This window comes from Pagrus pagrus (assembly GCF_965226575.1).
Source record: "Pagrus pagrus genome assembly, chromosome: 3".
NCBI classification, from domain to species: domain Eukaryota; kingdom Metazoa; phylum Chordata; class Actinopteri; order Spariformes; family Sparidae; genus Pagrus; species Pagrus pagrus.
In genome coordinates this window covers 27375881-27495511 of record NC_140187.1, presented here as the reverse complement: position 1 = coordinate 27495511, position 119631 = coordinate 27375881, and the positions used below count along the sequence as shown (strand labels likewise).

Genomic DNA, 119631 nt, shown 5'->3' with positions numbered 1-119631 from the left:
TCATGTTTTCAACAGCTGCCGTCACTGTCTCAGCAGCGACAATGGTCCACATTCTGTAAATGCTGTCTTAAAGGCAGTAGGTGAACATTTGGGGATTGACATGACAAACACATTGTGCCTCTCACTCAAGTAGTGTAGCTGCAGTAAAGCGGGAAAATGGCACACTGCAAAACAGAGTTGTAAAGAAGAAGACCTGAGCTGGACCAAAGCTCTTCAACTGGTTTTCAATGTTTGAGAGCACTCTCAAATCTCTGATACTGTTTAATATCCGTTTGTAAATGCTTGGACATCATAAAGACATTCTCTCCTTTGCGAGTTCTTTCTTATACAAATTGCAACTACACTTTCCCTATTTTTAAAAAGGTGGCCAATTCTTACATATTGCTTCTTTACTCAAATTAGTTTTTGAGTAGTTTCTGTCTCAAATACCTTTGCATTACAATAATAATACAATTGTATTGCAATAATGCAAAAAATTAACAGTTGCTTGTAGCATTGTTTTACCAGTCCAGTCCATTATCTACTGTCATTGAGTGATCACTTTATGAGTTACTGAAATCATTCTTCTTAGCTCTTACGCCTAATTTGACATTTTGCACAAATTTCCTCCAGATTCACCTCAGAGGAGTGGAGCTCTGAACACATCTGGTCAATATATGTTTTGTCAGCCTGAATTACAGTCCAAGGATGCACTTTACTTTCTTGTCATCGGGGGTGGTCCTTGATTTTTCCAGTCAGAGAAGTGTCAGTGCACGGTGAAAATATTTAATCTGTTTTTATATTGTTCCCTTTTCCATCATAGTGAAAGACAGGCAAAGAAGCACACATTAAGTATATATTCTTTTTAGTTGCAATAGTCATACAATGTGTACATGGTGTATGTGTAAAAAACCAAGTAAAATGATGCAATAAATAACAGGTACGTCATTCACACACCTTACTTGGGGCAAATTTCAGGTTTATTCAAGGCAATCATACCAAAAACAGCAGTTTTCAATAAGCAGTAGTTCATCTACCAGTCAGGAAAAATATATAACCATTTACATCTTAAACGTATTAATCATACAAAGATTTTAAAATAATTATCTAGTTAGAAAAACAGTTTCCATCCAAATGGTACTATAATGCTTCTATAAGTTTAAATCCTGAACACTCAAATCTCACATCATGTACTGGGGATGCACAGATGCAGATAGGTCGACTACCTATCCTTGTTGCTACGGAGATCCGTCGTCAAGGGGTCGTGCTGAATAGTTTGGTGCAACATTAGAGCGAGCAGACCAGCTCTGTTGGTCATCGCAGTCCTGACATTACGCTCCTGTTCAAAGAGCTCGTCCAATTTGTACCACTGTGGGTGAAGAGAAGAAAAGAAAAAAACAGGTTAGATCATTATCACTTCCCTGGTTGTGGCACACAATGAACAGATGTAAGTTCAAGAAAGAGATAAAAAGAAACTCTCCCCTACATCTGACTGGACAGATAATACAATTATGTTTCCATTTAAAAATCTGCAGAATTTTCAATAGATATCAGAAACCAAAGAGACATTCATGAAGGTTGACTTACCACTCTGACTCGCTCCAAGTCCACCTCTGCTCTCCTGAGCTTTTCCCAGTTGTAATGTTTGTTGCATTTCCTTTTGGAGACCCTGCAGTAATCTCCTGTCAGCTCAAACACGTTCTTCACCAGGGGACATCCACACACCTCATCCACTGGGATCTGGCCACCACACAAAAGAAAACAGAATAAAACATCTCCACGTATGTGAGGGAATCATGCCGGACGTTTTATGAATGGCTGAGGTGTTTCCACTGACCTTAGGATCTCTGGAATGTTCTGGACACAAAACTTGAAGCCTCTTACAATATGTTTTGCTTTGGGGATTGTACACATCGCAGAAGAGTCTGGTTGCTCTGTGGAACAAAAAAAATTGTTAGTTAAGGCAAGTGAACTTAGCAAAATTGTTATAAACGTTCAGAGTATTTCTGTGTCTTACCCTTCTATTCTCGTAGGGTACATGGATCCAAAGGAGGTCTGACTCTCGTACTGTCAAGATTATTAGGGAAAAAAATGTTACAAATAGTCCAAATGACTTTCTGTGTTTATATTTGAGGCTTAGAAGCAGAAATCTAGAGATTAATCACCTTTGCGTAACATCTCTCCATATGTCTCAGTGCCACTTTTGGATTGACGGGATGACTGCAAGACACACAGAAAATCTGCAGATCTGTGTCCTCGCTGTCACCTTCATTCACCTGCAAACAGAACCAAAGCATTTTAACAATAAGTGTTACCTCTGTTCTTCTTCAGCAGCTTCTAATAAAAAAAACAAAGAATGTCCCTGACTTTGACCGGACCCACAGGGAGCTACCATGATAAAGTAGTTAGAACAGAACGAGCTGTGTAACTGAATGAGGGCTGCTCACCTCCTCGTCCTGCTGAACCGCCTGCTGCTTGGCCTTGGCGATGATGCCTTCCAGCTCGAGGAAGCGTCGCTCCATCTCTGTGAGGCGCATCCGGGCGTTATGCTGTTCCCGTCGGATGCGCTCCAGTTGCTTCTTGCCGTGCTCCTCAGCGATGCAGGGACTCTGCTGCCACTGCTGGATACGCTGAGGGAGGATCTCATAGATCCGGCTGTGGATCAAAATACGCAAATATTAATTAATTTATATGTTAAAAAACCTCAACCAGAAAAGGACTTCCCTATGATCGTTACTTAGTCAGCTAAAGGAAAAGGTTAAGAAACACTATCCACGGAAGCCTACACCAAGGATACTGATGAGAAATACAGAGGTAGAGAATTAAATAGTGATACTACGTGACAAATCAGATTGTGAGTTTAAAAACTGGTTTATAAGTTCCACACAGAGGCTAATGCAACACTAAGAAATTGAACAATACACAAGTAATCAAAATCTGCAGCATTTCACCTGCATTGAATTCTTCTAGCACTAGGTGGAGCAATATCAAACAATACATATACCTTCACTTTCAAATAAATAAAATCTAGAATAAGATAGATTCAAGACCTAAAATGTGCAATTGTGGAATATAATTTAACTTCAGTGTAAAATGTGAGTACAGTTATGTAAAACAGTCACAATTAAAATAATTGAATGAAAACAGTTATTTAAAACAACAACAAGTAGAGGTTGGGAGGTTTCAGATCTAATTTCTAAAATGGGGAAAAGGTAAAACTAATACTACTATCATTTGAATACAAAAAAATCATTACGCCTTCATACTTAACAGAGGTGTTAAACAAGGTTCTTATTATTATTTTAAATAGTAAAAAAATACTGAGCTGCTAATATATAAAACTAATATTCAAATTGCTTTTGTTGTTCTCCACAGACTTAAGTATCTCTCCTAACAGAAGTGCACTAATGCAAGGTGAAAGGTGAAAGTAATATTTCTTACTTGGCAGCTAACTTCATGCCACAGTCCTCAGAACAGTATTTGGAGTTGGCTCTTGCTGCCTCCACACAGCTCGGCCCCAGACACTGACGCTGCCCTGTGTTATCACGCAGTTCACCCTTCTCACTGTATTTGCTTTTGTCTTTGTGCTTTTGCTTCTGTTTGTGCCGTCGTGACTCCTTCTACATTGTTCAAAATAGAGGGGTTAGTTCACCAGGCATTACCATAAGTATTACTAACATTTATCATGCTGAAGCCTGGCAGCAATAATGATCATTTCTATGAAGAAAAAAGTCTCACCTTCTTGTCAAACTTCTTCTCTCGTCTCTTGACGTGCTTCACCTTCACAGCTTTCTTACGCATGACGGGACTGAAAGGTGGCTCATCGTCATCATCGCTACCCCACGCCTGGGAGAGAAGAGAGCAAACAAATGACTTAACGTCATCTAGAATAAGAAGGTTTACATGCAACAATATGGTGTCAAATGTTCCGCTACCATGCTGTTGTCAAGCCCTGCTGCCTTGTACTGCTGGTAGAGATCCGCCTCGCTGTCGTAGTCATCAGAGTACCGTCTTCGTCTGTGGTAGGAATTGTCCCTCCTTTCTTGTAAAGAGAGTTCCTCATCCTTCACTCGCAGCATTTTCTGTACAAAACAAGAAGCTACAGGTTGGACATTTCCATATCGGCCACAAGAGACTGCACAAACACATCAGAGAACAGGAAGTGCGAATCGCTTCAAAGCTTTTAAGTTTCTCTCTCTTTAAGAGGTACCTTGCAAGAAACAATATGCATGATGCATTATTGGAAAAAGACATTCTTGTAGAGGATTACTGTAAAGGCATACGTATATTAAGTAAATCTTCAAACCCTAAATCTACAACTTTCAAGATCATTTAATGAAAAGAAGAAGGGTCAGTCAGATAAAAATAAAAATGCACAGGGCAGAAATGTTACATATTCTTCTACAATTTGGTGCCATGATTTTATAAACAGGACAAGGTGACTTACCCTGGCTCGAACCTCACATTGCCTGAACCTGCACTTCTGTCGGATTTTGTTGGGGCCTCCGAACTTCTTCATGTCCTTGCAGAAGTCACACTGAGCACAGTCCTCAGTCCGTCTGCAGGGCTCACATTCCCCACACATTCGGACTGAACGCTTCACCTGAGGAAAATCAAGCAGTGGGCAATGAGAGACATCTCGTTGAAGAAATGTGCATTGCTTTACATCCTACACATTTACCTATTACCTGAAAATGGGTGTGACACAACATAAAATTTTCCATCATCTTCATTTCAAGTAGTCTGCCATGTAATGTCATTTTTGTGTGACTTCTGGACCCCTAATTCATATCACCTGGCTTACACCGACATTTAAATCAGGTATATTTGTAGAAAACTTGATCACTGTTAGTCTTCATATGCAACAATCATTACATTGTTTTTATGCCCTTCAGATATTGAAGTCAAATCTAAATATTTAAGCCAGAAGTACAACTTACTTTAGATCCACGCCGTCTTTCACTCTTATAGTCTGGAGTACTCGGGGTGCTGTATTGTTTTTCAGTTCTGTCAGACTCAACGTCCTTGTCTTTGTTTTTCTTTGTTCTATACTTTATCTCCAGTAAAGGGTTTTTATCTGGTGACAGCAAGAAAAATGAAACGTCATATTTGTTATGATGATTTGTTTTGTGATATACTTAATGTTAAGCATGGCAGTCTTAAATGTGACAAATGAAGATTTGTTTTCCTCACCTCTGCATCTCATGCAGTACCATTCTCGGATTGCCTTTGCCGACTTCTCTGTGATGTTAATGCAGTGGCCATGGAACCACTCATTACAGTTATCACAGCCACTGTCAGTGGGAGAATGAAGAAAATAATGTATGAGCATCATTGCATCCATTGACAGTAATACAGTTACTGAAACAACAGCCTTGGTGTTGTGCTCTTACATCATGAAGCAGTTGATATCTGGTTTGCGGCAGATACAGTACAGTGGTGTGTTCTCCCCCTCCATGCTGCTGGTCTCAGGCCCTGGTGCAGGGTCGGCGTCAGACATTTCACTGTCCTGGAAAGGACATATGTCATATGGATCACAAACCACATAACAACTGATGGAAATATATTAAACATCAATGGCAACTGACTGCTGAGCTGCAGGGGACCTTACTCAAAGATAGCAGAATGATTTGGGTGTCTCTAAAGTAGACGCAGTGCTCAGCAATTAGCCTCTTGGCATTTTAGTTTGCAGAGTAGCTCTGCAGTCTGGAGATTCGTCCTACCTTGGTCATTGCTTTGAGTTTCCCAATCATACAAGGTAAATAGTGCTTAATCAGCATACTACGCTCAAATACAGTGAAACAAACCATCATTATTAATATCACCCCCTACTCCTACATTATTTAGAAAATGTAAACATGCTAATTACACTATAAGGACCAAGACATGGTGTCTAGCACTTTGAACTAAAACTAACATTGCTAACTTGCACCTCATATTACATGATGCACAGTTTCAGCGCCAGTTTATTTTACCTTGCTATATCATCATTGCGTGTAATGTAAGGAAAAGAAAAGAAAAGAAAAGAAAGGAAAGGAAAAGAGGAAAATAAGGTGCTGGTCAGCTAACCAGCACCAGTGGTCAAAGGAAAACTCCGGGTAACATTAACAGTTGCTTTGTTTACACACAAACCTAGCTTAACGTTACTGTATGCTAAGGTTAGCTCGCACAGTAGTCGGTTAGCATCTGTTAAATTTACAATAAACGATAGTCAGCTAGCTTAACGTTACTTTGCTGTACAACGTAGCTAAGTACACACTTTTCGAAACAAATTTAAATTAGACACTATGACATTCTGTATGAACAGGGCATACATTCAAACGATATAACCATAGCTTACTTGAGTTGGATCACAACATCCTAATGACGGATGTATCGCTAACTGAAAGTGACCACCGTGAAACCTATTATTAGTTGCTAAAACTGAATTTCGCAGGCATAAAAGTCTTTATTTTCAGTACTTACCATTTTGTAAGATTTGTACAGTCTTTGGTAGTTTTACAAATACAGTGGAAAAGAAACGCGAAACACTGAGCCTTGTAAGCTCGACAGCTAACATCAGTTAGCATTCAGGTTTACACCCGCTTCAGACTGACGTCACATCGTTCGTACTCGGCTAAACTCGTTAGTACTCGGAAAAAAATCATCTGTCATTGGTCAGTATTCTTCTTCTCTAGTGAGAAATTAACACCCAAGAGTACAATGTCGCCACCTGTTGGGTGTGTTGCAAACTGCGTTTACTAAAAGAAAAAAAATACCCCATTCATAAACAAAACATTAGTGTGTCTATTACTCAGGCTCAGAATTGTGTCCTGCAGAGCAAAATGTGATATATAAATGAAATATATACAATATAAAATGATATTGTTTTATTTATAATCATGTTAATAGATAGATTTAAGTACAAATACAATCAAAATACAAGGGCAAATATAGAAACAACAAAATACTATATACAATATACAAAAAAACAAAATACTATATACAATAAAATGCTTAAGTAGTTATAAAATAAAATAAAATACTGAGGTATCAAAGAGAAGAGGTAGGTGGAACATAAGGTGCGAGAGGATAAGGGGCAGTATTTACGGTAATGATAATTAGATACTTCAATTACTTACTAGTAACTACCTTCTAGATGGATGACAAATAACTAAATTAACAATATTAACACAACCACTCATATTCTTGTTTTGGTGTTTTTACATAAACACAACACACAGAGAGAGAGACAGAGCAAGAGAGAGAGAGAGACAGAGAGAGAGAGACAGACAGACAGACAGACAGACAGAGAGAGAGAGAGAGAGAGCCTGTATGATGCAGTTACACCTTCATTGCTGACATCTGACGGGTCACATAAGGATGCATCTGTGATTAAGGCTGCATGCCGGAACGTCTACTTTGAAAATATGCCTTGAAAAGTGAGTACAATTAGTTTTTTTACAAAACTCTTTCTGAATTTCTGAACATTAATGTAATGAATAACATAAAGTGTTTTTGAGATTAAATGGCTGTGTGGCTATTGATTATATATATAGATTAACTGAATTTTATTGAATGTAAATAATTTTGATTAGACTCATTCAATTTGACACAATGATATATTATACCCCGCTTACATCCCTTGTATTGTCTATAACTGAAGACTGTACACCTAGAAATAATTTGTCAAACAATAACAATAATTTAAAATTGTTACAAAATATTTCAGATAGCTGAATGAATGTTTCTCCTTTGTTTTATCTGCAAGGAAAAAAACGTAAAGTAAGTATTACCTGAGAACATTAATTATTAATGCATAGTATAATCAAGATATTACATTCTCATATAACTGTCAGGATGTGTGCATGCCACCTTTCATCTACATCATAAATCCTTTCCAAATGGCGATTAATAATAGATTAACTTCTGTGCGATTTCCAAGATGTCCACTCATCACTAACAGCTTCAAAACCTCAGCTACAGTTCTGACTGTCGGTCTGCGGTACAGAGAATGATGACGGCATTTAATATGACATTCCAGTATCAGAAAGAAATTATTTAAGTTTAAGAAGAAAATAGATATAAAATTGATGCATTACATTATCCTGAAGTGAATTTAAGTGTATATTATATTTCATTTTCTTAGATTAACAGGTTCACTATTTTGGTTTGACCTCCCTCAACACTCTGGTTGGTTGTCTTTCAGTTAATTCAAGAGACAGAAGCATGTGACATGTAAACGGGTGTCACAGTGGAGACCAAACTGAATTCTACAGATGTGAATGAAAAGATGGATGCTGCAAATGACAACAAGCCAAAGTTCCACAACTCACTAACCACCGCTTCAAAGTCACCTCTTATACCTGACAAATCCATGGCAGATCAAACAGGTACGTTTACAGAGAATTACGTCATGAATTGCAGTTTTTCAGAAAGATAAACTTTCATCTCTCGTCTTATAGAATCTTTGGCTGAGGCTACGACTTGTTCGGAGCAGATCTCCACTGAGGACACTGAATTATCTTCAGCTGACATCTCTGTGAACGTATTCCAAAATAAAACAATAGGTACCTGATCATATGTATATGCATGAATAGATATTTTGTCTTAAAGAAGTTTTTATCAAGATTTTTTGTTTGTTAATTTCCATGTCCGGTGCAGGAGCCTCTGTTGAAACCAACTTGTATGTTGACACAAAACATGGAGTGACCAGAGCAGTTTCCATCCGTAGTCCCTGCTCTGTGGAGAAAGATCAGCCGAAGCCTCTGTGTGCCCTGCTGCCATCCTCCAAGGAGGCCTGCCCAGTCAATGACATCAGGAAGAGTCAAGGGAGCCTCAAAACCACTACTGTCAACACTGAGCCAGATGATGACGGTGAGGATGCAAAACTATTGTGTGTTCCTTGATCCCCTCTTTCCTAAATGCTTTTTCCTTAGATTGAAGTTTTCTTCTTTCACCTTCCTTTTCCTGAGACTTGTGTGCTGCAATCCTATTGGCCTGTCTCTTCTGTCAACCACTGGACTGTTTACTGGCCACCATGAGAGGGTGTAATGACTGCGTTTGGTCGATGTGCTCGTCGCTGTGCTCGTCCCTGTGCTGCTGCGAGCCCACCACCCTGCAGCCTCCCCTGGACATCACCCACTACTGTGACGTCTGCAGTTGTCTGGACATCCGCTGCTTCCAGTGGGAATGTCCCATCTGCGACATCTGCGACATCTGCCTCCAGGCCACAGAGTGCCTGGACCTCGCTATGGAAATCTCGCAAATGCTTTACCACTAAAAAACAACACCCAGACACGAATCAATGGGAATCATTTATTTGTTAAAATCTTTCGAAAGCCAACTTGTAGGGACAAGACATAAATGCTACCGGTTTCTGGTTAACAGTCGATGTTAGCACTCAAATATATGTCAGGGTAAGACATGGTTAATATTGTGTATGAGCTGAAAAAAGCTGACCAGGAGCACTGAGTAATGGAGTCGAGCTGTTTAGAGCTCAAAAACAAAGTAGGTAAGATCTGAATGAACAGGAGAGAACGCTTTAAAACCATTGTAACCACCAAAAAGCACTGATGTTTTCGTCTGCTGACACTTCTTTTGTTTTTACAACTCGAAGAATAGTTTAAAATGTAAGCATATCACTAACTTGGAGGTTGTGTTGGAGGCAATAAAAAATACAGTGCGTCAGTGTTAAAAAACAAAAAACAACTACACTTATGCAGGTACTTTTTCCAAACACACATTCATTAACTGTACATAAGGTTGCATCTGACAAATTAAATGCCTTTCTAAAGTTTGTGGCTATTTTACAGAATAATAACTTCATTGCAGATTTCACACAACAAACAGTTATATCTTATTGTTAGAGGTGAGGCTAGTGGTTGGTTTAAAAAGGAGGTCGAAGCCCTCTCAATTCATACTACAATTAGCAATAATGCATTATTAGACATATCTCTCTCAATCGTCAAGAAAAAACAAAACAAGAAACATAATCCTGGTAGATCATGCTAACCGGTAAAATCACACAGTGACCACCAAGGTTCATGAACAGACACAATCACTGACAACACAGATATTAGTCAGGAGAAATTACTTTAAAACTATTATTTAGGTATCAAAAAAAATATGTAATGAACTACAGTACTATTGTAAAAGGATAAAATTGTTCTGCATCTCCCATATTCTCTTGCATTCCATTGACTGAGTGAATATATTTAAAAATAAAACGCTGATTTGTATGTAATTCGTAGCTACTCTGGAAGAAGTCCTGCTTTGGCTAACTAGCTGCAGCAGTGCGTGATTCTCCACTGCTTTTAAGGTTTATTACAAAGACATGCAACCTGGGCTTTAGCCGTCCACTGTGTGTAATAATAATAAAAAACAGACAAAAAGCTCTCATAAAATGCATAGACTGCCATAAAATAAGGTGCAATAAAATTGCTCAAAATAAAATATTCTTATATACAATATGCAGTAAATATTTCACAATGTGCCAATTCACTTTACAAAAATCCCTTCTGTAGCTGCTGGTGAAACAACCCAACATGGATGAGCATGCGACTGCTATTAACAAACCCTGATTCCAGTCAGATGAAAAAACAGAAAGAAAAACAAAATATACTGTGTGTTGGCATCTCAGCATCAGTTTGTTATGCCAATGTTGTTGTTGTGAAATACAAACCTCACAGCTTTCGTCCCTATAAATGAGCACATAATAAATTCAAGCAAACTTTATATCCCTCTTAAATCTCTGAAGAAAAATCTTAAAAACTATTTAAGAATGTAATATTTCTTATAATTTCATAAAGTCCATGCCTCTATTATACAATATTCCATTTTAATAAGATTGCATTTATAAACCCAGACATAATCATCTGACCAGCTCCAAACAGGAACAACAATAATTCGGTCTGTATGGCAATTAAATCCAAGATACAATGTTTGTTAGTTTTTGATCTTAATGTTAGCTATTTCTGCTAAATTCAATTCTACAGTCCTATAAATAAGCCTCTTGTTATTTAAGGATAGACTGCACCTCCTGACATTCTTGTCCCTACAGACAGTCTCTGACTGCCACACAGCTCATCACAAGTCCTCGTCCATTTCAAGGCTGCTCCTGCGACTGCTGGTTTTAGAGGCACCTGGTGACAAAGGAGAAAACAGCGGCTCGGCCACCCTCTCTGGAGACAGGGTGCACCCGTCGTCCATAAGAATGTCTCCCAAGCCCACGTCGGGGTAGAGCGCTGAGGCGGAGCTGTCGTCCAGCTCGGCGAAGCTCAGGCTGCCCAGGTCCAGGGGGCTGCTGATAGTGATACCGGCAGGGGAGTCCGAACAGGGCGGGGACAGGAAGGAGGCTGGCAGAGATTCTCCCATGGCTGCCACACCCAGACTGAGGAGGTTTTGGGAGGAGATTCCTCCTGCGCTGTGAGGCATAGACTGGCCGCTCTGTTGGACCTGGTGCTGCTGGAGAAGGGAGGGATCAGAGGTCAGACCAGAGGCGATGCCGCCCTGGGAGGAGAGGCCGTGGAGTCGTGCCTGCATCTCCAGCTCCTGAAAAAAAGAGCAGCACACTTACATTTAGATGCCATATTTGGGAATGATTGATAAAGTCATTATTTTACAACACCCAATGCATTGTGCACGTGACAGGTAATTTCACTACAATAAACATTACCTTAAAAACTGTCTTGGTCTTTGTTATTCTACGTTTTTAAGATGAAGAGACCTTTATCAGCTGGTAATCATCTTTTATTCCTCCTTTATTGGCACACCCTGATTTAAGGTGCATTATGGGACTACATGACTGTCATACGACCTAAAAACATTAAATACTTTAGGATCAAAACATGTAGAGCCTGCAGAGAGGCACCTACATCCTAACTTCAACTTGATTCCCACCACACATTTGCTTTACACTGACCTGAATTCGCAGCATTAGAGTGTGGTTTGCCTGCTCCAGCTTTTTCTGCCGCATCTCGATATCCTTGGCTCTGTGCTGCTCCTTCTGTAACTTCCTGATGTAGTCTACGGAAGCTTTCAGGATGGTGCCTTTATTCCAACGCATCTCACTGTTATCATTGTGATATCAGTAATCATAAATTGTAGAGGTAACAAAGAAAGGAAACGATACACAAAAAACAAAATTAAAATTTTGCAGTTACAGGGACTCCACTCTAAAATTTAAATACTTTAATTTCATTTTTATTGAGTGATTCAGAAAAGGAAAACAAGTATTCTTAAAACTTACGGGTCATTTGATTTGGGTATCAGAGTACCAAGCTCCTTTATGCGGTCATTGATGTTGAATCTCCGCCTCCTCTCAACTGTAGACAAGCAAGAATGATGAGGCAGAAAGCAAAAGAAAAACACCTTCACCAGTTGGCTGTCACTTAGCGAGCATTACATGATATACATGGACAACATGAGTTCAAACCAAAAGCAAAAGAGTATATCTATGGAGCAAGGATGTGGTGTTGAATCTGCACTTCACTGTATGTCACAAGTAGTCAAACTGGTTGAAATAAAGCTCGACTCACTGAGGTTATGGTTGTCTTTCTTCTGCCTTTCTTTCATAAGTGCTTTGGCATCTGTATCTGAAAGAAAAAATCATAGTGTTTCATACAATTAAACCTTATCAATTTTAAATAAAAGCTATCCTGAACACTAAAAAAGTCAAGACACGTGTTTATAAAAGTTACCGTACCAGTAATTTCCCTTTTAATTTTTGGAAGATCAGCAGGGCAGGAGTTGCTAACAGTCAGAGTAGGTGCTGCCATTCCAGGGCTATGGTACACATCCAACAGATTTCCTGGGAGCTACAGAAATAAAACATGTTAAAATGTCATTTCATAAATGCTCAGTGATTGTCAGAAACCCAGAAGCAAATATGTAAAAAGGATGTCTTCCTGATTCCTGTTTAAATGTTAAGAGCAACCAGTTCCACGAGTTCACAATAGAATCAAAGCTGGTTTCTAAGTCATCAAATAAATCCTACTAGATGTTGCAGACTGGAAGCATATTTCTTTAGTCTTAAACAGCATGTGCTGTTTAAGACTAAAGGACAAAATCCATCCATTAACATCACGTTTGCATATTAAAATGGTGAACAAGAATACCTGCTGCTTTTTCAAAAATCACAAAAGTAATTTACCTCAATCTGCTTCTTTTTCTTTTCCTCCAACAGCATCACCATAATCCTCATTTTTTTGTCAAGCACTCTCTATCTGATGAATTTGTTGTCAACCTAGCAGCTACTATGTGCTTTCTATATGAGCACAATCCACGTTGTCTCGCTTCTCCCGGTCTTGTATCCTCTGATAGCTTTGCCCCGCCCAGGCAGCACTTTTGTGACGAATAGTAACTGAGTGCCAAAAGTGTATATTTACTCCTACAACTTCAGAATTCCTCACAGAAAAGAGACCGTCCATTCACAGGAAAAAGACTTTGGGTGTAATAAGTTAGTCAGACTAGTCTGAAATCTACTGTTATCTTGTACAGAAGTAAAGAAGTACCTGTGAACTCTAGAGGAAACTCTAAAGAGGAAGCATTCATGGTTAAATAAATACATTGTTTTTCATACCGTGCTCGGCAACTGAAGACCTGAGTCAATCAACGTGATGATGTCGTCATTAAAACTGGATTCAAGACTAATGATGTCGTCGATCACATCGTCAATCTAGATAAAGCAGATGAGAGAAAACACCAGTAGTCCTATGTCAATTCCCTCAGGGTTAAATGTGTGAAAACAATCAACATGTGTGTCTTAAGTGTGCTTTGTAATCTTGAAGGGTCTCAGGTATACTCTGTGAACACTGAAAGCCAACACAGAAAATGTAAAGCAATGTAACAGTTGGAAAGAGGCCTGATTTCAAAGAGAGAGGGGTGTTCAGAAGAAGTGCTGGCATGGTTAAACTGTAGGTGCAGTATTTAACATCTTATTGTGACAACAGGCCGACAAGGGTACGATAACAAAAGGCATGCACCATCACAGTGGGACCTTCGGCCACATCATTGCAGAGCAAACAAAAAGTTATTAAGCTAGAAGTGAGCGAAGGGTTAGACATTCAACTTCTCCAAAAATGCACCCTATGTTTGCAGAAAGGCAACTACTGACAAGGTTGTGTAATCTGCTGTACCAGCACACCAAACCGACACACAAGAAGTTAAACCAGTGGTATTAAAGAAGGAATTTCCCATACTTCCTCCTTGTTGGATCCGATATTAAGCAAAGCCATGGGACTGTTAGGGGCGCTGCTGGCAGTAGGAGCGGCTTCAGGGGCCGAACTGGACTGTGGCACAGGGGACACACCAAGGGTCTGAGTAACCGCCATGTTGCCCAGAGTGGTGGAGAGGTACTGCTTCACCTGCTGCCTCTGTGCCTGCTGGATGTGGTACTTGGTGGGGTTCTCCAAGTGGGTCTGCACCTAATTATTTAAAGATGTTAAGGGCTAATGTTCTGACAAATTCAGACTTCACTAAATTAAGAACAAAAGTGATGAACATAAGAACACAATGCTCTTACTTTCAGCACCTCCACAGGCACCTGTGCTGGAGGGGGACGGGCAGCATTTGGGGGCAGAGTGACAGAAATGGCTGGTGTGGAGTCAGTGGCCCGGAGCTGAGAGACGGAGGCCTGCTGCTGGGCCTCACGTCTCTCCTGCTCCTGGGCTTGCTCCCGCATCAGCTGCTGTCGCATCAACACACGACCAGACATGGCTGAAGAGTGTTTTCCAGATCTAGGGATGGAGCTGGAAAACAAACACAGGACAAAGAAGCATTACAGAGCAGTATTTCAAAGTATACAATGTTTTGTTGTTATGACACAACTCAATACTTAAAATAAGCCTATCCAGATTTTTATTTCTATCACTAACATTATACGCCAAGACAAGAGGCTTTTCAGGCTCAATACATGGCTAATTCTTTTCTGCATAAACTGAGAAGCTGACCTTCACTTCCAGAATTATTGTCTGCAATGCTTTTTTAAAACTTTTTTTTATTTTCCCTATATGAATTTGAGACTTCTGAGAGCCTGATACACTGTTAAGCTAAATATTCCTGCGTTTTAAAATGGTTTTGAGCGCCACCACATTCACTGACCCAGCAAATCCACCAACCTGTAAAACAAACTACTCAAGACTGTGAGTGAAACGTTTCCTTGTGTGCATTATTCATGTTGAACACATGGCTCATCCTGCAACCCTGAATGCTGCTCTCCCCTTTGAACAGAAGTGACACTATGTCTTATCATTCAGATACAGATGACGGTTGATTTGTTCTTTGGATTTGGAATGTTTATCTACTCCGGACGAGGCCGCCCCTTTCAAAATCCAACTGTAGTCCACAGTTATACTATGCAGTGAGAGACGCTGTCCCTCAGCCAGTATTGTTTAGTTTCCTAGTATTTTACTGTATTTGGGACCTTTCTGGGTATCAACCTTTGGGCAGTGGCAAGTAGCCACTGGGAAATAACAGAACGCAGGGTATGATGCAGGTGACTGTAAAGACGTAGTGTACAGGTTATATCGCTTAATATATGTAAATATACAATCACTCTGAATTTGATGCCTGAAACATATTTCAAAGAAGTTGGAAAAGGCCAACAAAAGACTGGGAAAGCAAACAGTCCAACAGTTTAAGAACGTTTTTCTTGCAGCACATTTTCAAGGAATTTAGGGATTTCACTATCTACAATTGATAATATCATAAAAGATTCAAAGAATCCAGAGAAATCTTTGAATGTATGGAACCAGACTGAAAACACAAACTGAATGCCAGTGACCTTTGATCTCTCAGGTGGTACTGAATTAAAAACCAACAAGACTGTATTAATGGACGTTGCTACAGTACATGCACTCAGGAACACTTAAGAAAAATCACTGCATTTGCATCTACAAATGCAAAAGCGATATATCAACAACACCCAGAACTGCAACTGACTTCTGAGTGCCTGAGCTCATCAAAGATGGACTGACACAAAGTGGAAAAGTGTGCTTTGGTCTGACGAGTCCACATTACAAATTGTTTTTGAATATTACAGCCATTGTGTCCTTCGAGCTAAAGAGGAATAGGACCATCCAGATTTTTACCACTGCAAATTGCAAAAGCCATCATCTATTATGGTATGAGGGTGTGTTAGTGCCCACGGCATAGGTAACTTCACATGGGCAATCCTTTGATGGCACCATTAATGAAGAACATAAAGGCTTTGGAGCAACTTATTGGGGTTGTATCCAAATGGATTAGTGGTGAGTTTTTCTGCCGAGGAGGAACATACAAAAGCACCAAACACAGGTCAATGTCCAGAAATAGCAGGTTCATTAGTATTGTATATAAATGTAAAACATAATCTAAGTGTGTAGGTACACGGCCTAGAGACTTTTGTTTTTTTATTTTCTGCCAGCTGCACTATAACATCATAAATCAGTTGTAAAGCCCTCTCCATCTCCTGCTGATGCTGACTGTGAACAAAATCACACCGTCTTTGTCAATAAAACTAAACATGTCAGGGCCAACATCAGTTCTCACTTTTCCTGCCATGAATTTGTTGAACTATCTTCAGCTAATAATATTCATGATTTAATGGATACTGTGGTCATTTAGGCCTCTTCACATTATCAAATTGTATTAAGTACGTAATGTTTTTTTGTTAAGACACAACTCAATAGAAATTTTGTATCTGGTTAAAATGTATTTAAGAAAATAAATTCTATATCAATAAAATGGTTATGATATCATCGGGACAGATCCAATACATTTTTATTCATTTATTAACATTATACACAAAGACAAGAGGCTTTTCAGGCTCAATACACGACTAATTCTTTTCTGCATAAATTGAGAAGCCATGAGAAAAAGATATGAAGATCTAGTCAGGAAACCACTGGCTCAGAAATAGTCACTTTCACTTCCACAATTATTGTCTGCAATGCCTTTTTTTTAAACTTTCTCTATCCGAATTTGAGACTTCAGAGAGCCTGATCAAGGTTTGTTTTATTTTACAAATCATTTTAAAATACAAAATACAATTTCAATTCATAATATACAGCAGACGTGATCTTGTAAAAAGGGTAACCCCAGAAGCTATCTGTAGCTTATGAACGGGGGCCCAGAGACATCAAAAACAACAATACAATGTATTATGAAATACAATTCCTATTTCTACCTGAAATCTAACCTAACCCCTAACACTGATACAGTGTTAAACTAAATATTCCTCAAAACAACAACATCCTGCGTTTTAAAATGGTTTTGAGCACCACCACATTCACTGGCCTAAATATGCCCACATTTCTTAATAGTTCTCTCGTTTCTGAATGTGTATCAGACAATTTTAATTAAGCAAGTTAAACTGCTGCTGAAACTTACACAGACTTATGAAAACGTACTTCAAAAACATTACTGAAAATGATAGAATTACTTCTAGAGGACCTAAATAATAATCATTATGATCCCCAACACAGTTGCTCTCATTTATCTTTAATTATTTTTAATGCACTGATCATACTTTTATTCAATTCCTATTCAATTTAATCACACTTGTACATCATCTCATCTCCTGTCATCTTGTATAGTTGTGTCTCCTCTGTTACTAAACCTCTCCTGACATGTAGTGTGCACTCATTACAACCTCTACAGCTGCCTCCACCTTCAGTACCTTCTATCCTGCCTTCTCAACAGTGTAAAGTGGTTCTTACATAACTTTGCATGTCTGTAGGTGTCTGTGCATCTACACACTCATGATTTATCACTTCGCACAACGCGACCTCTCGTTATATTCACTCTCTAAAATAAAAAATAACACTAGGTTTATTCACTACGTTTCCAAAATACGAGTACATAGCTGGCTGTCAGTGTGGCTTCATCCCAGGAGTCATATCACTGCGCGAAATTAAGTTGTCAGCGCCGTTATGTTAGTTAACATGGTCGTTATATCTAATGAGAACCACCCTGACATCTTACCGTCACGTTTAAACGGCTGGGATACTTCATGTCACGTTTTTGGGTAGTATTACAAGGCTTTATAACACGTACATTAACTGGTTAGCTCGCTTTTCCTTTAGCTGTTTTCGTAATCTCTATTTTTGGCGAGCTCTAATGAAGCGTCATGAGTTAGCAGTTCACTTGACAGCTCAGAGCGGCTAACGGGCCCACATCAACATGCTAAGTGTGGAAACACAACCAAAGCTAATATTTACACCGTGAACGATTTACAGTGGCTTTTAAGATACCTATCAGCTGCAACTGTGAGAAAGTTGGCTATATGTGTTGAAAGAAGCGGTGTATCACGACACAAGACAAAGTAAAAATAGGAAGTAGCAGCTTAGCTAACATGCTAGCTAGCATCCGATAGTTGCCTAAAGCTAATGCTACCAAGCTAAATGGTATATTTATAAATGGAGATGAACACGTACTGTTGCAATAGATTTGTTTGACGTTATCACTGCCATAAATCTCCGAGGTCCTCCGTTTTCTTAGCCATTTTAAGGTCGGTGAATACAAGATCTTCGAGCAGTCGCTACACACAGCTCTTAACAGTGTTGTTTATGTCGGGCCGATGGGCTGAGGTCATCTGACGGAAGTTACCCGGAACTTGTTGACTGCTGTGAGGCGCCTACATTTTCATCACGGCCTTCATAGAGCAAGTTTACCTGAGTACCTAGAGTAACATAAGACTAAGGTAGTCAAATGCAAACAATTAAAACTAAAATCTGTATATAAATAATAATGATAATAAAACATCTTAGAATAAAAGAAAATCTTTATTTGTTCTCGAGTTAAAGTGTAATTTAAATATAGCTCCTGCATGTGAAGGCTTCAAGGGTGCTGCTGGTGCCAACTGGGAAAACAACAATATGTCATTTATACGAAGAAAAAACTTTTCCAGTGATTGTGGAGAAAAGAGGTTGAACAGGAATACAATCTACCAAGTGAATAACCCCCATGACAGACTGAATCAGTTTCAACAATGGAGAAATGATCAAAGATCAGAAGTGTTGGTTTTTAATCTTTTGCAGGTGAAATGTGATGACGTTTTACACAAACCAGAATACTGTAGCTGTATCCAAAAAGGACAAAAACACAAATATTTTATTATTTTAATCTTTTATTTCAATCTATTTTCAGCTATCTGAAAATGAGAAGTCCATTGCAGCTGTCAAGGTGTCTGAGAGTTTGGTGGCAATTTTATCTGCAGAGGGAAAAACAAGGAAAAGAAAATCACTGGCATGATAACATATAATCTGAGCTAAGTATAGAAACAACACAATACTCATAACAGATGCCTGTCTGTGATTACATGCGGATGCTAGGCTAAGTGCGGTAGGCAAAATAAACACTACAGACCTATAAAACATTTTAGACAGAGAAGGCCACATCTCAGGCCAACAGGGGTTTCATGTCCCAACCAGTAACTGATGAAGCCACCTTCAAGTCTTTTAGGAGATCGTTCTTTGTTTACTTTTTCTTGGATTAGACTGAATTTTAAGAAACAGCCTGAACACACCACAGACAAAATGATATCGGGTATTGGACTAGGACCAATATTTATACAAACCAGCTCTTTTCTGCTGCTTTTTCCTCTTCTTGCCGGCAGCCAGAAGTGCCTGTCCTTGTTGTAGAGGATCTACATTCAAGATATCGTTCAAACTTGGAAGCTTGGGGGCAGCATCATTTGCAGGTTGGTCAGTCTTTGACTTCTGGGATTTTATCTCCACTGTCATTGGTCCAAACTATTTAGAGCGGGAGATACAATGATTAGTTAAATGAACCACATTTTAAAATCTTTAAGCACACAACATACTTTAAGTATAAAGTTAATTTGAAAGGACTGCCATGTCTCACACCTCTGGGTCCTGCTCATCCTCCATAGATTCAATTTCGTCTTTAAATTCGGGCTCCTCCAAGGACCCTGCCACCATGTGCAGGTCAGAGGGTGGTTCACCCTGTCCACCTTGAGTCATTCCAGTAGTTTCCATGCAGAATCCCATTTGGACATCAGGACAAGATGACACTGAAACACAACAAAAAATCCACCGTTGGAGGAACTTCCCCTTTTGTTGGGTATTTTAATGAAGACCAAGGTAATCTCAACTAGACATTGTTTCTAGACACAACTGGAGCCAACTGAGAAAAAATATATTTTTTGTGATTTGGGTGAAGAGACCCATTATTTTTTACCTGCAAGCACCTCCTGGTTTCCTTTTTCCAGCTCATCCCAGTCAAAAGCTTTACCCATCTCTGTAACAATCTCAGCGCTGACGTGTGTGGGAAGAGTGTGCGTCTCTGGAGGGTGCGTGAAGTAGCTGATCCTTCCTCTAAATAACAAAACAGGCTGAAATTAACACAGTGCACACTGGGTGGCTGTCATTTGTTAAACTTCCAAAACATGTATTTTTACCCACCCTGTCCAGTCCATTAACACACTCTTAGCTGCTTTGTCAGTGTCAGGCAGTCCTCCCTTTCTTAGTTTGCCTTGACGTCGAGCAAGCAAAGACAAGAAGTCCTGAGCTGTGCTGAAGTCTGGGACGCCGTAGTGCTCCAGGATCTGTCCACACAAAATAAATCACTGTGACAGCAGTACAACATAATTAAGCAAAATACAAAAAGGTTATAACTACGCCCTGACGTACCTGCGCCTTGTTGCACCGTCGAAGGATGGCCTCAACAGGTGGTAGGGGATCGACAAGCTGTTCGATTTTCACACAGTTACGAAGAATCATTGCTGCATCAGTTGTTGAAGTTGCCATGACAATGCCGGGGCAATCCAACAGCTTAATGTGTTTGTCCAAATGCACCTCCTGAAGGCACCTGAAATCCATCAAACTCAATCAGCGAGACTGGCTGGAAACAAGAAGGACTTCACAAATCAACAACTTCCTGTCTACTTACTTGGTGACACCAGGGGTGGCTCCGACACTACACGCTCGTGCTCGTTTCAAACTGTTGATCAAACTACTCTTTCCCACGTTTGGAAAGCCTACAAAACAGGAGTGGCAAATTAATTTCGCTTTAGTCAACATCGACTTAAATACAGCAAGAATAAGGTGTGTTGCTAGATGCGGGGCTTACCTACAACACCTACTGTGATGGCCGTCTTTATGTCTAGGTTGCGGCAGTAGTTGCCGAGTAGCTTCATCAAGCAATCTGCACCAATACAAGCACTGCTGCTGAGAAGCTCTGTGGTGGCCTGTGTCACTGGTACGTTACTGCGTTTCTGTGCGTGGGACAAGACGAAAGGAAAAGTGTTAAATTATGTAATTCTGTAGTTTTAGCATATATATATAATATATAAATATATAATAACGACAAATATTTAACTGCATACCAAGTTCTTTGTCTGTTGCTGGGTAGATGCTTTGAACGCTACAGTAGGAAACTCGTTACGAAGATACTTAATCCACTTTTCCACGATTTCCTTAGACACCAAATCTGTAATCAGCAAAACCACGTATGTCATGCATAGACTATTTCACACGATAAATAAAACACTTTGTGATCCAATAAAATATATGCAGGTATACTTTCTTAATGTATTTAGCTAGCTTACCAATTTTATTAAGCACTAAAACTATCTTCTTGTTCGTTCCACTTTGAATGACTGCCTGCTCCACCTGAGGACATCTGCAGCCAAGAGGGTCACGTGCATCCAAAACCTCCAAAATCACATCTGCAGCCTCGACAACCTTTGAAAACATTTTAAAAAAACAGTGTTCATGTTTGAAAGTCCACCCTACCTTGCTCATAGCAGTAGGAACAGGGTGATTTATAAGTCAGAACACGTCTGTGTGTGGATGCATGTGCAGGATGTCTTTGACTGGAGATTGCACTGACAAATGCTGATTTATGGTAGTGGGTTAAGAGAAAAAGTGCTTAAATTGTTGGTGATAATTCTATGTATATGCCTCTTTCATTTTAATATTCAACAGAACAGCCAGTGTGTGTCATGTATGGGGCATCTACATACCTTTTTAAATTCTCTGTAATATGCTTTTCTTGAATTCTCATTTTCAAAATTAACATGCTTCTCCAAACTCTGCATCTCCATCTCCTGTGAATACAAAGAAAGAAAACCCAGAAGTTACTACACTGGAAATTTGCATAGTGTGTAGTGGTTCTGATTGGAGGCCACAGAATCGGTTGATCGGATAATTTACCCTCTGCTCAAACTCTCTTTGTCGCTGTAGGATGTCATTCTGAAAGCTTTGCAAATTCCTCCTCTTCATCAGCTCTCGTTCTCTAGAGGTTTTCTGCTTCTCCTGGAGTTCCTGAAGCTAATCAGGAAATATGCAAAATTGAGAGACTGGTTAAAATATCAGCAACCATGAAAATATAATCATAAGCAAGGCTTTCAAATGTTTACCCGTTGCTTCCTGATTTCTTCTGGATTTCTGTGGGCTTTGACCTGCTGCACAGATGACTGCTCTGAATTCTTTGGCCGCCCCGAAGAATCAGCCTTTCGTCCATCTGTATTCTGTTGACGGGAAAACATGTCATGTTTTGTGCACCGTCTTTTCTTTTAGTTCATCGTTAGCGTCACAATGCAAAATGGGGAGCTAAACATTTCATGTCTGATAGAACAGATGCCTCAATGTGAACTGAACAAGGATTAAGTTCACATTTAGACAAACAAGTGTTACTCTGCTACCCAGGGGAGTGTGTGTGTGTGTGTGTGTGTGTGTGTGTGTGTGTGTGTGTGGTTTAGCATGAGATACATCATTGCATGTCAGTTTCTGATTCATAAACTCTACATAGTTTTTTAGTTTGTCTATGGAGAAATGCACAGTGACACTGGTACCAGTCAGTGCTACTCATAACTGAGCAGTCATTTCAATATGACTTAACATGTAGCTGGAAAATACAACTGTTTTCTCACAGTAACTTCGCCTTCAGTGATTTGGGTTGTCTTGACATCAGACTTTGATATTTTATTTAAAATAAAGACTGAACTATGTTTAAAAGTGTCGTTTTGGCAGCTGTTATCTACTGAAAACACACCTCTGTTTAAACTGTCAGACCCAGAGCAGCACACCAGATGACAACCGAGGAGCTGACATGTAGCCCCAGCACTAACAGCTAGCCACAGATAACATTAGCTCGCTAGCTTACCTTAAACTTCCCGGTGAAGCCGAGACGTTTGGCTCGTTTTTGTTCTGTGAAAAGGGACAAACGAAAGAATCCATTTTAAAACCAGCCACAGTTATTTAATGAGTGAACACAGTTCGCAAATAACCATAAAATACGTACTAGCTTTCGACATAACTTCACCCGAGTCTTGTTTCTGACTTCACGTGTGTGGCAAGGAGCTGGACATGCGCACAAAGTGACGTCAGCCATAACATCCGGCTAAATGTCAAAATAAAAGCGCGTTTTGATGTTGGCATTTAGGCCATTAACAAAGTCATTACAGAAAGCCACACCATCACCTCATGCTCATCTTTTTTTTAAAATTATTTTGACTGTATTTACTTCATAGTTACAGGGTGTGTGGGCTCTAATTTAGTTCTGTTACCAATGAGTCTCGTGCACCTACCTCCATACCCCGCAAGTCCACTGGTACCCTTAATGTATTATGTATAGGCTAAAGTCTGAAGTGTTAGTGAATCAAATGCAACACATAAATTGTAAGGAGTCATGCATTAACAAATAATCCACTTTTCAAGTAGTTCGAGTAATTGTTAATATGGCAGGCAGCACGACAATGTATAAAAAGATATACTGTATGATGAAGTGAGGCACTCTAGGCTGGACCTGAAATAAAATATATGTGGTATCTATCAGAGTTCAGTGACCTGACACAAGACACAGAATTGGTATCAGCTCCATGCTGGTGTTGTGTAGCTGACCCTGACAGAGCAAGGTGTTGTGGTGGGGTGTTGTGCAATGTTTTAAGTACTGTTAGGAAATTACTAAGTGCTTTATTTAAATACATTCTGAGGCCCGAGACTTTATACTTCACTATATCCTAGTTGCAAATATTGCACTTTTTAGTCCTTTATATAAATCTGAGAGCTGAAGTTTTTAGTTACTTTGCTGAGGAAAACTTACACACAAAACATCTGAATTGCTTTATGTCGGTCCTCCCGTTTAGTTCTGACTGAAATATCTCAAGAACTATCTGATTTTTTATTTTGTTTTGAATTGTTTTGATTTTTGTACAGACATTTGTGGCTCTAATAACATTGGTGATGCTCTGACCTTTCAGTACCATCATCAAAACAAAAATTAATTTGTAGAGTACTTGGTTTATGACCACATACATGAATCAGCTTCATCTCTTCTTTGTTTAATAGTAGTCATTAGCAAATGTTACTTACTTACTTTAAATGTTTTAACTTAAGGGAAGCATCTGAATAGATCCACCACTGTTTTTAAGAATGGGAAAAGATGCAAACAAAACTGCAATGTTCAGTTCAGATTGAATGCTGGTGAAATCATTCTCTTTTTAATCTTCAGACCATTCTGTGTGACGATGTTTTATGATGTCCTTTGTAACAGCATTTAATTAATTAAAGTGATGTGTTGTGTTGACACTATGACATCTTCTGGACTGACTGATGATTTCAGTTTCAAATACTTTCTCTGACTACATTTCAAAATTTAGAAACATAGAATATATATTACAGAACCTGTAAACTTGGTTTGAACTGTTAAGTTGTATGGGATTTACCATTTCACCCATTTTCAGTCATTGTCAACAGAAGATTTACTGTATATGGGACCGTAGGAAGTTACTATGTTACCCTTTAAGACAGCCCCCTGCCAACTCCTGTTTATAATTGACAGGACTTCCATTTTCCTCCATGCTCTGATGAAGGCCACACTGACAAAACGATAGCATGTTTGTTGACTTGGCCAGAATAAATTGGTAAAGTTGAGATTTGTCAACTTTGTCCTAAAGATCTGTGTGTGTTTTTACCTTTGGGTATTCAGCAGCCGAAGCGGTGTCTTCCTCTTCTGGTAGGCAAAGATTTCTCACAGCTCCACATACTAAATGACATAAGAGGGACGCCTCAGGTTGTCCAATAAATTGATTGGCCCAAATAACTGCCGCATGTTTGCCGCATAACATTTTAATCTCTCCAAAGGGACAGTTCACTTCAGGGGAGTGCAGTGGTTTGCCAACGCTGCTATAATGGTTTAATCTGGTGTGTCAGTGCTATTATCAAGTGCAGTTTCCACACAGAGAAACCACCCCATATATTTGTGTAAGGAAAAGTCCAACCAAAAATTGCAAATTCAGTCATTGTCTACCTCCATTCTGATGGAAAGTCAGGTGAAGTTTTACAGTCCATAAAACATTTCTGGAGCTTCACAGCAAAACAGTGTTGCAACATACATGGGACCTGTTTTAAAACAACAGAAAAAGGAAGCATAAAATGGCTCCATACTGATGAAATCTGGAGAAATCCAAGTCTCCATAAGCCCAGAGACCCCGAATAGATTTGAAAAGATGTTATTTACACCCTCGACTCGTGGTCGAGCTTGTGATTATAAGAAAAACAAACAGATGTGACACCTGAAATGAAACATAATTAACAAATTAAAACTAAATTAATTTAGGTTCAGGCTGTGCAAATCATGCGGTCTTTCTCAGCCAACTCCCAGGTGGAGCACAAAACAAGTCTGGAGGGCTACTCTTAGACTTCTGACTCTCAGAATCTTTTAATCAGTCAAGCCACTAAACATAATTACCACTATGTCAACCCCTGTAGGGTTATACTGGAGAACTTCTACCAAGATGTACAATCTGGAGCTGCTCCATAGTCCTCTTTATACAAAGTCTCTGAAAAAATTTAAGTTTTTGCTAAGTCTCTTGCCAAACAGTAACACCACCACTGAAAATGTTCAAGGTTCATTCTCTGAACCATTCGATAAAAGAATCACCAAAAGATAACTTTTCATGTGTTTGAAATTTGTTTTATTTATGTATATCAGAAAAACACCATGATGTTATCACACAATTTTCTTTTTTATATATATGTTTTTGTTTTTTTATTTGCCAGAAAGCTATATTTGCTAAAAAATGAATGAATGAATGAATGAATGAATAAATATTTACTGTACAAATCAGAAAGGCCCTCATGGAGCCAACTCATGGAACATGGAGGTTTATGCAGGAGCTACGGAGGAGACCTCTGTCTTTGACGTGGATACTTCAGAGCCATCATCCACTTCTTTGCCAAAGAGCTTCATGATGCACTGACGGAACTGATATCGAAGAAAGAAAGAAAAAGCATTTTACAAATGTAAAACAAACACATTATTTAGACAAAAAAAAATGTGATCAATGGGACCCACCTGTCGGTTCATGAAGACGTAGATAATTGGGTTGTAGATGGTGGCGCTCTTGGCAAAGTACGCAGGTGCGGCAGCAGCCAGGGGATGGAAGGCATATCCAGGGTTAGCCGCAGCAAAGCAGGCAAAAATGGTGTAAGGACCCCAACAAAAACAATACGCAAAGATCATGACGACGACCATCCTGGATACTTCTCTCTCAGCTTTCTGGGTTGACTCTGACTCTTTCTGCTGCAAGGCAACCTGTGATGGACAAAGAACCCAGTGTGAGTCTCAAGCTGTGGTCTACTTTGTAAACAGTATAAAACTGCAGGAAGATACCTTACAGCATGGATAGCCAACCAGACTGCGAGGTAGCAGAGGATGATGATAGCCAGAGGAATGAGGCAACATGTGATCATAAGAACAATCATGTAGGACTGGACTCCAGGGTCCTCGCTTCCACTGAATACATCAGGTCCACAGGAAGTCTTCAGCCCATGAGGCCAGTACCTGATGCAAGAAGATGTTGAGTTTATGTTTCCGATTGAAAAATTCAAAACGCAGGTTTTTTAAGAGTAACATTAGCCTACCTGCTCCATCCAAAGATGGGGGGAGCACACCACACTGCTGACCAGACCCAGGAGAACACTATTCCACCCATGGCCCATTTGGCATCAAATTTGATGTTACCAAAAGGTTTGCACACAACTATCCACCTCTCCCAGGAGATGATCGTCAAGGACCAGAGAGCAGTAATTCCTGTGTAAGGAAGCAAGATATTCAGTACTTAACTCACAGCCTGATAACATGTGCAGCACCAAGAATCCATCAAGGAGAAAAAACTGTGACCACTTACCGCAAACTGAGACAGTGTAGCCCTCAAAGACGCACGTTGGATGTCCGAGAATGAAGTAACCAAAATACTGGTTGCATACGCTGATAGTGCTGGCAAAAACTGTCTCTCCTAGATCGGCAACTGCGAGATTAACTAAGATCCAGTTCAGAGGGTGTTGGAGTTTCTTGAACTTTGCTGTGGCCACCAACACGAGACCGTTGGTGAAGACTGATAGGATGACTACAATAATCATCCAGCATGTGGAAAGGTTGTAAACCCATCGTGGAGCGATGTGGTAATTGGGACCCTCAAAGGGATCTGGGGAAAACAAAACAATCTCATCTCACAAGTCCACATTGTGTAGTTTTGTAGGGTCTCCGAAGCAATATCAGACAGCAGTTATACATTATTATTGTTAAATATATGATATCTAATTTAACGTAGATAATCTGTCAAGGGGATAAGAATTAGACAAATGCAAATTATTTGCCATTTTGAAGCAGTTCTGTACAATAAGATGAAAATTCCTCATCAGCCAACTGATCTGAATCTGTCTGAATCTGATGAGGGTCAATGTGAAAAAATGTATTTGAGTTCTGAATTTTTGACTGCAATGCAATTTAATCAGTTTGTGGCATTAAGCACAAGGGGAAAGAAAATGCTTCAAGGTGTGGTCAGAATGTGGTAATTAAGAGGTCATCCAAAGGATTGGAAAAATACAGTATCACATATTAAGATTGGCCAAGTTCACTTTGTCTTGTTTAAGTCCTTGGAAGCAAAAGAAAAAAGAAAAGAAAAACTCTGGTTCTGTCTCAGGTGAAAAGACAGCAAAACATTTTAATTCATGTAAAGACTGCAGGTACTATATCTCAATAATCAATAAAATGAGATGTGTGTCTGACACTGTACACTTTTCATCAGCAAAACTGTTGAGTTCTAACAATTACTATAATTACTGTAACATGCCTATTACATTCTTAAATAAATAATAAAATGACAGTACTGTACCTTTTGTATGATTGCTGTTTGTGTAAGTGAACGCAGATCCCCTTGTTGTTTGGTCATTATACCGCCTGGCAGCAAACACCTGTTTACCCCACTCCTCTGCCATATTGATCTTACAAGAAGGTCCCTTCTTGTCACTCGCAGCCTCCTCGGGTGACTGGTGCCACACGATTTTAGCTTTTATACTTACACTTCAGAGATTTTAGATGGGATTAGGTCACAATCGAATTACAACCGTGGTGCTCCGCTTGGCAGGAATACTCAGAGGCAGAGCAAGCATAAGCAAACTTATTTTAAACTGTATTAAAACTATCAGCTTATCAGAGTAAGACACAAAATGACCTAATAATCTTGCTTGAAAGCAGATTTCTGCCCTCTCCATTCAAAAGGGGGATTAGCTGTGAGACCTTTGGCTAACACGTAAATTTGGTGCATTAGAACCACAACAATAACTCCACATTCAGACTCTAATATCAGGAATGGCATCCGTTGCTTGATATTAAGTTCATTTGGGAAATTAAAACAAATACAGCAGAACTGTGCATCAACTACATCTCATATTATGTATGACATGATGGTCCTGATAGGTATACGTGTGGACACTGACGGGCATTAGTGGACAGCAGTTGTTGACATGTAAGGAAAGTCAGTCACCTTTAATCCCACCACAAATAACAGTTCACCTCAGAATATAGGGTTTTTTTCTTGATCCTACAACACGTAATATCGTCATGGCAAGGGTTAAGGGCCTAGGTCATGCATTGGTCGCCCTGGGAGGATAGTCATGTGAGACACTGGAGTGGAGTCCATGACGTCTTGTCAGAATCTTATTGCTGTTTGTATTAATTGTTGTGGTTTATTCTAAAGCACAGGCTTGATTTTGGTTATGGAAACTGGATAATCAAAGTTTTAATATTGAGTCGGATGGAAGCTGTTTTATTTGCGTTGAGAAATGGGATACTGGCCCACTACATAGTGTATTTTATATTTTCAGTTGTGAATTTTGGATACATCTGCTATGCACACATTTTTGGCAGTGTGACTGAGTGGCAGGTGCATCCGTCCAAAGCTCTTCAGTTCTGAGTACTCTCAAGAGGATGTCTTTAGGGGATAAGAGTAGCCACTCTTTTGGACTGACATAGTTGCCAGCACGTGCTGCTTTCTACTTTAATTAAAAAGACCATTTAAATCATGCATTCAGTTAAAATCCTATCTACAATTATGTGAAGTAAAAGCCAACAAGCCAACATACATGGCTTGAGCATGTAATGTCACATGGTCCCAGCAATGGTCTTTAAAAATTGGATTATTTCATGTCCTCTTCAGTAAAAATGCTTGTGAAACACGTAATCCTGCAATGACATCAGTTTTAGGCAGACATTTAACCAGGTGTGTTTAAGTGTATAGTTTTCTCTTCTCTGCCATTGCTCTCATTTCTAATTCTTCACACAACTACTTCTGCCACTTTTTCATGTAAACCGAGGGCAACAACATGGATGTTTTCAAGGAAAGAGTGTAAATCCGAAAGTACGTGCTTTTATTGTTATTTTTGCTGTTCATCCTGTAGAGACTACGAAGACATAAAAAGACACTGAAAGCTAGAGGTCATCTCAGCAGCCAGTGAAACGTAACCAGGAGGAGGCAATGATGGCAACCTTTACACCCTGCCACTGATGTGGCCATTTGAACACGTGTTCAGATGACGCATCCAAAGAACCAAGTTGTTTCAATCATACTGATGCTTCCACTCCTCTGCCTCATGAAATATGTACAGCTAACAGTTCAGTTAAAAAAGGTACAACCTTATTAACCAGCAATGTTAAGTACCTCTGTACCAGAGCAGTGGATATTATAAATGGCTTCACCTTGCAAACAAATTTACAAGTGATGCTAAACATTCAGGGCCCTTTTCAAGGCAGACATTTTGACTTGTCACAGCAGGAAAAGCACAAGTGGAACTGACAACATTATTGATGGCTTTATTCCATTTAGGTATCACTGCAGTTGTGTTCTTGACTGGTCTTAGAACAAACACCAAGACCGAGACAAGACCCAGTAGAAATGAGATCAGAGACTACAACTGTTCAACAGAAGATTATCTGCACCGATCAGTAGTCCGCGAAGGGAGACCTTGTTGGAGTAGTGACATCATATCTGTAGCTATATGAACACAAATACATGGCTAATAAAGGCTAGAACAATGTACACTTCCAGGGTTGGTGTCCTAACTTTCAACAATTAACTGAGACCCGTACACTCACTGGGTCCAAGCTACCAGCTGGTGCTGGCGATGAGGTAGCTTCCAACAGATCCAGTGCAGAGTTCAAGCTTCACCTTTTTGTCATTCAGCAACACAGGGTTGCACAACAAAATGCATGCAATCCTCCTTCAATCCTACACAAGAAAAAACTGTATTTTCCGGTGAGAAATTACTGCATGTAATGTGAAACGTTCCCTTGTTCCACATGAAATCAATCGTAAACAGCATTTCATTCATCTTATCTGAGTGTGGAAGAAGAGGAATGGACCCTGAATAACCATCCCGTGCATAACAAAGGATCTAAGTGCATTACTGTACTTTTCTGTGGAGATATGACTCAGAAATTAGTTCTCCAAGGTCGTGCAATAGACCGTGACTGTGTCCTGTTCAGAAAGAATGTGTGAAGACCAAACATCTAAGACTTCTAGACTTTGAGACTCCCCTGTGTCTCAAATTGGGTAGAATTTCAAGATCATTAATGAGATTATTGATGAGCATTGATATAACATTGATCAAACTGACACTATATGGATTTATCTTGCTTAAGATATTAGAGTAGCAGCTGTTGTAACAGATATCGAACCTCTCAACGGAACTTTGTTGATCCAGTGAAATTAAGGTAAACGTGTCCCAGTAGACCAAAGCAGATTATACGGACAACTCAGGTTCCTCCACAAAACAGATTAACACAGAGAACAGTAATTACTTCTGGCGTGCTCACTCCGTAACACGTTAATCTCTCCGGAACAACAGTTCGTTTCAGGAGAAAGCAGAGGTCAACAAAAGCCGCTATAGTGGTTTATTTAATCTGTTGATTCTGTGTTTTTCTCGAGTGCACTCCTTGCACAGGTAGCTGGACCGCAGACTTGATAAGAACTCTGTGTGGGACGAGGACTGCACATCGAGAGGGGGAGGGATCCTGGACCTCAAGAAATCTGTAAACTTTTCTTACATTTTCCTTTATTCTCAAATATGTTTCTATCTACGTAAGTAAATAACCGGTATTTTTAAATTGTTTGACTATTTTATGAATTTGCATTTAGCAGCTTTAATGCTCCTCTAGACAAAAACTAAAGAAGGGAGAAGAAGATTTTTCTTTAATTGTAAAGTTAACTAATGTCTTTGGGGAGAGTATTCTGCTTTCAGTATCTTAATGTTAATTCCCTGATCATGCAAGTGGAGTTGAAACGATTGAATCTGACTTTGGATGCGATGCTGTGATGTTTCGAGGGTATGTCTGGAATTCCGCTAGTTCTGAACTATTCATTTTTGGTAAAAGTTCACTACTAGCAGAATTCGGATTTGCTGTCGACTACCAACGAGATTCTCCACGTTCACCCTGACCAGGAGACAAGTGGGTTATACAGTCTCCGTTTGAGTAGCAGGTGATCTAAATGTGTAGTGACTGTAAATGATTACACTGGTGTAGGGTGAACAGAGTCCACCATTTCTGCTCACATGGGCTTGTGTTTACTTTACATCAGGTAATAATCCTATTCTCAGATTTCTGTGCACATGTTGTTCTGGTGGTGTTGGTGACGGGGGTGAGGAGGGAATGTGTTTCAGATCAAATACAGTGTTTTTCTGACATTAAGAAGAAACATATTCCCTTGTAGTAGAGATGATTCACTTAAACCAATGATCTCTGCCAACACAGTGTCAATGTTTGAGTCCCAGCACGGAGGTTGATTGGTAATCCTATGAAGCTAACCGTCTTTAGCTCATTGTGTTAATGCATTTGAGAACAACAACTGCATGTAACTACTTTAAACTGTGATTTATAGTAACAATGATACATTTTACTTCTCTAGCTCCTACTATCACATATCAAACTTGACCCAAGCAAAGATGATGGTGTGTGTGTGTGTGTGTGTGTGTGTGTGTGTGTGTGTGTGTGTGTGTGTGTGTGTGTGTTAATCTGTCAGTTTATCCTTTAAACTCTGCAGGGTAAAGCCTTTAAGTTTCTGCTTGGTGAGTAAACTAGTGAACCACATACCTGTAGTGTTGTGGTCAACAGGTTAGAATGACTGACAGACCCCATAGCACACATGGGAACTGTTGTGTATCAGGCTTGTTCATTTTGAAGTATGGCGCCATCTGTAGGCTGAGTATCGGACTTTTATCCTTTGCAGCAGTGTTTTTCAATCCTGTTCCTGGAGGCCTCCTGCCCTGCTTTCATGCTCAACACACCTGATTCAAGTGAACAGATCATCATCAAGCTCTCCTGAAGCCTGATAACAACCTGTTCATTTGAATCAGGTGTCATGAGGCAGGGACACATCTAAAACATGCAGGGCCGTAGGCCCCCAGGACCAGGATTGACAAAGACAGCTTGACACCACTGTGTATTTTGTATGTACCTGAATTTATTGATTGAATTGTTAATTTTACACAGATTTGAAAGACCTACTGACAATAGCAACGGTGCCAGATGGACAGACGGTGTTCAGATGGGAGAGTGGAGTAAACCTGGTACGAGGTTTTGTTGCATGCTAAAGAGTTTGCGTGATGCAAAGAGGCCAACAGTTTGTTAATGAGCTCATTACTCAACTTAATACCACAGTGTTAAGTTTCAAAATATTCAGTGTGCTGGAGGGAAATGATGCTGCTTGGGGGTTTTGTTGAACACCACAATGAATCCAGGGATTGTAGACAAAGCAGAAATCAGTGGGCTTTACTTTGTCACAAGTAAACCCTGCTAATCTCACAAACTATCTGATCAGCTGATCCCAGAGTGTTTGCCCACAATGTCTGCGATTGTTTCTCAAGCACAGATGTAAGCTGTAAAGTCGTAGGTCAACTGTTTATTGATTCTCTGTTAAATTGCAGGTTGTATACATGCAGATGCAGTACAACTTTTCAAACTCATTCACAACAATGTCTAATATACTCGTATACAATCTTTGCTTTCAAAGACTAATTGAGTAAAAACTACTATGGGTTTTCAGTGACCATCTTCATATCTTGTAATAAAAATTAGATTTTTTTTTTACATTTTTCTTTGCATATAACTCCTTATGTGTGACAATAATCAATAACAATAACAATAATCCATTTGTCATATAATTTGTCCATTCAGCGCTATTTACAATATGTAACTCCTGATTTTGTCTAAGAAGGTCCGACCTTAGAGACTTCAGTGGTTGATGTAGTTGTTGATGACTCTTCATCATCTCCTCCACTCATCCCCAGCATCTTCCTTATACATACACGGAACTGAAAGAGAAAAACAACAGAAGAACATTTGTGTCTTTATAATGTGTTTAACTCTACAGGACAATTCTTGACTCCATAACATGTCAAGACTGTTATTTCTTCCCATTCTGTTGATATTTCTTTTTTTTTCAATGTTGTAAACTAAGATTCCTACATATTGCACCTTTGAGTAATTTCTTGTTTATCTTTTTATTGTATTGCAACTGATGTTGACAATAATGTGTAAATAGTTATTAAACACATGTAAATACAAATACAATAAATGTTTATAAAAAACCTACTTGTTTGTTAACAGTCAAGGAACTATTAACTAAAGTTTCAACAACTATACATTTATTAATGATGGTTATGATAAAGTGTTACCAGGACTGAAAATCTGAAGTTTTAATGTGCGCATCAGGTTTTCCCTCCGAGGATGGAGCAAGCTTTGTGAATGTTTTTAAAGCCACCATTAGAGGGCGCCACTGGTCAGTGATAAAGTCCAAATAAAACAAGCTCTTTCTTGTTTTGTCACTCTGTTTAATCTCAGTACAGCCTCAGTTCAGTTGAGTGAATACAAAGTTACCCTCCTGTCTACAAATAGCTTTTTCATATCAGAGTGAATGAACAAACCTGTTTGTTGAGGAGGATGTAGATCATTGGGTTGTAGACTGTGGAGGCTTTAGACAGACAGGATGGTATGGTGGCCAGTCTCAGGTCGAAGGGTTGCCCCCGATTGTTGATAACCCACAGAGCAAAGGAGGCATAAGGCATCCAGCACACAAGGAAGCCCAGCACCATGATGACTACCATCCTGGTCACCTCCCGCTCTGCCTTCTGGGTGGAGGCAGACTCAGCTTGGGCCTTCGCTGCCTGTTGAAGAAGTACATACATGTTGGTCTCAGATCTATGAAATCAAGTGAGATATTATTCCTATCTGCAATCATACAATCAACCTCGGTAACTTGAGACCTACTGATTTCAGAATGAAGAGCAGCTGTGAGTAGCAGAAAACGATGGTGAAGAAAGGGACAGAGAAGCAGAAGCAGAAGAGGAACATCACATAGCTCTCATTGTTATACTTGTTGTCGGTTGTGTACCAGTCTGGTCCACAGGAGCACTGCATGCCCTCTGGGATATACCTGGAGAGACAGACATGAATCAGCACTGTAGCCATATGTCATGTAGGTGCCTGTGTGGTTTGGAATTAGGGGCAGGGGACAAATGTCACTCATTACCCTCACAAGAGCTCTCATACGAGTAAGAAAGATTTGTACTTAAAGATTATGGAATAAAAAAAAGTCAGATGCAGAAGTTGTGCATCTTCTCAAAATAACTGGATTACTATACCAACTATTGAAACCATAGAAACACTGTTGTGTGTTTGGTCTTTATACACTGACCTACTCCATCCAACCAGAGGAGGAATGGCAGCACACAAGGCAAAGACCCAAGTCATTGCACAGCAAGCGATAGCATGGTTCGGCTTGAAGACAAAGTTCCCGAGTGGTTTGCAGACCACGAGCCATCTCTCAAGTGCTACCACAGCAAGAGACCACAGGCTGACCATACCTGCAGCAAGACAGAAGAGATATAAAAGACTTACACAACAGTTGACAATCAGTGAGGGAACTGTAACAGTATATCTGTAACAGAGGCTGAAACATTAGAAAGCGGAGATTGCAATAGTTTTGTTTTACAGCTGCATTTGCTTGTTTGCTAAAATCTGATTATCTATTTAGATGACATATTTCATATTTTGATTGGATTGCATTTGCATTTTAAAAAAAAGTTTAAAAGCGTTTGCCATATCTGTAATAGGAAGTGGTTTGTTTTAAGTTAGAAAAGGAATCGTCTTTCCTTCTGTTCGAGGATTTTAGGTTACCTTCGGCCATGTGGACAAATTATGTGCTCCATTCCTTGAACTTGCACTGTCTTTGGTGAAAGTGCTTTTAAAGTTTGTGTGCCTTCATCTTGGTGTGAGCTATAGAGACAGCTCAAATATTATTACTTGACAACTATGTAAGATCATTAAAATAGGATTAAGGACTATATGAGCATTGAATGCACGTCCTGTTACTGAGCACTGGTAAATCAATTGTCTTGATGTAATTTGCTGCTTGTTTTATGTCTGTTGCTTGTTTCTATGTAAAATTTGATGTTGTGACTCCTTTTTAAAAGAGATTTTACAGAAGATAAGACAGCAAAGTTGTTCCTGGTTCAAACTCTAAAAACTAAAAATGCTCCAACTGCTGTTAAAAGGGAATTAAATGTCACTGTTTTCTCATAAATATATATTGATAATTTACAATTTAACATTATAGATTATTTTACCCTGGGACGACATGACATCACGCTATTTGAAGCTGTTTTGCCTGACAATTAAATCAGTACAGTGGGTTTGCAAGAAAGATCCCAGTTCCAAATAGGATAAAGTTTAAATACAAGAATACTTTATGAACAATAACCATTGGCAAATGAATAAATAAAAGAATCATGCACACATCACAACACACTTAAGCATCAATCTTGTACATTTGGTTAAAATCCTTACCACCAACAGTTGCTGTAAATCCTTCAATCTTGCACCCCAGTGGACCAAGAATCATGTATCTGAAGGCAAAGCAGTAGAAGCAGGTGAAGGAGCCCACGAAGGAGACGAGAAGGTTCGCCACGGCCAAGTTCACCAGGATGTAGTTCAGATGAGACCGGAGCTTCTTGTATTGAACAGTACATGCGATAGTGATGGTGTTAATGGCTGTACCGGCCACAAAGAGGAAAAACATGAATGCTGACATGGAATAAAAGATGCCAGTGCTCCCTAAATGATCCTGGGGAACCAGGTATGGGCTGAGGGATGTGATGTTGTTGGTGTCTAGAGGGATGGGGATCCAGAAGTCTTCTGGGAACTCTGTCGGACGATTCCCCCTCATTTTTGTCAAATAAAAAAATCAAGGACTTCTCAAAAAGCTGTTTAAACAGTATTACTGTGTGTAAAACCACAAATTACTGACATCTAATTTCAAGTAACACTGATGTCCTGAGTGTCTTCCAACAGAGGGCTGTCTCTCTGGTGGAGGGGTTGACGCCGCATTTATAGGAACTTTGAATATTACTCCGGCTAAACATAATTGGCTCAAGGAAGGGATTAACAACAAAGCTTTGTTTCACAGACCACACACACACAAACAAACCACACATACTTGTACTTGTGTACCTGCACACACATCCTGCACTCCCATAACAGCATGGGTCACATTAGAGCTAATATAGAGATAAGTCCCTCAGTACCAGAACTGGCCGGGTTCATCTCATTACATCCTACTGTAGAGCCTTTTTCTTTGTCTATCACATAATCTGATCATCAGTGATGTTTGGAAGGTCAGTCATGCATTTGGTCCTCTGTTGTCCAGGTTGTACCAGTCTACCTCACCTTACATTATATATATTTTTAAAGAAACAGTTTCCCTGTTTTTTAAGAGGAGATTAGGAAGATTGAGAGTGGGAGTAACATGACAAAATACTGCCTGATATGGCAGCAGAAAGAAGAAATTATTGACGGTAAGCCAGAAACCAAATAATGTGAGGAGGGATTGTAGCACCCTATAATGTAATAATTTCCTGAAAATGTAATAACGCCTGAAAATGTAATAAAATTTGCACTTAACTCGATTGAAAATGTAATAAAACCCAATAATGTAATAGCTTCACCAATAATGTAATAAAATAATCTGACTGATATTGTAATAAAATTTTTACCGATAATGTAATACCTTATTACATTATTGGGAATTTATTACATTTTCAGGAGTTTTTTTCTTTTTTTTCAAAACAGATAATGTAATACTTGACAGATAATGTAATATATATGTTCATTTTCAGTCCAGAGTTCTACATTTTGTGTTTTGAGAATCTAAGAATGTTATATACACTGGATTTGAAACAACAGAATGACTATTGCTTCCCTAGATGTACCTCTTCACTGCACAGATTTCCAACAAATCACTACCTCATAAAAACAACCACAAACCAACAAAATAACTTTCAGTAACACTTCATTTGAAGAGGGTATACGTAAGCATTCATACTGTAACACCTGCATACACATAACATGACACCTGACAAACATAGGCCTACATATCCACTTGTAAATAGTTATTAAATCACTTTCAATGTCAAATGGACATCTTACTCTATGTCAAGTGGCATAGTGGTCAGCTGACATACTGTCATACTGATAGTATATTATGAGATTTACCTGTATAACTAAAAGGTTAATAAAAATGTCAGCATCAAAATGACGAAACTTGATGACAACTCACATCCTTTTTGGGGTTTATACAGGGTTTCTGAAGTTGTATGATGTTTCTATGATAGTACAATTCAAATTTGGTGAAAGTAATTAGGGTTCTAACCCCAAAGTGGTAGAACCCTTCTAAGATTGTACCGGTTTATTATTATTTGTTGTCTGCCGCTTGAGCTCAAATTCCCGTGAGCTGGAATGGGCCAGAAACTTGAAACTTGGCCCAATGATTGGAAATGATGCGCATAGATTTTTATTAAAATATGAGCCCAGTCGGCCTGATGGTGGCGCTGTAATTAAGGCTTGAAAAGGCGTTTTTCAGATATTCACCCTTCTCACACCAGCTTACAAATGATTGGCCATAACTCCTATACCCTTTGCCGTATCATCACAAAACTTGGTGGGCAGGTTCACAATGGGACTGGGAACCTGCTTACCAAAGCATTTTGAGCTCAACCTATAGGGGGTGCTATAAATGCCACACATGCGTATCTCAAAGACCATTGGACGGAATTTCACCAAATTTAGTATGCATGCTCTAGCGGTGACTATTAACTAAAGCCGCATTCCAGTTACATGGGAGACAACTCGGCCGAGTTGCTCTTGCGCGAGAACGTGACGTCATTTCCTGGCTTGTCGAACCTTTAGCGTTCCTGTTTGTCATCGCTACATGACAAGTCGGAAGACCATGGACGCCATCAGGGCAGTAGCAAGCTAGTCATTGTTTTGTTATTGTTAGCTACATTAGCCTATTTAGCAAACCAGCTCGAAAACACTTTACATTGTATTGCAGGCACAGCAAGACCGTGCAATGCATAAATTGGTGACCAGATTAAAGCAGCAATGTAATCAAGTGTGTAAGAGCATTTAAAATCGACATTAAAATGACCAACATGGTACAAATACAAAGAGAATACATCAATTATGGGTGCAGCTATCTTTGTATGTCACATCGTTTATCTATCCTCGCTCAACTCGGTGTACTCTCATGAGGACCGAGTCGGACAGTGGATATTCCGACCAAAAGGGGGCGTGCCTCGGTGAAATGTCGCGAGACAGCTGCGAGATTTCCCACTTTCCAACTCGGGCGAGTGGTCTCCCATGTAACTGGAACGCGGCATAATATCTTGACTGCCACGTTGATAGGTGAAAGTGGATGTGGCCTGTTCCTCATTAACTGTCATTGTTTGCGTTTTAATCATTTACAGCGAGCCAGAAGGACCTACAGACACGAAACTTGGTACGTCGAGTATAAATGACATCCAAATGGTGCTCAAAACAGTTGATCCCAATCGGCCAATCCGGTTTATTGAAGTGACGTCATTTCTGCAACGCCATCTGCTGGTAATGTCACAGAGACCTTTGGAGGGGCAGGTGCTCAAGAAAAAAAAAGGCTTATGGACTGCTTTTACAATAGACATCTGAATGTGGAGTATAAAATCATTAAAGGGTTTTAGTTTAGCAGCTGCAGTGAAGATTTCATCTTAAAAATGGTATAAATAAAGTCTGTTCAAATCAATTTAGGACCTCTGGGCTTCTGGAAACTTAGATTGCAACAGATTAGCAAAACTTGTTGTCACTGCATAGCTTTCTTTTCTCGGAAAATAATGACATACTTTCACCACAGGGTGTGTAAGAGCCTTTTACACAATCACCTTCATAAGGAAACTGCTAGTTTCCAAACTTGTGATTTTGATGTTTTGTAAAATCAACACCACACACACACACAATATATATGTGTTTGTAATTTTTATTTTATTTTCACTTTGCAGATAGTATGCTTTCTTACTTGAGTTGCAGCATTACATATACAGTATACATCTTTTCATATGGCAAAATACTCATCCATTTATTCTTATTTACAATGCACAATCATTAGTGGCAGAGAAGTCAACAGTCACAGTGTTGAGTCTAAGCAGGTCCAACTTTGGAGACTTCAGTCACTGAAGATGTTGTTGAGGACTCCTCCTCACCTGAACCCATCCCCAGCATCGTCATCATGCACGAGCGGAACTGAAAGGGAAAAGACAGTTTGTTGAAGTTAATTTCATTGATGCTGTAGAGACATCAAGACAACAAAAAGTCTCTATAAGACAGGGCTGCAACTAACAATTATTTTAATTATCAGTGTATCTGCTGATTATATTAGTCATCATTAGTCAATAAAATGTCTAAAAATGACTCATCACAACCTCCCAGAGCCCAAAGTGCTGCTTCAAATTGTTCTTTTCTTACTGTTATAAATGAAAAGCATCAAATCCTTATATTTAAGAAGCTGGAACTAGAAAATGTTTGACATTTTTTGCTTAAATTGAATGAAACGATGAAGTGATTATAGTAGCTGGTGAATAATTTTCTATTATTCATTGCAGCTCTAGTGCAACATCTGGCATTATGCTCCTTCTTCTTCTGCATTTAACTTGATCACCATCCATTTAGAGAACTGAAAGATAAAAGCTAAATGTGCACAAGCCAATGGTTGTATCAATAAGGCCCCAGTTTTCAGTGGGATCATTTTCTACAAACAAAAACTTGTGCTATCGAAATATTTCTACAATATAGCAGTTCTAGTGGATGAATTCATGATTTAGCATTCGTATTTTTTTGTGATATAAAAATGTAGGTATATTCAAATCAAAATAATAGGGCATTGACTTAAAGCCTCTGCACATCAAGTCATTTTGTTATTGTTTGGTCTGCTAAAAGCTAAGAGGAGGAAACTTTAACATTATGTAACATAAAAAGTCGCACTCAAGTGCCTCAGACTAAGTACACACAAGTACACAATATAATAAGATAGTACATATCTGATGCACATAGACTATTTCAGCACATTTTCAGCCCCATAGTTTAAGGCCTCAAGGCTTCCATATCAGGAGGGGTAAAGTATTCAGATCTGTTACTTAAGTAAAAGTAGTGATACCACACTGTGATAACATCTGCAAGTAAAAGGTCTGCATTCAAAACATTACTTAAGTAAAAGAAGTAAAAGTTAAAGTATAATCAGTAAAATGTACTTAACATATCAAAATATGGTATATGAGGTTTTGGACTAATGTTACTGAGGCATGAATGTGTATTTACATTTAACTGATGTCAATGTTTAAGGTTGAGCTTATGTAAACTACTTAATGTTACTGTACTGACGGGTTGTTGAATCTACAGCACTGTAGATTCAACAAGCCGCAGTCAACTTTTCATGAACTCTGAAAGCCAGCCCTATTTTCAGCTTTGTGACAATACATTTATCCACTAATCCAAGAGAGGTTTTTTTTAGCTTAATAAGTAGGAGAGTTTTTCTCATTCCACTCACATTCAAAATCATCTCAGTAGCACATTAGGAAATACATGTTTTTCACTTGAAAGGACGTTTTTTAAAATTGTAATCTGAAAAGTAACAAGTAACTAAAGTTGTCAGGCGATGTAGTTGATTAAAAAGTATAATTAATGCCCTCTGAGATGTAGTGGTGTGGAAGTATACAATTGTGCAAAATGGTAAGGAATAAATAAAGTACAAGTACCTCAGATTTGTACTTTTTGTAAAATTATTTTTTGTATTTTGTAAAACGGACCTGTTTATTTAAGACAACGTAGATAACTGGGTTGTAGACTGCAGAGGCCTTCGAAAAGCAGGAGGGTATGGTCGCCAGCCTCAAGTCGAACGTTTGCCCGCGGTTATTCACAACCCACAGGGCAAAGGAGGCGTAAGGCACCCAGCACACCAGGAAGCCCAGCACCATGACGACCACCATCCTGGTCACCTCCCTCTCTGCCTTCTGGGTGGAGGCAGACTCAGCTTGGGCCTTCGCTGCCTGTTGAAGGAGAGAGGAGTTCTAAGTCAGCCAGTGGCAATTGCAGTGCCTGCACATGTATTTTGGGATGATAGATTTGTTCTGATAAACTTCATCCTTCATAAGACATAAGAAGACGTGCATTCAAATATAAATGATTGTCAATCTTGAGAAGACTTTTTTAGTGTCACGAGTAAAACATGATGTCTTCTCAAAACTACATTTGAGCTCAATGTTGTTACATTTTTTTGCCCTCACCATTTTCAGTGTGATGAGCAGCTGAGCGTAGCAGAAGAGGATGGTGGCGAAAGGAACAGCGAAGCAGAAGCAGAACAGGAACATCACATAGGATTCATTGTTGTATTTGTTGTTGGTGGTGTACCAGTCTGGACCACAGGAGCACTGCAGGCCTTCTGGGATGTACCTAGAGAGATCATCGCAAAAGCATTGTGTGTGTATTCAGTTTCCCAGTTTTGAGATGAGTTTCAGCGGGCAGGGTGGTTTCTGTTGCCTACCTGCTCCATCCGAACAGCGGAGGAACTGAGGCAATCAATGCAAATATCCAGGTGAACACACAGCAAGCTATAGCGTGGTCGGGCTTGAATACAAAGTTACCAAGTGGCTTGCAGATGACCAACCATCTTTCAAAAGCTACCACAGCTAGAGACCACAGACTGACCATACCTGGAATGACAGAGACAGATCATTTAAAAACTTTTTTTTTTTAGTCATTACATTCAAGCTCAGATTGAATTAGTATATTATTTCAAAACAGATACAGATAAATCTTACCACCAAGTGTTGCCATAAAACCCTCAATCTTGCACATATGCGGTCCAAAGATGAAATATCTGTTTGCAAAGGAGCAGCAGGCAGTGAAGGAGCCCACACAGGACACAAGAAGGTTCGCCACAGCCAAGTTCACCAGGATGTAGTTGAGGTGAGACCGCAGCTTCTTGTACTGGATGGTGCATGCAATGGTGAGGGTGTTGATGGCAGTGCCAACCGTGAATACGAAGAACATGAATGCTGCCATTGCATAGAAGGTACCCGAGCCCCCTAAGTGGTCCTGAGGCACCAGGAAGGGACTGAGTGCCGTGATGTTATTGGTGTCCAGAGGGACGGGTATCCAGAAGTCTTCTGGGAGCTCCATGCCGCGATTTGCCTTCATTTTTATATGACTATTGATCACAATCTTTAGACCTCAAGAGTACTCCTCACTGATGTCTTCGGTCTACCCTATATCACTTATATCAGACAATAAGAATAAGGAATAGATGTTCAACAGGCAGACATGGAAGCTGTTAAGTCTGCATCTCTGATAACAGCTCTTGTGCAGGACTGACTTTTATAAAGCCAGCCAGGATGCCACTCATCCCCATTTAAACCTTAATGAATTCCATAATTGAATGATTGATTAGGGTTGTATTAATTGGTATAAGTCATTTAGTAGATTCCTGTCTTGGCTGCACTCCCATAATTGGCACACCAGCTTGGGAGAATAGTTGAGGACAACCTCTGTGACCTGTTTTCAGAAAACAGTCATCACAAGCTGCAAATTTCATATTAAGTCTAATTGTCACTGGTAAATACACACACATTCATGTGCTAATGGTTGGAGAGCATGTGTGATGCAGAAGAGTGACGTTCAGCAGGTCTTTGTAAGAGATTGTTGTTTCAGACGATGATCTGAATTATGAATATGAACGCTGATTGTTACACACATCCTGTCTGTTAAGAACCTTAATGTATAGGGCTCATAGTACGAATATCAAGATTTGATCATTTGTGAATACATACAGGTAACAGACACACAAACATGCACATACATGAACTGTACAAATGTGTACACAGTGCACCACATGATCACTTGTTTTTAACATCAAAACCTGGTTGAGCAGATTAATCCCTCTTTCTTCAGGAAGAGCGCAGCAGGTCTTTGCTTGCTAATCTGGTTTCCAATTACATTAAGTCTGGTAATGTCAGGCGCTGTAGCCCTTTGTAATCCACTTCCCTGGTTTAACTCAAGCTTTGTGTTACCTGTTTGGCATTTTGCCTCCTTCCCTGAGATTAAGGGGGCACATAAGACATTGAGAACACAGTGTTATTCCACAAGGTGCTGTTTGTGTTGAGTTGCCTCACACATGCAATCATACAAAACAGCAGTGATAATCTGGTACTGATAAACAATTTGATCTGAACACGTTATCATCACCTGAAGGAGTAACACTCAATATCTGTGCAATCCGTTACACAAAACATCATCATGTGGGCATATTTATAGTTCACAAATGATCAGGCGCATGTTCAGCTGAATTTTTTTTTTTTTGGGGGGGGGGGGATAAAATCATTAGTTTAAAATCATGAACAGTAACAAAAATAACCTTTGAATGTATCAGGAAAGGATGACTTACTTTGACAACATAGTTTGTGTAACTTACATGTGGCAGTGAAGGTGTTCCTTACAGCACAAAACCAATCAAAGGAAACTAGTCCGAACTCGTGAATGTGCTGCTTTCCAGAAGCAACAACATACACACACAAACATACATGTTTGTATATTTTTTTTTATTTTTCACTTTGCAGATTATTTATAATGTCAGTATCTTTTCCGTTAAAACATATTTATCATTTCATATGAGAAAACACGTACATTTATTCTTATTTACAATTCACAATCATCGGCGGCAGACAAGTCAACAGTCTCATTGTTCAGTCTAAGCGGGTCCAACTTTGGAGACTTCGGTCACTGAAGATGTTGTTGATGACTCTTCATCCTCACCTGAACCCATCCCCAGCATCTTCATCATGCATGAGCGGAACTGAAACACATCAGAAGAAAAACACGCTTAGAAATACATCTGTTCTTTTATGCTAAAAAGCTAAATCGATTGGCCATCGAGCACCAAATTGTTATTTTTTATATTTAGGTTGTCAGGCTTCTACACACTTTTTTAACAACTAAGCATGAGCTGTTGCTGAAATTGTTGCTTTTAACTGCAGTTAGGTAAGTTGCTGTGGCATTTTCAATTAAGCTTGCTGTGAGTTGATCATAAATTAGCAGCTTTACAATAGGAACAGCCATTGGCCGCGTTTCCCAGATTCGATCGTTCTTAAGGACTTAAGAAGGCTCTTAAGAAGGGTTCGGCTAAGAAGGAGCGCTAAGATACGGGTGTTTCCCAGATGCGTTCTTAACTGCCTTCTTAGAGAACCTTAAGATCAAGCCAAAGAAGCTTCTGAAGAAGCTCTTAGTGGGAGCTGTCCACCGCGGTGCTGCTGTGCTGAATCAATCGATGCCAGGCAGATCGATCACCCACCTCTTTATCAGCGCATAAGTGTGTGTGTGTGTGTGTGTGTGTGTGTGTGTGCGCTGTCAGACCGGGCTGTCCAGGCAAAGAGATCCAACGGCCGTTGGATCTCCGCACGGGGCAGCCGGTACTTTGCCTGGACAGCCCGGTCTGACAGCACGTCCAGTGGGGAGAAGTGCTGACGCACGTATGCATTTATGTAAACCGTCTGGCTTCACGCACGGCGACGCTGTTGGTTCGCAGGGAGAATGTGCTGTATTGCAGCCATGGTTTCTCACACGCGCGGACTTTGGCAACGCATTTATACTGTAGAGTAGCAGGGGAAGCCTCTCTGGATGAGGTTCAGCTGAGTTTAATACATCTGTTCCCTTGATATCTGTGAAATGCCACAGGGTTGTTGTTTTTTTTATGTGTAGTACTATAAACTCATATATGCAGATGTTGCGGAAAACTTAAACGTGTAATTCAATAAAAAGGTTTTTTTTCATCTACCATTTTCTTATTTTTTTTTCTTGCGCCTGTGGTCCGCAGCTATGAGCGCATTTCAACACTGAGCATTGTTTTATTATTTCGCAAAGTGGAGGATATAAATTTCCCTGACGCGCTTGATCACTGAGCATTTGGTCGCTAAGAAGGCTGTTAAGAGTGGGTCAGCTCGATCTTACATTTCCTTCTTAGTGAAAGATCTTCTTAAGCTAAGAGCGACTCTGGGAAACGCATCCTTCTTTCACAGCGTTCTTAAGAGCGCTCCTAAGAAGATCTTAGCACTTAAGAGCTTCTTAACGAATCTGGGAAACGCGGCCATTAACTGTACTTCCCAGGTGCCTGCAAAACACGAAGCATATTATCCTGTCTTTTTGTGCATCATTTACACAGTGCCTGTCCATAACTGTAATGCATTTTCAACCTGACAGTACATCCAGCTGACCTGTTTATTGAGGAGAACGTAGATAACTGGGTTGTAGACTGCAGAGGACTTGGAGAAGATGGATGGTATAGATGCAAATCTCAGGTCAAAAGGCTGCCCGCGGTTATTCACGACCCACAAAGAAAAAGTGGTGTAAGGCAACCAGCACACCAGGAAGCCCAGCACCATGACGACCACCATCCTGGTCACCTCCCTCTCTGCCTTCTGGGTGGAGGCAGACTCAGCTTGGGCCTTTGCTGCCTGTTGAGTGAGAGAAGCGTTATAAGACTAATGACTTCTCGGTTCTGCATGTTTAGTGGTAGTTGAGCAGCAATGAAGCAATCCCTAAATTTTTGCCCTCACCATTTTCAGTGTGATGAGCAGCTGAACGTAGCAGAAGACGATGGTGGCGAAGGGAACAGCGAAGCAGAAGCAGAACAGGAACATCACATAGGATTCATTGTTGTATTTGTTGTTTGCGGTGTACCAGTCTGGACCACAGGAGCACTGCAGGCCTTCTGGGATGTACCTAGAGAGATCACCACAAGCACATTAAGTATGCATGGCAACTTGGCAGTATGATCAGGGCAAATGTAAAGGTGCGCGTGTAATACTAACCTACTCCATCCGAACAGCGGAGGGGTTGATGCAATCAGTGCAAAAACCCAGGTGAACACACAGCAAGCTATAGCGTGGTCGGGCTTGAATACAAAGTTACCAAGTGGCTTGCAGATGACCAACCATCTTTCAAAAGCTACCACAGCTAGAGACCACAGACTGACCATACCTGGAATGATATAAAGTAGGATTAAACCATGTTTTAGCTCATTAAAACTCAAGTATCATAATCTTATAAATCTGTGTCTCAGAGTTTGTCTTACCACCAAGTGTTGCCATAAAACCCTCAATCTTGCACATAAGCGCTCCAAAGATGAAATATCTGTTTGCAAAGGAGCAGCAGGCAGTGAAGGAGCCCACACAGGACACAAGAAGGTTCGCCACAGCCAAGTTCAACAGGATGTAGTTGAGGTGAGACCGCAGCTTCTTGTACTGGATGGTGCATGCAATTGTAAGCACATTGATGGCAGTGCCCACAACAAATACAAAAAACATGAATGCTGCCATTGCGTAGTAGGTGCCTGAGCCTGCTAGATGGTCCTGGGGGACCAGGAAGGGGCTGAGAGACGTGATGTTGTCCGTATCCAAAGGAATTGGGATATAGAAGTCCTCTGGGAGCTCCATCATTCGGCCGTGCTTCATTTTGACCTCTATATGAATAACAAAAGTAACTAATAAAAATTTAAATTTGCCAGTGTCTCCTGCAGGTGCACTTTGTCTGTCTATGGCAGTCCATTAAAGAGGACTGCTAGTGAATTTATAGGGCTGCTTGACTGGACATTTACTTAATTGAACTATTGAATAATTAATTGCTTGATTTGATCAACAAATACAACCCCCACCCTTGTTCAAGGCGATTAGATACCCGGGGGGCAATGGAACACATTGCGCATGTGGCGTAAAACAGTGGTCAGGAGCCAACACAGGATTCCAGGATATATCAGTCGTATCCTGTTCCGATCCCATCACTAGCTAGCATTTTGGCAGACAGGATGCAGTCGGAAAGGAAGAGCATTGTTTTGGATTCAGATAATCCAGTCATCAGAGCTATTACGACCGCTAATCACATTCAATCTGGCCTTGGGTAACCTGCTTGATGTTAGCATTAGGATGGATGATCTCTACCTTCGTTATCGTATCAGGATCAAGAAAGGATTACTCCGAGTTGAGCGTGGCCCTCGGTACAAAGCATCAAAGGACATTTCCATTTTTCCACATCAGAATTAGACATGAAGGTCATTCTTGACTTTGAGGCAAACTTTGAACTTCAGTTTGGAGACAGTGACGTGTTAAATGAAGTGAGGAATATTCTGTGACCATCTGCTTATTAATATATGAAGTGGGGGCCGCCTCTGTGTGACCATATTGTAACTCTGATTTGAGGAGCTCTACATGTTTCTACTGGATATAAACACAAATTATATGCTGAACAAAAGCTTACATAGTGAGTAGAATGTATCGGTTTCTCTAGCACGATCTGAATCAGACAGGTAATGCAACACGCATACACGGAATTTGCCCAATTTGCCTCCTCCAATTTGAAAGACCGATCTAATAGAGGACTGGCACAAGAAGGTGCAGAGGAGACGCACTCTGAAAAATGCTGCCGCTGTGACAGAGTTAGCTGTTATGGATGACCAAAACGTCCCCAGTAAAGGCTAACTAACTAACTAACTAACTAACTTAGTAAATAAATTAATAAATAAATAAATATGCCATAAAACAAGGCATGTGCAGTCAATCTATGCACTCTCATGTTAATCAACCAATAAGAAAAAAGTTGACCTCACATAACACTTCATTTGCATAATTAAATAAAACACAGAAATAAACCTGTTTGTGATAATAAAAAGAGGGAATAAGGGAAACATGGAAATGGGAAAAAAAATATGTACAAAAATATATTTATAAATGATAAATAAATACAAAAGCAAAATAAAACAGAAATATCAATTCATGTCAAATTTTATAAATAAATCAATACCGTCATATACGTTTTAACATTTTATTTTTGGTGCATTAAACAGCATATTTAATTATTTATTGAGTTATTTATTTGTCTCTGTTTTTGAATTTGGATGTTTCAATCTTCAATAAGCTATAAAGTTGCAAGGTAGACACTTGAGTGTTTGTGACGTAGTAGTATTTTCATTACTATCAATGATGTCAGCCATCATTACTATTAATATTATTGTAGCAGGCCTATGTTATGAAGCAACATGGTCTTGAGAGTGAGCCGGGTCGAATGGGACAGGAAAGCCAAAATGGCTCAGCTGGATAGTGATTTCCTGAAGATGTACATGGCTTTGATTCAGCTCCTGTTCTCGGTATGTTGTCCGAAAATCTAAGTGATATACACTTCAGTCTGTTAGTAGGTATAGTAGATTATGTTAAAGAGAAAGAAATAATAGTGCCTTGAGACTACAAATGCAAAAGACACCCCTTCAGGCCAAACCACACTGCAACCTTAAATATCACTCTGATGAACACTGTAATCATAAAGGCAACATACTTTCAGAATAAAAGCTTAGTTAGGAAAACTCTTAATATGACTATGAAAACCTTGTTTCATTTAACAATATCTGAAATAGGTTTTTCATGAGGTGGACAAAAACAACAAAGAAGTGGTTTTAACTATAATTGATGATTATGTTACAATGTTAACCTTACAGGAAACTTTAGGAAGGGTTTTATTCCTAAAAGTCACAAGTGAAAAAGAAAATCAGTCAATCATCAATATAGCAAATATTTGTATGTCATTGTTCAAATCTTCCTGTAGGTTAATGAGGATTTGCATATGACACCATCACAAATAGGTTAAGGACAGAAGCATTTAGGATAATAGGCATTTAGAGTTGTAGAGTAGGAAAACACAGGCTCACAAGAGCATTAGGGTGGAAGTGTGTTCTCTCATCATAAACAGTCTGCCACTGAGTTTATATGGTATACATACACCACTACACAAATGTCAAAAGCAAAGTAAACAGCCGCCTCAACAATGACATCAGTCAGTGTCAGAGAGGTAAGTGGCTAACGAACAAAATCCTTTATGTATATTTTTTGAGACAGGTGCTCCATACAGTTCTGCAGTGACAAGTGGAGCGGGAACCAGTGGATTTTTGTGTAGTGTGTTCACAATACTCTGGATATGATGTTTTGCCTTGTGTATAATGATGATTAAATTGTTAAGACTTCTCTTTGTGCAACCTTGGTCATCTAGTGTGCTTTCATTTATGATAAATACCCTACATCATTTGATGTAGGGTTGATGGGCCTTGAATCCAAACTTAGCACTATATCACACAAGAAAATGCTGTTTTTAGAAAAAGCTGACACACTTATCAGCTTTGATGCCTATGGTGGGTGAAACCCTACATACACCTCCTCAAAACCCTCCACCTCCTGCTGCTATAATACTTGATCCGTGTCACTTGTGAGGCTTAGCATCGTGATCTCTTTAGGCTTTCAAAGTTCAGTCCTCCAGCCGTTTCCTAAGACTCTTACTGAGTGTAAACCATTACAGGCAGCTCAGATCAGTGGTGAAGGTCAAGGTGTTTGTCTGAGATACACTGACCTGTATAACTCTGCTGGATGACGCATGCACAACCTTGATTCAAATCCCAATAGGTTCAGTAAAGGACAGATGAGCTACATTATTGTGAATTAAAACAAATGAATCTGGGTTTTGTTTTTTAAATCACCAATACTTGAATACGCGAATTGCTGAAAATGACAAGTGTGCCATGATGTCCAATCAATCATAATGATGATAATAATGACTAAAAATGATTTACAGTAGAAGGTTTTAACTGTATAGACTGCTCACTCAGTTAAAGGTAAAGGTGCCCTATTTTTTAATGTATTTTTTTTTAGTTTCTATATTGCCTCCATTTCTGTCTGTAGACAGATTCACCTCAGGTTGCTTCGCTTAGAATTTTTCATCCACTAATCCAATCACTATCGCAATGACGTGACTAATGACTCTCCAACCTGTTTCTAAGACATCAGAAGAAATCCCTTTCCCACAGAGCACGTGAAAAGCACACTGACATGTTTTCACCAATTTAGTTTTGTTTATGCTTTTCTTGACTTCATCTGAAATCAAAACATGTAAACTATGTTACAAAATCATAACAATCACCAAAGAGGAAGAAGAGAAAGCGAAGAGAAGAGAAATCTCAACCAGATTTGTGGCAATGTCACACCCAGCGACCCAGCGGTGACCATTTTATTACTGACTCAGGGGAGTCAGAGGATCCAGGGACACACATCCACCAGCTACAAGACTGAGAAGGAGACAAAACTGTATGTGGCATGGTCGAAACATTGAAACTCTTAACATGAACATTACAACAAGCATGTTGTAATGAACACATTTTATGAAGTGAGAAACATGGTGACGATTGACCAGTAATCTAAAGTTTATTTCATGTTCTTTTCCGGTCTTGATGTTTCTACTAAAGGTAACAGACGAGGAAGATATTTTAATAGAAGAATTACATTCCACAGAACTACATGTCACAAATCCTTGAGCCGACCGGCTGGAAAATTCACCTATTGACATTTTTCATTTGTACATTTATGGGAATAGTGTATTTTTTTTTCAGTAAATTAATCAATATAGGCATAATAAACCTTTTTGATTTTTTTGATTCTTATTGATGAAGGATTGATCAAGTATTGATTAGTAACGGAGTAATGGCGGCTGTAGCTCAGGAGGGGCGGCTGTAGCTCAGGAGGTAGAGCGGGTCGTCTAGTAATCGGAAGGTCACTGGTTCGAATCCCGGCTCCCCCCAGTTACATGTCGAAGTATCCTTGAGCAAGATACTGAACCCCAAATTGCTCCTGATGAGCAGCTGGCGCCTTGCATGGCAGCCTCCGGCTGAATGTGTGTGTGAATGGGTGAATGTGGCATGTGTTGTAAAGCGCTTTGAGCTGTCCGAGAGGACTGGAAAAGCGCTATATAAATGCAGACCATTTACCATTTACCATGGTTCAGAGTGCCCGTCTGATGGTGCTGTAGAGCTATGAGGCTGCAGCCTAATTGAGAAGGAATGTCATTCAATTAGGCTTTGAGCTGAGCTGCCTATAGACAGCACGCTGTATGTTGGCAAAGAGCATTGTATAAAACTACATGTTGTATTTAATTATGTTTTTTAACATAAAACGTTCTCTTTTTAATAACCTTGCTTTAACTAGGCTGCCTTGCTTCTATCTATCTATCTATCTATCTATCTATCTATCTATCTATCTATCTATCTATCTTTTGACTTTTATTGTGAAATCAGCTGTGTCTTTAGGTCAAGACTCAGCAGGTCAGCTAAGTGCCAACCATGGCACAATATATAAAATGACACAATGCAGACATTTTCTTCTCTGGTTATGTGAGATGGGTGGAGGAAGGTGCCAGGAGTGGCTCTGATCTTTACATAATAGAATTCATGAAATGTAGCTGCTGTCTGGTCTTCAGTTCTGCTGTGATCTTTTCAACTTTCAGTCAGTATAGAGTAAATTGTGACATGCTTTTGCATTGCACTCTTACTTCTTCACAACCACGCCAAAGGGACAGTATACCCATACATGTGATTTCTTTCTACAAGTGATTAGACCTCTTCTCGGGGCTATGGAGCTGCCTACAGACTGTGCTTGATTGACATCTGCATGACTCCCCTTTAACTTTGTTGCACCTATAGGTCAGGACAAAATATGCAGCTATCAGTCTTACTGGGACATGGAGTCTGGTGACCTCACCTAGCCCAACTCCCAGCACAGCTCAGTGCATCTTCAATCTACAAGTATAATCAGACAGAATAAGTGACAACATCTGAGTGGGTGTGCAGGGACTTTAAACTCCAACTGACTATTTACGTTAATAAGATTATGTGAATAATAAGAACCAAAACCCAGTCTTTGTCAGTGTCTGTTTATTTATACATAAGATGTTCATTTCAAGCTGCAGACCAGATTCAAAGCAGAACAAAACACTGCAAGTCTGTCATCTAATGGACACATGCTGTATTGCATAAAAGGACAAATTTGTTTTCCAGACAAAATTAAACATTAAAACATTTGAATGAGACTGTGCTAAATACTGCAAGCACATTCATTACAAGCTTTTTTAAAAATAATAATAATAATAATAATAATTTACTTATAATTATATATACTTATACCGTATAGTATAAGCCTATTAAAATGATTCTGTTGTAAGAAGAAAAAGGAGGAATAGAAGAAGAAGAAGAAGAAGAAGAAGAAGAAGAGCATCAAGTGCGGTATTTTGAGTATTTTGAGGATTGAGTTGAGGATAGGAATAACAGAAGGCAATGTGGATTACATATTAGCTCAGGTTTTGCCTGAGTTGAAAAACACTGAAGGGGGTTGAGAATCTACCAGTGACATGAAGGCAGGATGCAGATCCTTCTAATAATGTGTCGATTGTAAACAAACATCCTCATACTGTAGCCCACAATAATGTTACTAATTTATGTGTACCTAAATTAGATTCTGCCTTTTGTAATCCTTTCTGCATCAAAGAGGTCAGTTTTTAAATAAATGTGGATTATCTTGAACGACATTTAACATGCACGTTTACACAACCAGACCTTGGACCACATTTGGATCTATTTTCTTCAACCAAAATAGAAATGTATTAATCTTCCAGAATTGTTTCAGTTTGAGACTAACAGAGACATGTGGCTGAACACACACTGTTTTGAAACAGAGGCACACTGCACTGTGGTTTATTGATGTTGTTGGTGCTCCAGTAATGCAGTAGTTGTATCAGAGGAGGGCGCACTGATGGTGGATGTGGGCGTGGCAACTTTAATACGTGCGAGCGTTAAATCTGTAAATTAGTGCTTGTACACTATTATTGTGCATGTATGGACATATCTAAGTAGGTTCATGTCGGATTAAAAGCATCACCGGCATCGGTGTTAAAATAAAAGTTGTTACAGTACGGATGTCGCCATCTTTAGTAAGGGACAATAAGCCCAGTGCTGTAACACAACTTGTTGTAATTTGCTGAAACTCCTCATACTGACTGCTGTTTGTTTGCTTTATAGATATTTCAAGTGTCCTTTGAAGCACCTCACTATACATAGCATATTTGGCCTATTCAGAATGGTAAATAGCGAAAACTGCATATGTGTTTCTGTCTGAAATGATTAGCGAGCGGGTCTCTGTCGCCATGTTTACTTTGGGTGACGCCAACTCTCTTCCATTTTCCTCCGCCTCTGGTTGTCAAGAAGATGGCAGCTTCCAGGCAGGCATGAGAGGAAATACTTCTTCAAAAATCGAATGAATTTGGATTATTACCGCAAGATCAGACCACATACCCGTGTTTTTGCGATCACTGCATCGAAAGAAGTAAGTAGAGATCTGAAATATCTGCGCCTTTTTCGGTTTGTTATGTTTTGTTGTTGCATACCGTCCGGCCATTTTTCTTGTGGGAGCTGTAGAACTAGGCCGATGTCGAAAAGATGGCTGCTTCCAGAGACGGCATGAAACATAATAACACTCTGTTTATGCAGTTTATTTCAGTTTAGCTGCGCTTAAAGAGTGGTGTTGCAACTACATTTGTATCAGGTAAAATATGCATGTCAGACTAAGACGAAATCACATTGCATTTAATTGTAAAATACGGCGACGCTTTGACAGATGCCAGCCGCACAGCTAACGCTGTTAGCTTGGGCAAATTAGGTTGAGCGACTAGCCGCTAGTGCTAACGGAGTACAGCTAACGTTAGAAGCCATTTGAATACTGCGATTACACTCAAATGTTTAAGTATATTTCAGTAAATTATTTCGACTGATCTTAGGACATGTGATTTCTACACGGTTGCGACTGTTAAAGTAAGCTTTAGTTATTTCCTTATGGTAATATTTGCGTTAAAGCGGTTGCACAGAATGCTTAGCTTGATAGCTACAATATGGCGACTCCCAGAGAAGCATGAAAATAGCCGACTCTTGATAACGGTTTCACCTATGGGTTAATTCTGTGTTGAATGTATGTATTGTTCTGCTTTGTCCGCCCGCTATTATTGTATTGAGTTTATTTTTTATTGTAACGTATCGCTTCGCTGGTGTACTTGGCTAGCTATCATGTATTTTTCTTTCTCATTCGCTTCCGCCATTTTTCAGACTGGCAGTAGCGTTAGCGGGGGTTTGTTTGGCTGCAAGATGGCTGCTTCCATGGATTGAATTCAATGGTTAGAAACAACTAATAGCTAGCAAAGACACCACTTATATGTTGGGAAGATGTTCTGTATCCCTTAGCACAACTATAACGTCGATTGTATCTGAAGGATTGCGACCCAGTACTCGCTCTAATTTCCACAAAGTTTCTTCGGTAGTGTTCCTTTGATTGAATGCATTAGCCGAAGCTAGCGGCTAACGCTAACAGTTAAGCTTTTCAGCCGCTATGGTCGCACTAACTGTTTAAGAAGTTAGCTACAGTGCACGATCAGACGCTGCTTTTGAGTTTTTTACGATAGTTGATATGAAACATCACGATTATTGTGGCGGTGAAGACAAATGTGCTTTTATTATTTCTTCTGACAGAAGTCATGTCTGCCCCTGGCTCCGCGGTGTCTGGGACCACAGCGTCGGTTCTGCAGCCGCGGTGGAAACGGGTCCTCGGATGGTCCGGTCCTGTACCCCGGCCCAGACATGGACACAGAGCTGTGGCTATAAAGGAGCTTATGGTTGTCTTTGGCGGTGGAAACGAAGGAATTGTTGATGAATTACATGTATACAACACTGGTAAGAGGAACTTTGTATGTGTAACTTTACTGACTGTTTATTTGCAGCAAGAATGATGTTTTACTGAACTAATCTGCTACTGTAAAATAACATACAGTGCAATTTCACATTGAATTTTCATCTTGAAACAGTTCAATTTGATTTGTAATGATCGATTCGTGACGTGCAGAACTAAGTACTGTATAGGCCTCAGTAGGCCAGGCTGATCGTGTCTGATTAAATCTGGCCCCCTCTACTGGAGAAAGACTTGTAATGCACGTTAAAAAAGGCGGGCTAAAATAAAATGGATGATGCTGGTTGGTTTAAGCATATCTGCCCCAATTTCCTGCACTTAAACCAATAAGCACAGGAACATTCAGCAAATCTAGTTTATGTCTCATTCATTTATAACAACTTTTGGTTTATTTTCCATTGTTAAAAAGAGAGTTATACTAGTCAGAAACTAACAGCTTTGTTTGGGTCATAACAAACTTCTTTCATATTTTGAATGACTTGTTATTCGTAAGCCTTAACTGATAACAACACTGCCATTATTGTGTTTATTTTTTCTAGCAACAAACCAGTGGTTTATCCCAGCCGTCCGTGGTGATATCCCCCCTGGATGTGCTGCATATGGTTTTGTCTGCGATGGCACAAGATTGCTGGTGTTTGGTGGAATGGTGGAGTATGGGAAGTACAGCAACGATCTCTATGAACTACAGGTAATGTCTGCGTTCAAATTATGAAATGTTTCTAAATTAAATTCCCTCATATATTTTTTGGGAAGATTGACACTCCCTGATAATATATCAGTTATCAAAAGTTTCACGCTTACATCTGCCTCAGGGCAACGTTGTGCTATAAAGGTAAACACTGAGATAAATGTATTGGATTCAGCACATTTATCAAGTGAGACACATTATAAATAAACACATTTTTTCAGAACATTTGTATCATGCAGCAAGTACAGTTTTAGTCATATATCAGAACATTTCAAATATAGTTCACCTCAAACCAGAATTATTCCAGATGTTTTTATTTTACAGATAACTGTTACTGTCACGCAAACATCAACAAAGACCAACCAAGTAATTAAGTCCATCTTGATTCAAGTTTCACTATGCATGTTAAGTGAATATGCTACATGTAGTTGGATGTGTTGAATAGTTGTTGGGGTGCCATTGAATGTGTTCGTTCTGAATGTGCAAAAATGAATTAAATGATAATGTTAAGAATCCCACACTGTTATGGGTGTGAAAAATAGTCTATTCTTGGATGTGTCATGGTTCTCTCAGAAATAAGTTGCATAATAATAATGTCCTTATTCAGAATTCAGATGGTTCACTCACTTCCAGCAGAATAGCAAACTACTCAGCTGCTGCTTGCTAAAACTACAGTGAAGTTGCATTTTGATGAGGAAGCGGGAATCCGAAGAGCTAATGGAGTCAATGTCTGTTTTAAGTGTAACCATCTTTAATTAACCAATCATTCAAGTGCCAAAACATATCTTAAATTCTTCTACTTACAAAAGCTTCACTTTGTACACAGTGAAGGAAGTTAAAGTTATAAATACTATTTGTTTCTGGTTATGATATAGGTACATTCTAATGCAGGCGGTCACTGGGAAATAAGATGACAAATACATAATTATACAACCTGTAAGATAAGGTTAATGGTAAAATAAAGTCCTCACTATTAGATTGTCTAAATAGGGAATGAGGTCAACTCATGACTTGTTTGTTACAGCTTTGGCTGTGACCTAAAAAAATCAATACTATGATGTTTTGACCCTGGTTTCTGTTACAGGCCAGCAGATGGGAATGGAAGAAGTTGAAAGCAAAAAACCCAAAGAATGGACCCCCTCCTTGCCCTCGTCTTGGCCACAGTTTTTCCCTGGTTGGCAACAAATGCTACCTGTTCGGTGGACTGGCCAATGACAGCGAGGACCCAAAAAACAACATTCCTAGGTACAGATTTTTTCCAGCAGGAGCCTCTGGGGCCGCTCGCAACTGCTGACTGATTGTACTTGAATCTACAACGTGAGTTTGACTCATGATGTCTTTGCGTTTTTTCTTTGTTGTTGTTCTCAGATACCTGAATGATCTGTACACACTTGAGCTTCGTGCGGGTTCCAGCGTTGTTGGATGGGATATACCAATCACATACGGAGTTCTGCCTCCTCCCCGTGAGAGCCACACTGCTGTGGTATACACAGAAAAGACGAGCAGGAAATCTCGCCTGATAATCTATGGAGGGATGAGCGGTTGTCGTCTCGGAGATCTGTGGACACTTGATATTGGTAGGTTTCTACAAGTGTGAATGGCAAAATGACAGTGCAGAATTATAATTTCCCTGCTTGTGCCAGTCAGACACACTGTTGCAATTTACACCCAATCAGACTAAAGAAGACTGAATCATCATCAAACTTTCAAAGAGGATAAAAAGTCCATGTTAGACAATGATGTGTTTGAATTTGCCTCATCTGTGATGCCATGTTTTACCTGGTTGCATGTTGTCTAACATCTTACGGCTGATGTTTGTCCCCAGATACTCTGACATGGAACAAACCTTCAGTAAGCGGGACAGCACCGCTCCCCAGAAGTCTTCACTCTGCCACCACCATCACAAACAAGTAAGAGAACTGCTGCACCTAACCAATAACTTACTGAATGTTGTTTTTAATCATGTTTGAATTCCCAGTAGAGCACGCTGTGCTTAGTAGCAGCATCTCATTTAATTTCTCAATGTGCAGGATGTACGTTTTTGGAGGATGGGTACCCTTGGTAATGGACGATGTCAAAGTGGCCACACATGAGAAGGAGTGGAAGTGCACAAACACTCTTGCCTGCCTAAATCTTGGTTCGTGAAACTCTATATCTATTATACCAGTTCTCTTTGAAGAGGTTTAAGTAAAATGAGCTTTATGTACATTTTTGAACCATGTGTTTGTTTGTAGACTCCATGTGTTGGGAGACCGTGTTGATGGATACCCTTGAAGACAACATCCCCAGGGCCCGTGCTGGCCACTGTGCTGTGGCCATCAATTCCAGACTCTATGTTTGGAGTGGCCGTGACGGTTACCGTAAAGCTTGGAACAACCAAGTCTGTTGTAAAGACCTGTGGTACCTGGAAACAGGTGAGTTTGCGTTAAATGTATTGGTTTTGTCATTAAGTGTGATTTAAGTGACTCAGGTTTTAAAATGTTGTTGTTAAATGTCTTGCCTTCCACCTCTCCAGAGCGGCCTCACGCACCAGCCCGAGTGCAGTTAGTCCGTGCCAACACAAACTCCCTGGAGGTTAGCTGGGGTGCCGTTTCAACTGCTGACACCTACTTACTGCAGCTGCAGAAATATGACATCCCTGCAACTCCAGCTGCAGCCTCGCCAGCCATGAGTGCAACTCCCTCACAGCCTTTGAACTCGCCGAAGAGCCCCGCACTGGCTGCTGCAGCACCCTCTGCTCAGAGCCTACCGCAGACAGGTATTACACTAGTGACCAATGATGCCTCTTTTCCAACTCTTCCATGTCCTTTGTTGTCCCTACAAAAGTAAGCTCACCAACTGCAACAGTCTAATCATTGGTTACCTTATTTTACAGCTGTTTTGAAGGTTGCAGCTCAACAGTCTGCCACAGGCACATCTGTTGTCACAGTCCGCCCCAGCCAGCCTGGGAAATCCCCTCTCACTGTGACATCACTTCCTCCAGGTGTCCGAATGGTTGTGCCTGCTCAGACTACACAAGGATCGGTATGACCAATTCTGCACTTCACTTTATTTGTTTAAGATTCTGCGTGGAGTCTGACTGTGTTCAACAATTGTTTACTTTTTCTGTTTTTAGCCAATTGGCAGCAGCCCTCAGATGAGTGGCATGGCAGCTTTAGCAGCAGCAGCTGCAGCAACACAGAAGATCCCACCCTCCTCTGCAGGCACTGTTCTCAATGTTCCTGCAGGTGCCACCATTCTCAAGACAGTAGCTGTTTCTCCTGGCACAGCCACAGTGAAAATGGCTTCACCAGTTATGGTAAAACTCCAACTAAACCTTCTCATTTCTAATATTGTGTGCATTCAGTGTGTCAAAGGTCAATTCTATAAATAATATTTTGTTTGTAGGTCAGTAACCCGGCGACCCGGATGCTGAAAACTGCTGCAGCCCAGGTGGGCACAGCAACTGCATCCTCTCCCACAACCACCAGACCCATCATCACCGTGCACAAATCTGGTGCCGTAACAGTGGCCCAACAGGCCCAGGTGGTAACCACTGTGGTGGGAGGAGTCACCAAGACCATTACCCTGGTCAAGAGTCCCCTCACCATGGGCAGCAGTGGCACCCTGGTAAGAAAACAGGACTCAGTGGAAAAATGTCAAACTGACACTGAGAGCACCCTTTGGTGCTTTCACACGCATGCTGTAAATCATGGGATCTGTAAATATTTTTCACACTGGATGTGTGTGTGTTTTTGTTTTTTAAATGTTGTCACAAGATGGTGACAACTTGCATTGAGCATGAACCAGTGGGGGAGGGAGTAAAGGTTGGCCTACAGTGACTGTTGGAGAACTCTTCTAAGAAAAATGGGAGCATGATGTTGGTGATCTGCATGACTGTCAGTCACTTAGTGCTAGGATGATTCATATAGCCACCAGTTTGGTGGTCCACCTCCCCTGTGCTGTCAGATGTTTTCTGGTGACTCATGAACTTGAGTCTCTCTCCTATGTCGGCAGATCTCCAACCTTGGCAAGATGATGTCTGTGGTACAAACCAAGCCAGTGCAGACATCAGCTGTTACAGGCCAGGCTTCCACTAACCCTCTCACACAGATCATACAGGTCAGCTATCTGCATGAGTGCAGGAAAAAAAACAGGAGGTAGCTTAAAACTCCTGAGACAGGCACCAGATGTCTTTCTGCAAATGGTTTGCATAACATCAGCCTCTTTTCTCCAGACAAAGGGTCCCCTCCCAGCCGGCACCATCCTGAAGCTGGTGACCTCCGCAGATGGCAAGCCCACCACCATCATCACCACTTCCCAGGCAGGCGGCACAGGAAACAAGCCCACTATCCTCAACATCAGCGGGGTATCTCCTACCACCACGAAGCAGGGCACCACCATCATTAAGACCATCCCAATGTCGGCCATCATGACCCAGCCAGGCGCTACAGGTCTAAACTCACATAAGTGTCACAACTACTTCAGCATGCACATTTATGAATGAGATCAGTACTTCAAAATAAGTGATGTTCATACAATTACTGTAGTTTAAATTAAATCTGGACCAAATTAACTTCTGTGCCTGTTGTCAACTGGTTGATTTTCCAGGCGAGTGCTGATGGCACACCATAACAGAAATAGTGTTGTAGTGTTTGATTGTTTTAATATTGTTTCCTACAATGGCTTTAACATATTAGGCAGTTAACGTGAATAAAAAACAAATGATTTACAGTCGTGAATTAACCACAGCCAGGTATGACAATAGTGTGTCTTTTTGGCGTAATTGGCTGAAAATTGATTTTCATACACGCTTCTGTTCTTGCAGGTGTGACAAGCAGTGCGGGCATGAAAACGCCTATCACAATTCTTACCACAAAGGTGATGACCACTGGAACTCCTGGTAAAATCATCACCGCAGTGCCCAAACTTGCCACTGCAGCCGGCCAGCAGGGACTGACACAGGTAACTGACTGTTCGTACAATAGTATTTATAGATTTCACCTTTGTTGTGCTGCTCATTTATGTTTAAACTTAGGAGTCTAATCCTGTATTGTGTGTTTCTCTAGGTGGTTTTGAAGGGTGCTCCTGGACAACCTGGCACTATTTTGCGCACTGTGCCAATGAGCACAGTGGGTGGTGTTCGACTTGTTACACCAGTGACTGTGTCTGCAGTTAAGCCCACTGTCACAACTCTGGTTGTCAAGGGGACTACTGGTAAGAGATGCCATGTTCCTGTGATTTGTTTTCTGCGATATACACTGGATGACATGTTATTTTCGGTTGTTGTTTTTTTCTACTTTGCATTCAGAAATATTTGGTTTTCATTTTTGAATTACCCTCATCATCCTTCCAGGTGTCACCACTCTTGGCACAGTCACTGGTACAGTCTCCACCAGCTTGGCAGGAGCCGCTGTGGACAGTTCCAACGCCTCTCTGGTTACCCCCATCACCACACTGGGAACCATCGCTACCCTGTCCAGCCAGGTCATCAGCCCATCTGCCATAACTGTGTCAACCGCTCAGACCAGCCTAACTTCTTCCTCCACACTGCCCTCCTCTACCATGACAGTGCAGGTAAGACCCCACAGATTGTTGTCCCTGGAGATGTATTTATATTCAATGTCATGAGGACAGTAAATCATGGCAGCATTGTGTGTCATAAGCCTTACTTTACTCCATTACAACCCAGGAAGAACTACTGCCATACTGCAAAGGTTGGGGCATTAATGCCTATTTCTGTCACTACAGATCAATGAGAAAAACAACGGGATAAAAGCTAAAGAGTGGGAATGAGTTGATTCTATATTTGATATTAAAAACATGCTGTGACTGTAATCGTTTTTTCTCTCTCCTGCCCAGAACCAGCCCACCCAGGTGACTCTAATAACAACTCCCAGCGGTGTAGAAGCTCAACCAGTGCAGGATCTACCAGTGTCCATCCTAGCTTCACCAACCTCTGAGCAGCCCAGCTCCACTGAGGCTGGAGCAGCTGGAGAGGGCTCTGGAACGGTCACCCTGGTCTGCTCTAACCCACCCTGTGAGACTCACGAGACAGGCACCACCAACACGGCCACCACCTCTTCTGCCACCATCGGAGCAGGACAGGTCTGCTCTAATCCGCCCTGCGAGACCCACGAGACCGGAACCACCAACACGGCCACCACCTCCTCTGCTACAATTGGAGCAGGACAGGTGTGCTCTAACCCGCCCTGCGAGACCCATGAAACGGGCACCACCAACACAGCCACGACTGCATCTTCAAACATGTCGGCCCTGCGTGTGTGCTCCAACCCACCATGCGAGACCCACGAAACTGGGACAACTAATACAGCTACCACAGCGTCCTCTAGCATGGGAGGAGTCCAGCAGCTGTGCTCCAACCCACCTTGTGAGACCCATGTCACAGGGACCACCAACACAGCCACACAGGCATCGTCTAGCATGAACACAGGCCAGACAGGCACCACACAGAGGGTGTGCTCCAACCCACCCTGTGAAACACACGAGACAGGGACCACCAACACCCCATCCACAGCCACCTCCAGCATGGGAGGTGACCAGACCAGCACTGCGACAGGCATGGTCCAGACAGTCTGCTCCAACCCGCCCTGTGAAACACACGAGACTGGAACCACCAACACAGCCACCACTGCCACCTGCAACATGGAGACAGGCGAAGGCACAGGTACCACCACAAATACTATAACTGTCAGCTCACCAGGATACATGTCATCTTGTTTTCTTGATGTAATTTAAATGTCTATTATCTGAGCATTAAAATCATTTCACATCCAAAAGTGCTTATTTTGGTAAGTGGTAGATGCCATGCCAAGTCGAACTTAAATTCTGTATTTGTATCGAACAGCGCAACAGACGGAGGAGGGAGCAGAAGATACCACCAGCACAGAAGCAGCCTCCACCACTGCAGCCACTGGCATGGTTACCACCACCCAGGGCAGGGCCATCACTACCGTCACTCAGTCTACACCCGCCCCTGGACCCTCTGTACCTGTAAGTAATGTACTTTCAGAATAAGCAAATGATCTGACCACCACTGCTGAGTAGTTTAAGGAGCAAATGTATGTCTTTAGGCTGCATGTCTGATGATGATTTGTCTTTATTTTCTGCAGTCGATCTCATCGATCACAGAGGGTGTGAGCACTGCTGCCAGCTCCACAGAGGAACCCATGCAGACTGATGAGACAGCATCAGCAGAAGCTGCACCTGCAGAGGAGGGAGCCACCGCCATGGAGACGCAAGCAGAGGTAGATACAGTGTGATGTCACACAAAAAGCCACTGTTGGCTACTTAATCAAACATGAATTCAGTTTGTATATGAGCTGTAATTTGTTCTTTCAGGGAGAAGCAACCGCAGCAACAGCCTTGAATCTGCCCTCAGAGCTGATGTCTGAGGGTCAGGGGGCCACGCTCATGGTGACAGGACTGTCGGACGAGGAGCTGGCTGTGACTGCAGCAGCAGAGGCCGCTGCTCAGGCTGCAGCCACTGAAGAAGCCCAGGCCCTCGCTATCCAGGCTGTCCTCCAGGCAGCTCAGCAAGCTGTAATGAGTGAGTTCAACCATAGTCTTGTATGGTCTGATTGCTCGCTTGTTTTTTTTAAATTATGAACCATAGTGTTAGGATCAAGGTCAGGCTGTAGTTAACTGGGGACATGTGATGGTCCAAACAATTAACATTAGCATAGCGTCTGCAGAAATGGCAGAGGTTGGCTGAAGCTACTGCAACCTCTACAGGGATACTAGTACTCTTGATGCTTTCATGTTGTAGTTGTGTGAATTCTTAAATCTTTTCTGTTAACAGATGAGGGTGACTCCACTGGAGAGAGCCAGCAACCCACCAGCATCCCCATCATGCTGACCCAGCAGGAGCTCGCTGCACTGGTCCAACAGCAGCAGCAGCTCCAGGAGGCTCAGGCTGCTGCACAGCAGGCCAGCGTGGACACCAGCCTACCCACTGAGGGCCTCGCGCCCGCTGACAGCCTCAACGACCCCTCTGTCGAGAGCAATGGACACAACGAGATGGCTGCCGCTGTCACCAGCGCCGTGGCGTCACTGCTGCCACGTACAACTGCTGAGAGTAAGACTTGAGGTTATTTTAATAATGATTCTGGATGTGTTTTTGTACAGTGGACTGACTTTTTTGTATTGTTCCTTACACATCACAGCACTCGCTCCATCAAGCACATTTGCACCGTCTGTATCGGTAGCAAGCCCAGCCAAACTGCAAGCAGCAGCCGCTCTAGCAGAGGTCGCCAATGGCATAGAGGGAGAGGTGAGTCACTGTAGTATTACTGAACATTTGGCTGGTTCTGCTGGGTCAAAGGGACTGAATAAATGTGACAATGTATTATTTGTTTGTCTTACAGAAGCAAGGCCCTCAGCCAACCCCAGTGAAGCCTGTTGTAAAGAAGGAAAACCAGTGGTTTGATGTTGGAATTGTTAAAGTGACAAATATGGTTGTCACCCACTTCTATGTGCCAGCCGATGATTCTCATGGAGATGTGAGTGTCTCAGGAGGCTTTTTTCACATTTCGAAGCCTGGATGTGGGTTTGCTCAATAAGTACTAATCTGTGTTTTTATTGATAGGATGACTCTGGCATCATGCCAGATTACAGCCAGATGAAGAAAATGGAGCTGCAGCCCGGAACAGCTTACAAGTTCCGTGTTGCTGGAATCAATGCTTGCGGTCGCGGATCTTTCTCGGAGATATCTGCATTCAAGACATGCCTACCAGGCTTCCCAGGGGCACCTTGCGCCATCAAAATCAGCAAGGTAAACATAGCTGTGAAGCACTTTCTCATCTTCTTATTTAGTTGTAGATATACATAATACATAAAAGTGTGTAATATATGACCACAACAGCAGCTGTTCTCATGAGCATTTGTCACTGTCCCTGTGCAGAGCCCAGACGGTGCCCACCTGACCTGGGAGCCGCCCTCGGTGACTTCAGGGAAGATTATCGAATACTCCGTGTACCTGGCCATCCAGAGCAACCAGACGGCCGAAGCCAAGGCCTCCACCCCGGCACAGCTAGCCTTCATGCGTGTGTACTGTGGGCCCAACCCCTCTTGCTTGGTGCAGTCGTCCAGCCTCTCCAACGCCCACATCGACTACACCACCAAGCCAGCCATCATCTTCCGCATCGCCGCCCGCAACGAGAAGGGCTACGGTCCTGCCACCCAAGTCCGATGGCTCCAAGGTGAGTACATAGAATAACAAACCGATACTCAGATTTTAATAAGTGAGCAGTGCATTAATTAAAAAGAAAAATATATATCTTAACCATTTGTCTGCTTTGTAGAATCTGGCAAAGATGCTGCCTCTGCGAAACCGGCCCCGAAAAGACCAGGCACCTCTCCAGATACGTGAGTATAGTGTTCATGTTTCACTCTGCACACAGGAACAGACATTAACATGACACTGATGAATGAAACAATACTTACTCTGGTCTTATGTGTGCTCTTGCAGTAAGACTACTGGTCCAAAGAAAGCAAGGACGGACCAGTGAGGTTGCCCAGAGACCCCTCCCAGTCTTTTGTCCTTTTTCCACTCGCTGTCCTTTTATCAGGAAGACTGACCTTCACCCCTCCTCCACCTCCTCATCCTCATCCTAATCTCATCCTCCACCCTCAAGTCTCAGATCAAGACAGCAACGGAGGCAGAACAAGCAAATGAAGCAGAGATGAAAGTCAATCTGAGAGATGTTTTCTGTAGATAAAAACCCTCCTTCCTCCTCGTTCTGTTGGTCGTACTATTTTTAGAGCAACACAAACTTAGAAGCACATTATCTTTTTCAGTCACATCCCCTTCCATCGTTTAACATCTATTTTTTGGCTTGTTTCAGTAGTTGAGCAGTATAGAGAAGCATTTACATCTTTCACAAACTGGGAGCCAGCCTGAGCGCAATGTTACCCTTTTTTTTTTTTGGTCTTTTGTTTTGTGAATCCTGGGGGGATGTAGAGAGAGACTACATGTACAGTGTTGAAAAAGGCTGTGGAGGCATTAGTTTAGATGAGAGGAAAAATCGGTATGGAAACAAATAAAGCACTTGTCCTCAAAGACAGAGGACATCATTTTTTTTTCCTTTCTTTTTTTTTTGCTCAAAAACAAATTTGCTTCATCGAGAACCAAGTCTATAGTCATCGTACTGGACTCCAGTTTCCTGGTAATGTCATCACTGTGCGCTTTTTACCCCAAGATGAGGACTGGTGGCCGACACTTCAAAGTGGACGACAAAGAGTGACAAAGGAAGAGATTTGTAGAGAATGAACGACAGACTTTGCTAGGACTGAGACTTGCAGCACACACACAAAAAAAATCTTGCAAAATCTTCCCAAAAAATTAGCAAGCAATGACGCAGAAGATCTTTTGTGTAGTTTATTTTTGTATTTTTTAAGCTTTTTTTTTCTCCTATGTGTATGTGTATGTTGTGTGCATTTTTAAAAACATCACTTTTTTTAACTGTTGTTCATCCCCATAGTTTGTGTTTGTGGGAAGATGGGTGGCTGTGTTGAGGTTGCCACTATATTTTTAAAAGTCTTCATTCAGTTGGTTGTATGTTCTTGTTGTTAACAGATGGTGATGAAAGAGAGAAAGACTTTTGTATTTGTTCCAAGTAGAACCGCAGAGGTTATAGGACTGAAGGGAACTTTGAAGTGGACCCAGGGAGAGGAGAGTTTTTACTTTGTTTACTACTCAATGCTTGTGTTGCTTTGTTTGCCAAACATGGAATTTCCCGGGGTATGTGGAAAAATAACATCAGATCTTTTCATACCTTTTCCCCCCTAATCTCCTGATCAGTTGTCCTACACTTTTTATGCTCATGAATGTGGTGTCCCACCTCTTCTTTAATTTTTAGAATGGCAAATTATATTAGTAGACATATTTTCCCTATCCTATTGATGTATGTGAATCCATTTAATAAATTTTAATTTTTTCCTTCCACGGCTCTGTATTTCAGACTACAGATGATGTGCAAGCTAACTGTGACGTGTAAACCCGTATGTCTTTGAATGGGGGTGTCTTGGGAAGAAAGCTTACACAGCCGGAGTGTACTCACCTGTAAATTAGTTCGTTCATAGAGCAAGAATAAAACAAACAAAAAAAACATCTTGGCCTTTTATATAATTACCTGTAACAAACAGTTTTTACATGTTGGTCATCTCTTGATTGCCTTTTGTGTCTTTACTTATAAAAGAAACAAATATATATATATAAATATATATAGTCTCCCTGATTGTTCTAATTTGCTTCTGTCAAGCTGATTCACTGTAGGAGTCTGAATCACTGCTAGGTTCATTACAATACAAACTTGTACAGGGAGTAGGTTTCTGACTGGACATGAGTGTATATCTACTTTGTAAGGGCGGATTCAGTTGTGATGGTAACAGCCAGGAAGATCAGAGCCAAGGTTCTCGCCTGCCGCCTTTTTCTCCGGCCGGCACCTTGGTCTCCGTTTGTGGTTTCTCCCGATTTCTTTCTAGAAATGAACTTTCTCTTCATATGCATTCATGATTTTTGTGCGTGTCAGTGTGTCTGTTGAACAAAACTAGACATGCATGCAAAAGCAGTGTATTTTAGTAGTGATGCCTTAAGTTAGACCATAAGCTGAAGGTTCTCAAAAAAAGAAAAAACATTTAATGAGTTTGTTCCTCTTTCCATGTGGTATACAATTGTGTCCTTTCCTTCCACAGTACCTTTGCTGGGTCACTATTTTTGCACCCTCGTTAGATAGGTCATCATCAGCAGTGCCGAGGTCTCTCTGAACTTTCCCTCCCACACTGGGACGAGTGCCGCTCAGCACTCACAGGTGTTGCGAGTTTCTCTCGGCTGTTTGCAGGTTATCTGGAAATGTCCTGTATTTTCCAATGTGTGTTTTTTGTACTGTAGGGAGTAATGTATCTTTTATCATCAAAAAATAAACATGTTAAACATAGAGATAGGTTGTGTCTTTCTTCTTTTCACTACAAAGGTTAATGAAACGGTAGATCACCTGTTGTAAGCCGCCCTGAGCCGCCCTCAGAAACGGCTCTTCCACGTTGTGATCGTCTTTGGCGCTTCCCTCAAAGTATTCTGCTCCTATCTCTTCACACCACTGCCGGGCCTGCCTGCCAGACACCTGCGAGCAAAGACACTGATCATAGCGCCAACATCAAACAGCGCTGACATGGCAGGATAGAGAACATGATGTGGAATAAAATGGAACAAAATCAGATGTAACGTTTTCTACAGAAGTCTGGTGAAAAGCAGTGAGCTCCAGTAATTACTTTACCTGCTGTCAGTGTAACAGAAACATTTCAAATACCTTCTAAAAGCTTCTAAAAGGAGTATTGTAAACAACAAATACACAATTCTAACATACACTTAATTATATAGCTCTTGTTGGATACCTAACCCACTGTTTAAATCAGTGACTGCAGCAAATATTAGTGGCCAAGTAAAAAGTCTTCTACATCCTTTGGTCTGTTGTCATTCCAGTTCAATCTAATGATTGGAAGTTGTTAGAAAAACAATAAAACTGAACTCAATGACTGCTCCCACAGGTTCCTGCTAATGGATTTTTGTTTTTTTTAAACTATACTTGTCGCTTTACTTGTTAGATTTAATTAATTTGTCACTTTTATTTTATTCTTTTTTGTGTGTGTGTCTTCTGGCACTTGCCAGAACGTCACTGTGAAAATGAAATGGTTCTAAATGTCTTGCCTGGTAAAATGATGAATTAAAAGAATTACAGAGCCGGTCACCGTTAGTGAAATTGGCCATTTAGAAATAACCATTTGAAAACGGCTATTACCTGGATTCGACATTGGCTGTGACCGGGCTGCAACAGTTTTTTCATTATTGATTAATCTGCCTACTTTCTCAAATAATCCCTTAATCCAACCAAAACCCTAAAATGAAATAGAGAAATGCATGAAATCCTCATACTGCATAATATGGAACCAGAGAATGATTATTTTAAATTTAGATTGTTACATATTGCAACTTTAAAGCAGGTTTGATTAAAACAGTCTTAATATGATGAAATCACAGCCATGTTTCATCATTTTCCCCGTGTTAATTTCATCATTCACAAGACAAAAATGCCATTTATCATTTAAAGAATGTGGCCTCAAGGGTGGAAAAAACAAAAAATGATTGTGAATCATAAAACAGAGTGATAAACTGTCACTTGATATGACTTCCACTCCTCACAGACTCCTAGCAGCCTGTCTGTGGTTCATTATTTTACATGATGACACATCCACTGACCTCCCTGTCGCTCAGGTCAGTCTTGTTTCCCAGCACGATGAAGGGGAAGCCAGCTGGGTCCTCAGGCTCGCCCTGGATCAGAAACTCCTTCCTCCAGCCCTCCAGGGCCGAGAAACTGGCTCTGGATGTGACATCAAACACTAGCATGCAGCAGTGGGCTCCTCTGTACAGAGGAGTGCCCAGAGACTGGAACCTCTCTGTCCCCGCTGTGTCCCACATCTGAGGGACATTTATGTGTTAGTGCTCTGAATGTCCATACTGTACATGGACATATGTGGTGTGTATGTGGTGTGTTTCAGTGTGGCTGAGCAGGTGCACTGAGGATTACCTGCAGGGTCACTGTGTCCCTGTCTATGCTGACTGTTTTGGAGAGGAAGTCAGTCCCTACAGTGCTGCGGTACATGTTGGTGAAGCGGTGATTCACATATCTGTTCATGAAGGAGGATTTCCCAACCCTGTATGGACACACACACACACACACACACACACACACACACACACACACACAGGTAAAGGGACAACACTCAAATCTGTCTTTATTGACCATTTCCTCACTGCTCTGTCAAATACTTCAATACTGTTGTGTCTATCCATCAGGATTTACCGAGATTCACAGATTAAAGACAAGGGTTAACTGAAAGCGAAACAAATGTCTCCGGAGAAACACAACAACATTGTCATTACAAGTGAAAGAAAAGTTAACACAAGCTGGTTAGTGTTACCCAGAGTTTCCTATGAGGATCACTTTAAGTGTAACTGGACTTTTCCTCTCCGTCATGTTCACGTCTGTCAAGGTTCGGTTCCACCGGAGCATGGGCTGCTGCTGCTGCTGCTGCTGCCTTTAAGTGTTCCTCGTAAATTTGCCTTTCGGTTAGTTGCCGTGCGTGAAAGTTACCCCTTTGTTATTGTTTTATTTGATAAACTTGCTCACTGTATTTTACATTAAAAAAAATCCTAACATGAAAGTCCAGAGGCTGTGTCAAAGCCCTTTCTAAAGGCTACTATACCTATCTATCTATCTATCTATCTATCTATATATATATATATATATATATATATATATATATATATATATATATATATATATATATATATAACAAATAACAAAAAGATATATTTAAAAAAAGGAGAAATGTCCATGTCCTCAGTGTCTTTAATAGACAAAGTTAGAGTTAGAGCATTTTGGTAGCTAATACTTTATTTCAGAGATAACCCTGTCCAAGACTACCTGATCTCTTCAGAGATGCTCTGTCTTCATAATTCCATTTTTTTAAACAGCCTCTGGAGGCACCATATCACAGTCTCTGTGTCCTGTTGGCACATACAGGAGCTGACCTCTGTCCTCTCTGAGTCACAACTGGAGATAGATAGATAGATAGATAGATAGATAGATAGATATGTGGTATTTAATTTTAACCTGAGACTGTTGCTCCACTGTTGCTTTTAAAAATGTGCATTTATTTAAAAAAAAGACCAAACAATATTTTTTGCTTGATTTAGTTTTAAAACCTATTATACATATACAATACAATACATAAATAAATAAATAAAATCAATTAACATGTCAGTCTATTATATATTATATTGGATACGTTCTTTATTTACCACTAGGGGGCAGAAATGCCTCAGGTGACTCCTGTCTTCCTGGGTCTCCTCTCTGTTGCAGCAGTCAGGTGCTGTTATCTACAGTGTGTCTAGTGATTCAATGCTGTTCACAAACTGAATGTGAAGCCGTGTTAGCAGGAAACACAACCTCAAGTTCAAATACTAGAATTACTCACACTTTGTTTTGGGTTGTTTCAGCATTTACCCTCAATCAGAGTCACGAGTAACACATTCTAATGAATATGCCTTCACAAAATAAATGTAACTTTATTTTAAATAATTAGTATAAAACTACACAAATGTCATAATAAAACCTTAAAATGTGTTTGAAAATTCAGTTGGTTAATAATGTTTGTGTACCATCAAAGTCATCCTCTGCAGTCAAACATTGTTAATACCCACAACTATGTGTTTATAAAATGGCGCAGGTGCCATCTACAATATTTCCATCTGATGTAATGAAGTTGAGTCTTGGTTTTGTATCATCATAAAGCTTCAATGAGGAGCTGGAACAAGCCAATTTACATATACACTATATGGTATACTGCCAGGTTAAGTGGAGGAAGATGATTTTAACATCCTTACAGATAAATAAAAGTGGAAAACTGGATGAAGAGACGAGAATAATAGACTAGATTCAACTTTATTGTCATTGTGCACAGTACAGGTACAGAGACAACGAAATGCAGTTAGCGTCTAACCAGAAGTGCAAAAAGCAGTAAAGTGCAAAGTATGTACAGTATAAATAGTGCAGCAAAGACAGATATTACAATATGTACAGTATATAAATAAATAGAGTGTAGTAGGACTAGGTACAGTATGTACGGTGTATAAATATTACTGGCAGTACTAAAGGTGGGGTTTAGATGAAGTATAGAATATAATATTATAATATATAATAAAATAAAATTATAATACATAATACCATAGAATAATAAGATTGACCAACACAGACATGGGCATACAGATATATAATACATTGTAAATTCATGAAATGTTCAAATAGTGACTCTAGGTGCTCGAAAAGTAAAGACAAAAATATGTAAAATAAGTTTACTCAAATGTGTGTGCAGCTATATTTAGCTTATACTTGTACTTTATAATTTGCTTAAGATATACTGAAGAAAACATAAATGTTTTAATGTCTACTTCAAGACCACTTAGAGTCTACTTCAAGTACAGTTAAAGATATATTTCAAGTATAAAAATCATACCTCAATAATAACCTGGTAGTGTACTTTAAAGGTGCAATATGTAGTGTTGGGGAAGAAATGTATTATCATATATTTTGTTATAAACATAATAAATATTAAAACTATTTAGTAAGTGTGATACACTTAAAGAAAACGTACAAGTATGCTTGCAGTATAGATCTATTAAACTAGTAGTTTGAGTGTGATGAGTGTATACTTTCATAAACTAAAAAGTTGGCCAATTTAGTCCCGACAAGTACCTCCACTGACAGGTTTACTGCTAGTACACTGATATAAGTGTACTCATTACATTTTGTACACTTTTCTTGAACCTGACTCAAGTTTACTCAAAGAAATGAACCTAATGTATTTTGCTTTTTGTGATGGTAATTCAACAAGTAATAAGAACAAGCAGCTGCACCAGCACTGCCCAGAGTGGTGCCCGTGGGCCTAAGTCAGCCTGCGTTAGGTTCAGTTCGGCACACCAGATGCTTCCAGCAAGAAATAAATAAAAGTGAAATAATGTTATGCAGTTTTATTTTTGTGAGACAAAAATGCTCTTTAATTATGATTATTATTATTAGATTTTTTTTTTCATAGTCAGTCAGTGACTTGGTACCATTCTTCTGCATCTTAATACAATACAACAGTTGCTGGCTTTGGCCTGTGGCCCACCATCAGCTGTTCATTTTGTCCTTCAAAGAGAAAATGTCTCGGCACCCCTGAGCTGCACTGACAACAAATGAATGCAAAAGTCAAAAACAGGGAGGAAACTAATTTCTGTCCCATCCATTGAGATGATGCTTATGTGCTTTTGCATATCTGTGTCAGAAGCTGTTAGAGCTGCAGCAGAGCACTGAGATTACAGAAAATCAGCAATATAAAAAGCTACGATATCTCAAGGAATGACCCTGGAGTGGCAAACTCTGGCCACTCAGCCACTTCACTTTATTAGTCATTGGAGAGACACACACTCATACACTGCCTGACACACTAAACATCACTTGCACATCAGAGGTTTGTGCCAAGAAAACAACATTGATACTAGTTATTCTCTGTTGACTGAAAATGTTAGTAACTGATGAAACTAAAGGACGATGGAGAGGACAGTGTGTGTGAGAGCATGTGTGTGTGTGTGTATGAGAGAGAGAGAGAGAGAGAGAGAGAGAGAGAGAGAGAGAGAGAGAGAGAGCTCTCCTGGGTATGTCTCTGCAGCTCTGTGTGGCAGAGATAAGACCACCGCCTACACAGAAGCCTGTTTCTTGGGAATTAGAAAGCTGTCCCCAAAGTCCACTGGTGACACAAAACACCATCCGTCAGCCGGCTACAACAGGCTCACACAACCTCCCAACTGTCCAACAAGACGTTCCAGTGTCACCTCCAACTGCTTCTGTCGAGATACTGTCAACAGAGCACGCATGTTGTCTGTGTGTGTGCAGGCTTTATGAGTTATATGTATCGACCACAGACATGCTGCAATGTCCTGTATGTCCGTGAGTATGTCTGTGCTTCTGTCTGACAGTGAGCGGGGGGCCTGTAATTCCTGGCCTCCTCCTTTCATCTTGATAACCTCTTATCAGAGAAGAGCAGCCTGCTCACACAGTGGCAGCAGCCACATCCCTGCCCAGCTGTCCGCACTGCCACCTCATTTCACTCTCACTCTTATAATATCACTCTCATTCACACAGGCCGATGAGCTCCACGAGCAGTTCAGCTCATCCCCACTTAATCTCTGAAAGGAGAGAGACAAGTGCGTAAAAGCAAGTGGAAAATGGACATTGAAGAAGTGGATAATAATTTTAGCATCAACAACCATCTTTTCATTTATTTTCTGTTAAGGGTTGTCAGCACAGGTTGACAGCAATATTCAGTTTTCACTTTGTACTAACGACCTTCATGTTGTTACCCTGTTGTTACTGAGGCTGCCCGTGTTATAAAAAGGACCCAGCAGTTGAGCTTCAGTAAAAGTTAAAGGGGCAATAGGTAAGAGTTTTGAAAAAAAATCTATTTAAATCATAATCAGAATGTTAAGTAAAAACAGCTTTGACAATATGACATTGCAGAAAAGTTAGCATGCTAGCCCCAGCCGTCCCACTCTATAGCTCCCGTGTTAGCAGTGTAAACACCAACACACATCTGGACCCCAAGTTCCAAGTCCAGACCGCTAGCTACACAGCGAACTAAGCTAACTAGCTAACAACAGCTACAGTTATTGACAGTTAGCGGTTGTAATATGGTGCTCCTTATTTGCTATACATATATATATATATATATATATATATATATATATATATATATATATATATATATATATATATACATTATGCTGGCAGAATACTTTCACATATGAGTTCCCTTAAAAATGTAACTCCCTCACATTCCCCCACACACTAAGGACATGAGCTCAGTGTCCTCATGGCAGCTACAGCCCTGATGAAGAGGAGAGCTCAGTGCTTCCTGTGACCTCGGTGACCTGTACTTTGCAGTTTGTTTCTGTTGGTGCACAACGTAAACTTCACTCCAGGCAGCTGTAGAAAGAGTGACATGTTTAGGGAAATAGATGACTCCACTAGAATTTTTGTTCCAAAGACCTGTATTCTGATTTGCATCTAACTGATGCAGTTTATCTTTCCGTCACTACCTGATCAGGATATAATTTCAGTTTTCATTTAACTGCTGTGGACTCTTAAGTAGCAGAAAAAAGCCCAGTGATGCACAATAAAAAAAGGCCTAATTTTTTCCAACTGTTTTCCTCCCCTGATTTCCCTGAAAACTGTAAATGAACAAAGAGAGAGGAAAGTTGGGAAGCTGCTTTGACTATCAAATGACTGGGACAGTGTCGGGCTTGTGCGCAGCCAGGCCGTGTCCAGACCATATCTCTCCCCCATGATTGCAGCTACTTTCCCAATTTGCATTACTGTGTTCCACTCTAAGCTTTACTGGACCACAAAGAAATTGGGTCTTTGCATTTTATAATTGCTTTGTTCAAATGTCCGTGGACTTTTTTCCATGTGGGCTCGGCCTTATCAGGGGCTGTATGCACATTTCATCAACAGACAAAAAGCACCCATCCTGCAGGCTCACGGCCCTGCTGCCACAGCTGTGTAATGTTCTTCATGTTACATGGATGTGATAGTCTGATATTTGTATCTACCAACTAAGTGTTTTATAATAAGTTTGTGTTGATATGCGTCTTATATATGATGCCTTCTCAGACATGTTATCAATACTACACCATCAGCACAGTCAGCCATAAAGGAAGAGGAAGGAAGCAAGATTTAAAGCTGACACCTTCACCTTTGCCTCTTGCTTCAGGTCCCATAACACTTTGATAAAACCAGAAATTATTTATATTATTTCTACATAAATAACACAGTTAGACATCATTTTTACATTTAAAGTTGCAAATAGGTCTCATCTGCCTTCATACATGTTGTTTCTCCCTGGACCAAAGAGGTGTGTCTTTCAAAAAGTTGTCCCCAACCCCTCCCACGGACTGTCTCTTAGCCCTGAACTTTGCTGCTGGTTGAAGAAGTAGTACTCGTAGCCATCAGCCTTATACTGAGGTAGACACGCGAGCTGTGACACCTTCCACCTGGTTTTATAACTCGAACCCAGAGTCCTGCGGCTCACCTCGCTCATCTGTGGCATCCACTCAGGTAGGTGACCCCTCGGCTCATTGTCTCTCCTGTTGGTCTTCTCTAGACACCAGTATATTGGACAATATCTGGCTTTGAAAGCATATCTATGCATTGAAAACGCTCACCGTTGAGGTTTAATATTATCTTAGGCCATTTATAGCTTGACTTGTAGAGATATGAGAGGTGAGGACTTGGCTTTGGGTCGATCAGGTTTCCTTCTCAACAAAAAGTCTGGTTTCTCTTAAACTTAAGCGTTTTTTGATTTGTATTTTTTTTCCATTTTTGTATCATTATTTTTTCTTATATCGGTCTATGTGACTGAATGGTCGAATTTATCTAATTTATTTAATTTAATTGATTTATTCAATCATTGTCATGATCGCCATGCTTTTAGGTGACCCGGGGTCAAATTAATTAATGTATATGTATTAATACAAATAACTGTGCTGAATGTCAACTGATCAATCTCTCAATTAGGATAATAATTAAACCTCAAGCTAATTAAGCATGATTTTGTGTGAAGCTCATATCTGACAAACTGTTAAGTCTGAAACAATTAAATCTAAATGTGATTTTTGCCGGCTGTTCATTTCTCAGTACAATCTCATGTGATCAGCGTCTCTGTCTCACTCTGCTGTGTTTTTACATTTGTCACATTTCTAGTCTCAAACAGATTTCTATTAATCAGATGAGATTAGGGTCATGTTGTATCGGTGGAGCTGGATATATTTAGCGTTATAATAATGCCGTCTATCAGATTTTCTCAGACTTTATCAGACACTATCAGCCTCTTCTCTTTCCTCTAAAGATATGGAGCCAGAGCGGTCTGGTCTGTTGTCGCAGTTCTCAGTTCTCATGCAAGTTTCATCAGTTTTGTGAGGCAGGATTTTTTTTTTACAACTTAGCTTTTCATGTCTAAAATTGTACCACAAGTCTGAGTTATATTACTGAGTAAAAAAAGAAAAAACACCACTGAAGAATTATTTGATGAATGCCACAAACAGGTGTGAAATTGTCACATTCTGCTCACACTTTCACTTAGAAAATCTGCCTCCGAGCACAGCTCAGCTGTTTGGAGTGTTGTGGTGTTTGCCTGCTGGGGCGTCCCTGAGGACACGTCTTTTGCATTCTTCTAACTGGCACACCTATTGTAGACAGGCCACCTAGTAACCGTTTGGTCACTGACTGCATCACTACAATTATAGACCCAATTATTTTTAGTTTTGACTTTCAGCCACTGTCAAACTTCCTTTTCCTAGAAAAGGAAGTTTAAAGAAGCCTGCTGTCGAGAGATCTTGTCCCAGATTGGTTGTTGTGAGGTGAAGTAGTAATAATGTCTCTGCGTCAATCAGAGTTACAGTAAATCAGAAACTGTTGGTGAATTTCCATGGCTGGCAAAAATGCCCATTCTCAGTTTTTGAAAAAGAGTCCTGAGGTGATGGCCCTGAACATTTCTGACATCCCTGCTTTGGTAGGGTTTTAGGTTGAGCTTTGTTCTGTCAGCATGGATGATTCATCAGAGCAGTCCCACTGGGTGTCTCCGGCTCTGCTCAGCTCAGATCCTCTGGCCAGTTTCTCCTCGGAGCCCGGCCTGCTGCCTCAAGGAGAAGAGGGAGAGGCCTTCTTCTCCAGCCAGGACCATGACCTTGCCAGCCTGCCCTCCTTCTTCTCCAACCCGAGTCACAGCCGAGCACCATCCAGCTACAGACACAACTCGGGTCAGTGCTCCCACCCACTGTAACCCATCAAATCCATCTTCTTGTCCAGCCTCCAAAAAATAACATGACTTTGTTCTGTCTAAAGTCCGTCAGGTGTTCAGCTCGCCGAGCCTCCTCAGCAACCTCCAGCTGCTGGACGGGCCGGTCAGCCACTCTCTGAGCTCACCCTACAGCTCGGCCTCCACCTGGAGCAGCACCAAGCTGCACTCACACACCCCGACATCCCTCTACACCCCTGGAATCTCCTCCTTCACCACCTCCAGAGACGGATACTCGTCTCCAGGCAGAGATGGCAGAGAGAGCCCCCGGCTTCAGGAGGCCTTGAAGGCCGAGCGCCTGAGCCCCCTGGGGGGTTCGGGGGCCAGCAGCAGTTTCCTGAACCTGACCCCCGCTGCTGGGAGTGTGTACACTCCTTCGTCCCACTCCCACCCACACATGCTGAGCCCCTACAGCTCCTACATGACAGGCCCACAGGACTACAACTCTGCCGCCCTCTACTCGAGCCCAGGGTCCTGGATCAGCCCCTCATACTCACCCAAACTCCACAATAAGATGCGGATATCCACTCCAGGTGAAAATACACTGAGATGTGCCATTTTCTTTGATTTTATTTCTTTGAGTCCATTATTTAATTGCATGACAGGTCAGTCAGAGAAAACTAAAGACTTTTAAGATCAAAACTTTCTTTCTTTCTTGACCTTGGAAACAGCAGTTGACAAACCAGGTCCAAGAATGAACTTTTAAACAAACTTGCAAAAAAAAACAGAAAAGAAAAAACACAATTTGATCATCTACAATGACATGAAAACTGGGCAAATCCATCCACTGAGGAAGATCATGATTGAAAGCTCCAGAAGAGCAGATGAGTGGACAAAATGTGAGCTATATGTCTGATAGTTTTGTCAAATAAACACATTTGTTCAATAATGAGATATAAGCTATTCCCATATTCACAATATTATGCGGCATTATTTTAAAGACAGAAGCCGTTTCCAATATTGCCAAATTTATTTCAGGTACAATTTGTCACTTAAATGTACAGATATGATTCTGTAACGATAACAAAATGCTACATGTGCAGTGATAAATGTGTATTTTCTAATTGTAAACAGAGGCCAGAGAGTGTGTTAACTGTGGAGCCACAGCTACCCCTCTGTGGCGCAGGGATGGTACAGGCCACTACCTGTGTAACGCCTGTGGACTGTACCACAAGATGAATGGCCAGAACAGACCACTGATCCGACCCAAGAAGAGACTGGTATGACCCAGTGACACACTCAGTAACACACTTTTCTGGGTGGCTAACTAGTTTGTGATATCTTCAACAAATAATAAATTGTTGCCAAAGATGATTTCTTTTCTGTGTTTCAGATTGTCAGCAAGCGGGCCGGCACACTGTGCGCCAACTGTCACACCAGCACAACAACACTGTGGAGACGCAACGCCAATGGAGAGCCCGTGTGTAACGCCTGTGGACTCTATTTTAAACTGCACAATGTGAGTCAGTCATAACTATATTCTCAACAAAAACCCACTTGCTGCTGCACAACATTTCTAAGAAGCTGATTTCTGTGTTTTTCCAGGTCAACCGTCCCCTCACCATGAAGAAGGACGGTATCCAAACTCGCAACAGGAAAGTGTCCAACAAGAACAAGAAGAGCAAGAAGGCGGCCATGTTTGAGTCATACGCAGACATGCCTCAGCCGTCCTCCCTGGACCCCAACGGCGGGCCCTATTCCCTCGGACCCGGGACCCTCCTCACCTACAGCCACACGCCGCACCTCATCCCAACACAATCACCCCTGCATCCCTCTGCATCCTTACCCTACGCACACCACCTCAACTCTGGCATGGTGCCCACACTGGTGTGAAATGACAAAGAAGGCTTGACTTGAAAGCTGTGAATATTAAGGAACCAGATTGTTTGCTTGCTTGTCAGTTATTTGTGTGAATTTGTACATATGTGTTTCTACACGCGAATGAGGTTTTCTGTTTATTTCAACTGTATTTTAGGAGGAAGCACTAATTCTGTTGACGTTATCTTAATCGAGTGCTCGTTTGAAGTCAGTTAAGGGAATTGTTTCAGCTGTAAATACAAACACAAATCTGATTTGACTGCCTTGTCTGGGTAATCCCTCATCTTTTATTCATAATGTGAAATTGTACTTTTTGTGTTACACGGATGGGTTTTGTATTTGCAAAGTTGATATTTGAAACTCTACAGAGATAATAATAAAATGTGTGACTGGTTCTGCTGGAGTTATGAAGGCTTCTGTTTCTGATGTCATTTGAATTCTCGGGTTTATCCGTTCAGCTCAGTGAACTGACCACAGCGAGGCCTCCTGACTGCTGTTATTGTACTCCCCTGCTCAGGTACACTGGTCCCTTTGTACAGGCAGCGCTCCACTTTGACAGTGTCATTGTACAAGTATGCAAATTCTCCATTCTGCAGAAGTGACAAACATTTAACTAAAGTGCATCACTTACGCCACAGTTTTATATTTAGACCAGAGCTGCCAGTTGATGAGCAACTGGGCTTCAAGTTTAAACACACACATAGACACAAGGTCATGTTTGTATTTGTTATTACTCATCACACAAGGGGGTTTTTTTTATGCAAAGAATTTCCACTTTCATGATCGAATGCAAAAGGCAAGAAACTACAGAGAACCTGTTAAGTAATGATATGTAACATGATAGTAAGAAGATACAAAAGAGTCTGGATTGAGTCAGAACACTGAAAGTCTTCACGTGAACTGTGTTTATGTCATTGTTCTGACTGAAGCAGATATGAGCAGCGGTGGAAAAAATATTCACATCCTGTAACTTAAACTGTCAATGGAACAGTCTTAATTTAAAACTGATGCCTCTATCTGACCTACAGAAGCAAAGAAGACCATCAGTGAGACAAATTATCTAATTCTGTTCAATTATTATAGTTAATCTTAATGCCTGTCGCCAGGTTCTGACTTATCCAGGTCGGATAAGTCAGAAAATGAAACCATTTTTTATGGGGGAGCGGACATTCAACAGAATTGTTTAAGTGCTGTCAAAGGTGTCTATGTAGTGTGTTGTTTCCTTTACAAAGTGCCTTTGAGTATCTACAAAAACAATATACAAGTTGAATGTATTATTATTATTATTATTCATATTCTAATTATTATTAGAAATATCTCCTGAAGTCAGCATCCTAACTAGCTAGCCCCAGGCCTTAAAACGTCTTTCTCACAGCGCTCCAAAGGTCCTGTGCTAGCGGTGTAAACACCAACTCCCTGGCTAGCTGCATGGCTAACTGAGCTAACAAGCTAAGGGTAGATACAGTCATAAACAGAATACAGTTAGCAGCAGTTTACTACTCTGGTGATATGCTGCCCCTATTTGTTGAAAGTATGAGGCATATTGCACCTTTAAATATAATCAGCAAATTGTACACTTATGACACTTATGGTATCAATTGTGTTCATTTATTATAAAGCAGAAAGGCTCATCTCAGAGTTTATATTATAAATTACATTTTTTAAAGAATATGTTTAACTTGCCAGCAGTACTTTAGTTGTGTAGAGCAGACATGCTGAGCTACTGTGATTGTCTATATCTAGGTAATCCTACTCAGTGGAGCACAGATAACTGTTTCATATTGATCAAATGTGGCTCAGTAACTGATTAGATTAGACTATATATGGAAACTTCATTGACAAACCTCTGCAGCAAAGAACAACTGAAAATATATTGGAAACAAATTTGTTCCCTCCATTTCCTCCGTTATGACATTCAGACAGTAGTGCAGTGGTATGTGCTGTATGTGCATTGCAGTTACTTCATGCCAAGCAGCAGGGCTGGGGTTGCTCACTCAAGACTGGGGGATAACTGATATGTTATCACTGAGTCCACAGACCCCAAAGTATCCACCTGCTGCTGGCACCGCCACTCTCACACTCCCTGTCAGTTAGTCAGCGAGGGGCACCAAAAGGGTGAGGACAAACACAATAAACACATCACTGTTTTCATTTGAGTACACTGCTGCATCTGTTTTCCCTGCTCATACTTTCAAAATCAGTGTGTCATGTTCGGCTCAAATGAATCCAGTCAGGTTTCATAATCTGAGGACGCACACAGAACGCTTCAGTTGAGACAAAGCTATAAATGATCGCACACACTGCTGCAGTACATTTTACATGCTTCACTGCAGACTTAAGGGGGGAAAAGGACTTTCATTTATGCATTTGGTTTCAGCTTAGTGAGCATGACCCTGTGAACATCTGGGCACGCCACCCACTCGTGACACAGCAGGACACACAGGGTCACTCCCCTGAGTGTTTTGGGGATAAACCAACTGTGAGGCACAAATGTTGACTATACGCATTTAGGCCGGGTTATGTATCGAGCCACTAAAATAGCCTCTTCTTAATAAAGCTTAATGTCAGCGGCAGTCAACCGTTGTTGCGCCAAACTCTCTAGATTCACCCTCCACCTTGATGATGGGAATGCAATGACCCGTGAAACAGAGTGAGGCGATGGTGTTTTCTATTTGAAACCATTTACCTAAAGCTTACCATAAATCCCTCTAGAGAAGACAATCCTTTAAAATCCACAATGTTTACCTTGAATGAATGACCAGAATTAGGAAAACAAATATGAAACAAATAATAAGTTAAAAAAAAAGACATGAAAGATGATTTGGCAGGCACATCCATAATTTATACTCTTTTCCTTAACTGTCTCTATCTTCTGTTTATCTGCTGCAGCCGCCAGTTCTGCTCTGGGGAAATGGTAACAAATGCTGGGGATAGATTAGCAACCACAGGCCAGCTCACACAGCCATCCGTTAGTGGCCTTCTCTCTTTTACCCCTTGACGCTTGCCACTTTTCCCACTCAGACCGTTTCATCCTGCATTATGAGTTGTACTATGTCATTTGTTGTGGCGGAAACTAACAGATCACAAGTGATCTGATGATGTGTTGTTTCATCAGTGACAGTCTGGGAGACTATAACCATCCTTGGACTTATTTGATTCTGTGTTCCTGAAGGAGGAAACAGATGCATCTCTTACTGACAGAACACATGATAAAACTACACGGTTCCATCCACAGCGAGAATGAACTCTTCACTAAAAGCACCAACCACGGCTTGATGTATAATATACTCCTGTTGAAACAAGTGGTATATGAGCACCCCCAAAAGGTACAAACTAAACACTGCAGCTCCAGTTCCCCCCACCCCCAACTGCCACAGGATGTAAAACCCTGAACACTGCAGTTCAGAGATAACAGCATTTATGTGTATATGTGTCGTTCATATTGTCATGTCCATTGCTGATGCACGTCATGAAGAAGCTGAACTGAACATGATCTGAGGAAGGCTTTACAATTCAGACCACGATACCAAGATACTGAACCAGGACAATGAAATAAAACACTTCCTGTAAACTGAGATTCTGTAAATTTAAACATATTTTGTCATAGTTTCTTGTATAGTCTCAACAATAACATTCATGTATATAGAGTATGACATACAGTACATGAGTGGTCACCTGGTTAAATATTTTCAATATATCCATTATGTTTTTATGTCCCCCTTCATGTGACTCACAAATATTTGAGATATGTTTGATATAATTAAGATATTGATATCCTTGATATATCTGATGTATTATCATTGTTTAGTTATTAAATGTCAAAGAATTATGACAATCTCATCACAGTTTCCCAGAGCTCTAACGTCTTCAAATTACTCCTTTCGTCCAACCAGCAGTTCAAAACCCAAAAACTCCTCATTTATTATCATAAACCACAAAGAAAAGCAGCTAATATTTACATTTAAGAAGCGGGAACCAGCAAATGCTATGATAGAAAGAAATTATAGAAACTATTAATCAATTATTAGTTTTCTTTCGGTTGACTAATCAGTTATTTGACTAAATGTTGCAGCTCTAACTGGGATCAAAACACATTTGTAGTTTGGAGTCAGTGTGCAGGCATTGCTCTTCTTGTCTGTTCTCAATATAAATTGATCCATTAGATAAAGCATCAGTGTTATAGACGATCTTGATAATCCATTACATCTCCCAAAGGATGCGTAATACTTCATCTGCTCCCATTAAAATGTCATAGTTATTACACGTAAATCTGATTCCTCTGTACCTGAAAAAGAGCCATTATGGGCTCACGATGTTGGACTTTAATAGACGGATGATCAAACTGAATTGCCATTTCGTTTCACCTCATTCTAAGACTTTGAATTTGCTCAATAAATCTGAGAGACCAGACTAGTACTTTTCTCGATGTAAAAACAAAGGAACTAACAGGGACAGTGCTGTGGGTCCTACTGGAGATATGTTGCCTTATTACAGTATGTTTGACTCAGCTTGACACTGCAGATGTGAATGTATTTTTTCAGGGGCAAGGAAGCCAATAAAAAAGACACAAGAAAAACATAAATATATTTATTTTTGAAGCATGCCTAAAACTCCAGTACAGCCAACAGAAGGAGCTGAGCATTACACAGTGAAAAGGAAATATTACTTATATTCTCTGTCAGCTTTTTAGTTTGTAAGTAGTAAAATTTGGTCCTTGGGTAACGCACAAAGGAGAAAAATAAAAAACAGGCAGTCTCATCAAACCAGCTGAATCTGTTTCACTGTCTTTTAGCTTATCAGGTTCATTTAAAGCACTTCCAGTCTGAAGAGTTAACACCCTTTAACAAGTGATAATCTCTGCTGTGTGTTAAAAAAATAAAAGACACGGGACAAAGCGGGGTGAGAAGTATGACAGCTCACCAAGCTACATATTATGGATACTCCCACAAACGGCTTCAGCCAATCCACAATCTGTCAGTGCACAAGCAGACTGGGCTTTTTTGTAAACATCAACTATTAAGTTTTCTTTTTGTTGGCATTACACAGGGTGTGCGGCGGTGGACGAGATGCAGCACCTTCACTGTTTCTTAGCGATGAGGACACCGAGCACAACTCCCATTAGCAGCGCTACTCCAACCAGCAGCCACCTACTCAGAGTCTCCCGAGATCTCCTCGCTTCTGCAGCTGCGTCTCGGCCAAAAACCTCAGCAAAGGAGTCCTGGAATCAAACATGGATTCAGACAAAAACAAAATCAAGAGGGAGAGGGAGAGGAATTTTGTAATTAGACAATGTCTTGGCTTCTTTCCATCCGCATTAAAGGAATACTGCACTGACATAAGTAGTTTAAGTAATCTAAGTATTGACACCTTTGTAAAAAATAAATGTTTGTATATCTTTAAGGAAATAGTTTTTTGAAAATGAAAGTGGCTTCCTACAAAACTACAATATATTAGACAATCATTTTGCATGTGTGCATTCTGTCATCAGTGTAGTACTTAATTTATCTTTACTGACTCTAAATACGTATGCATTGGGGTGATGCATTATCACAATATTCATGATAACAGTGATATAGACAATGAAATATTCATATGTTAATAATAATATAATATCATGTGAATAATCCAGCAAGGATATTCAGCCTTGTGCCTCTTTTGTTTATGAGTTTATCTGGTTTCCTTTTTTATTAGTAACTGAGAAGTTGATAGTAATTGTTCTTTTTGTCCACTTTTTCTTTACAGTTATGGTTACCTCCACCTCCCTATAATTGTATTTTGAGGGTAAATTATTTGTCAAAAAAAGAGACAAAACACAGAGTACACAAAGTTGAAGATAGATCTGATTGTTACTAGCATATTTCTTTCAAATTGTGGTAGATTTTGCAGTTGTCATTCATTTGTTTTTCCACAATAATCGTCTAGCTAAAATCCGCTGTCTTGACAGTTCTATTATGTGTGTATACGCAGTATATGGGTATTTATGCCTGTATATAATGTATGTGCATAAATGTACATACATTTCTCTTTCTTTTTTTCTTATACATTATTTTATTTGTTATCTAAGATATTGTGACTGAGGTATGAACAAGGAGTAACTCAATACATTATTCACACACACAAGAAGAAATCATCCAGAAAATTGTTTCAATTAAAAAAAACCAAATGTTATATTTAGAAATCCTTTGATGTATTATATAAAAACTAGAGTACCTGTTTGAAGATGTAAGAAATAGTCTCATCTAGCATGCAAGTATAGCTCAACAGCAGCAAAGTGCACGATGCTACAGGAGTAGTTTGAGAAGTTTTCGTAGATGTTTTGAGTTACGTGCCTTTGAGTAGTTTCTCAATGCAGCTGATTTCCTCAGTGAAACTCAATCTGCAGACTCTTCAGACTCTTCCACCTTTGCAGGCAGTGAGTGTTTGATACACAAAAAATGTTAGATATTCAGAAGTATCTTTGATACAACTTTTTTCACTCCAGATAATTACAATACCTTAACTCAGGGTATCTGCTAATCCCGACTACTGACCCGATAGCGGGGTCAGTAGTAGCGATCTGTTTACCTCACTGTGTGGGACTCTTTTATACAAAGTAACATGAGGTTGGAGATCGCTGTGGCATTAAAACTTGATTCCACAGCCCACCATAAGTGAATGACTGTAACTTATTGCACCGCACAGAATTTTGTAATAGCATTGACAAAGAAGTTGTACTGTTTTAATCGTGTCATGGTCATTACCCATTCTGCAAAAGAGATGAGTTTTGGTGAAGATACTGATCAGTATCAGATCGACATGTTGATCGTCACAGAACCACAAATGAAGCTGCGTGTCTACTTCCTCCCTGCTGACTCACCCATCCTCCTTGGCTCTCGATCCACGGATTGATGTGCTCATCCAGGTACATGGTCATCCAGTCTGCGATGCGGGAGACCAGCTCGCTCGTATCCTTCTCAACGCACTCCACACACAGCACACCGCCAAAAGCAAACAGGCCCACTACACGTCCCCAGTTGACTCCGTCCTTGAACACCTCGTCCATCACGCTCTTAAAGCTGTGGTAGGCTGTGTCAGGAGTGATGTCGAGCTGTGTGGAGAGGTCACTAAACGCTTGTGTGAAGAGCAGTTCAAACTCTTCAGCTGAGTCCCGAAGAGCTGCTTTAACAGCCTCTATGTCAGCACCTGGCTGGTCGCCCCCGTTGCTGCTGTTGGCCAGCAGGCCGTTTGTGGCAGCTGGGTTGGCCTTGTCTGCCTCAGTCCTTCCACCAGCATCCTCTGGCCTCAGCAGGGAGGTTGGATGGTTCCTCTGAGACAGTTTGTAGCTTATAAAGAACTCCACTAGCTCTCGGTTACTGTACGACATTATTTACACACTGTGAACCTCCAACACACAGCCAGCCTAATCAAACCCTGTGGTTTCTCGTGCCATTCCTCTCAGCTGTCACAATAGCATCCTGGAAGAACACGGAGAAAAGTGACATTCAGAAACATTTTGCATCTCATGCTGCTGTGTGTAAGCATCCATTGGTTTACATTCACTTCTGCAGACTAGAACAATCTATCAGGAGGCTCTATAGTGTTGCTATACTGTAATAAAGTGTAATCCATCACAGTGAATATCAAGTCTGCATTACAGTTTAACTGGAGACTGATTTGATATATCTGCACTGTATTAGCACACAATGATTATGTGTAAAATGTGTGCTGCATGTTTCAGCAAGCTGATGATAGATTTAACCTATTGTACAGAAATAAATGGGAAACTAATGGATACCTGCGATGGTCAGGAAACTAACCCTGGAGCAAACATTCGTAAATAAACAGGAGCTAACACACATTAGCTCAATAGCAGCTTTGTAAGCTCAGCAATAAGAAATTCAGTAACATATATGAATTACGATGTGTATCAAGTCAATAATGTGCGCCAGGATGCCAACCTGCCACCGCTGACAGCTCTGGCTACAACGTAGACACCACCAGCTTTAGCTTCAGGTGCTAACTAGCTGTTTATAAACAGTGTGTAGGAAACGCATCAAAAACAACTACAAACTACAGCCACGGGGCTAATATGAGATTATCATTATTGACAGGTATACTCACGACTGCTAAAAGCTGGTTTTCCCTTTAAGAGTGCAGCTAAGGAGTTATAGAAAGCTGTAGTCGTGAATACAGACACAATATGGACATTTTTGCAGCTGCAGACTCTGTGGCCTCAACACTGATGCACGCTGGCGGTTGGCCAATTCTGCTACTGTACCAGCAAGAAGTCCCGCCTCCTCGGCCTCTGCACCAATCAACGTCGAGGGAGGGCGGAAGTTCAGGGGCCCGTGAAATGAAAGCAAACTCATTGGTAAAAGCTCGTTTGTTGTGGATAAATCTCACATTCACGAGTCTGTCCTTCGTCGTTTTGGTTTAACAGTAAGGCACCATAATTAAAGATGTGAGGTTTGTGCGTTTAGAATATTAATTTGACTTAGGCTAACCCCACAGCTTGTAAAGTTGCAGTGTTTTTTGTTGTTCATGTAGCCTACCACTTGAAAATGATGAAAGCTTGTTTTTATTTTTGTATAAATAGACACAGAGGCTCAATGTGAAAATGTTCAGTCCACTTAACATTTACTTTTACTTTATTTATTTTACTTCCTCTATGTGATTCCTATAAATAGTCATCCAACTAAAAGTGAGACTGAGGCTTATCTTTGTTTCCTGTCCAGTAGAAATTTAGGGATCAATTACATATTAATATAACACATAATTGTCACAGACTGGTGTAGGAAAGAACTGCAAATGATTTTATTAAACAAACATATTTATTAAAACGTGTACATAAGCAATTAGCATATCCTACACTTTCTAAATGTGAAATAACAGTATGATACAGCATTGTCACAGTTGAGATAACAAAACTATGCAAGTAGGGAAGTTGGCATAATCATTTCATAAATCTTGTGACAGCTGAAAGGTGAATAACACAGATTGTATGAAGATCCTAACAAAGAACAATGGCTAAAATATATACAATGTCACTTACATATGCCATATACTTATGCACTATAGTGTAACTGTTTGTCCTTCTTTCCAACACGGGTAACATCTTGAGTTGAAGAGTTCTCATGACTCATGCCATCTGACCAAATTTTCGAGGTTTGTAATGGTCTGTCGACCTGTTTTGTTTTCTTTGTCGTCTTAAATTTATACACTTCTTTAAAACTGAACTGTTACTCAACCAAGGCACACTGCTAAGCAGGGACACTAACAGGATGTCGTCCCAGCATTTGCTTCCTCATCTTGCAAAGCGCTCTCCTGCTCTCTAGGGGAGTTGTCAATGTTCACAGGTTCTGTCTCCTCTGTCAGGATTACTGGCTCCTGGGATAAAACATTCTCTTGTTGGTTCGTGTCAACATTTCCATTCTCAGTAGGTCCCTCTTCTATTTCTGGTTCACTGTCTGAGTCAATTGAAATGGTCTCTGTGCATGTGCTGAGTTTTAAGGTACAGTTTAGAGTCTCACACTGCCTGTTTTGGTCTGTGGTTGGAGTACCAAACTTGAGGCCTCCAGGTCTCCCCACTGAGGTGCCGTCTAACTTGCTCTCCTCAAATATTAAGTCGTGCTTAACTTTCCTGACTGCATGCATGTCGAAGCCGAGCAGCACAGACAACTTCTTGGTCTCGCATTGTTTCTCACACATCCTTCTCTTGGTTGCAAAGTGACTAGAAATGTCAGATTTCCACAGCCACAGACTTGCAGACAGCCTTTCCTCTTCCTGAGGAGTAAGGTATGGTCGCCGGTTGAAGTAGGCCGTCAGGAAATTCTTCCTGGCCTCATACGTCTTGTGTTCGTAGCTTCTAGGATCCAGAGCAAGGCCATCAGATCCAAACTGATTTCCAACAGCCGTGGTGGAAATCTTTGACTCCTTGCTCAGTTTTAATTTCTTAGGGTTGGTCATGGCCTGCGGTGGTGGCTGTCTCTTGAGGAAGCCAGCACCGGACGAGTTGAGAGTCAAGGCAGACTTGAAGCCTTGGCTTGCCTGGGTCCTACCAACTGCCCTGCACTGTACAAGATGCAGTGTGATTGTGGAGGCCACCATGTTACTGGTGTACACCCCCAAGCAATGAATGCACTTGTATGTCATCTTTCTTTCTACAGGATGCATTGTCTGGAGCACTTGGTGTCGCTCCCTCAGATGCATGGCTAAAGCTTCGGAGATGGGACCTTTGAGGATGGTGAAGCACAGCGGACACAGAGTCTTTCCAACCTCACTCTTGTGAGTAACTGCAGGGAAACTTCTACCAGCAAGTGGGTCAGTCTTCTTCTCAATCATTCTGGGAGCGCTAACTTTGACCAGAGGTGGAGCAGGATTCTGAGCAGATACAGACTGATCCTGACCATTGATGGACTCCTTCATGTTAAAAGTGAGAACGACAAGCTGTACGTTACTGGACTTCTCTTGTTTGATGGTGAGATCAAAGGTCAGAGGTGATGCACCTGGGGGGCCAACAAAGTCATCGGGATGAGCCTGAGTCGTGTGCTCCATGATCTTCTCAACATTGTGGAAAGCAGAGTGGCACTGTGGACAGGTGAGCCCGTGGATTAGCATGTGGTTAAGCAGCGTGTCGCTGGGCAAATAGCGGTTACAAAGCAAACACTTGCTGGTGAAGTTGTGGATTTTCATGATGTACTTGGCCAGAGCCCACACTTTCTTTGCTTTGTGTGCGTTCTCAAAATGAGCATTATAGAGGGTTTCAGGAAAAAGCTCATTGCAAACTGTACATATCTTCCACTTCTGTGTCTGTGCTGTGTTTACACCAGCTGAATTATTTTCAGCCACAATGGGGTTGCCAGGAACTGCGACACGCACCTTACTGGCTGCAATGGAAGACTGATTTTTTACAACAGGGCCCACTGGCTTTAAATAGCCGATTACTGGTTGTGGTATTGGGTCAGCTCTATGTGTAAGCCCCCTGCTGACGATAACAGGTGCTTTCTGAGACACATCTGGTAAGGGCTGGGGTCTTGAGACAATAATATTAGCATGTCCAATCATGGTGGTCACCTGCGCACCAATGCGCTCATGGTACTCTATAACATGCTGTACTAGAGCCTCGTAGCTACGAGTGGAGAACTGGCAGCGTTTACATAGGATGTTGTTGCCATTGACAGAATTAGCACCATTTTTGACCAATGATTCAGAAACCATACCAAGATATGGTGAGACAATGTGCTGAAAATGTTCCCTGTAGATGTGCCTTCTCACAACGTTGTAGAGAGAGTCCCGGAACGTGCACTTTTTACAAAAGTACATTGCTTTCTCCACACCATTTCCCTGTCTGGCTCTATCAAGATAGGTTCTGTCATTCTTTCCCAGTGCAATTCCCTGCGAGTTTCCATAGTTCTGCCGTGCTGATTTGGGCATGTGGAATATTTTAACATGCGTCTCCAGAGTTCTCTTGCTTGCAGTGAATGTGCAGTACGGACAGTTGAGCAGAATTTTGCTGTCAAAGATTTTCCTGTGCACATTGCGGAAGTGATTCTTGTAGCCTGAGTAGTATTTGGAAGAAAAGGGGCACTCTGTGCAGCAAAATGGCTTCGATCGGTATTCCTAAAAGACATCATGGGAGAAAACAATGGGGTTAAGACAAATGTGATTTGTGCATAAGCAGTTGAAAAGGCCTTGAACAGTGTAGTCACATTTACCTGTGTTTTAGAGTATGATGGGTCCCACCCGCAGATGTCAAGGCAAAGAGTGCCCTTTACAAATTGATCATTGGGGCAAAAGTCTTTGAATTCCTGTGGAGGGAATTGTAAGGATTAAGACAAATATATTCTTATATAAAATAATCATTTTTTACAGTGTTGTGTATATAAAAGGTCACACTAGCTTTAGACTTATTCTCCTGAGCTGACAGAGAATCAAGTTGATATTTTCTTGATGATGATAAAATCTTATAATTGTATTGTATTAACGTCACACTTACAATTACATTTTGAAACATGAATGACAATCACCTGCAAGTTAAGTTTGTCAATTAAATTATGACTTTCTACTCACATGCAGCAAATCACACTCACCTCTGCTGCCTCCTTGCAGAACTCCAGTCCAATGTCTCCAAGTGCCTTTTTCACTTGTTTCCTCGCTCTCCTGATTCTTGTAAGGTTGTTCACTGGGAGCTGATACATCTCTACGGACAAACAGAAGATGAAGTGCTTATTAGTTTGTCATAATTAATAAGGCAAATCACAGCCACTCAATTCTACAATATGATGTTGTAAGTAGCTAATCAATAATCACGGCACGCCCTCCAGCACGTTTCCATTCAATAACACACAGTCAACATATTTACTTATGATGACAGATTTCTTTGAACAGATAATGTTAACCTGTTTCTTCGGGGGCCCAGTAACGGCACTGTTGTCAGCGGACATGCCTTTTCAGTAGCCATGCTGCAAGTTAGCTTTCATTACTGACTAAGTGCTGGTTCGACCACAAATACTGAGACTGAAACATATCTGTGACCTTTCTTGCTCCGCTGTGTCCACCGATTTCGGGGATCAGCGATTTACAGGACATGTTGTTAGCTCTGTGTGCTAGCCAACATTAGCTGCGTTGCCCGCTTTTGCAGGCTTGGTCACCTACTGTACTTAGCACCAAAGCTAGCGCTGCATAGCCGGTTAGCGTTATTTATTTCTTCATTTGCACTGACTACCGAGCGATGCGTCTTACTCACCGTATGATGAGTCTGGGGAATAGCTTTACACTGGTTGCCTCACCATATAAAAGGCGAACAAAGAAGTTAGCTGGCTGGTCGGGGCGTGCAGACTGATGGTGATGTTCGCTCTCCTCAAAGCCGGTGCTGATGCTCCAACACAGCTAGCTAACTGAGCTAGCTAGTTAGCTGTCACATCTGCTTTGCTGCAGCTGCTAACTGGCTGGAAGAACGAAGGGCAGGACAAAGTGGTGCACATCTCATTAAAACAGTACACTCCAAAGATAATGAGTGCCAGGACCAGCCAGTGTCCTCTGAGCAATTCTTGTACTTTCACCGGTGGTCAGGCCAGTGTTCGCTAATGTTATCTTTTACAAGTGAGCCAACTCTCGATCCAAAATGGCGGCGACCGAACAACGGAAGTCGTATCAGGGAGCTGGGGAATGGCTGGATAGCCAAAAGTTAGTATTAATTGTGGTCGTATGAATATATATTTTTATTTTCAGTCATAAAAAGCTAACATTTATTTATTTAGGTTCATGAAAATACCACACACACCCTTTGTTATCTAGCCTATTTATGCTTTTTCATTGACTGGTTCCCACAAATGAGCACATACTAGAGAACAATTGAGGGCAGATTATACACTTATATTTAAAAACGAGCTTGACATAATTAAAGACAATTTTATTGTTGTTGTCATTCCAGTGGTTCCATTACTTCCAGTACAACAATGCGGGTTCCTGTCAACACCAGTCTGGAGACCGTCCTGTAGTCCAGGTAGAGAACACACGTTCCATTCACCTGGCACACAAACTGCCGCACCTAAGGAACAGGAGGCACATGGGGTTTAATTTAGTTTAATAGTTAAAAACTAGCATCTTGACTTTCAGTGCCGTGTGTGTACCATATTATCTAACCTTAACTCCAGCAGCTGCTGCGGGGCTTCCAGGGTCAACAGCCTGCACATAGCAGGGAGCCACGCCTCTGACCACAAAGCCCCAGCCCAGGGCATCTCCTATCACCTGTGGTGGTCGGAGGGTGAGATAAATTACACATTCTGTAGAAATGATTTGGTCGAATACAACATCATTAGGCCACATGGAAAAACCTCTCCAATAATGTCTTTGTTCTCATGTGAAGTATAAAACGGCCTAAATGTGTCACTCCTTTATAACAGACCTGTAGGCACAAGCTCAGGTAAGATCCCAATCTAAAGGAGTATTTAAGTTTTGTCCCGTACTTCAGTCATCCACTGTAAGACTTTGGGGGGATGTTGTCCAGGTTATACTTGATTAATGCTGTCAAATCCTAGAGATGACACCAGTGTGATTAGCTCTACAATAGCCATGGTTTTGCAGTAACTCACCGTCAACACTTTCTTGATGAAGGGTGCACCAGGTGCCAGTAACTCTTCACATGTAAAAGTTCTTCTGAGTACTGTAAAATTATGAAAAGATTTCAACATTTCCCAGTGTGGGACAATGAAACACAAGCAGGCCTCAGAACGGCAAATGCTTCAAAGACACTTTGAAACACTTTTCACATGAATATTAATCACACACTTGCCTGATTTAGGATTGCATCTCACCACTGAAGTTGAAGACTGGACAAGAGGTGGGAATCCAGCTGAGTGAAGCTGAAGGGAATTCAAGCTGCCTCGACGCCCACTGGTAACCTGTTTCAGGTCTTTACTCGACTCCACTGTTTATAAATCAGAAGTAAAATTATCATGCGATTAATCAGCGTTCAAAACAAAGTGTATAAAGCCCAGAGATCATTTTTTTTACCAGACTGGAAAGCACTGTTGCCCTCCTGAGGTCGGCTTTTGCGCAGAACAAATGGACTTTCAGGATGGTTGTCCTCGGGTGTCGACACTGCCACACCTTCGTCTTCCTCTTGTTCACTTTCATTTAAAAGCTCAGATAGACGGCGGCGGCGGCGGAAATTGATGCAGAACCGATAGAGCAGTCCACTGTCAAAGAAGTCATGTTTCTTTGCCACTAGTGATGGGAGTGTAAGAGCGCAAAAGAGCACAAAACAACAGGTTTCAGATTAATGGGATGTTTCACAAAGAGGTTGATGAGTATATTTGCTTTAGATTGCAAAAGTCCCAGCTGGCCACCCACTGCTTGCAGCCACTGACAGAAAACTCATTGCTGTTGCCATGCATCAAAGGGCATGTGAGGATGCTCCTCACCGTGCTGAATGATGCCATGCTCCTGCAATGCGCGGCACAGCTCCAGTCCCCGACGCCGGCTCTCTGCCTCCGCGTTCTGAAGGAGCCAGTCAATCAACTGGCAGCCGGGAAAGGAGCGCTGAAATGCAACACCGTGCTCCTCTCTCAGCTGCAGAATGGAGTTCTTGTCTGCTATGAGACTGAAGAACACAAATCAAATGCTTCATAACATGCACATTACTGAAAGCAGCATTTCTTCAAATGACCAATATATACAGTATATATTTGTTGCTTTGTGTGAAACTGTAACCCCGTCCTATCCTAATCATAAGAGTGTGTGTGATCATGACTGTGATTGACATTGCACTTCAAGGTTAGCTGTTCAAACCACAGAATCACAGCACAAGACAAACTGCAGCTCTTACTGTTCATAAAGTCGTTGTCCTCGCATGAAGATTTTCACCTCTGTGCTGAAGGGAAATGTGCCATCATCTTTGCGGAAACGGTACAGCAGTTTGGCATCCTTGAACACTGGCCTCTTATCACAGACTGAGAAAAGGCAACATACAGTTTCAAATACATTTTTGAAATTAGTGAGTCTCTTAATAAAGCTGCAATCAATAATTTTTTTGAATATGCCCTTGCTGAAGCTTGTGCTGTTCCTTCCTTCTTACCGTGGTGGATGATGTCGTGATCCATGAGGTGCTGCACGAGGCAGGCAGCAGTTGCTCGATCTGGAGCTTCTTTATGGCTCACGAGCCAGTCTATAAGTTCCTGTGCCACGAAGCAGTTGGGATAGGTGCGCAGGTGGTAGCGTCTGTCCTTGATCAGTTTCCCGTCATGAAGCCTCAACCTTCAAATTTAATTCAGATTAGCCGCAATGCCAAAAAGGGTTGCAGTGATACATGTCGTTTTAAAGGTATACCATGGTATGAAAACTGACGGTTATCCTACTGAGAACATTTGCTTATCCACAGTGTTGAATTCTACCGTATTAGTGTCATTTTAAAGATAATATTTCAAGCTATATCAAGTTTCATGGCTGTCAGGATGTTATTTTGTGAAAGAAATCCTACTCGTCATTCCTTTAAGGTCACTGCAACTCATAATAACAACAATAATGATTGTGAAATATAGTGATATGATGAAACCCTGATATTTACAGAGATGGTTATCAGACTGTGAAAACCACCTGCCTTTGAAACCTTAATCCTGAACTCAAAACTTAAAATCAGCTACATGTATTTAACCTTTAAACTCGAATTTCCTAAAAACCTGACCATGAGAACGTCATGTTTCTCCCTCTCCCTCTCATACCTGAGTTGTTCTCCGGCAATCATGACTTCTCCTTTGTGTTGTCTGGCCACGGCTTTTCTCCTAATGCTACTTGTTCGCTCCATGTTTGTTATCTGTGGACTAGAAAGTAAGTGAAGCTAACTGTTAGTTATGGCCCTTTGTGTTTACAAAATAGCAGCTGAAACACACAGAGCTCCACTGCCATGTGGGAAAGATGTTGTGTATACAGCAAGAGAGAGAGAGAGAGACATGGTACATTTCTGTCAGGATGCCACAGGCCGGAGGCATCCGTCCAAAGAAAACTGTTCAGTGTTGAAATTCATGTTTTCCTTCTTTGCAATAGTTTTCAAATATGCAAGAACAGTACAGCTTAATACCCACTACGAACTGAATAATACAGTACAGAGGCAACAACGGAACAAAGAGGTAAAATAAAATGAATAAATAATAACAGTAGTAATGCTAATAATTACATTTTAAAACAAAAACAGTTGTTGTGTCCTGACATGCTTCTTAGTGAGATACCTCAACCACTGCACCTAGATCTTAGCATTGGCCAGTTCAGAGTGTCAGAGTCTGCAGGTGACAGTGTCTCCATGTATTCATCATGTCTGTTTTTAGGATAAAGGTGATTTTCTGATATCCATTTTGAAGAAAGAAAGGGGGAATCCAAATCACTGCATCCTGGAAACAGCAAGAGCTACTGTATATCAATGCATTTTCTCAAATTCTTAAGTAGTGTAAACTCTCTTTCCAAAATGATCACCCAAAAAAGATAATTCAGTCATCATCTACTCACCCCCATGCCGATGGAAAGTCAGATAAAGTTTCGTAGTCCACAAAACATTTCATTTTGAAACAGCGTTTCAGCATTCTCTTAAGCAACTGAAGCATGTGGGGACGTGTTTTCAAATGTAAAGAAATATTGTTTACACCCTTTTAAAAGCTGAAATCTTCACTGTAGTTGTTGATCTAGAGGCGTTAGCGTTCACTCCGTCTGACGTGGGTGCATGAGCTCAACTGCAAGGGTGTAAATAATTTCTTTTCAAAGCAATTTGCGATCTCGGGGCTTCCGGAGACTTGGATTACACCGTTGTTGTTTTTTTACATATTAAAACAAGTTTCATCTCTTTCAGTCGTTTAGAAGAATGCTGCAACCCTGTTTTGCTGTGAAGCTCCAGAAATGTTCTGTGGACTTTGAACTTCATCCGACTTCCCATCCGCAGGAGAGTGAGTAGATGATGACTGAATTTTCATTTTTGGGTGAACTTTTCCTTTAAGGCTGGCTTTCTTCTTGCCTGTTGTGACAGCACACAGCACATGTTTGCCTCCTGTTATCCAGCAGTCACAGTTTTAAAGGATATTGAGAGAAACAAACAAATGACTGTTGATGCCCACATGATTACCCTTTGCTAATTGCCTTCATGGTGCTAATCAGCCAGCTACAGGATGTTGTGATGCAGGCTGTGTTTTCCGACTGCTTCTGAATGGTTTGTTCATTTGAGTGTCAAATTTTGTACTAAAAGTAGCACTGAAGAAGCATTTTGCAATCTTTTTCATAAAAGTAAAAAAATAAATAAAATAGATGAAACTTGGGTTGTCTGTGAATGTGACAATCAGCCTGTTAGCGCATCATATCCTCATCTGGCAACAGCAAAGCATGCTAGTGATCATGCTAGACTTCTGTTATATGTGTTTTTTTATACTGTATGAGCTTTCTGCATTGTCGTTATCGATGGCAACACAGATAGTGTCAAGTGGGCCTCAGGATGTGAGAGCGTCCGTGCTTCCAGCCTCTCAGGCAACATATAAATCCTCCCTACTTTAATAGAATTGGCAGATCTATACCCCAACTATCCGCAGCCTTAGCCACCTATAAAGTAGCTATGTGATTGCTGGAGCTTGTAGGCAGGTTGATATCAAATTCATATCCGTATCTGTCAAATGGGTGCAAATAAGTGAGTCCTTGTTTCCAAGAGCTGTAAACATATCATGATTATTATTGATTGTTCTTGTGTGTATAAATATAAATGTACATTTAGGAGGTATGCCTGTTTTACTGCATGTGTTTTTGTGATGAAATATGATCCTAGTCCCTGCTGGTGATGTGCACTTAAGCTGTTAGCATCCTATCATTAGCATAAGTTATAGCACATAGCGTGACCCTGCCCTGCTGGCATGAATCCCAACATGTGTCCCTGAGCCATCCTCACTCAGTCACACTGTCTCCTCTTTTCCTTTATTCCCAGCAACTGAAACGGACTGAAACAATGCCACTGCGTTCTCAGACAGCACTTTCTATTGCTTTTGGCTTCAGTCCTCTATCTTGTCAGCGAAGTGCTCACTATCTTTGGAGCAAGCGCTGCCTGAGAAGGTCAGCTCAGGGCACGAGCGTCGCTTAACCCTTTGATATCCTGTGCAGTCCTGTGTCACCTCTGGACACCACTAGGGGTGACATTCCTGCATCAGACAGCAGATCCTGGAACATGCCAGAGGTTTTTATTGTTTCAGAGATGAGCTGTTGTCAGGGGGCTCATGATTTCTGGTGGGAGGCTTTGTTAAAACTTTCAGCCACTTCTCTGGCTGCCGGGCTTAGAGCCAACCTACTGTAAAAGTCTGAAGGCTCCCCCCTGAGATGTTTGGAGCCTGCACATGTTCAGAACCAGAATTTGCTTTATTGGCCAAGTGTGTGTACACGTACAAGAAATTTTACTCTGATTTGACATTGCTCTGTGTGCTTAGACAGAAAATAGACATAGAGCTAAGAACAAGGATGCACCAAATAAATGAAAACAGAGAGTAGGGGAGAGTGCGGCACAGAGGCCGCCATCTCCGGCGCCATCTTGGATCAATGTTTAGTATGAGCACAGTCCTACAGACTGTGAGAGTAACCCAGAATTCATAGCACTGTAACTTATTCAAAAACAGAACAACAAAACAAAAAAAAATCATTGGAGCTGGGTCATGTGATATGATGATTTCTGACATGTGTTCTGCTTATAATCAAACACTTAGTTTGTTAATTTACAAAACATATGAGCCTCAGTTTACTGGTCATGTAAAAAACAGTTGCCCCCAGTGACAGAGTGTAATTGAGTACAATTTTCAGATACCTTAACTTTGCATTTTGCTTTATACTTTCTTTCCACTACATTTTGGAGTCAAATATTGTACTTTTTACTCTGCTAAATGTATTTGATAACTTAAAGCAGCATTAGCCCAGTAAAAAGGTGTCTGTCTCAGCCACTGCACTTCAGGGAGAGGGTGGGATCACAGTGTTACATACATGTTTACTTCAACATACAAGTTTTCAACACATAACATTGTTATGACCCAATGAGTTTAGTTTGTAGTTAGCACCTACATTACGTCTGACAAACTGTTACAGACCTGGAATTTGTATTTACAACAGTGGTGTTTCACTCAGAAACTATGGGGGGAGCAAAATTGTATGAAATGCCAATTTCTACATAACGTTGCTTTAAGTTAGTAGTTACCAGATTGCATGCTCAGAATTTAAGTGTGAAAACCTTTAACTTTTTTCTCAGCTTTGTGTATTAGGTTTCATAATTGAGAAAGAAACTTTAATATTTACAGACACATAGACACAGAGGTACAGAAAAAATGTGCACCTTTTTATTCTTAAAGGTCGGTTGTCAGTTTGATCCTCGTAACTTTTCCCTGTTGAGCCTGGGTTAAAACTTTTTAATGAAAAAAGAGTATTTTTGTGCTTAGTAATAGACAGGACTAATGAATGGGCCAATTAGCCTGCTGAAAAAAGTGAATTAGGTTGTTAAAGAGTCGCATACGGCTAGTTGAATAGGTCTTTTATACAATATACACAGCCTAGATACTCAAGTACTGTTCCAATGGGCGACTTTCAGATTTACCAAAGTAATAATTTAACACGATATCATTACTTTCACTCAAGTATGACGCTTGGGTATGTTTTACATCATCCTTCTTGCACTCATGAAGGCCTGTGATGGTTCAAGCTTTCAGAGCTGAGTGGATGTTGTGCAGTGTAGAACAACAACCACAAGATGTCAGTATTCTCCTGTGGACTAACACACAAGGGACACGGCAACAAAAATGGTGTCAAACAATTTGTCTGCAGCCTCTTTTTTATTGTTTAAATTAAATTAGGCCGTTACGACGACATGTAGAAATCACTACAAACTGAGACATAAATATATAAATCAAATTAAGGCTGAAAGATAAATTCTTACTGTATTTAATTTATAATAATATTGTTTGTGCTATTTGGAGTGAGCAAACAATGTTCCCATACACCTAGTGAATGTGTTTGAAAATATTAAAAGTAGTTTTAGACGTGTGTGTGTGTGTGTGTGTGTGTGTGTGTGTGTGTGTGTGTGTGTGTGTGACTGTAGTAATTCTTACAGCACTGTGGGATAAAGAGGCCTGAATGTAAAATGGAGGGTCAAATAAGAACATACTGCAGATGATAATGTGCTGCTGCTGTGCATTTATAGGTTTTGGTCAAATGATCGTCACGAACAGCTCGTGGGGACACACTCGTAGCAGCTTTTATGCAAATGGCCCTCTTGCGCGTGTTTTCATTGGAGAGCAGCGTGGAGGTGTAGTCCGGAAGGCGTGACATCATGCCAATGCAGCTTTATGAAGAAAGTGCGCTTCTCCTGAACAGGCAGAGGTGCGTCCAGCCCGCTGGCATCTGTGGACTTTCAGTGTGAGGCTGCTGAAGCCAAACAGGCTGCGCGGTGAAGAACAAGCAGTTCGCACCGAGTTTGAGAAGGTGGGAGGCTTTTACGCACGCATGTTTTTTTCCTTCTGAGCTGAATTCAAAGTTTGGAATTACTATTTTTTCTGAAGTAAGCGCGCTGTCACTGACTGCATGAACTAGCGGTGGATATTTGGAGAGACTAGCTTGTTATTTAATATGACCGCTGAGGCGCATTCACATTTGGGACTGCAGAAAAGCACCATGGATTTCGTCAGCGACTTCGACCTGATGAAGTTCGGCGTCAAGAAGGAGGCGATGCAGGGGATAGACCGCTCCTTCATCGGGCCATGCAGCCAGCTCCAGAGACCAGACTCCGTCTCCTCCACCCCTGGCAGCACACCTTGCAACTCAGTCCCGTCATCGCCAAACCTGAACCCAAACGAGCAGAGAAATAACCCCGACCAGTTCTGGATACCCAACAACGGGGGTTACCCTCAGCAAATGTACCCGCAAGCTTTTGGTCTGACACCCGAGGACGCGATGGAGGCCCTAATCGGCGCCACGGCGCAGCAGGGACACCCATCTGCGCCCCACAGCCACCATCAGCCACCTTTCCAAGCTGAGTACGACGGGTACGGCCACCTGGGAGAGCCTGTCCAGCACTACCCGGGTCTCCCGGGTCACCCCGACATGCAAGGCATCCCCAGCAGTCACTGCCAAGACCCTTATCTAAAAGATGACATGGGTTGCGAGTCCCCGGAGTCTCCGGACGACCAGCAGGTCCTCGGTGCGCACCACCACCTCCAGCAGCAGCACAGCCGCCACGACAGGCGATCCAACGCCGATTCCCACTTCTCAGACGACCAGCTGGTGTCCATGTCCGTCAGGGAGCTCAACCGGCTGCTCCGAGGCCTCAGCAAGGACGAGGTGATGCGTCTGAAGCAGAAGCGCCGGACCCTGAAAAACAGGGGTTACGCACAGTCCTGCCGTCACAAGCGCGTCCAGCAGAAACACATTTTGGAGCACGAGAAGACGAGCCTGGTGTCACAGGTGGAGCAGCTGAAACATGAACTCAACAGACTGGCCCGGGAGAGGGATGCGTACAAACTCAAATGCGAGAAACTGTCCGGTGCAAACTGTTACCACGAAACTGGGTCCACCAGTGACAATCCCTCCTCACCAGAGTATTTAATGTGAGTTTGTTAATTTCCTGCAGAGCTGGTGGTTTTCCATGTGGAGGCATTATGATGACAGCTCCTTAACAAACAGTCCCGTGGATTCAACCAAGTTCTAATTAACGATGGACTTCACTCAAATAATTGTAATAGATGCAACTAGGCAACAAGTTATGAATGGAAAAATTACAATGCATGCATGCAGGACATGTATGAGATGTGTTTATTTTATACAGGAGATACTTGAAATCAGAGAATATTCCCTTTTTATTATGAATATACAGCTGTAATCCTTCTGCTACAGTTACTGCTCAATCTTCATTTTGGTGATTTGTTTTGCTTTGCTTAGTTTTTGTAGCTCAAATGATATTTTGTGTTCACGCTTCCTTAAAATAGAAAACATGCTGAGAAGAAGAATGATGCTAGAAATGACATTTCTATTATTTTTATGAAGCTGATTCTGCTGGACAGATGTGTTCCTCATTTGCCTTTTTCTTTTTAAGATAATATATATAATTATGCAAATTGTTTTTCATCTACTATGTTTTTCATTTACTATGGATCAATAAACCTATTGTGACTTTTTAAAACCGTGTCTCATCTGCTGATGGAATTACATTACGACTGAGAAACACTTACCTCACATGCACAATTATCCATTTCATCACTGGGTTGTAATTTGTCATAATTATTCCACTATTCCAACATTTTTTAAATAATCATACTCACAATATACAGAGAGCATATTTTACATTTCTGAATCCGTAAAAGAGGATGCATCCAACGTAACATCTGTGCACACGCGGCATAAAATTATCGCATTGACGTCTTTCAGTAGATACTGAGCTGCAACTATAAGTCAATTAATCAGGCAGAAATGTCAAACATTTGCTGCTTTCAGCTTCTCAGATGTGAGGATTTGCTGCTTTTCTTCGTCATCCATGACAGTAAATGAAGAGTTTTTGGGTTTTGGACTTTTGGTTGGAAAAAAGAAGCAATTTGAAGACGTCACTTGGGCCCTCGGAAATTGTGATTACATTACATTTTACACACTAAACCATTCATCTGGAACAAAATAAAATAATAAGTCTTTAGTTGCAGCCCAAATATAGCACGTAGAAATAAGAAAGTAGATTGTGTCCAGTGTAGTTACTGAGACTAGGAGCACATGTCTCCACCATAAATTCTGCCCTAAAATTATACTATGACCTTATAAAAATTTAAAATCCTTATAAACTCAAACTGCAAGTTTCAAGAAAGTCATGTCATTTTATTGTCGTGTTATAAGTTTTAGTTAGGGTCAGTCAGAGAGGAAGCGGCGCAGTAACAGTCACAGTGCTGCTGCTGCTGCTGTGTGTTTGTTGGTGAATGAAAGGACGAGTGGCTTTCTCTCCTTCCATGACCTTTGCCCTTCATGGAGTGCTGCTTCCTGTGGGACCCCGGCATGTGAAAGCACAGGGGGGCTGACTGGCAGGGGCTGTGGGGCACAGATAAAATGCAGTGGAAATCAGGCTTCCCCTCTGCTCTCTTCCTCAGACAAACAGATCACCTCTGCATTCATTAACAGAGGAAGAGCGAAACAACAACCACGGCGCACTGCTCACCGCTGCTCTGGACGGCTTCACAGGAATTTTTTCACTTGATATGTTTTTCTCTTCCCCCCCCCCCCCCTGCCCTGTTACATTTTGAAATCGTCAAGCAAATTTCCTGAACACAGATCATTCTCAGTTCAGCACTACAATAATATTTGGATGACCGTAATAGTTCCAAGGCCACTGTGATAATGTGAGATAAGTGGTCACATTGTAAATTGAGTTTATAACCTCTGTGACGGCATGTGTGCACAAAAACTTTGAGACTTTCTCACCGTTCACCCTTTCTGCGAGAGTTCAGCCGGGCAGGTGGCTCTGTTAACGGCGCCAGCCTCTAGCCTGGAAACCAGGTTCTCTTTTCATGTGTGACCCCTGACAGTTTTGACCTCACCCCTCTGTTGAGGGAAAGCAGCTCCGAAATCACACCACAGGTGCAAAAGCACTTTCCTTCTGAAAACAGGCCCAATCCCCGAAGGTCGGCCCGCTGCGCTGGGAGAACATGACGTAGACGAGTCAAGGATGTAGCAGAAAATAACCAGATGGTTATGGCAATGAATGATGCTCCTCTGTATTTTTACTGTTATTGGGAAAGGCTCGTTAATCAGTGGCTCTTATATATGGCACAAGGCTTTGTTTACAGGCACAGCTTAATTTTAAGATGAGGTTTCCTCTGTTTTTCAAAGTGTACTCGTAAATATACTCATTAACAGTGAAGCAGCTCGGATGGCTGCTGTGCCGACAGTAAAGACTTTTGTTCTCCAATGAATACAATTTTGTTTCAAAATGTCTTAACATCGTTTGTAAATGACAATCAGGTGAATTATTAAAATGTTGAATGTTTAAGGGGCACTATGTAGTTTTGGAGAAGAAAGTCCCATTTTTCGTATTTACAATATGAATGAGGTAAATATACAAACTCAGAAATATTTATCTTTTCCATAACTGAATAAACAAGCTGCTCTCAGAGGAAAATAAGGTCCCAGAACACTGTTTGAAGCTAGAAAGGTGGCAGGGTCCGCCACATATAAACACAGTAAAACAGAATGAAACAGTGTTGTCCTTTAAGGTCAGTTTGTTTATTCAGTTTATTCAGTCGTGAAAACAAAGAGAGTTTGTGTATTTAGCTTGTTTAAACACAAAATTCAGTCAGTGAAGATTTTTCTCCTCTGATTAGAAATGTCTTCCCAACACCACGTAGTGCAGCTTTAACATCGACTCAAACTTTGTGAATTATACAGAATTTTAGCCTGAACTGCCTCAAATGTAAGCGTGTATTTCCACATGCAGCACTGAGGAGAATTGTGCACGAGGCATGCATGTACGTGTGTACTTGCATTTATTTGACATTGCATAAACTGCTGTGCTTCAGTAGGTGTGGTTTTTCAAACCGTGCATTTCTTTGTTCGGTGTCGTATGTTTTTGCGCACTTGCGTACATCACATGTGGATTTCTAAGCAACAGCGGAACAATACAGTAGAAGTGTTTGGCGAGGAGAGCGGTTTGTGGTGCTGTGTGACAGTGTGCAGGGTGCCATTGTAGAAACGATTAGCCAGCTCTTTTCCCTCGCATGTGATAGGCTGGTGGGCCTGATGTGGGAGCCTCGCACTCACCCCCCCTTCTCTTCCCTTCCCCCCCTCCCTCCTCCTCCTCCTCCCCGCCACCAACACCCCGAGCCCACAGCGCCTGAGGCTGGCTACTGAGTCAGCAGGAGGGAAAGGTGTCTGCACGGCTGTGGCATCAGAACAAGAGAGAAAGCCGAATAGCTGGAGAAGGATAAAGAGCAGTGAAAACGGTTCAGAACAGACACGCTTGCATTTTTTGAAAAAACAGATGGAGAGAAAGAACGATTGCACGGAAACAAAAGTCAGAAGGAGATGATGAGGCAGCTTATACAGGAAGCACCATCATCTCCTGAATTAATTTCAAAATCTCCTCTGCCTTTTTATTACATAGTGACTAATATGACAAGCTGTTCGTTCTGGATTTAATGATGACGCACGTTTAAACACTAAAAAACACCTATAGATGGCTGCCGTTCAGGGAAAACACTCAAAATGTGTCCGTCAGAATCCGTTAAACGTGGTGCCAACCTCTTGGCTGCGTGCTGGGGTTTGCCAAGGCCTGGCTGCTTCTCAGACAGCGCACACAGACAGAGGAATGCTGCAGATACTCACCATTGTGTGGGGAGAGGCAGAGGAATGCAGGCTGCCAGGCTACGTACACTGTCACCAATGAACACAGCCAGAGGCCTCGAGCCATGAGGGAAGGCCGGGGCCAACAGAGCCCACAGTCCAACATCACTCACCACTTCCATCTGTGATATCATACCCATCTCTTCTGGACAGTGTTGATTTGGTCCAGCTTGGCTGTGTAAACACTGAGTATCTTGTTGAAGAGCTCCTGAGCGACTGTCACAAAACCTGTCAGAGATTAGACACAAAATGGCTGGTTGATCAGCTGAGTAAATATTCTTTTGTTTCAAACAAACCCTGCTGATCAATCGGGGAGTTCTGTATTATCTGTAATGTTTGTCACTAATCTTCTGTGGCTGAATGTCAACTGACCAGACATTTGACCCCCAATAGCAAGCCATTTCCAGCCTCAGCCAGTTCTTTCGCTGTTGTTTTGCAACAGAAGTGGCTCATACTGGGGCTGGTCTATAAGAACGGCTTCACGTGAAGCGCGGTGCAGAGATTGGGATGGAGGACAGGATGGACGAGAGGCTTCCTCTTTCACTTCCTATATGAGGGTCCAGTCAAGTGACTCTTTGTGAGAGTGTTGGGTTGTATGTCGCAGGAAAACGCAGCTTCGGCGGCTGTGGTTTCCGGTCAGGATGTCCAGTCGTTTCTGCGCACGGTTGTGACACTGTGAATCATGCAGCGATCACACACGCACAAAGACGCCTCCATGGACACGGCACTCGTACACACACGCAGACATGCGTATGCAGATATAGACATTCATGTGCACTTTCTTGCTCTGTCACACAGAGGCACATATTTTTATTAAAATCATGTGATTGTGGCTTTTTTTAATGTCAGAAATGTGTCACTCACTTTTCTGATTGCCTTAGCTCCTCCTCGGATTATGGAGACGTTTTTTTCCGTGTTGCCACATCCTCAAAGATTCCACAGTAATTATGATTGTACTGCTGGTAATGACTAAAGTAATCACATGATGTGCTCTGCAGGCTCCAACAGAGTGGATTAATGTGTAGCTTTAGCACTACAATAAAGCTCGTCCTGCTATCTTATTGGCTGTAATAAGGAATCTGGCTTCCTGGGGACGTTGTGTTCAGTGTGTTTGTGCATAAACTCCTGGGGATCTGATAGGAAGGCCCTCTGATAAAGTGCTTGTCACGTTTAAGTGGACACCACCGAGAGAAGTGTGACAAAGTCCTGTCACATTACAGACCCTGGACTTTGGCTACAGAGCAAAGGGTGAACTACTGTATGTAATGATTATACAGGTTCCTCCCAGCGTGACAGAAACATTATAAAACAGCCTGTTAACAGAGGTGAAAAACAGAGAGGTTTTACTAGCCTGCACAACAGGGGTAAATGAACTGTGCAGCTGATGTGAAAGTGACTAATCGTTTAATAACCGCACCCTCAACACCTTGACTCTCGTTCCTACGATGGATGCACATAATATTCTCCTGTTTCATGAGTGACACTGCAGTTTCGCAGCACAAATAAGAGGCCGGAGAGTGGAGGAATGCTCATTAAAGAGAAGAGGAGAAAAAAGAAGAGGAGATCTCTTTCCCTTTCAATCCCTGCTAGGATTTCCTGCTCTGTTTTATGGGGGTCATGCAGCTGGCAGGCGCCCTCCTGTTTCTGTCCATAATGATGACAGGCGTCCATTAGTGCACAGTAGAAACACGAGCCACAGAGGTTAGCTCAGGCTCTTCCCCCCCTCCTGACAGCCTCTTCCCTTTCCCCAGCCCCCGGCCCCCAAGTATACAACCTACCTATCTATAGGGCAGATAATTGTGGCTCTCAGTTGCTGTTGGCAAAGCTTTGGCTGATTAAGGGTCAGCTCCTGCTCAGACACCAGCATGTGGACCCTGGCGAGTTTAACAGAACCTGGAAAGCAGGTCCAGTCCTCTGGGACCGTATTATGTCTCTGGTATATAACAAACTTGCATCCAGGAAAAGTAACGGTGGGACTGGTGACACTGCAGATGAAAAAATAAACAGTTCTCGCTGCTGCAGGGAATGGAAAAGAAGAGAGCATGTTTTTTTAGTGATTTGTGTTCCTGTGTGGGAGATAGATTGTTATATATTTTTGGGAATATCCCCAAAAAATAGCATGCAATTTCTGATTTTCCTGACATACTTTAGGTTGGATATAGATTCCTTCAAGACGTGTGAGAGAGTGAGAAAGAACACATGGCGGTTGAAATTGAAACTCCAGTTGTCACTGCACATGCACCATTCAACACCCTTCTTCATAAGTTTCTGTGGGTGTCGCTGACATGAGAATATGGCAGCAGTGTCATACGTTCTGGTAAAACTCTCACAGGCCTCTTTGGAATTGGGTGTGTCAATCTTCCACTAATGTGTCATGTTAGCATCTCCCTTGTGTCATAACTCTTCCGTCATGGTTCCCAGAAGCAGTACGCTGAACTTAAAGCCATATTATTTGTCCTTTCAGCTGACTTTAGCGCCGCCGTGTCCGTCTTTGGCTCCTCCGCAGCTGGAGGACTTGGCAGAACAGCGTTCACACGCCCATTCTTTGATTCTATGGCCATCTTTGTCATCATGTTTCGATGTTAAGCCTCTGCTACAACAACTGAGGAACAACCGACTGTGTGCTGTGGTTGGACTGACAGGGAGAGAAGCTTGAGATTGGCCAACACAGAGCTTATAAGGAATCTATTTAAGGGGAGGCAGGCCTTTATGCTACAGTGAACCCATGTAGTTGTTTGCTCTTTTTGTGGCCAAGATACAGGAAGTACTTTGTTCTGGGATTTAACAGCAGAAAAAAAAGAAACCCCAACTTCTCAAAAAAAATTAAATGAAAGGTTACAAGTAAACAACAAAGTTTATGAAGGGTGTAATAAGTTTTCCCACTGAATTTAAGATAGAGTTCACTTTTAAGACCAACATTTGAAACTGCCAGCCGTCACATAAATCTGCTTCTTGTCCTGTGATTGTTGTAAACAGAAATTAAATTCCCATGGTTACTTGCATGTGATCAACTACAACAAATGCATTAAATACTAAGAATTCTTACTATATTACTAATGATTTATTAAATCAGGCCTGTATTAATTATTAATTGTTTGGCAAACAAATTGTCAATGCAACACTGACATTTACCGTCTTTTAAAGGATCACTTTAAGCCTTTGGGAAGTTACAGTCAGCAGCCAGTTAGCTTAGCTTAATATAAAGACTGGAAACTGGAGGTAACAGCTAGCCTGGCTCTGCTCAAAGGTTACAAAATCTACCTACCATGACCTTTAAAGCTATCTAATTAACACGTTGTATCATGTTTTTTAATTGGTACAAAAAACAAAGTATGAACAAGAAAGGTTGTGCCTTTATCAGGGTTACTGGGGGTTAATTTTGTGCCGGAGAATTTCTTGGGTGGGAGCAGTGACTTCCTGCTAGTTGACTGGTCACGCTGACAAGTGGTATGTTGAACTGTTCCTTTAAGTTGATAAGGCAAACATGTTAGCAGTTGCTAATTTATATATCAATCAACATTTCGTCTTAAAGCTAGGGTCGATAAGTTATTTTCAAAACATGTTTTGTTATATTTGTAGAAAATCTCTTAACATCCAGACAGCAATCATAAATCAAATGCTCTGAGGGAAAAAAACAATCCAGTGCCTGTGGGTGTTGCAAGCCTCTAGTAATCTGCTCGTATTGCTAAAGCTATTAGCAAGCTAGTAGCACAAGAATGCTAACATGCTAGATTAGCAGTGAGTCATGACGTAGTTGGATATGGTTAGCGATGACAACAATGTTCTGCACCCACATTACACATCCCTTGACCCTGTGATTCAGCAGCTAGCTAACTCAGTAGCACAAAGCACATAGACCCTGAGCCAAAAACCAAGTGAGCGGCAATGGCAGACAATCATTCAGTAGCTAATCAGTTAGCACAAAGCACAGAGCCACAGCAAAGAGCAGGGACTGAGAGGCTTGGCAGCCTTTTTGGACCGGGGTACATTGCTATTTTGTTTATGTTTATATGATTGTGGCATTCAACAGAGCTGTTTGTTTATGTATTTCTGTAAGAAAGCTAAGATGGCTTGTTGAACGTAGCAAACTAGCCGCTAACACATTGGGCAGTGTAGTCAGGGAGTGCATGTTTATGTGTCTTGGAGGAGAGGCTCTGGAGGGAAGTTTGAATGGAGGAGATGTTTTTTTTCCTTTTGGATACTAAAAGAATTAGCTTACTCTGGGTGGTTTCTGCAATCCTACCAACCCCAGCTTTCGCCAGCTCCTGAGGGAAATATCTGGCTTTTAAACTGCTAAATGCTTTTTGCTGCTGAGCTTGACGGGGCCCCTTATGTGGTTGCCAGTTTGTTGCACTACCTAACGATGCTAATGCTAGCTAGCTAATGTTAACGTTGCTAATGTTAGCTAATGTTAACATTACCAAGGCTCGCTAGCTAGCTTTAATGTCGTTAACAGTAGCTAATGTTAATGTCGCTATTGCTAGCTTGCTAACATTAGGCAGTACAGTATGCTGGGTGCACACTGTAGAACCCTTTTTACATTTTGTTTTACTTTTATTCCGCACCTTTCTACAAATGATTTGTATACATAAGTAAAAAAAATACAAGCTTCACTATGATGATGTCACTGAAATGTCACCAGGCATACTATAAATTAATCCAATATCTGTACAAAATGTAATTCCATCTAATTATCGTTGAAATATTTTAGTCTGGACCAAAATAAATACAGCAGCTTTCCTGAATTGTTGTGAAGGCTTCCCAGAGACATGTTTATGTGAGGCTGTAGTTCATAGTGATGTTATTCTGAATTGCATAATATTGTGCTTCCTAATTATTAATCACATGATACAACTGATTGCTAACTGACATTACAAGTCTTTGTAGCCTTTACGCAGCAACAAAAACAACTGGTACGAGTGCGCTGGTGTGAAACTGCAAATGATTTTTATAAAGCCCCAGTCTGGTGTCAGAGAACAGAAAGTGAATCGTGTGAAGGAACACACCGCCCACACGTGGCAGAGCAATGGCCTGCAGCACCAACATGTCCGAGCTGAACAACAACACATGTAGGTGGCCAGTGAGTTGTAACCCAACAAACTTTGACCTCAGCCTGCACGTCAGGTGTTGAGAAACGTTCAACTGTCCTATGGTTGTGGGAACCCCCCTTCTGCCTGCCTCCCGTGTACTCACACTGTCTTCAGACATAATCAGACAAATGAGATAAATGATACCTATCAGACTGCACAGTGATAGCATCAAAACCCAGAAAAACAAATGTAAATGTGTCTGCCTCTGTTTGCTGTTTGAAAAACATTTGGAGTGAGTGTGTCAGCTTCAAGTCTCTTTTGTACAGGCGAGGTCAGAAGGTCACTATAAGTCTGTGAGTGACAGCAGTAATGGTGAGTGGGGCTATATTTAAATCCCGAGGAGAGGAACAGCCTTGACTCATGTGTGGACCCCACGCATCCTCTTTCCACACAAAAAATGAAAGCTACTCTCTTTGTAACTGCCCAAAATAAAACTGCTAGCATCGATATGATTTAATGGCAGTGATTATTTTTAAATGCTGATTGTGTAATCGATTGCTGAATTGCAGGAGCAAATGTTGCCGAACAGCAAACTTTGGAAAAAAGGTTCCGTTCTAAGGAGCTGATTAAATATGAAAATGAAAAAAAAAGTATATTTTGGATGTCCTCATATCTCCTGATAAGTTCAAAAGTAGGTCACGTGTTGGAAAGAGTAAAGTATCACTGCCTGGTTTGAATAGATTTTATTGATCCGTGTGATAAAGTGGACCCTTTCTTTAAAGATTCTTTCCCAATGTCCTGCTGAGGAGTCTAGTTGCTTTGTTGTCTGAATAGATTGGGACACTCGCTGTGTTGATTCATCAGTGGCAGCCGAGGTGTTTAGTAAAGTCCGCTGTGGTTGATTGGTGGAAGGAGTGGAAAGCAGGAGCGCCTGTCTTTCCCACAGAACCAGAGGAGAGGACTTTGAAATAGGAGCAGCTTCTGTGAAGCTTTATCAAGCCCCGATCACCTGATAAATCTGTCAGAAGCTGCAGTCCCTCCATAGGAACCTGTTATTCATATGTGTGCTAGTAAAACAAATCTTTTTTGAAGGACTAATCCTTTAATCCTGATTCAGTGTTTCATCAGCAGAAGAAACACTCGAGTTTGCTGCAGAGACTTTGACTTGTTATCTCGAGCGTTGCTTCCCCAAATCAGCTGAAAGTGTCACATAAATATTTGAGATTAATAAGAAAAGTGTGTCAGATGGATCGTATGTTATCCCCTCACTCTTTGTGTTTTCAGGCCTGCTTACCCCCGGGGCGTCTTTGACGTGAGCGTGCATACCTATCTGTGCTGCTATCTCTTTACAGTATATCTGTGTCAGCAGTAGGCTGAGGCAGGAGCATGAGAAATGGAGGCGAGCTCGGTCCTCAGTCCCACGGATAGGGGCTGTGCGCTCATCTGTAAACGGTTTGTGTGTGTGCATGTGTGTGCATGTGTGTGAGTGTGTGTGTGTGTGTGTTTATTTCCATCTGTTTTCATCACTTCTGGAAAGGTGGCATGACGAGTCTTCCCACAGGAGTGGCGAGAGCGTTGCCGTCCCACACCTTCCTCCTCTCCTCACCTTACTTGATGACATGGGCCTTATCGCTGCATCTGTTAGGGCCAGTTAGTCCTTCTCCTTTGTTTGAGGATTAGGGGATGCTGCTGCACCTATTGTGAGCCACCAAACACTAAATTGGGAGCTTTCCGACACGGACGAGGCATTGATCTCTTCTCCTGTGAAGGGTTTGTATTTAGATTCATATCATTATTTCAGTTAAGTATAAGTAAATAATCTCTGGGGCTTCCTTCAGTCCATGAAATCATCACTCTGGTGGGCTTGTCAGGCAGCTGTACAACTACATTTTTGGCGAAACATTTTTTACACAAAATATTGAGTACATTTCAAAGCTGTGAAATCTTGAATTAATTGAGTTAAATCAATAGTAACCTTGAGCCAAAAACCACAAGAAAATGAAGTAGATATAATGAAAATCCTTGGTAGATTTGACGCTAAACGAGACATTATTTAACAAAACAAATGTGCTATATTTACTAAATGTGTTTACTTAATTTAATCAATACCATACACTTCATTCATCATTCTCAAAAATAATTGTAACAGTAGGAGCCCGCCCACCAGTCAAACGTGCAGACAGAAGCTAGCACGACAATAATTGACCAGAAAACATGTAGTGAACTGGTGTTTTTTTTCTTTCATTTGGTTAGGACACTGTGAAAAACTAAATTCAGGCCCAAATTTCTCTGGTCACGGTAGCTTATCTGTCAATGCTCTTGTGACACCATTGTGTTAATGGTCACGTGTGACAGCACGGCTGCTACAATGTGCACGAGGAAAGGTTCAATATGTTGCCAGTTTCACACGGGGAGCGAGGACGTTCTCTTTGTCGCGACAGGCAGTGGCGTCAATGTCAGGACATTTAGTGCAAAACGTATTGCTGATTTGGATTACGTAATTATTGTTGTTGTTGAAACTGAGCGCTGTAGTTACTCTATTCTCAAATATTTTGATTAAAATTGACAGAAAATATTGAGCAGATATTAAAAATATGTATATGTAATATGTATAAATTATTTTTGTGAAATATGCTCCGATGGATAGATAATATAGATAATATAGATGTATAGATGTAATTTTAAGACACAGTTAACTGTTTGATTTTTAGGTCTCTATTTTGGTCCAACTCAAACTATCACTTTAGTGACATTCATAGATGTGAATTATTAAGATAGTATAACTTTGTATTATCGTAATACTTACAAAGCCACTGAATTTTTTTTTTTACAGTGTATCTTACTTCTGTAATATAATAAAATATGAGTCCAAAGGGCGCCACTTTGTGTTGAAAGGCGGTGGAGACGTAAAAACATTTTTAGGGATTTTAGGCAATGTAATGGATCATTTGACGTCAGAGCAGATAATTACTGTAGGGAAAAAAATGCATAACAGCTCATCAGAATTCATTTTATCTGATTTGTTCGTTAACATTTCTTGGTGCAAGCTGTTCCTAACTCGTGCTTTTTAAAAGTGATGGGGACAAAATCAGCCATTTCAAAAAGTGGCGGAGACATGTCCCTAATAGAGTCCTCCCTAATATTTCATGCCAATATAAGGTCATAATGCGATACAATTGATTCAGTTCCTCTTCAGGAAATGTTTCATGAAAGTACTGACAGCATCAAGGAGGTGATGCCTTCACTCCATAGCGAGCCACCGTCACAAAGAGAGGTTGACCTTGCCTTTGGCCTCTTGGCTGTCTGACAAAGCAATCCCCATGCTCTAGTGCAGTACGGCTGTCCTCTAAATGAAAGTAGCTGAGAGGCGAAGGGCAAAGAGGCCTATGGAATATCAATGTGCGATGCTCTCAATTAAGATTAAAGCTTCCAATGGAATCCTATGGAGCAGCTTCCCTAAGAAATGCTTGACATTTTACCCTTGCTGACTCTGGATAAAAAAAAGTGTCCCGCTCCTCCACCAGTACCACCACCACCGCCACCACCACAGCTTCCACTAACTAGCTGCCCCTCCTCGGCCGGCCCCTCCATTCACTGAATTCATTCTGTAGATATTGACTTAGGCGACAGTCACACTTCTAAGAAATAAGTGAAATGGATCATCTTACTGCCAGCGGATGATAAGAATACTGAAATATGAAAAAGCGTCTGGATCAGCAAAATGACAAACTAGGGGGGGAAATATGAGGCAGTCATGATAAACCCTCAGAGACAAATTCCCTACAGCGAGACGGAGAAATGAGGAAAGGAAAGAGAGGGGGAGAGAGGTAACGGAGAAAAGAAAATATACATCTGCGACATTTTAAAGAGAGAACCTCATTCATTTACAACACGTGTATCTTAACTGGATGCCAAAAACATGTACAGACTGCACGTAGATTGCTTTTAAACACATAAAACACCATCCATGCTTAAGTATAATTGGCCGATCTTATCTGATGTGAAACAGATTTATATTATGGGAACATCAGCCAGTTAAAGAATGTACTTTCAGTACGATAAATACATCACATCTTCAGTGTAACGCTCCTCATTCATGAGAAGCAGCCAGATACAAAGCTAGCAGTTCTGTGCTTTATTCCCTATAATTAGTACAATGTTTGAGATTTATTTAGCACTTTGTTAAGATTCAGCAGATGTTGTTTCTGGGCCAGAGGCTCCAGTTTGAATATGAAACACGAGTCTGTATTTACTCGGAGTGTGCAGCACATTTTCTCGAACATTATTGGAGTTGCTTACATCTGATCTTGTAGATTATTACAGATTATGATGATGTTTGCAGTGTGTATCTGCCAGTACCGTCGCATATGAGCAGCGCGAGCATTTCTGGTTGTGTTTTCGGCACAGAAGACACTCGGGAAATACATCATGTGGTCGTTTAAATCAAGACATTTAATCAGTAAGGAACATATCCGCTCATTTTGCTGCAAATGTAAAACTCCAGGTGGGGCTAAGCTATATGTATAAAGATGATCTGATATTTTATTGCTGAAAGTAAGAGAGCAGGGACTGATTATGAATGCGATGTAGAAAATAAGATCAAAATGGAGCCTATCGCGTAAACTCCACCCTTGATAAACAGAATTCCACATCACGCTCCAACTCTGCAGTTAACTGAATCAATGCAATTCCACTTGTGCTGATCTTGCAGACTGAGGCCCTTCCCCCCATCCTCCCTCGCTCTCCCGTTCCCTCTCTTTCTGTCTCTCTCTCTCTCACACACACACACACACACACCCGTCTCCCTCTCCCCGCGCAGGTCTACCCATCGTAACACATTAGCAGTAGAAGCCATCACACAATCAAGACAAGGCAGTGTATGAGACGTCAGGCCAATTTGTTTCCTTCTTGGAGCTACATCACATTAGCAGGGTGGCTATACCCTTGAGCTAAATCCAAGTTCACACAGAGGGAGCGGGCTGCCGGACAGGAGGGCAGCAATGTCAGCACTTTTCAGACGGCTGCTGACATGTATCCAGCAGACTGACAAGTATGAAAAAAAAGCTTGATAGTTTGAAATATGGTCCTTTGGATGTTTCTTTTTGTGGGGGGAGCTTATAATGGCATTTCCTGAGGTGTCGGAGAGAAAATGTGTCAGAAAATTAAAATGAAAACTTCCTCAGTCAGAGGTCAGGACGTCGAATGAATCTGTCGAGTAAATGAAAGGGCTGGATTTTATTTCTACTCTCATCAGGATCTCGTGCCGCCGAACAAATCTGATATGACTTCAGCTGGTCTGTCGTGAATGAGAAGACAGATGTGACTCGGAGAGACCAGTCAATAGTTCAATTATCTGATGTCTGTCCTGCTTAATTAAACATATAATTGACCATCCAAGGACTAATGATAGCCATCCCATTACCCATGAATCCATTGGATTTGGCATAACCACCACTTGACCCCGCTGTGGATTGACTGGCCTTAGGTATACAGGGTCAGAGTGTATCCACCGTTCACCGCTGTGACAGTCCTCGAGACTGCGTTCCCCATCGCATGTCTCAGGATGTGGCTCTGAGCTCTGCCAAAAACAGTTGGAGGGAAAAATGCAATTACTGCAAGATTATCATACTGCTTCCGTTTGACTTTTCTGACTGAATTCATGAATATATATGAATCCATCTTGCATCTCAATCTGGAAACCCCCCACATCTATGTTTGGCTGGTGGCATTTTCTTTGTTTCCTCAAAGTGTGTTCTTACAGGAAGATTAAAGTGTTACCCTGAAAAACCCAGAGATAATTCAAAAAAGAGTGAAACATCAAAAATCTCAGCAAACTTTCCTCTGTCTAACTACGATAATCTCTTTTAAATGCATTCCCAGATCTTGAAGGGAGAGTGAGCTGCGTGAAAGGGTGTGTTTTTCCTAAATATCGCTGTTGTCAGGTGAAAACCTCCAAAATGTCAACTTTTAGAAACACAACCTGTTTTTGGAGCTTGATGACAAAGCATTTTTAAGTTTCTCTAATTGAATTCTGAACGGTTTTCATGAATTTTAAACATTTAAACCGAAGGAACAGTCAGACATTTCGGGAAAAGGCTTACTCGCTTTCTTGCCGTGAGTTAAATGAGAAGATTGGCACCACTCTCATATCTTTCCATTGAGTAGTAGCATATGAACAGGAGCCACGGGACGATAAGCTGAGCTATAGCTCGGCCAGGAAATTGTTTCAGTGTAGCAGTGTAGTGTAGTGTTCCCTGTAAAACTAAAAATGTGTTGTTTTTGTGTTGTATTTTGTTTACGGATTAAATGAAAAAGATATAACTTGTTAATTAATAAGCTTTAGGGTTTTTTGCTTTCTTTTTTTGTTTTGTTTTTAGAGCCAGGCCAGCTGTTTCCCTGTTAGTGTCTTTATGCTAAACTAAGCTAACCATTTCCTGGCTGTAAGAGAGAGTGGAACTTATCATCTCATCTCACTCTTACCTTTTGAAAATGTTTGTTAAAAATGCCAATACAATACCACTGTTTTGGTACCATAACCAAAATAAATATTTTTTGATACCTTAAAGGTGCAATATGTAAGAATTTTAGTTGAAAATGTAAACAAAAATTACAAAAATTGTCAACAATGTCAATTGTCTATGTGTTGTGCTGCACAGATATCTGCTGATGTTAGCATGCTAACCAACTAGCTCCAGCCCATCCCGGTCCAAAGTTCCAGTCCTAGCGGTGTAAACACCAACACTCCTCTGGTGCTCCAAGCTGCAAGGACCACTAGCTGCACGGCTAACTGAGCTAACTAGCTAGCTAGCTAGTAGCTACCGTTAGCAGCAGGTTAGCTTGATATGCTAGCGCCTTTTTGTTTTGAGTATGACTTCAACAGCCGGCCAATTCTTACATATTGTACCTTTAATTTGACAAATGCAAAGATGATTTTCAAGCCGAAGTTCGCTAATTTTAAATGTTGTATAAACACAAACATAGATATAAGACCTTTGACAGAATAAAATGGTAAAATTGACTATCACTGTAATGAATCTGACTAGATGTTTGAGTTGTGTTTTTGATTATTGGTTCATTATATCTTTTGAGCAGGCTACACACAAACAACTAACTTAAGTGAATTAAATGTACTCTTAAATTGTGTTCTGACAGTTTTTGATTCTTTGTGCTACAGACACATTTTGGTTAGTGTCAAAAATGTGTTGAGGTTCTGTACCTAGCCCTACATGTATTTTGGATTCGACCCTAAACCTAGTTTTATTTCATAATCATCAGGTTTATGACTGTTAGGATTGCAATTGTGTAGATATTATATTACTGTGTGGAATACTTTTAAATGCCTGACAACACCTGTACCCTTCCTCCAAACACACACACACACACACACACACACACACACACACAGCCCCCTCTCTCCCTGAATGTATCACCAACCTTTGGACTTCACCACTACTCCCCTTAATAGCTCAATCTGACGAATCATTTAAAAGCCCGCTGAAACAGACAGATGGGTAATGGATTGCATGGCAAATCAATGCTGGGATCAATGGAAGACATGCATCAATAAATGGATAGAGAGCTGCTGAAATAGACACCAGAGTTAACGCGGAACAGTGTAGAACATCATTGTGTGGAGCACACAGCAGGAGGAGGCTAATACGAGTCGCCTCGGCTGATAAGGTGTCCTTCTGAATAATGGAGACAACAAACTGACAGTGATAAGCTAAACTTAAGCTTAGCTGCTATAGTGTGGCGGAGGGAGCTGCGTATTTAGTGCCCATCCCCAACAACACACACACACACACACACACACACACACACACACTCACTCACTCTCACATACATAAAGGCAGTCACCAGCATGCCAGTTTCTCTGTCTACTGTAGTACCACAGCAGTTTCCTGCTAATTTACACGACTATAATCATGTGACAATTGTGGTCAGACTCTTGCCGTGGTGATCTGTAGATACAGTATCAAGAGAGGCAGAAAACGAACAAAAGGACAAATCTGTGTTTTTTGCACAAGACGCAAAGTCCTTGTAGTCTTCCCTGAGCAAACACAGAGTCATCAGGAACAAACTATATTGTTATTTTTCAGATGTAAGACAGTTTGCTGAGCTAACGTGCCTGGACACATGGTGCTGTGGGGGAGCAGCTCACCACAAGTGTTGAACTTGTGTTGGACCCAGGTGGTGTTGTGACCAGAGCCTGACTCATCGCTGCAGCACCGGACGCTCCAGCCTTGTGGTTTCAACGTTCAGCAGCGTGAGGCGTCCGACTCACTGATAACTGCCTTTAATACTGAACAGGATAAAGAGAAAAATAATAAGTAAGCAGAATAAATATGATTCTCAATAGATTACAGCTCGCTCTTCTTGGACCAGCAAGTGGCAAGACACTACAGCTGTTTCTCAGGGGCTCGTGCCATAAATCTCCAGTGAATGGCTGGTTTAAGGGTGGGTGCTAAGGAGCAGCTGTACCCGTCTAAAAATAGCGTCAAGGCTGCTGCCGGACAGCGTGTTAAAGCTCAACATGCACAAAGAGCCTATCAACAATACCTTCCACCTGCATTAGCCTAACTGCGGCCTGGCATCAGCATTACTACACAGGAAGTGAGTGACTGTTGTGCAAACTGAACGTCCGCGCATGTCACTGCGTGTGTGACTCACACACCCAAACAACGGCCAGTTCCTGACCACATAATTCAGACGCACTTTATTTTTCCAATGAGCTGAACATTCATTATCAGTGTGTTGTGGCCTGAGGCAGAACGCTCCCTCCTCGCTGTAGTGACAACCGCCAGCCGCCCTGATGGAAAACAAAGCCAAGACGGCACAGCAAACACCAAATCATTATGACAGCCACAGTTCAACAAAGTCAGACTCAGCACATTAAGCACATTTTATCAGTGTGTTCTTTTAGTCAGGTTCTTTCTCTCAGTTATAAAGAAGAGACTGAAATTTCCACATCCAGCCCCGCTTGTTCGAGCTGATAATAAAATTGTACATGAGCTTGTTTGTGTGTGTATTTGGCCGCACACACCTGTTTGGGTGTACTGTAGGGTAAATGTAATTGCTAAACACAGAGGCTGGCAGTGTTTAGAGATGCCAAATTGTGCCTCTGGGAGTCACTATAGCTCACAATCTGACTAATGAAGGCCAAGTAATCAAGCTTCAAACTCATCAACCATGTTTGCAGTAATTAAAAGGTTTATGTTCGGCACCAGGGGAACCGTTTGAATCTGTCAGGCGCTGTCAGAAGCCAAACTTGATGTTTGTTTTTTCCAGGAGCAAGAGCCAAAGTATGAGCATCTGACAAAAAAACAAAACACACTGTTCTGACTGTTTGTTCAGTTTATATGATATCATAAAGCCACGATAAATACATTGTGTCACAGATAGAAGTCCAGTCTGTGCATTCACACCCCTGCACAGAGGCAGCCTACATAAATATACCGGTGATGGATACAAATCCAATAATCAATTGTATGACGAGTGATGTCTGTCTGCATCATCCTGATCTATTCTGTCCTCTGGGACTCTGAGGGGCTGTGAGGAGGGGGCAGAGGGGCCG

General features: G+C 41.1%; 13 protein-coding genes, 2 long non-coding RNA genes and 1 pseudogene across 18 annotated transcripts; 6 read left to right on the top strand and 10 right to left on the bottom strand.

Moving 5' to 3' along the window:
• Positions 1 to 924: 924 nt before the first annotated feature.
• On the bottom strand, positions 925 to 6585 carry cxxc1b (CXXC finger protein 1b). The gene is made up of 14 exons (XM_084348344.1): positions 6445 to 6585; positions 5373 to 5488; positions 5173 to 5273; positions 4920 to 5056; positions 4427 to 4582; positions 3915 to 4061; positions 3718 to 3825; positions 3421 to 3599; positions 2427 to 2634; positions 2145 to 2255; positions 1997 to 2046; positions 1817 to 1913; positions 1567 to 1719; positions 925 to 1348 (listed from the first exon to the last, which is right to left on the bottom strand). The coding sequence occupies exons 1-14, from the start codon at positions 6445 to 6447 to the stop codon at positions 1202 to 1204; spliced, it is 1713 nt and encodes a 570-aa protein (XP_084204470.1). The 5' UTR covers positions 6448 to 6585; the 3' UTR covers positions 925 to 1201.
• A 722-nt stretch (positions 6586 to 7307) lies between these two features.
• LOC311254540 lies at positions 7308 to 8503 on the top strand. Its single transcript, XR_014622262.1, has 3 exons — positions 7308 to 7400; positions 8168 to 8351; positions 8424 to 8503. It is a non-coding gene; the product is annotated as an uncharacterized lncRNA (long non-coding RNA).
• A 106-nt stretch (positions 8504 to 8609) lies between these two features.
• On the top strand, positions 8610 to 10722 carry LOC311254871 (myoD family inhibitor domain-containing protein 2; the record flags this gene model as incomplete). The annotated part of the gene is made up of 2 exons (XM_084348869.1): positions 8610 to 8835; positions 8934 to 10722. The coding sequence occupies 2 exons, from the start codon at positions 8610 to 8612 to the stop codon at positions 9239 to 9241; spliced, it is 534 nt and encodes a 177-aa protein (XP_084204995.1). The 3' UTR covers positions 9242 to 10722.
• LOC311254407 lies at positions 9263 to 23295 on the bottom strand (annotated as a pseudogene). The gene is made up of 21 exons (XR_014624882.1): positions 23206 to 23295; positions 23068 to 23111; positions 22322 to 22432; positions 22116 to 22232; positions 21926 to 22009; positions 21509 to 21644; positions 21287 to 21390; positions 21031 to 21175; positions 20851 to 20938; positions 20364 to 20769; positions 20140 to 20276; positions 19806 to 19972; positions 19501 to 19691; positions 14483 to 14696; positions 14160 to 14384; positions 13541 to 13636; positions 12665 to 12776; positions 12498 to 12554; positions 12209 to 12284; positions 11882 to 12029; positions 9263 to 11511 (listed from the first exon to the last, which is right to left on the bottom strand). The product of XR_014624882.1 is annotated as an uncharacterized misc_RNA (transcript).
• Positions 23296 to 26070: 2775 nt separating this feature from the next.
• LOC311254452 (red-sensitive opsin) lies at positions 26071 to 28184 on the bottom strand (the record flags this gene model as incomplete). The annotated part of the gene is made up of 6 exons (XM_084348221.1): positions 26071 to 26169; positions 26260 to 26499; positions 26583 to 26748; positions 26829 to 26997; positions 27095 to 27391; positions 28082 to 28184. 6 exons carry the CDS (start codon positions 28182 to 28184, stop codon positions 26071 to 26073), a joined length of 1074 nt encoding a protein of 357 aa, XP_084204347.1.
• Positions 28185 to 33449: 5265 nt separating this feature from the next.
• On the bottom strand, positions 33450 to 36466 carry LOC311254450 (blue-sensitive opsin; the record flags this gene model as incomplete). The annotated part of the gene is made up of 5 exons (XM_084348219.1): positions 33450 to 33554; positions 34167 to 34406; positions 34510 to 34675; positions 34937 to 35105; positions 36088 to 36466. 5 exons carry the CDS (start codon positions 36464 to 36466, stop codon positions 33450 to 33452), a joined length of 1059 nt encoding a protein of 352 aa, XP_084204345.1.
• Positions 36467 to 39747: 3281 nt separating this feature from the next.
• Positions 39748 to 42798, bottom strand: LOC311254451 (blue-sensitive opsin-like; the record flags this gene model as incomplete). Its single annotated transcript, XM_084348220.1, has 5 exons — positions 39748 to 39849; positions 41409 to 41648; positions 41886 to 42051; positions 42143 to 42311; positions 42420 to 42798. The coding sequence occupies 5 exons, from the start codon at positions 42796 to 42798 to the stop codon at positions 39748 to 39750; spliced, it is 1056 nt and encodes a 351-aa protein (XP_084204346.1).
• Positions 42799 to 44344: 1546 nt separating this feature from the next.
• Positions 44345 to 47102, bottom strand: LOC311254449 (blue-sensitive opsin-like; the record flags this gene model as incomplete). The annotated part of the gene is made up of 5 exons (XM_084348218.1): positions 44345 to 44449; positions 45864 to 46103; positions 46206 to 46371; positions 46461 to 46629; positions 46724 to 47102. 5 exons carry the CDS (start codon positions 47100 to 47102, stop codon positions 44345 to 44347), a joined length of 1059 nt encoding a protein of 352 aa, XP_084204344.1.
• Positions 47103 to 53707: 6605 nt separating this feature from the next.
• Positions 53708 to 66866, top strand: hcfc1a (host cell factor C1a). The gene is made up of 28 exons (XM_084347751.1): positions 53708 to 53828; positions 55022 to 55222; positions 55775 to 55923; positions 57008 to 57168; positions 57292 to 57500; positions 57749 to 57833; positions 57954 to 58060; positions 58158 to 58337; positions 58439 to 58681; positions 58799 to 58947; positions 59039 to 59221; positions 59311 to 59532; positions 59920 to 60024; positions 60140 to 60356; positions 60731 to 60867; positions 60972 to 61119; positions 61259 to 61479; positions 61765 to 62590; positions 62771 to 62916; positions 63036 to 63170; positions 63265 to 63472; positions 63725 to 64000; positions 64089 to 64195; positions 64290 to 64424; positions 64511 to 64696; positions 64826 to 65123; positions 65226 to 65289; positions 65393 to 66866. Exons 2-28 carry the CDS (start codon positions 55027 to 55029, stop codon positions 65430 to 65432), a joined length of 5133 nt encoding a protein of 1710 aa, XP_084203877.1. The 5' UTR covers positions 53708 to 53828; positions 55022 to 55026; the 3' UTR covers positions 65433 to 66866.
• LOC311253863 (ras-related protein rab7) lies at positions 66835 to 69980 on the bottom strand. The gene is made up of 4 exons (XM_084347752.1): positions 69898 to 69980; positions 69504 to 69630; positions 69176 to 69394; positions 66835 to 68042 (listed from the first exon to the last, which is right to left on the bottom strand). Exons 1-4 carry the CDS (start codon positions 69951 to 69953, stop codon positions 67851 to 67853), a joined length of 594 nt encoding a protein of 197 aa, XP_084203878.1. The 5' UTR covers positions 69954 to 69980; the 3' UTR covers positions 66835 to 67850.
• A 5249-nt stretch (positions 69981 to 75229) lies between these two features.
• Positions 75230 to 79591, top strand: gata1a (GATA binding protein 1a). Of its 2 annotated transcripts, none has more exons than XM_084348980.1 (6): positions 75230 to 75632; positions 77098 to 77332; positions 77418 to 77903; positions 78445 to 78590; positions 78704 to 78829; positions 78916 to 79591. In XM_084348980.1, the coding sequence occupies exons 2-6, from the start codon at positions 77119 to 77121 to the stop codon at positions 79201 to 79203; spliced, it is 1260 nt and encodes a 419-aa protein (XP_084205106.1). In that variant the 5' UTR covers positions 75230 to 75632; positions 77098 to 77118; the 3' UTR covers positions 79204 to 79591. The 2 variants fall into 2 exon arrangements, with proteins under 2 accessions (XP_084205106.1, XP_084205105.1); XM_084348979.1 differs by having other exon boundaries at positions 75234 to 75632; positions 77090 to 77332.
• A 4168-nt stretch (positions 79592 to 83759) lies between these two features.
• LOC311254612 (bcl-2-like protein 1) lies at positions 83760 to 87417 on the bottom strand. The gene is made up of 3 exons (XM_084348484.1): positions 87289 to 87417; positions 86045 to 86642; positions 83760 to 84406 (listed from the first exon to the last, which is right to left on the bottom strand). The coding sequence occupies exons 2-3, from the start codon at positions 86549 to 86551 to the stop codon at positions 84266 to 84268; spliced, it is 648 nt and encodes a 215-aa protein (XP_084204610.1). The 5' UTR covers positions 86552 to 86642; positions 87289 to 87417; the 3' UTR covers positions 83760 to 84265.
• A 542-nt stretch (positions 87418 to 87959) lies between these two features.
• On the bottom strand, positions 87960 to 92269 carry adnpa (activity-dependent neuroprotector homeobox a). 2 transcript variants are annotated; one of them, XM_084348505.1, is made up of 4 exons: positions 91913 to 92269; positions 91257 to 91366; positions 90882 to 90974; positions 87960 to 90786 (listed from the first exon to the last, which is right to left on the bottom strand). In XM_084348505.1, exons 2-4 carry the CDS (start codon positions 91362 to 91364, stop codon positions 88441 to 88443), a joined length of 2547 nt encoding a protein of 848 aa, XP_084204631.1. In that variant the 5' UTR covers positions 91365 to 91366; positions 91913 to 92269; the 3' UTR covers positions 87960 to 88440. The 2 variants fall into 2 exon arrangements, with proteins under 2 accessions (XP_084204631.1, XP_084204632.1); XM_084348506.1 differs by having other exon boundaries at positions 91956 to 92269.
• A 5-nt stretch (positions 92270 to 92274) lies between these two features.
• On the top strand, positions 92275 to 117064 carry LOC311254635. Its single transcript, XR_014622271.1, has 4 exons — positions 92275 to 92352; positions 92600 to 92671; positions 96503 to 96596; positions 116714 to 117064. It is a non-coding gene; the product is annotated as an uncharacterized lncRNA (long non-coding RNA).
• LOC311254634 (DEP domain-containing mTOR-interacting protein) lies at positions 92591 to 95473 on the bottom strand (the record flags this gene model as incomplete). The annotated part of the gene is made up of 9 exons (XM_084348507.1): positions 95388 to 95473; positions 94745 to 94923; positions 94496 to 94619; positions 94092 to 94270; positions 93682 to 93894; positions 93455 to 93595; positions 93261 to 93331; positions 92812 to 92916; positions 92591 to 92716 (listed from the first exon to the last, which is right to left on the bottom strand). Exons 1-9 carry the CDS (start codon positions 95468 to 95470, stop codon positions 92591 to 92593), a joined length of 1221 nt encoding a protein of 406 aa, XP_084204633.1. The 5' UTR covers positions 95471 to 95473.
• mafbb (v-maf avian musculoaponeurotic fibrosarcoma oncogene homolog Bb) lies at positions 100040 to 101827 on the top strand. Its single transcript, XM_084347994.1, has one exon. It carries the CDS (start codon positions 100285 to 100287, stop codon positions 101263 to 101265), a length of 981 nt encoding a protein of 326 aa, XP_084204120.1. The 5' UTR covers positions 100040 to 100284; the 3' UTR covers positions 101266 to 101827.
• Positions 117065 to 119631: the final 2567 nt, after the last annotated feature.

Bases quoted from the DNA above. Each gene is read 5' to 3' on its own strand.
- adnpa (XM_084348505.1), bottom strand. From the start codon at position 91,364: ATGTATCAGCTCCCAGTGAACAACCTTACAAGAATCAGGAGAGCGAGG. The intron at 90,975-91,256 runs GTGAGTGTGATT...TTCCCTCCACAG, and splicing joins TCTGCAAGGAGGCAGCAGAG to GAATTCAAAGACTTTTGCCC. The intron at 90,787-90,881 runs GTAAATGTGACT...GATGTCTTTTAG, and splicing joins CATCATACTCTAAAACACAG to GAATACCGATCGAAGCCATT.
- cxxc1b (XM_084348344.1), bottom strand. The intron at 5,274-5,372 runs GTAAGAGCACAA...TCCCACTGACAG, and splicing joins GATATCAACTGCTTCATGAT to TGGCTGTGATAACTGTAATG. The intron at 3,600-3,717 runs GTGAGACTTTTT...TGAACAATGTAG, and splicing joins AGAAGAAGTTTGACAAGAAG to AAGGAGTCACGACGGCACAA.
- mafbb (XM_084347994.1), top strand. From the start codon at position 100,285: ATGACCGCTGAGGCGCATTCACATTTGGGACTGCAGAAAAGCACCATG.
- hcfc1a (XM_084347751.1), top strand. From the start codon at position 55,027: ATGTCTGCCCCTGGCTCCGCGGTGTCTGGGACCACAGCGTCGGTTCTG. The intron at 60,025-60,139 runs GTCAGCTATCTG...TCTTTTCTCCAG, and splicing joins CTCTCACACAGATCATACAG to ACAAAGGGTCCCCTCCCAGC. The intron at 63,171-63,264 runs GTAGATACAGTG...TTGTTCTTTCAG, and splicing joins CCATGGAGACGCAAGCAGAG to GGAGAAGCAACCGCAGCAAC.
- LOC311254612 (XM_084348484.1), bottom strand. From the start codon at position 86,551: ATGTCGTACAGTAACCGAGAGCTAGTGGAGTTCTTTATAAGCTACAAA. The intron at 84,407-86,044 runs GTGAGTCAGCAG...GTTTGATTCCAG, and splicing joins TCGAGAGCCAAGGAGGATGG to GACTCCTTTGCTGAGGTTTT.
- gata1a (XM_084348980.1), top strand. From the start codon at position 77,119: ATGGATGATTCATCAGAGCAGTCCCACTGGGTGTCTCCGGCTCTGCTC. The intron at 77,333-77,417 runs GTCAGTGCTCCC...TTCTGTCTAAAG, and splicing joins CAGCTACAGACACAACTCGG to TCCGTCAGGTGTTCAGCTCG. The intron at 77,904-78,444 runs GTGAAAATACAC...AATTGTAAACAG, and splicing joins GATGCGGATATCCACTCCAG to AGGCCAGAGAGTGTGTTAAC.
- LOC311253863 (XM_084347752.1), bottom strand. From the start codon at position 69,953: ATGACGGAGAGGAAAAGTCCAGTTACACTTAAAGTGATCCTCATAGGA. The intron at 69,631-69,897 runs GTAACACTAACC...GTGTCCATACAG, and splicing joins ATCCTCATAGGAAACTCTGG to GGTTGGGAAATCCTCCTTCA. The intron at 69,395-69,503 runs GTAATCCTCAGT...AATGTCCCTCAG, and splicing joins GGGACACAGTGACCCTGCAG to ATGTGGGACACAGCGGGGAC.